At 43.8% G+C, this 121,896-nt stretch overlaps 1 protein-coding gene across 1 annotated transcript; it reads left to right on the top strand.

Annotated features, from left to right (window-relative positions):
* Positions 1–11,076: 11,076 nt before the first annotated feature.
* On the top strand, positions 11,077–69,412 carry CMPK1 (cytidine/uridine monophosphate kinase 1). The gene is made up of 6 exons (XM_073593584.1): positions 11,077–11,281; positions 20,326–20,472; positions 32,609–32,761; positions 45,885–45,961; positions 62,916–63,012; positions 63,674–69,412. The coding sequence occupies exons 1-6, from the start codon at positions 11,135–11,137 to the stop codon at positions 63,713–63,715; spliced, it is 663 nt and encodes a 220-aa protein (XP_073449685.1). The 5' UTR covers positions 11,077–11,134; the 3' UTR covers positions 63,716–69,412.
* The last annotated feature ends 52,484 nt before the right edge of the window (positions 69,413–121,896 follow it).

Below are 121,896 nucleotides of genomic sequence, written 5' to 3'. Positions count from 1 at the left end.
ATCACTGCCATTATTAGTAAAAACAATAAAACAATAAAAAAATAAATAAAAGTCCCTAAATCTATCCCCTATTTTGTAGACGCTATAACTTTTGTGCAAACCAGTCAATATACGCTTATTGGGATTTTTTTACCAAAAATATGTAGCAGAATACATATTGGCCTAAACTGATGAAGAAATTAGACTTTTTACATTTTTTTATTGGATGTTTTTATAGCAGAAAGTAAAAAAAAAATTGTTTTGTTTTTTTTTTCAAAATTGACGCTCTTTTTTTATTTATAGTGCAAAAAAATAAAGACCACAGAGGTGATCAAATACCACCAAAAGAAAGCTCTATTTGTGGGGAAAAAAAGGACATCAACCTTGTTTAGGTACAGCATCGCACGACCGCGCAATTGTCAGTTAAAGCGACGCAGTGCCGTATCATAAAAAATGGCCTGGTCATTAAGGGGGTAAATCCTCCTGGGGCTGAAGTGGTTAAATACCACCAAAGTTCTATTTGTGTGAAAAAAGATGATAAAAATGTAAATAGTGCCGCACAGTAAGACTGCAATGAGGGCACGGTGAGGCTGCAATGAGGGCACAGTAAGGTGGCAATGAGATGGGCACGATGAGGCTGCAATGAGGGCACAGTGAGGCTACAATAATGGCACAGTGAGGCTGCAATGAGGGCACACATGTGATTTTTTTTTCTTTATGTTTACTTCAGGGAGGGGGAGAAGGAGGTTCTGCAGCAGCAGGGACAGTCATAGATAGATTCATGCTTTTAGTGCAGGTGATGGAGGAAGAGGGGAACAGGACTCTTATCTATTCATGTTGTCATGTATTTACTCTGGTACTACCCCTATTACCTAACATGGCACTACCACCCTAACCTGACACTACCACCCTAACCTGGCACTATTACCTAACCTGGCACTACCATCCTACCTGGCACTATCACTTAACCTGGAACTACCACCTAACCTGGCACTGCCACCTAGCCTGCCACTTCCACCTAACCAGGCACTATTGTATATCACCTAAACTGGCACTACCACATAACCTGGCATTATTGTTTATCATGTAACCTGGCACTACCACCTAGCCTGCCACTACCACCAACCTGGCACAATTGTATATCACCTCTTCTGGCACTACCACCTAACCTGGCACTATGGTATATCACCCTAACCTGGCACTATATCACCCTAACCTGGAACTATATCACCCCAATCTGCCAGTATACTACCCTAACATCACTTGACGTCGACCTACGGTGCGCTGCCTGTCCGCCTGGGGGAGGGATGCCAGATATAGGATCCACCCCAGGTGCCAATTTTGAAAACCATTTATCATTTTCCTTCCACTTCACAATTATGTGCCACTTTGTGTTGGTCTATCACATAAAATCCCAATAAAATACATTTACGTTTTTGGTTGTAACATGACAAAATGTGGGAAATTTCAAGTGGTATGAATACTTTTTCAAGGCACTGTATGTGTGTGTATATATACCGTATTTATTGGCGTATAACACGCACCTTTTTCCCCTTAAAATCAGGGGAAAATTGTGGGTGCGTGTTATACGCCAATCCCCACTGTCTGAGCCAAAAAAGAGCGAGCACCGGCGAAAAAGACCGAGCGCCGCCAAAAAAGACCGAGCCGAGTGCTCAGCTCTGCTCGCAGTCACGCCGCCCCGCCTCCCTGCTGTTTCAGAGAGGATGAGAGGAGCGAGTGCTGCCGAAAAAGACCGAGCCAAGTGTACTGTGTACTCGACTCGGCTCGGCTCCGCTCGTAGTCCCGCTCAGCTCCTATGATGGACATAACACAGGTCCAATGGCGGGACTGCAAGCGGAGCTGAGCCAAGCCGAGTACACAGTACACTCGGCTCGGTCTTTTTCAGCAGTGCTCGCTCCTCTCATTCTCTCTGAAACAGCAGGGAGGCGGGGCGGCGTGACAACCCGAGTACACAGGCTCGGCAGTAAATTTAAACAAATGTTGCAAACAGCACACGACACTGGGCAAGGCTGCACTGAGCAAGGCTGCACTGGGCAAGGCTGCACTGGGCAAGGCTGCATATGACAATGGGCAAGGCTGCAAATGGACACTGTTCATTCTGCAATGATGGACAAGGCTGCAGATGAACGCTGATGAGGCTGCATTGATGGGCATTTAAACGTAAGTTTTTTTCCTTAAACTGCCCTCCTAAAGTTGGGGTGCGTGTTATATATATATATACATTTTATAGTTGGCCCCCCTACTTTTGTCCCTACTTTTGTCATGTGCGCCCCCTAAATATGAAAGCTGGAGACGCCACTGACTGTATTAATGTACACCAATAACAACTTAAAGTACATAAATCATAGACATCAAGTTCACATTACAGTCTGTCTCTTAAAAGCTCATCTTCTTTCAGCTGTCAGTTTGTAAAACATTTTGGTGCAACCTAGGTACGTGTAATGTACAGTACTGATGGTCATCTCCATCTAGCGACCAACGTGCAACCCTACTTATTTCAATGTTATCCCACTAGAGCGCATGCATGAGAACCCTACTGAAACCTGTGAGGGTGCCCCATGGTTTAGACCGCCTAGGGGCCTCACTGGTACTGTTTACCTATATATTATAAGTGTTAAAGTGTCCCTCATCCCCAACTCTAAAAGTTGGGCAGTATGCACCAGTGCTGCGACAAGATCCTTCAGTACCCAATGCAAAAGCCATAAGTTGTGCAGGTCCTTTTTTTTTGCACTCCCAACCTGCTGAAGCGTCTAAGATGGCCGCTTCTTCTGCCCATCCCTGTGCCCAGCTTTGGTATGCACATTGTAGTTGTTTTTTGGAATACACAAAGCACTGAAATGAACACCCAGTTCCCAGCATGAGGGAGCAGATTTATAACCACAGCTTATGTGAAGTAGGGAGATTCCCCTGATGGATGAAACTGCGCTGTGTGCAAAAAAAAAAAATAGTTCTAAGTCCAGTACAACTCAATGACAGGCTGCTCTTTGGGCTCTGAAGTTTGTGAGATGTTACCCTTTCCTGCAAGTAGAGCATCCCATCAAAATATACCCAAGACTTTAACATTTCACATTATTTGTTGCTTACGCTGTTTTGTGTCTGTGCCAGCGGTTGTTAAGTAGTTTTAGCAAGAAAATTTAAAGTCTATCTCTGAGCAGACCTAAATCCCCTTTCCAGAGTTCACCTTTAAACCATGGGAAAAAATGATAACCCTAATGCATTTTATATGAAAAATCAAACCATTGGTTATTGATTTGTCATATAAAAAGCTTTCTGGTTACGTAACAAATAAGTTCACCTTTTAGGAAAAAATCTGCAATTCACATATTTTTGCAGGAAAAACAAATGGGTATTTATTTTTTCCTACTGGAGCAGGCAAAACAGTGCTCCTGTGATCAGTGGATGGTGGCTGCATTGTCAGGCTCCTGCACAATCTCCCTCCAGGTTTGTGTGTGTTTAGAGCTGTGGTCTCCAAACTGCGGGCTGGGGGCCAAATGCGGCCCCTTGTTTGCTTTTATCCGGCCCTTGGGGCACTATTTCATCCACTGATACAAATAATGGGGCATAATTCCCAACCCCCCCTGAGACGAGTGATAGTGCACAATTCCTCCCATTGACACCAACAATTGGGTCCAATGACACCAATGATGAGGCACAACTCTTCCCACTGACACCAACGATGGGGCACAACTCCTCCCACTGACACCAACAAAGTAGCACTCTTCCTTTTAATGACACCAACAATTGTGACCAATTACATCAACAATGGGGCAAAATCCTGCCAATGACACCAACAGATGTTCCTAATGACTCCAACTATGGGGTACAGTTCCTCCCACTGACACCAAGGATGGGGCATTGTTTTTTCCAAATGAAGTCAGGACTTTTTCTATATATCTAAGTAGCCAATATTAGTCCCCGCTCCAATTGATGGTTTAGAGCTGTGGTTTCCAAACTGCGGCCCGGGGACCAGATGTGGACCTTTGCTTGCTTTTATCTGGCCCTTGGGGCACCATTTCATCTCCTGCTACAAACAATGGGGCATAATTCACAACCCCTCCCCCCCCCCGAGACCAGTGATAGGGCACAATTCCTCCCAATGACACCAACAACCAACAATTGGGTCCAATGACACCAACAATGGGGCAAAAATCCTCTCAATGACACCAACAATTGTTCCTAATCACTCCAATGATGGTGCACAATTCCTCCCAATAACACGAACATTGGCGCACAATTCCTCCCACTGACAGCAATGATGGGGCACAATTCCACCCACTGACACCAAGGATGGGGCATGTTTTTTCCCCACTGAAGTCAGAACTTTTTAATATATATATAGTAGCCAATAATAGTCCCCCCTCCAATTGATGGTTCAGAGCTGTCTCCAAAACTGCGGGCCGGGGGGGGGGGGGGGGGGGCCAGAAGCAGACCTTTGCTTGCTTTTATCCAGCCCTTGGGACACAATTTCATCTACTGATACAAACAATGGGGCATAATTTCCACCCCTCCTCCCGAGACCAGTGATAGGGCACAATTCCTCCCAATGACACCAACAATTGGGTCCAATGACACCACACTGCTTCCCACTGACACCTACGATGGGGCACAACTCCTCCCACTGAAACCAACAAACGGCCACTCTTTCTTCTAATGACACCAACATTTGTGACCAATGGCACCAACAATGGGGCAAAAATCCTTCCAATGACACCAACAATTGTTCCTAATAAATACAACCCCCCCGAGACCAGTGATAGGGCACAATCCCTCCCAATGACACAAACAACCAACAGTTGGGTCCAATGACAGCAACAATGGGGCAAAAATCCTCTCAATGACACCAACAATTGTTCCTAATGACTCCAACGATGGGGCACAATTCCTCCCAATAACACCAACGTTGGGTCACAATTCCTCCCACTGACAGCAATGATGGGGCACAATTCCTCCCACTGACGCCAAAGATGGGGCATTTTTTTTCCTCACTGAAGTCAGGACTTTTTCTACTCCCAGTGGCCACAGTCCGGCCCCCCTAAAGTCTGAAGGACAGTAAACTGGCCCCCTGTTTAAAAAAGTTTGGAGACCCCTGGTTTAGAGGGTATTCTGTATGCTACATGTTCTAGGGATGAGGGCTACATTAGCACGATACTTCAACCTTTGTCCTAGCATTGATCAGCATTGATTAATGAGGCTGAACAAGCCCAAAGTCTGCTTTGTATATATGGCTGTGTTTATAATCACATTTCTGCTTTTATTTCCTATGTATTGCTGTCACTTTGCACAATGCTGCAAATTAAATTGATCCAAAGTTCTTGTTTGTTTAAGTTTACTTCAATTGAAAGTGTGCTGGCAAATAAAAAAGCTTTAAACACCACCCTTTTCTTTCTCGCCTCGAGGCAGTGTTGCCAACCTAACAGATTGAAATTTACTGACACGACACCCAAAATTTACTGGCACAGCCAAGTTTTTACTGGCATTTCCAAAAGTTACAAAACTACAGTTTTAAGTACAAATTTCACAGCTGTGTGAAGTTGGCACCCCATGTTTGTAAAACCTAAATAAAAATATACCATTCGTTTGTGTCGCGTTTGTGCTGATTTGTGCCGCAAAAATGAGCGTTTGTGCCGGTTCGGTTTCTGAGATATTAAACATTCAATTTATTGCAAGCCCCGCCCACTTTGCACCCCATATTGCCGAATTTTAAAAACAAACTCATCATTCGTTTGTGCCACGTTTGTGCTGGTTTGTGCCGAAAATATAAACGTTTGTGCCGCTTTGGTTGTGGAGATATTGTGCGTTATATTTGCTGAAACCCCGCCCATTTTACAACCCATATTGAGGAATTTTAAAAACAAACACGTCATTCGTTTGTGCCACGTTTGTGCTGGTTTGTGCCGAAAAAATAAACATCTGTGCCGCTTTGGTTACGGAGATATTGTGCGTTATATTTGCTGAAACCCCGCCCACTTCACACCCCATATTGCTAAATTTTAAAAACCAACACGCCATTCGTTTGTTCCGCGTTTGTACTGATTTGTGCCGCAAAAATAAACGTTTGTGTCGCTTTGGTTGTGGAGATATTGTGCGTTATATTTGCTGAAACCCTGCCCACTTCGCACCCCATATTGCTGAATTTTAAAAACAAACGCGCCATTTGTTTGTGCCGCATTTGTGCTGGTTTGTGCCGCAAAAATAAACGTTTGTGTCGCTTTGGTTGCGGAGATATTGTGCGTTATATTTGCTGAAACCCCGCCCACTTCGCACCCCATATTGCTGAATTTTAAAAACAAATGCGCCATTCATTTGTGCCGCATTTGTGCTGGTTTGTGCCACAAAAATAAACATTTGTGCCACTTTGGTTGCGGAGATATTGTGCGTTATATTTGCTGAAACCCCCCCACTTCGCACCCCATATTGCTGAATTTTAAAAACAAACACGCCATTCGTTTGTGCCGCGTTTGTGCCGCGTTTGTGCCGCAAAAATAAACGTTTGTGCCGCTTTGGTTGCGGAGATATTTGTGCGTTATATTTGCTGAAACCCCGCCCACTTCGCACCCCATATTGCTGAATTTTAAAAACAAACGCGCCATTCGTTTGTGCCGCGTTTGTGCTGGTTTGTGCTGCAAAAATAAACGTTTGTGCCGCTTTGGTTGCAGAGATATTGTGCGTTATATTTGCTGAAACCCCCCCACTTCGCACCCCATATTGCTGCATTTTAAAAACAAACACCCCATTTGTTTGTGCCGCGTTTGTGCCACAAAAATAAACGTTTGTGCCACTTTGGTTGCGGAGATATTTGTGCGTTATATTTGCTGAAACCCCGCCAACCCGATATTACTGAATGTTAAAATCAAACGCGCCATTCGTTTGTGCCCTGTTTGTGCTGGTTTGTGTCGCAAAAATGAAAGTTTTTGCCGCTTTGGTTTCGGAGATATCGAGTGGTATATGTTGTCAAACCACACTGACTTTACACCTCGTTATTAAATTTTACATACAACTAGATTTATTTGTTTGTGCAGATTTGGTGGATATTGTACATGATGTTTTACTTCACGTGCGTAGTTTTGCCACCCCCACAGGGAACCCCCCCAGGAGAACATACTATATGTCATCTTGTGAACAAAAAGAAAACTAAGACCAAAAGAGGTTTGGTCATAGTTCTCTTTTAACAAAAGTTTAAACCAGGTGTTAACCAAGCAAAACAGCACTCCAGCAAATTCTCTCATATAAGTCACTTCTTTATTTAATTGCTTTTTTTTAAAAACATCTCTGTCAGTAAACATTCTTTTCCTGACAGACTCCATGGCAGACTACGTGTGGGTTAACCCCGCCTCCTCTCCAATGCTATAGGACCCCTATCCCATAAATTTGAGCTCACCACTAGAGACTGTTCTGTAATAAGGCAACTCATGACCAAAGGGTGGGAACTCCGTCTGCCATGGAGTCCATCAGGAAAGGAAAATTACGGTAAGTATTTGACAATAAATTTTCCGTTTTCCTGACAGACTTCATGGCAGACTACGTGTGGGAAATAACTAGCCAAACCACACGGGTGGGTATGCTGATAAAAAGAAGTTTCATTCTCCCCGTCAACTGACTGGGTTCTTAAACCAAAGATCGAAGAGGATAGAGAAGCAGGTTGTATGCAATAGTGTGACATAAAGGTGTTAATGGAGGCCCATGAGGCCGCCTTGTAGATGACATCAGGAGCCACATGCAGGCCCTGGTAGAGTGTGCTGTCACCGCCTCTGGAGGAGCCAGACCCTTAGCCCTATAAGCCTGCTAGATAGACTGGACGATCCAGGTCGCAATCGTTCTGGACGAAGCCCGTTTCCCCTGGTTGTTGCCGGAGTGTAGAGCAAAGAGGAAGTTGGAGCGTCTAATGGAGGATATAACTCGTACGTATTCCTTCAGCATTTTGCCTACATCCAGAGGATGAACTTCAGAGGAACCTGGGGTCCTGAATATAGGTAGGACAATTTCTTGGTTCTCATGGAACACTGAAAAGTCTTCAGATTTGAGCCAAGCATAGGGATGAGGACCACCCGGTCCGGGAAGAAAGTCAGGAATGGTTCTTCATGACCCAAGCACTCAATCTCAGAAACCCTTTTAGCCAAAGTGATGACTACTAGAAAGGCGGCTCTTGCAAAAAAGTCCTTTATAGAAAGATCCCACGGTGCTTAGTCCAGACAGTGAGTCGAGGACCAGGGAAAGATCCCATCTGGGAAATCTTGGTCTTCTTGGGGGTCTGAATCTTGTTGCCCCACAGAAAAACTGCAGAGTTAGAGGTGAACAGCCCACGATGTACCAGAGAAGAGACCGGTTTGAGGAAAGCTGAGAATATCCTGGGATTTCTGGGTCCATGAATGATCTGCCCGTAGAGGATGAGAATTTGACAAACTTGGCCCAAATTTTCTAACAGACTTTATTCGTGCTTGCCCTTCTCGAGCCCATGAGGGTGGAAATTACTCCTGAAGCACACCCGAGAGACTCCAGCCTTTCCCTCTGAAGAACCAGACCATCAGTCTCAATAATGCTGGACAAGGGTGCAGGACTGTCCCCCTGAGAAAGAAGGTCCGGCCTGAGAGGAAGAGGTAGCAGGTCCCGGAAGCTGAGCTGGGTCAGGAGGGGAAACCATGGCCTGTTTGGCCAGTAAGGTGCTATCATCACCACCTCCACTTGAAGCATCCGTAAGGATCTGAGGATGATTGGGAACGGGGAAAAGGCGTACGCCCTGTTGGAGCTTCCACTGATCTGTCAGGGCATCTATTCCGAATGAAGGAAAGGTATTTGAGCTTCCCTGCAACTTTCCTTCTGCCTCTTTCCTGCTACTTCCTTTATTACTTGTTCATTAAAGCATTGTAAAATATACTCAAGTGTTTGGTGCCTACATCGTCCAGAGGTAAACTCAACGGGACCCTAGCCCCGGTGTCGGTGAAACAGAGGTATCGAGAGAGAAGGTAACAGCCCGCTTTAAACCAGCAGCTCCACCAAGATTTAGTGCTACATATAACTATTTTGTGAAATTCGAAATTCGTATGAATGAAATCGAATTCCAATAGAAAAGATTAGAATAGAATAGAAAATATAAAAGAATAGCATAGAAAAACAATGGAACAGAATAGAAAAAAATATAATATATATATAACCATCTTCCGAAATTGGAATTTGGTACAGAATGAATTCGAATAGAAAAGATTAGAATAGAATAGAAAATATAAAAGAATAGCATAGAAAAACAATAGAACAGAATAGAAAAAAATATAATATATTCTATTCTAATCTTTTCTATTCGAATTCATTCTGTACCAAATTCCAATTTCGGAAGATGGTTATATATATATTATATTTTTTTCTATTCTGTTCCATTGTTTTTCTATGCTATTCTTTTCTACTCTATTCTAATCTTTTCTATTCAAATTCGAATTCATTTTGTACGAAATTCGAATTTCGGAAGATGGTTATATATATATATATATATATATATATATATATATATATATATATATATATATATATATATATATATAAATTCGAATTTCGTATAAAATGAATTTGAATAGAAAAGAATAGACTAGAAAAACAATAGAACAGAATATAATAAAATATAATATATATATATATATATATATATATTATATATAATATATATATATATATATATATATATATATATATATATATATATATATATATATATATATATATATATTATATATAATATATATATATATATATATATATATATTATATTTTATTATATTCTATTCTATTGTTTTTATTATATATTATATATTATATTGTTTTATTCTGTTCTGTTCTATTGTGTTTCTAGTCTATTCTTTTCTATTCCAATCTTTTCTATTCATATTCGAAATCATTCTATACGAAATTCGAATTTGAGAAGCTAATTTTTCAATTTTTAATTTGAATTCATTCCATACGATATTTGAACTTCGGAAGATGGCTTCTGAAATTCGAATTTCGTATAGAATGAATTCGAATTTGAATAAAAAAGATTAGAATAGAAAATAATAGAAAAGAATAGACTAGACAAACAATAGAACAGTTCTGTTCTATTGTTTGTCTAGTCTATTCTTTTCTGTTCTAATCTTTTCTATTCAAATTCATTCTATACGAAATTCGAACTTCAGAAACCATGTCCCGAAATTTGAATTTCGTATAGAATGAATTCGAATTTGAATAGAAAAGACTATTATAGAATGGAAAAGAAAAGCATAAAAAAACAATAGAACAGAATAATAAAAAAATATATATATATATTCTATTGCTTTATTATTTTATATTCTATCATATTGTATTTTTTAGAAAATCGTTTTATATTTTTTTCGAATTCGATACGAATTTGTTTTCAAATTTGTTCTTTTTTTCGGATTCGTTTAAATTCGTTACTTTTGTAATTCAGAAATTCCGAATAATGAAAAATTCGTCCAAATTTCGATTCGGAACGAAATGAAATGCACATGTCTAGTGTACAGCGTTGCATTTGTCATTCAAAGACTGTCACAGCTGAAAGCTGAAAATTGGCCTGGGCAGGAAGGGGGTAAAAGTGCCCGGTAAGCAAGTGGTTGAATGGACTGTAGTGCGTTTCTGCAAAGAGCAAAAAAAAAAAAAAAAAACGCTTAGGCGTGAACCTAAGAGGATTAAGCGGTAATTAGTTTTAATGGGCAGAATAAATGACTATTCTGGCCAGTGAAATGAATGCCCAAGCATTTGAGGCGTCTAGCGTTAGCGCGCCTTTACATGCCTCATGCATTTTTTTCTGCCAAAACGCTGCTGCCAGGAGGAGAGCAGAGCTAGGCAAATACTCTGTATGCACGTGGCCTAAAAAATGTGTAATTATTACATAAAACCAGGGAGAGTTTCTAAACACAGACGCAATGGCTAACCCTGACACGCTGTCACCGCCAGAACAAACTACAATCACAGTATGGGCATTTGCCCACAGCAATGATGGCGTCCAAGCCACCCGTGACTGACTAGAGTGTGAGCTAATCAGAGCTGGCATATTGATGGTGGAGGAGGCGGGCCAAGGCGGACTGGGTACGTCACTTCCCGTGTGTGACACCTCAGCAGGCTGAACACCGGCTTTTCCCCTCCCCCTTTGCTGTGTATGGTGTTCCGTGCCCTGGGCGCCCTGCCCCGCCTCTCCCCGCTGTCTGCCCGCTCTCTGCTCATTGCTGTCATGAAGCCGCTCGTGGTGTTCGTACTTGGCGGGCCCGGCGCCGGGAAGGGGACCCAGTGTGAGAAGATAGTGGAGGTGAGTGACCGCCAATGGAAAGGGGCGACCTCTCTGAGGGCGGGCATCGCTGCCTGTGCCATGGCATGGAGGGGCAGCCTCCGGGTGACTCGGGTGTGTACTCATATAAACTCCTCTGTGATAGAAGACCCCCTATTCTCCCCTCTGGGCTCCCATATCTTCCTTTTGTCACCACCCCCCACACACCTCCATGGTTCCTTCCTCTGACCCCGACCCCTCTATAGGACTTGAGAGATGGAGGAAAGAACCATTGCATGTGGCGGGGGACAGGACACAGCCATTTGACACTACCAGAAGTGTCAATTTTTTGAATTTTTGTCCCTGAAACAGTGAAAGCGTCACAGAGAGGAGACGCCGTGTGCTGGGGAGGGGAGTATATGGCAGGGCTCTAATGCTCTTTAATCACTTTAGCTCCGGAAAGGTTTACCCCCCTTCATGACCAGGCCATTTTTTGTGATGCGGCACTGCATTACTTTAGCTGACAGTCGTACGACGCTGTACACAAATAAAATGTACTTTTTTTCCCACAAATAGAGCTTTCATTTGGTGGTATTTTATCACCTCTGCTGTTTTTATTTAAAGAAAAATCCCAATAAGCGTATATGGATTGGTTTGCGAAAAAGTTATACTATGGGATAGATTTTATTTTATTTTTTTTTACTAGTAATGGTGGCGATCAGTGACTTCTAGTGGAGATATTGCGGTGGACAAATCTGACACATACAGTTTTTGGGAACCAGGGACGCTAATATAGTGATCAGTGCTAAACAAAATATGTACTGTCACTGTACTGATGACACTGGCTGGGAAGGGGTTAACAGGTGGCAATCAAAGGGTTAAATGTATGCTTAGGGAGTGCTTGCTAACTGTGGGGGAGGTGCTTTGACTCGGGGAAGATAAAGATCCGTGTTCCTGCTTAGCAGAAACACAGGATCAGCACATTCCCCTCTCACAACGGTGGTCGGCCTTGTTTACTGAATGATCGCATCCGCCGGACCCATTGATTGGCTCCCGCTGTGTCCAATCAGAGTGGGTCGCCGGCGGCGATGCCACAGACTCGGAAGTGTCAGATCACATACTACCATGTTTCCCCGAAAATAAGACCTAGCGTTATTTTCCAGCAGGGCTGGAATATAAGCCCTATCCTGAAAATAAGCCCTAGTTTAAAATGCTTGTAAAATCCTATAATCCACTCTATTACAGTAGTATATAATGTACAATGTGTGTGTTTCTGTAATATAAATGCGGGGAAGAGAGCTCCGGCGGGTCACAGAAGTGCAGAGCGGCGCTATAATGAAGGTATTTGGCACAATTATATTACAGAAACGCACACATTGTACATTATATTCTAATATAATAGAGTAGATTATAGGATTTTACAAGCATTTTAACTCGGTTCACACTGGGGATTCCATTCAGGCAAAGAGAGAGAGGGGGAGAAGACAGCACATTACATGGTAAGACCTATCCCAAAAATAAGCCCTACTGTGTCTTTTACTGACGAAATTAATATAAGACCCGAGCTTATTTTCAGGGAAACACGGTAGGTACGTGATCTGGCACAGAGCGGCTGCCCTTCCGCAGTATAGGTGCGTGGGGCGGTCTGCAAGCGGTTAACCACTTACCGACCTGTGTACGACGATCTACGCCGGCACAATGGCACAGCTGTGCAAATGGGCATACCTGTACATCCCCTTTAAGATTGTGGGCGTGTGCGCCCGCCGCATACGCCGTGGGTCCCGGAGTCATCTTATCGGTTAGATGGCGTTTTTTTCTGTATTGGCCCTGATATGAGTGTGGGGTAGGGGCCCTTAGATTGTCCTTGAGGGCAGGAACTGATGAGAATGTAAATTGTCAGCTCCGTATAAAGTCTCTCTAATAAAATGATTATCATCTATGTGTGTGAATAGCATTGATCCTGTGTATATGATGTAGCCAAACAAAGGATAATACTAAGGAGCTATTTAGTTACCGGCTAAATTTCTGCTTTGGATGTTGGAACAGGGGAGCGGGGATCCCCCAGCCTGAGCACCGAATCTCAGCAAATAATTTTCAAGTGTGCGGTTGAGCCTTGTGTATTTTCTGTTTGTATATGTGTGGGAACTGGTCATACAGGAGGACAGCTCACACCCATGAAGGAAATAGCCTGTGAGCTGGCAGCCATCGGGTATAAGGCTGTTTTACCAGCAACATTGTAGCAGCCCCGGGGCTTCTCTGATTCTTTGTATCTGGTTACATAGAATGGGAAGTATCTGGATGCAGCACTGCTCTGTGCAGATGCAAACCACTTGACAGCCGTGACCATCATCAGCTGATCCCAAAACACAAGGAGCTTCTGAAGCTGTTTATTTTTGTAACTTCAGATGCTGGAATCTCCATGGCACAGACTTCTCTCTGACCACAATTCAGATTGTCCTAGAAATGGACAGGCACCATTCAGAGATTCTGTAGCTTTCCAGTTCATGTAACTTTATGATTTTAAAGTCTATTGCCTTTTATTAAAGGTAACAAAAGTATCAATTGTTACATACAGCACAGACCTAAGGTGCGATCGGTACTATCCATTCACATTATACTGCATATAGCTTATCGCAACAAATCAAATGCATTTTTGTGATGTACTTTCAACATACATATTTTATGTACATTGACATGCGTTTTGTGTCGGGTCCCTGGAAGGGTAAGAGCCCTTTCACAGCGCGGCCGATATTTTAGAGTTGCTTTTTGGCCGCTAGCGGGGGGCTTTTAAGCCCTGCTAGTGGCCGAATAAAGGATTAAAAGCTTTGCAGGCGATTAAGCAGCGCTACCCATTTATTTCAATGGGCAGGGGGCCCTTTTGGAACAGTGTATACACCCAAAAAAGTGGAACTTCCATTCATTTGTCTCCTCTCCCCCTCCGGTGCCACAATTGGCACCTTTCGGGGGGGGGGGGGGTCCGGGCTGCGGCCCGTGATATGACCCACGGGGCTCCCTCTTCCTCTCCCTGTCGCTGGGCCAGTATTAGAGAGGAGCGGGGCCTCATGCATGCGCAGTAGGGTTCCCAGCGCAAAGTCATTAGGCTATACTGCCGGGTTCCCTTACCCGCAATGGCGACAGCAGCACCCGACAGCTGATGGAAACATCAGCTGCGGTGCGACATGACGGGACTCCAGGACAGGTAAGTGTCCTATTGTTAAAAGCCAGCAGCTACAGTATGTGTAGCTGCTGGCTTTTAATTTTTTTTTTTTTTTTTTTGGGTGGAACACAGCTTTAAGTCCCCCATCAGCATGAGTGATAATTACTGCTTGCAAAGTACACAAGCCACGTTCTTCTTTGGTCTAAGTGCACAGGGTGTGTCCACAAAGAAATATGAACCTGTCATTCAGCAGTGGGGATCGGCTTTTCTGTCATTAGAAACACGTCAGTATCTGAGGGGGGTGGCAGCATCTCCCTCCCTATTTTTGCAGTTTAGAACTCCTATGTTTATAATGTGACATGAGTATTAATGTCTGTATTGGACATTGCACCTCACGGTCCTTTCTATCAGAGGTCAGTAGTGACCCCTTCGTACTTGTGGTCACTGGCTTTTGTCCATATCTAAGTTGGCAAGAAAATCTTGTTTCTATCGGGACATCAATGGCAGAAAGCTCTGTACAAAGTGCACACAGGGACTGCTCAGGCTGCAATACAGTGGGGGAGATTTACTAAAACTGGTGCACACAGAATCTGGTGCAGCTGTGCATGGTAACCAATCAGCTTCTAACTTAAGATTGTTCAGTTAAGCTTTGAAAATAAAACCTAGAAGCTGATTGGTTTCTATGTACAGCTGCACTAGCTTCTGTGTGTAATCCCAAAGGATTTTAGGGTGATATATTTGTGTAGATGTTTCCTTAGAGTCCACAATAAGTAGCTGGCAATGCACAATATTGCAGAATGTGTAGCTTATAGAAGTTTGCATGACTCTGTTTTGCTTTCCAGTTGTGGTTTTGCTCAGCTGGCTTTGAAGCAACAATCTAAATGCCTTTCTTGTAGGAGGCAGCATATACCTCCTTGTAATTTATCAGATGTTTGTACTGTATGACTAAAGCCGGCCATAGATGGATTGAAACTCAGCCGGTTCAGCAGGGACCGGCTAAGATTTGATCCATCTATGGGCAAGCTGATTGTACCCAAATCGATCCATTGATCGACTTGGGTACAACCAGCACGCGATTATTGCCAGCAGCTGTAGCCACTAGCAGTAACCACTGTGTTCTCCTGGCCGGGATGCTCCCCCCACCCCAACACAGCCGGCAGAACACAATAGCTCAGTGGGAGGAATTCCCCCATCGACAGTCAGTGTTGATGGGGAAATCAAGTAATTTCCTCCTTGCAACCCATGGTTGCAGGAAAGAAAAGTGCATAATCTATGGCCTGTGTTTGTGGCTGAGTGATTTCCTATATTGTCCTATATAATGGAAGTAGACTTTCCCAGCTGCATTGTGTTTTCTTCTACTGTAGTTGACGAGAACTAATTATGAATAGATTTTTGTTTTTCTTTGTTTGCCTGCATATTGCATGCTGTAACACAGCCTGTCATTGGTTGGATCCAGCCAGTTGCTTTACTGTTGCATATAAGAAATTCTAGGCATTTCCAGCCTTAAAGCCATGCTTTCTACATAGAAGGTTTGATGGCGTGTTGTAAACTAATGCTAGATGAAGATAGTTGCTTTCTGCAAAACACGTTTTATTCAGACTAGTCTTATTAAAACAGAACTATACTTATACAGGGCCCTGGAGCTTCCTCACTGGGCGCTGACATCTTCAGATAGTCATCTTCTGGGTTCCCAATCTTCAGCCTTTTTTATTGGCCAGGCCAAGATGATGTCGTTCCTACGCATGCGTAGAAATTCATTCATCTTGGCAGATGCCAAATTGCACACTGAGCTCATTGTACAGCAGCGGGCAAGCAGATAAGGAATGTTAATCCCTGTACACACGATCCAAAAATCGGACGACAGATCGTCTGTTTTTTTTTTTTTTTTTGCAATGTAGTCGCATTTGGAACATGAAGAGTTTACTAAAATTCTCATATGACAGAATAAAAAATTGGACGTGATGTCATGTGTATTTGTAATGTATTTGGGGACGACATCTGTACCGATTAAACGGAAATTGGAAGATCTGTTATCATACGAGAACAATTTTCGTGTTTGTCCAATCGGATAACATCGGATGAACTGTCGTGATCGTCTCTTGAAAGCTCCGTACTTATGATCGCTTCGAAAGGTGCATTTTTTTGTACGATTTTCGAATCGTGTAAACGGGCCTTTAGTGCAAAAGAGACGATGGGGTTGATTTACCAAAACTGGAGAGTGCAAGATCTGGTGCAGCTGTGCATGGGAGCCAATTCATAGGTTGGAAAAAAAAAAACACAAGGCCATCTAGTTCAATAAAAGGGAAAAAATAAAAAATCATACAATCCTATATACACAATCCTATACCCACAGTTGATGGCAAAAAACCCCAGCAAAGCATGATTGAGTTTGCTCCAGCAGGGGAAAAAATTCCTTGCTAACCCTCGGAGAGGCAATCGGATTTCCATGGATCAACTTTACCTATAGATGTTAATATCTAGTCATATTCCAACATTTAGGAAAGAATGCAGGCCTCTTTTAAAGCAATCTACTGAGCTGGACAGAACCACCTCTGGGGGGAGTCTATTCCACATTTTCACAGCTCTTACTGTGAAGTAACCTTTCTGTATTTGGAGATTACATTTATTTTCCTCTAGACGTGAAGAGCGCCCCCTTGTCCTCTGATGACCTTAAAGTGAATATGAGCTAATGTTACATAGTAGGTGAGGTTGAAAAAAGACAAGTCCATCAAGTCCAACCTATGTGTGTGATTATGTGTCAGTATTACATTGTATATCCCTGTATGTTGCGATCGTTCAGGTGCTTATCTAATAGTTTTTTGAAACTATCGATGCCCCCCGCTGAAACCACCGCCTGTGGAAGGGAATTCCACATCCTTGCCACTCTTACAGTAAATAACCCTCTACGTAGTTTAAGGTTAAACCTCTTTTCTTTCAATTTTAATGAGTGGCCACGTGTCTTATTAAACTCCCTTCCCCGAAAAAGTTTTAACCCTATTGTGGGGTCACCAGTACGGTATTTTGTATATTGAAATCATATCCCATCTCAAGCGTCTCTTCTCCAGAGAGAATAAGTTCAGTGCTCGCAACCTTTCCTCATAACTAAGATCCTCCAGACCCTTTATTAGCTTTGTTGCCCTTCTCTGGACTCTCTCTCCAGTTCCAGCACATCCTTCCTGAGGACTGGTGCCCAGAACTGGACAGCATACTCTAGGTATGGCCGGACCAGAGTTTTGTAGAGTGGGAGAATTATCGTTTTATCTCTGGAGTTAATCCCCTTTTTAATGCATGCCAATATTCTGTTTGCTTTGTTAGCAGCAGCTTGGCATTGCATGCTGTTGCTGAGCCTATCATCTACTAGGACCCCCAGGTCCTTTTCCATCCTAGATTCCCCCAGAGGTTCTCCCCCCAGTGTATAGATTGCATTCATATTTTTGCCACCCAAATGCATTATTTTACATTTTTCTACTTAAAACCTCTTTTGCCATGTAGTTGCCCACCCTATTAATTAACTTCTAACTTCAGCTTGTTCAATTAAACTTTGATGAAAAAACCTGGAAGTTGATTGTTTTCTATTCAGAGCTGCACCGGATTTTGCACACTCCAGTTTTAGTAAATCCACCCCATAGTATGTCTCTTCTGCATTAAAAATCCTGCTTTTTCACCATTGTTTTTTTTTTTTTATTTTATTTTATTTTTATTAAAGTTCCACAAAGCCTGTAAAGTTATTTGTGTTTTTCTGCTTCAGCGAGTGACACTGATCGAAACCTAGAAAAATTAGTTTTTTGTGCTTGCCTTAGGTAAAGTCAGTTCCGGCCAAAACTTAATTTTAGTTGTGGACAGTTTACGGTTGATTTACTAAAACTGGAGAGTGCAAAATCTGGTGCAGCTCTGCATAGAAACCAAACCGCTTCCATGTTTATTGTCAAATAAATTAATCATAATTTAATTAAGGCCCCTTTCACACGGGGCAGATCCGCTCAGCACACTCCGCCAGCTCAGGGGGGGATCGCTCCGTTGATCCCCGCTGAGCCGGTGGATGACAGGTCTGTCTCTGCTCACTGTGCAGGAACGGACCTGTCAGAGCTCCGCTCTCCTCTATGGGAGATCAGATGAAAAAGGATCCGCCTGTCCGTTTTCATTCATTCCGCTGGACGGATGGCGAATGTATCACCATCCGTCTGTTTTGAGGGGATCTTATCGGATGACAGGCGGGTGTCAGCGGACATATCTTCACTGACATCCGCCTGCCCATACAAGTCAATGGGTGACCTGCTCGGATCTGCCTGACTTGAGCGAGCCGATCATATGAAAGGGGGCCTAAAGCTGAAGTTAGAAGCTGATTGGCTACCATGCACAGCTGCACCAGATTTTGTTCTCTCCAGCTCTAGTAAATCAACCCTTTTGTGTTTCCATTTTATTCCCCATCATTTCCAGTAAGTCAGTCATTGACATCAGAAGACTTGGGAGATGATTTATTACAGAGAGCAGGTTTTGCTATTCATTCTCTGTTGAACTCCACCGGGATCCCCACATTTTAAAAATATTGGGCTGGATTGTCACTGTGTTAGATAATTTGACTCCTCCACGGCATACACTGTGATCTTTGTAAATCCATCAGTGATAGTTAAATTGCATCTATTGGCAAAAATAAAAAATCTTGTATTCAAAGTGGCTTTAAAGTGGAAGTCCACCCTAACACTTAAATTCTCCCCTGCAATCATTAGTGTGAATTAAGTTCAGCCTTATGTCTCAAAATGAAAAAAATCCCAGTTTTTCTACCTTTTATTTTGCAGAATCCAGTGCCGTAACATGACTTCAAATCTACTTCCTTCCGAGCTTAAAGCGGAGTTCCACTAAAATTTTTTACTTAATCTTGCCCCCTTCAGTTAATTGCATAGATGTTCAAATGCCACACGAAAAATTTTTTCATTGCTGTAATTACCTTTATATTGTACTTTATTGTGGCACTTCCTGTCTCTTCTCCCATGGGAGTAGGCGTGTTTATTGCCTTTCCCCGGTGCCGCACTGTCTCCTGGGAGCTTAGTGTCAGGCTTCCCACGATTCAGTGCGGAAACAATGCTTAAGCGTGTGAACAAGCTGTGAATGAACAGCATTCACCGCATCCAGGAAATCAATGTTTGTGGGCTTCACATGCCCACAAGCAAGATGGAAACAGCCAGCATCACATTTTTTAAGTTATTCTTCAGTGCGAAAACAGACAGAGGCGGAAATATTACACCCAAACTGAGTATTATTTTGGGATTAGCAAAGTGTCTCAATGACCTAAAAAAAAAAAAAAGATTGGTCGCCGGACTCCTGCTTTAAAATCAACCAGTGAGTGTTGTTACTGAAAGCTAGTGACATCACTTCCTGGGAGGGATACTGTTCCTGTGTAGTCAGTGGGTGTATACAGGATGGGGGGAGCTAATCATAGGTTCTTGCCCAGTGTTCTCTCATTGTACATCCTAATTCATGAGACAATGAAGCATTAAAAAGCCCCATCCACATGAGGGAAGTGCAGTGCATATATACAGTATAGCTGGACACGGGGGGGTCCCACTGTCTGTGTCAACGCAGCAGCAGGACTCGGGAACAAGCATGCACCAGTTCCCCCAGGGAAAGCAGCTTTCCGTGGGGGCAACCGATGAGGAGGAGTAGCCTAGACTGACAATGGGGGCTGCTCTGTGCAAAACAAAAGTATAGGCATGTATTTTTTTTTTTTTTTTAAACAAGGGTTTACAACCCCTTTAGCACTTGCCTAGCATTTGGAGGGGTAATAGGGTAGCATACAAGCAAAGACTTTACAATGACTTTAGATCTCCTTTAAAATTTTAAATTGTTACTGTGCTTTACGTTTTAAATACACTAATTTGATATTTTCTTCCCTTTTTGTGTCTTTTTTTTTTTTTTTTTCCCCCTCCTTCAGAAATATGGTTATACCCACCTGTCAGCTGGGGATCTGCTTCGGGATGAGAGGAAGAGACCAGGTTCTGAATATGGAGAGCTTATTGAGTCCTACATAAGAGATGGGAAAATTGTTCCGGTTGAGATTACAATCAGCCTCCTAAAAAGGGTAAGTAGAATGCTCCGCAACTTAATGCAGGTCTAATGCCAAGTGTACAGGACTAGTATTTAATAGCAAGGTCTGATGTAGAAGAGAGATGTGAAAGTGAAATTTAAGGCAAATTGCTAAACTCGCAGGAAAAATCAAAGCTGAACTCCAGGAGAAAAGAAATACTCTTGACGTGGAGCGCTCTTACTGCAAGCATTAAACGCTCATTTTTTTTTCTAGGGTACCAGTAAAAACTACTTTTACTTACATTATCCCTTGCTCTCCTAGCAGCTGGCTCTCAGGTGCTCTGGGTTGTTTATGGCCCTCGGCATCCTCGCAGTGCAGCACTGTATGTATGTATGTATGTATGTATGATAACCACTAATATATATGTGACTTAAAGTCCTTCACTACTTTGGTCTGACTTTCATGCAACTTGAGGGCCATAATCTTCAATGTTAAAGCCTTGTACACACTACTATTTTTTTTTTTTTTTCAGCCCAGCAGGTTGAAAGAAAAAAAATCTGTCAGCTCAGGTTGGAGCCACTGTACTAACAATCTGATGTTACTACAGCGATCTCCCCTGCTGTGCTATTGTGTTCTGACAGGGGAATGGGCTCCCCAACCCCGCCAGAACACTCTGGCAACACTGACTGGTAGCCGGTCAGGAGTCCTTTTTTAAGTCATGACCCCATACACATGGGCCGAATGTTGGCCAGTTTCTATTAAACCAGCCAATGCCGCCCGACATTCAGCCCATGTGTGCTAGGCTTAACCCTTAAAAGTTGCATGTAAAACATTCAGGTACAACTTTCATGCAACTTTTGAGGGTTAACATTGAAGTCTATGGCTCTCAAGTTACATGAAAGTTGGACCTCAATGTTTTACTTGCAACAGTAGGTACAGCTTTGCAGAGGGACAAGAAGTTACATCCAAGTTGCACTTATCCAAAGTTGCGTCAAAGTTGGGGAACTTTGGAATCATACAAGTGTGAATGGAGCTGTAGTTTCCCTAGTGGTATGATTATATCGGATTTCTTTCTCGGACATCACGGGACACAGAGCCACAGTAATAACTGATGGGTTATGTAGGTACTTTTAGGTATTGGACACTGGTCACACCCTAAGCAGGAAGTTCAACCCCCTATATAATCCCTCCCCTTCCAGGGATACCTCAGTTTTTACGCCAGTGTCTTAGGTGTTGGACGTGTAAAGATGTCCTGTGCTGAAGCTCCAAAGGGAATATCCTGATATCCTATACTGGGGCAAGCCAGGAGAACCGGATCCATTCAAAGTGTCCTTTCATGGCTGAATTGGATGGTACCCGGGCCTCGTGTCCGAAGAAACAAGGTTTTACCTGTAACACTTCTCTTTTTAGAGAACTGGACCCCGCAGATCAGAAAATGGCTTTAAACCTCCTAATTTCTGGCTGGGTGCTTTACAGGGCCAGAACTGTGGATCCCCCTATTCGTAGGGGGCCCCAGTCTCTGACGTTTTTTTTTCAAACGGAGCCCACCTTGAGAGGTGAAGATTGGGTCTGTGTATACAGAATCCTGCGGCTGGATAAGGTAAGAGGAGATTCCACAGAATTTTTGAATTCTAGTGGGTTTTCTCCTTTAGGGTAAATGCATGCTATGCCTATTGTGACCACCGGGGGCTGCCAAGAGCACATACCTTCTCATGCTGATTTCTGTCTCAGCGTTCGGCGCTGCACAGGCTCTTCCGACTAGCTCCAGGTAGGATGGATGGGAGGTTTTCTCATATGGGATTTTCCCCCCAGGCTAGGGGGAGGCTACAGGTGTGCTGTAAGGCGGTTTTACACCGCACTGTCACCGGTGCCGCTGCCAGACCGCCATTGCAATGCAGGCCTCATCACTGCTGGCCTCCTCCTTCTTCCTCCACCCCCAGCCTTCCTCCATGCTTGTCCAGGAAGGGTCAGCTCGCGCGGGAAGCGCTCATGTTTCGAAAACGAGGGGGGGAGGGGGGGGCGTCAGCACAGCGTCAGCGTGCTCAGACGCCCACAGTGCCAGAATGCATGGCTATTTAAAGCACACTTTACAGGTGCTCTGAGCCTTGGTGGGACACAGGCATTCTCCTAGGCTGGTAACACCGGACTGGGCATTTGGTAGCAAGGCTTTTGCCAGTCTACATCGCTCAGCAGTCAGTGTTCATTTTAGATACCTCACACCTTGTTGCTTTGCACTATGGGTAGAAGAGGTTCAAGTACCCCTAGAACCAGAGACGCTAGGGGATCTTGTTCAGGTTCTGAGGACCCCCTGTCTGCTACATCCCCCCCCCCCCCCCCCCCCCCGAGGGGCCAGGGACGGCTGGCCAGGGAGAGCCGTTGGGGTCAGGGGCTGTACCTGCTTCCGGCACTTCAGCCCCTGTATACATTACACAGGAGGTTTTTTCCTCAACCATTACTGGATTAGAGGAAAGATTAATGGCCGTGATTACAGCTTCACTCAGTGGAAGAAAACGTACTAGGCCTTCCTCTGTTTCCCAAGACCCTCAGGCAGAGAAGCTCTGGGATAAAGGAGACAAATCCCTTTCAGAGGATCAGGATGGGACGGATAATTCCTCTTCGGGGGAATCGGGTGCAGAGGGACCCTCTTCGGCTTCCCAAGAGGAGAAAGTCTTAGTACAGATCCTTACTGGTTTGGTCCGCTCCACATTTAAGTTGCCCTACCTGAATCTGTTAAGGAATCCTCCTCTTCTTTGGGGTCGCTGAAACCCTCTCAAACAGCACATGCTTTTCCTGTTCATAAGTTACTTGAAAAGCTCCTTTATTCTGAGTAGGATCACCCAGATAAGCGATTTTCTTCCGCCGAAAAAGTTTTCAACACTTTATCCTATGGAGGAAAAATTTACTAAGATGTGGGGAATGCCGGCCATTGATGCGGCCATTTCCTCTGTAAATAGTAGTCTGACTTGTCCTGTAGACAACGCTCAGATGCTCAGGGATCCTGTAGACAAAAAGATGGAATCCTTATTAAAGGATGTCTTTTCCTTAGCAGGATCAGTGGCCCAACCTGCAATAGCAGCGATTGGAGTCTGTCAATACTTAAGAGACCATGTTAAGCAGGTCATCAAAGTATTACCTGAACAACAGGCCAGGGGTTTGCTAACCTTCCAGCGGCCTTATGTTATGTTGTTGACGCTATCAGAGATTCTGTCATGCAAACCTCTCGCCTTTCACTTGGGTTGGTGCATATGCGTAGAATCTTATGGTTGAAAAATTGGTCAGCCGAAGCACCATGTAACAGGCTCTTGGCTGGGTTTCCTTTTCGTGGTGCAAGGTTGTTTGGAGAAGACTTGGATAACTATATCAAGAGAATCTCTTGTGGGAAAAGCACTCTCTTACCGGTTAAGAAGAAGAGTAAGCGTCCCTCTTTCAAACTGACTCTTTCCCCAGTGCCAGGGGCATCAGCCTCCAGGCAGTCACGACGGCCTCCTCCGTCTGGGGCAAGAAACAAGAGTCAACCCCAGGGACAAAAGAAATCCTGGGGGAAGAAGTCTTCTAGACAAGACACTAAGGCCTCTTCATGAAGGGGCGCCCCCGCTCGCTCCAGTGGGGGGAAGACTGCTGCAGTTCTCAAAGCTCTGGCAGGAGGACTTCCAGGACAGATGGGTAATCTCCACGGTAACCTTAGGGTACAGGCTGGAGTTCCAAGAATTTCCCTATCCTCGTTTCCTCAGATCAAGTGTTCCCAGAGAAGAAGCAGTCGCTCCTTCTAGCGTTAGAGCGACTTGTCGCAAAAGGGCATTATGGTGGTTCCCACAAAGGATCAAGGATTGGGCTTCTATTCCAACCTTTTTACTGTCCAAAAACCAAATGGGGATGTCAGACCCATTCTGGATTTAAGAGATCTGAATCGATTCCTAAGGATACAGTCCTTCCGCATGGAATCAATTCGGACAGTAGTTTCCATCCTGCAGGGAGGAGAATTTTTGGCATCAGTAGACATCAGAGATGCATACCTACATGTGCCCATTTTTCCTGCTCATCAGAAGTTTCTATGCTTCGAGATAGGAGGGCGCCATTTCCAGTTCGTGGCTCTGCCTTTCGGGATAGCCACTGCACCTCGAGTGTTCACAAAGGTCTTGGCCCCTCCTCTGGCCAGATTAAGGGCTCAGGGTATAACTGTCATAGCATACCTAGACAACCTGCTCTTGATAGACCGGTCAGTAGCTTCCTTAAACGGGAACTTGAGGACCACGGTCAAGTATCTGGAACATCTAGGTTGGATCCTCAACCTAGAAAAATCTTTCCTAAAACCAGTAAGAAGACTGGAGTGGGTCTGATCATAGATACAAGCCAGGAGAAAATATTTCTTCCTCAGGCAAAGATCACTGCTTTTAAGGGAGCTGATTCTGACAGTCAGGACCAAGAAGGGTCCTTCTGTCCGCCTTTGTATGAGGCTGCTGGGGAAGATGGCGTCTTCATTCGAAGCAGTTCCCTATGCTCAGTTCCATTCAAGACTACTGCAACAAAGTATTCTGTCGGCCTGGAACAAGAAGGTTCAGGCATTAGACTTTCCGATGCACCTGTCGCATGCAGTGCGTCAGAGCCTCAATTGGTGGCTCATACCCGAAAACCTGCAGAAGGGGAAATCCTTTCTACCGGTTACCTGGACGGTGGTAACAACAGATGCCAGTCTGTCAGGTTGGGGAGCAGTTCTGGAACAGTCTGCGATTTAGGGGCTATGGTCCAAGACCGAGAGGACCTTACAAATCAACATTCTGGAGATCCGGGCGGTATACCTTGCCCTAAAAGCCTGGACTATCAGGCTACAGGGTTGCCCGGTCAGGATCCAGTCGGACAATGCCACAGCAGTGGCTTATGTCAATCATCAGGGAGGCACCCGGAGCCGAGCGGCTCAAAAGGAGGTGAACCAGGTCTTAGTCTGGGCAGAGATGCATGTGCCATGCATATCGGCAGTTTTCATTCCAGGGATAGAGAACTGGCAGGCCGACTATCTAAGTCGCCAGCAGTTACTCCCAGGGGAATGGTCTCTGCATCCCAACGTCTTTTGGGCCATATGCCAAAGATGGGGGGGTCCCAGATGTAGATCTCTTTGCATCCCGATTCAACAAAAAGATAGACAGATTTGTGGCAAGGACGAGGGATCCTCTTGCATGTGGGACGGATGCGTTGGTGATTCCGTGGCATCGGTTCTCACTGATTTATGCATTCCCGCCTATTCTGCTACTGCCACGACTCCTTCGCAGGATCAGGCAGGAAAGGAAGTCGGTACTTCTGGTGGCCCCCGCTTGGCCCAGAAGGACTTGGTTTGCAGAAATAGTAAGGATGACGGTGGGTACGCCCAGACCTGTTATCTCAAGGTCCAGTGTTCCATCCTGCCTTACAAGCGCTAAATTTGACGGTTTGGCTATTGGGACCCACGTTCTGAAGAGTCGTGTGCTTTCAGGTCCTGTCATATCTACCTTGATCAATGCAAGGAAGCCAGCTTCCAGAATGATTTATCATAGAGTCTGGAAAGCTTATGTATCCTGGTGTGAATCCAGGGGTTGACATCCCAGAAAATATGTGATGGGTAGAATTCTTGATTTTCTACAATTAGGATTAGAGATGAAGCTGGCCTTGAGTACCATCAAGGGCCAGGTCTCGGCCTTACCAGTATTGTTTCAATGGCCACTTGCTTCGCATTCTTTGGTCCGAAACTTTATGCAGGGGGTGATGCGTCTTAATCCTCCGGTTAAAGCGCCCCTAAACCCCTGGGACTTGAACTTGGTTCTGTCGGTGTTACAGAAACAGGCTTTTGAACCAATACGTCAGATTCCTTTGGTCTTGCTGACAAGGAAACTAATTTTTCTGGTAGCCATCTCTTCTGCTAGAAGAGTATCAGAATTAGCATACCCGGGATGTCTACTAGACTCTTGTTTGGACAGATTTAAGTGTGTTATTACTAAGCATTACGGGCCTACAATATAAAACTCCAAATTTCTGTGAAAAACAATGTACTGCAATGTACTAGTAGACATCCCGGGTATGATAACGTTTGAAACACATTCATAAATTATAAATAATTATAAAAAATAATATAAATGAATTTCCCCACAAATCACTATTGCTCAATTCTGCAAGTGTTCTAATTTACTATCGCTGTTTTCTAGCTGGTTTAAAACCACTTTTGATGTAAAGGGACACTTTTTGCTTGCCATGGACAATCTTAAGTGTCCAGGCAATATCTATCTATCTATCTATCTATCTATCTATCTATCTATCTATCTATCTATCTATCTATCTATCTATCTATCTATCTATCTATCTATCTATCTATCTATCTATCTATCTATCTATCTATCTATCTATCTATCTATCTCATTTAAATGCAGCATCTTCCAGCAATATCCTGGGTAGGAAACTGCTGTGCTGTGTGAATGAGGCCAAAGGCTGAGATTTGCTTTATAGCTTCAGCTGTGTATATCTCTGGTTCCATCAAGGTATGCTGGGAATTGCATTTTTTGTTGTTCGAGAAGTCTGGTTTGCTCATGCCTACATCCACCATAAGCTAAGATAAAAGGCTCATTGCAGACCATTCCCAGCTCATTTACATCCTGTTTCCACAGTGCTTTTTATAGCAGCTGAGCATGCTTTTCCTACATTCAGCCTTTCAGTAAAACCTTCCATAACCTATTACTGTATTGTACTGCCTCATATTTTCTGTCATATTCTCCTTGCTAGCACAGTATACAAATAACCATAGTCTTTGATTTTTGTCAGAGCAGTTCATGCACAGGAATAAGTGTATGTCGAGCCAAAAATTTTGTCTACAGTTGTGCTCATAAGTTTACATACCCTGGCAGAATTTATGATTTCTTGGCCTTTTTTTTTAGAGAATATGAATAACACAAAAACTTTTCTTTCGCTCATGGTTCGTGTTTGGCTGAAGCCATTTATTATCAATTAACTGTGTTTACTCTTTTTTTTTTTTAAATCATAATGGCAACAGAAACTTCCTGAATGACCCCATTTAAAGTTTACATACCCCAGTTCTTCATACCGTGTATTGCCCCCTTTTATCATCAATGACGGCTTGAAGTCTTTTGTGGTATTTGTGGATGAGGCTCTTTTTCTTCTCAGATGGTAAAGCTGCCCATTCCTCTTGGCAAAAAGCCTCCAGTACCTGTAAATTATTGGTCTATCTTGCATGAACTGCACGTTTGAGATCTCCCCAGAGTGGCTCATTGATATTGAGGTCAGGAGACTGAGATGGCCACTCCAGAACCCTCACTTTATTCTGCTGTAGCCAATGACTGGTTGACTTGGCCTTGTGTTTTGGATCATTGTCATGTTGGAATGTCCAAGTACGTCCCATGCGCAGCTCCTGGCTGATGAGTGCAAATAGTATTTAATAACATACTGCATTCATCTTGCCAACAATCTTGACCAAATTGCCTGTGCCTTTGTAGCTCACACATCCACAAAACATCAGCGATCCACCTCCGTACCTTTCATCATAGGCCTTGTTGATCCTCCAAATGTAGTGTTTATGGTTGTGGACAAAAAGCTAATTTTTGGTCTCATCACTCCAAGTGACTTTGTGCCAGAAGGTTTGAGGTTTGTCTCGGTGCTGTTTGGCGTATTGTAAGCGGGATACTTTGTGGCATTTGTGTAGTAACTGGTTTCTTCTGGCGACTCGACCATGCAGCCCATCTTTATTCAAGTGCCTCCTTATTGTGCATCTTGAAACAGCCACACCACATGTTTTCAGAGAATCCTGTATTTCACCTGAAGTTATTTGTGGGTTTTTCTTTGCATCCCGAACAATTTTCCTGGCAGTTATGGCTGAAATTTTAGTTGGTCTACCTGACCGTGGTTTGGTTTCAACAGAACCCCTCATTTTCCACTTCTTGATTAGCGTTTGAACACTGCTGATTGGCATTCTCTATTCCTTTGATATCTTTTTATATCCTTTTCCTGTTTTATACAGTTCAGCTACCTTTTCCCGCAGATCCTTTGACAATTCTTTTGCTTTTTGCTTGAAGATGAATGGAAAAATGTACAAAGATCTACCAGGATGATTAAGATGAAACGAGGGTGGACATTTGAGCAAGACAATGATCCCAAACACAAAGCCAAGGAAACTTTCAATTGGTTTCAAAGAGAGAAAATAAAGCTGCTAAAATGGCCCAGCCAATCACCTGACTTGAATCCAATAGAAAATCTATGGAAAGAACTAAAGATCAGAGTTCATAGAAGAGGCCCAAAGAGCCTTTAAGATTAGAAGACTGTGTGGAAGAATGGGCCAAAATCACACCTGAGCAATGCATGTGACTAGTTTCTTCATACAGAGGCGTCATGAAGCTGTCATTACCAACAAAGGATTTTGTACTAAGTATTTAGTAAATTTCAGTTAGCGTGCCATTCCATTTTATTATACATAACTTTATTTCTGAACTTTATTTTTTTGGGTTTCTTTGTATGTATGGATTGCCGTCGTGGTGAAAATTTCATGTCAATAGCACCTTTATAAATATATTTACCTAGAAAAATGGTGACTTGTTCAATACTTATTTTACCCGGTGTGTGTATGTGTGTTCTCCTCCCTTCCTTCCTGTCTGGTAAAATGTTTGTCAGCAGGAAAGGAAGAGAAAAGATTTCTCTCTGAGCCCCAGATAGCAGTAAAAAACCCAACAGATGTTTGAGCCCTTAATAGAGGCCGGCCGATATTTGGTGGTTTTTACTTAATCGGCATCGGCCGATTGTGCTGATAAAAAAGGCCGATATAACTTCAGCGCGACTTGAAAATGACTTCTGTATAATAGAAGTCAGTGCAAGTTGCCTGAACTCTTCTGTGAAGTGACTTCTCCCCTCCTCTGGGCAGCCAAATCTGATAAAAAGAACCTGAAGGATACAATGTTTACACTTATGAATGAACTAAATTCTGTGTGTAGAAGCTCTAAGTTTAACCATTTAAAGACTAAATCTTTTCTGACATTTGTTGCTTACAAGTAAAAATCCTGTATTTTCTGCTAGAAAATCACTTAGAAGCCCCAAACATTATATATATTTTTTTTAGCAGAGACCCTAGGGAATAAAATAGCGGTTGTTGCAATATTTTATGTCACACGGTATTTGCGCAGCGGTCTTTCAAACGCAATTTTTTAAAAAAAAATACATTAATAAATTAAAAAAAAAAACTAAGCAGTAAAGTTAGCCCATTTTTTTTCGTCCAAATGTTTTGATTACCTGTTTTTGTATATTTAATATTTAAGATATAGTTTTTTTTTTTTCTTTCTAAATTCTACATACAAGTGAACTGATTGGAGGTTTTGTTTTGTTTAATAAATGTTTAAATGTAAAAAAATTTCTGTATCACTTAAGGTTGCCTTCACACTGGAGCGGGCATGCGTTGACGGTAAAACGCTGCTAGTTTTAGCGGCACTTTACCGTCATTTTAGCGGCGCTATTCGGCTGCTAGCGGGGCGCTTATAACCCAGCTAGCAGCCGAGGAAGGGGTTAAATGCACGCCTGAAGCGCCACTGCCGAAACGCTTTGCAGGCGCTTCGGCAGCGGTGCGCATTCATTTCAATGGCCAGGAGTGGTGGTATACACCGCTCCAAAGATGTTGCTTGCAGGACTTTTTTTTTAACATCCTGCCAGCGCATCGCCTCAGTGTGAAAGCAGTCGGGCTTTCACACTGAGACTGCAGGGGAGCCGTTTTACAGGCGCTATTTTTAGCCCAAAAGCGCCTGAAACCCCCCCCCTCAGTGTGAAAGGGGTCTAACTGTTAGATTTTATGAGATGAAGGGGGAAAAAAAAAAATCGGCCTAACATATCGGCCCTAAAAAATCGGCATCACATATCGGCCACCAAGATTTCTAAATATCAGCATCGGCCAGAGAAAAACCCATATCGGTCGACCTCTAGCCCTTAACCATGCTAGCCAAAAAATAAAAAATGTAAGTTTGGTTTGACGTACACAATGACAGAAATAGACCAGTGGTTCCCAAACCTTATCGGGTTGTCACCCTCTTGTCTCCCAGGCCACTTCTCTGGTGGCCCCTTTCCTGCACACATACAAACACCACTTTGTGCAACGATATTTCAGAGTGATCTCTAACCACCTCTTTGGTATTCCCCTTCCAGTGATGTCCAATCCTCTTCCTCCCGGGTGCATCCTCAGCCTGGGTCTAAGGGAGCACCGATGCACGCTTGCTTCCAAGCCGGGCTGTGTCCATCCATAGACAGAGACACAGTCCTGGTAAGCCATGCCCCCTTCCCCTCCTTACAGGAGTTTGACAGAAGTAGGGGCTTAGTGGGGAGTTGTTTTTTCACCTTAATGCAGAGAATGCATTAAAGTGGAGGGCCACCCTAAAAAATAAATACATTAACATTCTTAAATATATAAAAAAAAAAAAAAAAATTTTTTTTACTCACCAGAAACCCCTGTTGCTAGGCAGTCTTCCTAATCTGCGTCTTCCTATTCCGCGGCGCTGTTTCTTCAATTACTCCTCTTTGGCGAGCGGCCCCATTGTCTGCTGGGATATGTGTGTGTCCCAGGAAACAAAGGGGCCATTCACAAGGAAGGAAACAGGCAGTGAAACCGCAAGGCTCCACTGCCTTTTTCCCTTAGTTAGGATGGCGGCGCCGGCAGCCGATCCAGTGGAAGGATCGGCCTCGGGTGGGCCGACATCGCGGGCACACTGGACAGGTAAGTGTTCTTATTAAAAGTCAGCAGCTACAGTGTTTGTAGCTGCTGACTTTAAAAAGGAAAAAAAAAAAACGACCGGAACACCCCTTAAGGATAGAAGACATTTAGGCTAACAAAGTATATATTTCAAAACGAACGAGTATATATTTCACAACTTTGTGTTTTTTCTTTTTTTTTTTTTTTTAAATAATTAAACCTGCTAAGATGATACGTACCTACCCTCACTTCTGCAGTTTTGTAGTCACAAATTTATCAATACTCTTCCCTCGCCTCACCCCAATCGAGAGCTCTGATGCGCCTATCTGTAGTATGTAGCGCAAGTCTGTTTGCCTCTCTGAGAGCAGCTCGGTCTAAAGCAATATGTCGGTGTGGAAAGTATCCTTTCAACGTGTTGCATTTTTATTGTGGAGTCAAATCTGTAATTGCATTCCTATATATTAATCAAACCCACTACCAATTTCATTTTTTCAGAGTCTCTATATACATACTTGTATGTGTTTTATCCTTGTGCTTTTTATGGGTGGTGGAGAACCTTGGAAACAAAACACGTAGAAGAAATAACTTACTTAAAAATGTGAAAAGCACAGCAAATGAGTCCAGAAAAAAAACAAATACTGTGGGTGTCCTGCCTTATTATCAGAGTAAAGGTAACTGGCATGAAATAATACAAATCACAACTTTAGCACAGCATTACTTCCACACCCTTTGATGTTTGTCCACCAGTGCCACTCAGTCATATTGATGCCACTCAGTCAAATTGATACATATCCTATACAATACAAGGCTAAAGATGACTTTTGATGCTTACAAACCCATAGCGTGGCTGTTTCAGATAAGGCTGCTTTCACAATGATCAGTTTTCAGAAAAAACACATGACCATTAAATTCTATATAGTTCTTCACACTGGTCAGTTGCATTTTTAAAAGTCCTGCATGCTGTATTTTTGGTGCGGTAAAAAAAAAATGCATCTCCCCATTGAAATAAATGAAAACACATTAAAATTGATGCAGTTTTGAAGTCACATGTCCTTTATTCACAGGTGCAAAATGCACCGGAAATGCAGCAAAAACGCGGTAGAACACGGCACAAATGCGTATGTGCTTGTTCTTTTTTTTTTTTTTTTTTTATTTACCGCTTTTTTTTAAACGAGCAGTGTGAAAGCAACCTAAACATAAAATGATCACCAGACTGAAAGTGATCATACAACGGCCATTCACTGACAATGTGATCAACTAGTAGAAGAAACTGGAGTGGAAACCTGCTGAGTCTACCTCAAGGTGAAGGGATAATGGGGAGCACTGACTGCTTTACAATTTGTTTGCTTGTTTCACTTGTTCAAAACCAAATGATGTAACTAATATGCAAACATTCAGAAATGCTTGCTTTTAGATGATGGAAGATTTTTTTTTCTCATAAATGTGTCTTGGTTATATAGAATGATAAATACTTAGACAGTCTTCTGGTTTGCCTTATAGGCAATGGAACAAACCATGGCAGCCAATGCTCACAAGAACAAGTTCCTCATTGACGGTTTCCCCAGGAACGAGGATAACCTGATGGGCTGGGACAGAACCATGAACGGAAAGGCAGACGTGTCATTTGTCCTCTTCTTTGATTGTGATAATGAGGTAGGTGTACAGTCTTACCTGAGAATTACATAGAGAATCTTCAGAGCAACTAGGGGCAGCCAGGTTTTCTGGTTTGTGTACATACGATCTTGGGTTTCCTCATGACATTTTGGTACTGCAGATATTCATTGTGCAAAAGTCAGGCAAATGTGGGTTGATATACTAAAGGATTAAAGTGCCTTTCTACTTTTGCCATCAAATTTTTAAATTTGAGAAAATAGGTTTATATTCCATTCACACGGCATACCTTAAAAAATAAAATTGTGTGTGTGTATGTGTGTATATATATATATATATATATATATATATATATATATATATATATATATATATATATATATATATATATATATATATATATATATATATATATATATATATATATATATATATATATATATATATATATATATATATGTGTGTGTGTATATGTATATAGTAATTCAATGCAAAAAGTGAAACTCGTATATTTTTATATAGATGTGTTGCACACAGTGACATATTTCAAGCGTTTCTTTCTGTTAACTTTTTTTTTTTTTTTTTTTCAAATAACATTTTATTGTAATATTTGTATTACAGGAGTACATAATATGTAGAGAACGACAAAATAAAAAAGGGAAGGAAAAAGGAAAGAAGGGGAGCATGGAATAAGAGACATGTATATAACAGTTCCCTACATCCTTCCCCAAAACACTGTTCAAAACTGTACAGGTCGTTAATACATTCAAGGCATAGAGAAAGAAAGAAGAGGGAGAAGAGAATGAAGGAAGAGAAGGAGGGGGGGGAGGCGGTTGTTATAGTAACTTGTTTACTTGTTCATGGTGGATCCTCTCGAAGATGCCACAGCTCCCAAACTTTATTATGCGCCTCCAGCCTATCCTGTATTCTGGCCGTCATCTTCTCCATCAACTCCACATCTTTAATCCTGGCGTATAGGGCTTCAGTAGTGGGGGGAGAAGTTTTTTTCCATTGTAGGGCAATTGGACAGTGTGCCGCCGTAAGAATGTGGCGCATTAATTTTTTGTATGGTGTAGGGATCTTTAGTTGCAAGACTCCTAGAAGAAAGGACTTGGGGATCATGGGGATCTGTACTTCTAAAAGACCGGTCAACAACTGGTGGACCGCAGCCCAGTAAGGAGTTCTCAATGGGCAGCTCCAGTATATATGGAGGAGTGTTCCTCTTTCTTTTTGACAGCGCCAGCAGCGATCGGAGCTGGAGGGGTATATGGCGTGGAGGGTATCCGGGGTCATGTACCAGTACAGGAGGATTTTATAAGTGTTTTCCTTGTATAGGGTACAAAGGGAACTTTTTGCCGCCTGGGTCCATATCGTCTGCCATTGCTCCATGGGAAGTTCCTCACCGAGGGCTTTTTCCCATTTGATCATGTAAGCATGTTTACCTTTAGTTTCTATTGGGTGGGCATTTATTATTTTGTAAATGTCAGAAATTAGGCCCTTCTGGGCCGTGCCCCCCAGGATTAGGTTTTCAAAAGGCGTTGGAAGGGAGAACTGTAGATCAGACGATATGGACAGGGCATAGTGGCGTATTTGCTGGTAACTGTAGAAGGCTTGATGCGGAAGGTCATATTTGGTCTGAAGATCAGAGTAGGGCAGTAGCCTGCGGGTTCTAGGGTCTACTATGTGTCCGTAGTGGAAAAGGTTCCGTGACGACCATGAATGGGACATCCGGTGAGTGAGACTGTCTGGGATTTTGGGGTTGCAGATAAAGGACGTTAGGACCGATTTTTCTGAGGACAACTCATGTATGTGGGATAGTTTGTTCCACAATTGACGAAGATGGGACATGGTTCCCAGTAAGCGCTCAGGGGGGACCTCCGCCCTCGCGTTCCATAATAGGCTATTTGGGTGGGTTGGGGCTAACCATATTTTTTCAATCTCTGTCCACCTATTATAGGACCTTTGAGTGAACCATGAGGCTATGGCACGTAGTTGGGTGGCTTGGTAATATTTAATGAGGTTGGGGAATGCGAGACCTCCATCTGAGCGCGCCGCCATCATTACCGATTGAGGGATTCTATGTCTTTTGTAGTTCCAGGTGAATTTAAAAAGGTCAGATTGCAGTTTACTCAGGTGATTGCGGGGGACAGGGATGGGTAGTGTTTGGAAAAGGTAGAGTAATTTCGGAAGGATTGTCATCTTAATCGACGCGATCCGACCCAACAGGGAGATGTGGTGTTTTTTCCAAGATGTAAGCAAGGCTCTGATAGAGCGGTATATGGGAGGAAAGTTTTCCTGGTATAAAGTGTTGAATTTTGTGGTGATATGTACCCCTAGATATTTCAAGGAAGTGGTTTTCCAGTGATATGTGAAATTTGCCTTCAGGTGTGTTGTTTCCGTATCCGAGATGTTGATTGGGAGGGCCTCTGATTTAGAGGTATTAATTTTGTAGCCCGATAGGGCTCCATATTTGTCCAGTTCTGCATGTAAATTTGGCAGGGAGATTCTGGGTGGGGTCAGGGTGAGGATCACGTCATCCGCGAATAATGAGATCTTGAACTCCCGACCCCTGACAGAGATTCCCCGAATGTCCCGGTTACCTCGAATAGAGGCCGCCAAGGGTTCGACACATAATGCGAATAATAGGGGTGACAGTGGACATCCCTGGCGAGTGCTGTTTGTTATCGAGAAAGCGGGGGAAATGGCAAAGGGAGTCCTGACCTGTGAGGAGGGATTGGTATAGAGGTGCTTTATAGCTCTCAGGAATGGTCCCCGAAATCCTGCGTGTTGTAATGTGGCGAACAGGAAGGGCCACCCAAGTCGGTCAAAGGCCTTTTCGGCATCCAGACTAAGTAGCAAAGACGCCGTTTTCTCCCCGTTCGCCACATCCACCAGATCAATCACCTTTCTGGTGTTATCACCTGCCTGTCTAAGGGGGACAAAGCCCACCTAGTCTTTGTGAATAAGGGATGGGAGGATCATATTCAATCGTATTAATAGTAGTTTGGTAAAAATTTTTAGGTCCGAGTTCAGCAAGGCAATGGGTCTATAGTTAGCACATAGGGTAGGGTCTTTATCTGGTTTAGGGATCAGAGTGATAAATGAACGGTGCATGTCTGACGGGATGGGGGAGTCTCGGTAAAAGGCATTAAATAGTTTGCACATGTGTGGTAAGAGGATGGGGAGAACAGCCTTGTAATATTCGTAGGGTAATCCGTCTGGACCGGGGGCCACGGGAGAGTCTTTATCGTCTGTTCTATTTCCTCCTCGGTAATCGGCATGTTTAAAGTTGCCAGATCAGAGGTTTGGAGCTGTGGGACTCCGCTCTCCGCAAGGTAACGTTGCATTCGGTGGAGAAGGTCTGGGGGGGGCGGGATTACTAGGGATATTAGGATTATTGTAGAGGTCCTGATAGTAGTCTGCAAAGGTATCGGCAATGTCCTTGGGGTGGGATAGTAGGGAGCCTAGTTTATTCTTAATTTGATGTGGTGTGGATATGTGGGAGTTATCACGTAGTTTTTTTCGCTAGTAAGGAGTGTGCTTTGTTGCCTTTATCATAGTACAGTTGTCTTAGTCTGAGGATGGCTTTTTCTACCCTCCCCATAGCTAAGTCGCTCAGGGTTGTTCGCAGGTGTATGACTTTTTTAAGGAGGGTTAGGGTAGGGGACCGTTGTAATTGGATTTCTAAAGCTCTAAGTTCTTTTTCGGTTTGAAGTTTTGTGGCCAGGGCATCTTTTTTCATGGCAGATGACAGTGCCATGCATCTGCCTCGGATCACGGCCTTGTGGGCTTCCCATAATGTGGATGGAGATATGTCAGGGGTATTGTTTTCTGCAAAGTAGTGAGTTAAAGTGGATATTAATTCCGTTTTCGATGGGAGGTGCTGAAGGAGGAATGTGTTTAATTTCCAATTGTATGGCCTACATGTGGCGGAACCTAGTTCCAATTTAAGTAAAATAGGTGCATGGTCAGACCATGAGATTGGTAATATCCGTGCCTCTCTTGTATGTCTAAGCGTGAAATTATTTACAAAGAAATAATCGATGCGTGAGTGTATTTGGTGGGGGGCTGAGTAGAACGTGTATTGCCGATCGCCAGGGTGGAGAGCTCTCCAGGCATCGAAGAGAGCATAACGTCTAGAGAGTCTGCGAAAAAGCTTCGAGTCCCTCAGGGCACGAGCCGGTATTGCCCTGGGGCTCACCACCTGACGATCCGCAGTTGTTGAATGCGTTAGGTTATAATCGCCTCCACCACTAATATCTCATGTTCAGATTTAAAGAGTCGAGTAAATACTCTAGTCAGAAAGTTATATTGTTTAATGTTGGGAGCATAGAGGGTGCAAAGGGTGAGTGCCTGTTTTTGCCATTGTCCTTGAAGAATGACAAAGTGGCCATATGGGTCGCTATATTGTGCTGTGCATTTAAAGGGAGATCCATTTTTAATGAGAATGGCGACCCCTGCCCGTTTATGTGGACCTGAAGAGTGGTATATTTGGGAGAAATGTTTGGAAGCAAATACAAATGAGCCCCCCTTATCAAAGTGTGTCTCTTGGACAAAAATAATATCTGCTCCAGATTGTCTGTCTAAATTCCCTCAGCGCCAGATGTCTATTTTTATTGGAATTTAGGCCGTGGACGTTTAAAGATAAGATCTTAGCCATGGTGTCAATTTGGATGGGGTAGATGTCTTACCTGATGTGGAGAGGATGTTTGGAAGGCGGTGGGTTGGCTGTGCACATACCTCGAGAGGGGAGCTAGGTAGTTTCCACGGATTACCCGTTGGGTCCCATGATTGTGGGTAGACGAGGGGGGGGAAGACGAGTAAAAAGGAGGGGGAAAGGGGAGAAAGAAAAAGAGAGAGAGAAACAGGTGATTAGTATAAATCAAACATGTATAAATTCGAACAACTGTTATCAAACGACCTTGAGAGGCAAAAAGGTCTAGGTCGGTACGGGATTCCAGGGATCCCCCCAACTGGGGTCCAGAAGGACCAGTCTGGTGGATGCAAGGGAGCCCTAATTTGGTCATACAAAACATGAACTGTAAAATGGCTACAACTGCTATCATTTAACCTGGAGGGGGGTGGGTAGAAGTGATATCTCCTACTCTCTCAGATGTCCTCGGAGACATGCCCATATTGTAAACTGGGATGTAAACTTGGGGCGCAAGGAGGGGGGGACTAAGTAAACTATAGTGTCCAGGGCTAGTTCACCAGTGGTATCTGGTGGTCAAATAGGCCATCAGTAAGTATCTTTAAGGCAGTGGTTCTCAACTCCAGTCCTCAGGACCCACCAACAGGCCAGGTTTGCAAGATAGCTGAAATACATCACAGGTGATATCACTTGCTGCTCAGTGATTGCAGTATTCTAGTCTGCAACTCCCCAAGGTAATACTTAAAATCTGGTTTGTTGGTGGGTCCCGAGGACTGGAGTTGAGAACCACTGCTTTAAGGTGTTGTTACGCCATCCGAAGTCAGCCATTTCCGTGCTTGGTACTCTTGAGTGAAGCATCTTTGTTTCGGGATCTGTTGGATGAGGAAACCTTCTGCCAGGTTGTGGGTGGTGGAGGCGGATTGGTGACCAGGTCCCAATCTGGAAGACGGGGGACGGATATTCCCACTGTGTTGCAGAAGGCTTGTAGGTCCTCCGGGTAGCGTAGTATGGCGGATTTGCCTTGGTTTTTAGCTGTAAGGCTGAAGGGGAACCCCCAGCGGTAGGGGATATTTTCTTCTTGTAAGATGCGCAGTAGTGGTTGAAGAAGTCTTCGTTTTTGTAATGTGATCCATGAGAGATCTGGATATAGTTGTACTTGAGCATTTTTGTAAGTCACTCTGCGTGCTAAGCGAGCTTGTCGCATAATGTCCACTTTCAGAGGGTAGGAGTTAATCCTACAAATAATGTCTCTTGGTTGTGCAGTGGCATTCTTAGGTCGCAAGGCTCGGTGGGCTCTGTCCATTTCTATGAACTTAGTGACGGGTTCACCCAAGAGATTGTTAAACACATCTTGTAGAATATGTTGAATATCTTCTGGGCCTTCAACTTCTGGAATTCCTCTCACTCGTATGTTGTTCCTGCGTCCCCTGTTGTCCAAGTCTTCCACGTGTCGCTGCATATCTCTTAACATGGTGTGATGGTCTGCTCCCTGAAGTTGGGTTCTGTGGACTGCAAGCTTGGTCTCTTGGATCTCTTCTTCAGCCATTTCCACTCTGTCAGCTAGGTGTTTAAGGCCTGACTGGAGCACTTGTATTTCCGAGCGACACGTGGACTTTACATCTTCTATCTGTTGTCTAAAGTCCTCTTTAGTGGGGATCGCCTGTAAATATGTTTGCCATTGTGGGGGTGCTGGCTGGGGGTGCTCTGGTACTGTGGACCACTGAGCCGGAGGTGTGTGGGGTGGTAAGGGTGGAGGGCCTGTGGTGGTGAGGCCTAAGGCCTGGTGTGCTGTTCTCGGTGGGGAGTCCCATGGTTCACTCCAGGTTGGAGTCTGAGCAGGGGGGTGGCCCCTGATGCACCCATCCCCTGAAAGCGGGGGTCAGGCAGGCTCACTTTTTGAGCATAAGTGGCCTGTGGTATTGTCCATTCTCTGGGCGAGCCGAGTGCCTGTGGAAGTGCTAGTTTTTGGGCCTTTGGTGGTGGTGAATCAGGCTCTGCGTGGTTGCGGGGTGCTGGGCTTACTGCAGGTTCCGGAGGAATCCGGTTAGCTGGGCACATAGGGACCGGTAAAGCCGGAAAGTCCATAGAAAAGACTGAGGAGGTTGGGGAGTCCGGTTCCGTGCCATGCATGCAGGGGTCTGATGCTGTTCTCAGCAAGCGAGGGGAACGCTTCTGAGCACTGTGTGTACTGCTGGGGAGGGGGGGCCGTCATGGCGCCCTGTGAGCCGTGCTGTGGTGTCTCATGAGGCGGGGGTCTGGAGGGGGGACTCACCGCTCCAGAGTTAAGGGGTCCGGTTGTACTGCCCGACGGAGCTGATCCGGAGTCTGTGGGCTTCCACTGAGGTGAATGGGGCGGTGGAGAGATCCGAGCGGAGCTCCGGGAGTAGGCCGCGGGAGTGTCCGGCGCCATCTTGGCTGCTCCAGTCTGTGGCATGTCCGTCGGCGGGAAGAAGGACCGGAGGTCTGAGGAGGTTCCCGGAGGGGGTAATGATGATCCCCTGGCTGCCGTGGATCTGGCGGTCCTGGATTTGCCCATACGAATTAGGGCTGCAACTAACGATTATTTTCATAATCGATTAGTTGGCCGATTATTGTATCGATTAATCTGTTAATAACCTTAAAACAAAATGTGGTGTATAATTTAGTTAATATGTAAAGTTTTAAAAAAAGGCAATTTATTCTCAAATATCACTATGGAGTGGTAAATATAAATAACCATGTGGTTAGGGAGCAAAATATCGAATCCACTCTGAGAATAACAGACAGAAGAGATATACTATAGGGTGAATCTGGTAAATATCATCAGACTCAGAGATCAAATTTTTTTTATTAAAAAACAAACAAGGTCTTCCTTCAAAAAAATTTTTATCTTAAGAATGTTCATTCAATTTTATAATCGTTAGTGGGGTCAAATCGACGTTCGTTTTCAACCACAGTGACACGAAAATTTAGAAATAGAAAACTTCTTGGTCAAAGGAATTATCAGACAGTGTATGTGGTTTTCGTTCAGAAATTACATTCATTTTAAAAACAGAATGTTAAAAACAAGTGAAAATTTCAAACAACATTCTTTTATTCAGCGAATGTACAAAGATTTTTCGTCTGAAAATCGATCCGTGTGGCCAGCATGAGGCTCGGTACACACCTATGCAGTTTGCTTTTACGTTTAGTAACATAATGGGGTTAAAAAAACTAAAATTAGCCCTTTATAGTACAAAAAAAGCAGATAATCACTACTGTAAGGGGTTCATTTTTTTACTGTAGACCTGTGAAAGTAATATTTACAGTAGTGATTATTTGCTCTTTTTGTACTATAAAGGGCTCATTTTAGTTTTTTTAACCTCGTTATGTTACTGGCCGATTAATCGATTATGAAAATAGTAATCGATTAATTTCATAATCGATTAGTTGTCGATTAATCGATTAGTTGTTTCAGCCCTAATACGAATGCTGTGTAGTGTCCCCTATGCGCTGATTGTTCCCGGGCTGAGAGAGAGCAGAGAGACCAGGCTGCCATCCAGAGCGGCTTCCGGTCACGCCCCCATCTTTCTTTTAACTTTTATTATGGTTTACAGCTAGTGAAAACCCAATATTCAGTATCTCAGAAAATTTGAATATTACACAAGACCATGAAGAAAAGGGATTTTTAATACAGAAATGTTGTCTTACTGAAAAGTATGTCCATGTACAGTATAGTATGCATGCAATACTCGGTAGGGGCTCCTTTTGCATTAATTAATGTGGCGTGGCATGGAGGCGATCAGCCTGTGGCACTGCTGAGGTGTTATGGAAGCCCAGGTTGCTTTGATAGTGGCCTTCAACTCATCTGCATTGTTGGGTCTGATATGTCTCATCTTCCTCTTGACAATACCCCACAGATTCATTATGGGGTTTAGGTCAGGCGAGTTTGCTGGCCTAACAAGCACAGTGATACCATGATAATTAACTGCTTGCCGACCGGCTCACGCTGATATACCTCAGCAGAAGGGCATGTACAGGCAGATTAACGTACCTGTACGTTGCCCTTTAAGAAGCCATTTGCGGGCGCGCTCGCGCTGCAAACTCTGTTAGTGTGATCGTAGGTCCCGGGGACTCTGTGTCCGCGGGCATACCCACGATCGTCTCACGAAGAGGAAGAACAGGGAAATGCTTATGTAAACAAGCATTTCCCCATTCTGCCTAGTGACAGGACACTGATCACCACTCCCTGTAATCGGGAGCGGTTATCAGTGTTGTGTCATACACAGCCCCCCACAGTTAGAATCACTCCCTAGGACACACTTAACCCCTACAGCGCCACCTAGTGGTTAACCCCTTCACTGCCAGTCACATTTACACAGTAATCAATGCATTTTTAATTGCACTGATCCCTGTATAAATGTGAATGGTCCAAAAATCGCGCCAAAAGTGTCTGATCTGTCCGCCATAATGTCGCATTCACGATAAAAATCGCTGATCGCCGCCATTACTAGTAAAAAAAAAAACAATTATTAATAAAAATGGCATAAAACTATCCCCTATTTTGTAGACGCTATAACTTTTGCGCAAACCAATCAATAAACGCTTATTGCGATTTATTTATTTTTTTACTTAAAATGTGTAGAAGAATATGCATCAGCCTAAACTGAGGGGGGAAAAAAAGTTTTTTTTTTTTTTATATATATTTTTAGGGATATTTATTATAGCAAAAGGTAAAAAATGCCATTTTTTTTTTTTTTTTTTTCCTTTTCCAAGATTGTCGCTATTTTTTTTTTTTTTGTTTATAGCGCAAAAAATAAAAACCGCAGAGTTGATCAAATACCACCAAAAGAAAGCTCTATTTGTGGGGAAAAAAAGGACGTAAATTTTGTTTGGGAGCCACGTCGCATGACCGCGCAATTGTCAGTTAAATCGAGGCAGTGCCGAATCGCAAAAAATGCTTTGGTCTTTGGGCAGCCAAATGGTCTGGGGCTTAAGTGGTTAAACCAGGTATTGGTATTTTTGGCAGTATGGGTAGGTGCCAAGTCCTGCTGGAAAATGAAATCGACATCTCCATGAAGCTGGTCAGCAGAGGGAAGCATGAAGTGCTCCAGAATTTCTTGGTAGGGGCTTGTGCTGACTTTGGACTTGATAAAGCACAGCGGACCAACACCAGCAGATGACATGGCTCCCCAAATTATCACGGACTGTGGAAGATTTTTCATCTCATTTGGACATCAAGGTCTCGGAGTCTGGAGGAAGAGTGGAGAGGCACAGAATCCAAGTTACATGAGGTCCAGTGTGAAGTTCCCACAGTCTGTTTTGATAATATTCTAAATTGCACCTGTACAGATGCACCTGTATGTATGTATTTCCCAGAAGAAGGCGCCATGGCTGACTGCAAGCATGTCTCATCAAGTCTGGTCTATACAAGTAGAAAGCCTTAGGACAGCTTTGGATGAGCTCCCTCTCATTGACCTACAGTTACAAGCCCAGGTTCCAAACCTTGGCACTTTGTTAGGACAGACAGTGTTCAAATCTAGCATACAACTGATGAGATCTGCCAGCATGGTGCAGACACACTTCTTTATGGCAAAGAACTTTAGACACCCCTGAGGGAGCCGTATTGGCTTGGTGAAGCCGATTGGGTGTTGATGTTGGTTCTTTGACCATTGAGGCTCTATATTAATACATAGCCTAAATGAGCTTTGGCTGTACTCCTGTGATCTGTTTTCAGCAGACTGACATCACAAAGCCAGTCCATGATCGCAACCCTATTGTCAGGATCTGCCCACGTGCCTGGATCGGCACCCGGCTCCGCCTCTCCAAAAGCCAATTAGAGCCGGCCACTCCAGCCCCCTCCACAGCCCAGCACTCCAGTGAGTATGTGGAAGGGGGGCACTGAGCAGACAGCAGGGACGTACAGTCCCCAGCTCTCTGCTCAAGGAGCCCTGAGAACCGAGCGATCCGTGCTGTTTGATCGCTCAGTTCTCAGTCTTAGAGCCGGCGGGGGACAGATGCAGCATCCAACTAAGTATGATTCTGAAAAAAATAAATAATCCCATAAGTTCTTTTAACTAATTTGGGACACTCATAGCAGTTACTGGCAGAATCTGCTACAGTGCATCTGGATGTGGACTGATGAGTCTCACAGTGCACATTATCCAGGAGACGCTTATAGTGGGATACCTATTGTTTTATACTATGAGCGGGGACATGTATCCATCCTCAGTAGGAGTGCTCTATCATACAGGGCTAATTGAGTGCAGCTGCATCACCAAGGAAATCGTGATACGTGCACGAGCCATACACAAGGGAATTATACCTGTTTTTTTTTTTTCCCCCCTTTTGGTTGTCTATATACAATGACTCTGAAGGATCAGTCCCTAACAAATATGCACCAAATATACAGCTCAGTATGAATCTTTGAACAGTGCAAAACACTTCCACTAATGATATATCTCATTGGAAAATTATAGAGACTAACATGCCTCCTGGGCACACAGATTGGAGATTGTTATTGTAGAAGTCTCATTAACAAACCGAGTCTCTAAATATAACTTTTTATTGTTTATACTCAAGTGTGAACACTTCTTTTTTTTTTTTTTTTTTTTTTTTTTTTTTATATTTGCAGTGAGGCACCTGCCTAATCGAGAAAATTACATTTTATACGGTTTATGTGGAGGAGACAGATATATGCTTTAACTAGTTCCAGACTTTGGAGGTGCTACACACATCCATCACACCCACCCATACTCCTCTTATTACACAGGACGTGTGTAGCATATCCAGTCGTTCTGCCCTGCTGCTGGGTCTCTCACTACCACTACACAGCAATTCTCAGCTCTGTTTAATCAAATCCGGTGTTGCTATGTACACAGAGGAGCTCTTGGCAGCTATAGCTGCCAAAAAAAAAAAAGAAGGTGTCTGACTTTATTTGGCCCCACGCGATCCTCCATTCTCCTCTATGGGCATTGGGCTGTAAACGGACACTTGTCCAATAAAGTGGAGCTCCACTCAAAAGGGGATGCTCTGCTTGTTTGCTCGCCCCCCCCACAACTGCCACATTTGGCACCTTTCAGGAGGGAGCGGGAACCAGTTTGTGACAAGTACCTTCCCCAATTCTGGGAGACCTCGCCACGTTGAGGTACCTCGGAAGTTCAGCCCCCCTCCTCCTTCCCCCACCACCAGCTCATTTATAAAGCGCAGCACGCTTCATGCATGCACAGTAGAGAACCGGCTGTGAAGCCGCAGGGCTTCACTGCCGGTTTCCCTTACAACAAATGCCGGTGACAACACCCAAGAGCAAACTGAAAAATCGGCAGCGGTGCTGACATCGTGGGATCCCTGGACAGGTAAGTGTCCTAATAATAAAAGTCAGCAGCTACACTATTTGTAGTTAATTTTTATTTTTTTTGGTGTGGGGGGGCTGGAGCTCCTCTTTAACACCCGGCTACCTCCTATCTCATTTGGCAAAAACAAATGAAAGGGGATCTATTTCCCTCCACCTGGCCGGATTGAATCAGTGAGCTGTGTCTGCTCTGCATATGTGTAGAGGACACAGACCTGTCATCCGGCTGCTCAGCTCAGCAGGGGATCATCGCGGGCCGCATCAGCATTATAGTTGCCGCATTATTGGTCAATATTGATGAAGGGTGGACCATTTTATGTGGGATTATGATATGAACACTGTCTGGATGTGGACTGCTTAAGGAGATTTGGAATACATCACAATAAGCGGTCCTGTGTTGTGTTTTTAATGTGCCACAATATATATATATTTTTTTTTATGTTTTTATTATCTTGAGTATGAACTAAATAGGCTCGTAAAGGAATCGCACTCCTAGTTTTTTGGTTTATAAGTACTTTAAGGTATTATTCAAAAAATATTGATACGTTTTTTGAAGTGTTCGGTGGTAGTCTATATGGCTTAATAAGCCATGTAAGTACCTGAATTTAATTTGGTATTAGCATCTTGCAGTCCCTGTAGAGCAGAGCTGGAGTACGAGAGGAAGAATCAGTACAATGTGTTCATGCGCTGACAAGACGAAGACTCATAGGAGGAGAGAGCAACAGATGAGCTCATCACTGTGTTGCTTGTTTTTTCACTGTCCTGTCACAGGCTGTGGCAGAGTCCAGGAGGACCCGTGTCTTGAATGGTGCTGGCCATCAGACTGAAGATATTTAGTGGCAGAAAAATCTCTGGATTGAAGCTGAATAGTGCAGCGAAAGCTGGTTTTGTTATTTTTAGCTTTTTATTGGCTATTCATTTTTTCCTAATTTAAAAACAAAAATCTGGTGACCAGAGTTTGGCTTTAGCAGAAGGCTACATTTACTTAGCAGATTACCCTGGATTCATACAGTACATATAGCAAAATCAGCCAGAGTAGAATGTTTCACAATGGGCAAAATTTGTTCTTCTGAATGGATCTTTTCACTATTCTAAAAGCAAAAAATGGTTATTGCACATATGATGATCAAAGCTACTGTTGTTTTATGTTCTTTCTTACAGATCACATTTTATACAATTTTTTTTTTTTTTTCCTTCATTTACAGACTTGCATTGAACGCTGCTTGGAACGAGGGAAGAGCAGTGGAAGAAGTGATGATAACAGGGAGAGCTTAGAAAAGAGGTAATGGAATCCATTTCAGCGTCTTTGCTTCTGTAGAAATGGTTTTGGAATATGGCACCAACAAACTATGAATTGGTCATACATAATAGGAACTTTTTTTTATCCTGCCATTTTCATTGCCTGCAGTTCAAAAACATAAGCGAACCAAGAGATTGGTGCTGATAACTAATGTTACTTTTAAGCTGAAGCTGTGTATGAAAATTATGAAGAACTTTTCAGCAATGCCTGTAGATTTCCCAATGTCTTATCCCCTTAACCACTTAAAGACCAGCCTCGTTTTGGATTTTAGGTGTTTACATGTTTAAAACAGGTTTTTTTGCTAGAAAATTACTTAGAACCCCCAAACATTATATATGTTTTTTTTTTCTAATACCCTAGAGAATAAAATGGCGGTCATTGCAATACTTTTTTTTGCACCGTATTTGTGCAGCGGTCTTATAAGCGCACTTTTTTTTGTGGAAAAAATTCACTTTTTTGAATAAAAAAATAAGACAACAGTAAAGTTAGCCCAATTTTTTTTTTTTTTTATATTGTGAAATATAATGTTACGCCAAGTAAATTGATACCCATCATGTCACGCTTCAAAATTGCGCCGCTCATGGAATGGCGTCAAACTTTTACCCTCAAAAATCTCCATAGGCGACGTTTAAAAAATTCTACAGGTTGCATGTTTTGCGTTACAGAGGAGGTCTAGGACTAGAATTATTGCTCTCGCTCTACCGGTCGCGGCGATACCTCACCTGTGGTTTGACCACCGTTTTCATAGGCGGGTGCTACTCGCGTATGCTTCTGCGCGCGAGCTCGTCAGGACGGGGGGTTTTTTAAAAAAAAAATTTTTTTATTTTTAATATTTACTTTACATTGTTTTATTTTCTTTCTCGAACATCACGGGACACAGAGCCACAGTAATTACTGATGGGTTATATAGGTATCACTGGTGATTGGACACTGGCACACCCTATCAGGAAGTTCAACCCCCTATATAATCCCTCCCCCTTGCAGGGATACCTCAGTTTTTACGCCAGTGTCTTAGGTGATGGACGTGTAAAGATGTCCTGTGCTGAGCTCCAAAGGGAATATCCTAAGATCCTATACTGGGGCAAGCCAGGCGAACCGGATCCATTCAAAGTGTCTTTTCATGGCCGAATTGAATGGTACCCGGGCCTCGTGTCCGAAGAAACGAGGTTTTACCCGTAATGCTTCTCTTTTTAGAGAGCTGGACCCCGCAGATCAGAAAATGGCTTTAAACTTCCTAATTTCTGGCGAGGTGCTTTACGGTCCCAGAACTGTTGGATCCCCCTACTGATGGGGGCCCCAGTCTCTGACGGTTTTTTCAAACGTAGCCCACCGTGAGAGGTGAAGATTGGGTCTGTGTAAACGGCACCCTGCGGCTGGATAAGGTAAGAGGAGATTCCACAGAATTTTTGAGTTCTAGTGGCTTTTCTCCTTTAAGGTAAATGCATGCTATGCCTATTGTGACCACCGGGGGCTGCCAAGAGCACAAACCTACACATGCTGACTGATTGTCTCAGGTGTTGTAATCGCTGTGTATGTCCCAGCGTATCAAGCAGGCTGCAAGCAGGTAAGGTGGATGGGGGGATTTCTCATGTTTGAATGTTCCCCCCCAGGCTAGAGAGGGGCCACAGGGGTCTAGAAAGTGGTTATACCACCCGGGCTCTGTGGCCTAATGGCCACCATCTCTGAAGATAGCCGTTCAGGCAAATCTTGTTACCAGTCTCCCTCCTTCCCCCCCCCCCCCATCCCCAGCCTTTTCTCCAGAGCATGACAGGAGAGTCGGCAGTGCGGGAAGCGCTCGTTTTTTTCAAAACTCGAGGGGGGGGGGGGGCGGTAGAGGAGGGGGCGGGATGTCAGCACAGAGTGTTTAGACTCCCACTCAGGCCAGCTGCAGGCTATTAAAGGCACTCTGTACAGGTGCACTCAGCCTTCTGAGAGACACAGAGCTGACGGTCGCATGTAAGGTGGGACACAGGCATTCTCCTAGGCAGCATTTACTGAAGTAACACCAGACTGAGCATTGGGTAGCAAGGCTTTTAGCCAGACTACATCGCTCAGCGGACAGTGTTCATTTGTATACCTCACACCTTGTTGCTTTGCACTATGGGTAGAAGAGGTTTAAGCACCCCAGGAACCAGAGACACTAGGGGATCTCGTTCAGGTTCTGAGGGCCCCCTGTCGGCAGCATCCTTCCCCCCTAAAGATGGGCCAGGGACGGCTAGCCAGGGAGAGCCATCGGGGTCAGGGGCTACACCTGCTTCTGGCACTTCAGCCCCTGTATATATTACACAAGAGGTTTTTTTCCTCAACCATTAATGGTCTAGAGGAAAGATTAATGGCCGTGATTACGTCTTCACTCAGTGGAAGAAAACGCACTAGGCTTTCCTCTGTTCCCCAAGACCCTCAGACAGAGGAGCTCTGGGATAAAGGAGATGAATCCCTTTCAGAGGATCGGGATGGGATGGATGATTCCTCTTCGGAGGATTGAAGAAGAGAAACAACAATGGCGCCACTCTAAGTGCAGTATTAAAAACAGATTTAATAAATCTTTAAAATCAAGTACTCACAAAGGTACAAGTAAAGCAGGCGTACAAAGGGTGAGAAAATCATGCCAGGTGTCCCAGTTGAGGTGTAGAGTCACATCATGCGGTGGCGTTCTATACTGCTGACAGGATGCGCTGCTGGATACTCGCTGTGTCCTGTCACTGGAACGCGCTGTGTATAATCCGGGAAAACAGAGTCACTTCCGGGTCTGTGTTGGGATAGGCGACGCGTTTGCGGAGCTACGCTCCTTCCTCAGGCCTAACGTGACCTATGATAGGTCGAGATATATGTAGTCTAAGGCGAACCATGATTGGAGGGGGAAGAAGTCTGTCAAACTCGGACAAAGAGCTGTGTACTGCGGCTGCGTGCTGCAGTGTCAGATAAGAAAGTGAAAGAGATATTGTGAGCAACAATAACTGATATACTTGAATGAGACAGGAGAAAAAGAAGAAAAGAAAAGATGATGTATGAATAAGCGTGCAAATGTAAGAGAGATGCTGGAGTGAAGGATAAGAGGACAATATTGGTAATGAAAGTATTGCTGACAATGAAAAAAGTCATCATAAAAATGTTTTATGGTTGGGAAAGAGAGAGAGTGTGAATGTGTTGGGTCTATAAAGGGATTATATAGAAATAAATCAAATTGAATTTAAATAATAAAAATAATAAAAATAAAAATGAAATAGTTGGAAAATAAAAATAAAAATAAAATTTAAAATTAAATTTGAATTTAGATACAAATAAAATTGTGAAAATAGTCAGATGACATTAAATATACGCAGGATCATGTGAAAAAATAAAAATATGTTTGAAGAACTATATGTGTTTATGTACAATTATGGCCATACAAATCAGGAGTACCCTGAAGATTGCTAAGTGGAGTTATACTAACTGTTGTATGATTATGGGATCATGTTTGTAGATTAAAAAATGTATTTAAAAAAGATAATGAAGGCGTAATACATATATATGTGCATATATATATATATATATACATACACACCCACGGACACGCACACATGCAGGTGTACATGCAGCCACATGCACACACGCGCATGCGCACATACCCAAATATATGGACATTCTTGTGTATTTCCTAATAAAGGTTGGATAATTAGTAGAAAATAGTAAATAATAATAAAAAATATAATAATAGTAATAGATAATAATTACAGTAAAGAATAATGTGCTAGCTAGCTCGAAGGTGATATTCAAATAAACATAGTAGCAGCATCACAAAAGGAGGGGACATGCAATGCGGCAATAACAAAATACCCGACACAAACCCAAACCATAAGAGATACAAGTGTTTTGAAGGTATCAGATGATCGATAGAAGAGGCTGTATGAGAAGTCAAATGAGACTACTCGTCTCTATTTCCTCGTTGAGCCCTCCAGGGGCCAGAGAGTCAAGGGTATATATCCAGTACGTTTCCCTCTGACAGAGACGTTTAAAACGCTCTGCCAGTGGGAACGTACCGGGGATAGACTCAATAATCCAGACCCTGAGGCCCAAGGAAGAATGATCATGTTTTTTGAGAAAATGGAGGGGAACACTTTGATGGTCATCTCCTGCCTCTACGAGGCGGCGGTGCTCACCAAACCTCTTTCTCAGAGTGCGTATGGTGCGGCCTACATAATATAACCCACAAGGACAAGTCAAGCAATAAATGACAAATTCTGTTGAACAATTGTAAAAGTTGTTGATCTGGTATGTCTGACCTTTGTTAGTGAATTCTTTTTGACCGTGGTGAACATGACTACAAGTGAGGCACAATTTTTTGCGACACTGGTACATTCCAATTAAAGGAATGAGACAGGGTGATACTATTTTGGAACTTTTTTGGCCTTTGTATTTGCTGGGCGCTACCAAGTTTTTAATATTCCTAGTCTTCCGATACGTGAACATTGGTTTGGAAGTGATGGTAGATTTTAAATGTGGATCCTGACAGAGGATCGACCAGTGTTTGGTGAAAATACGTTCCATGGCTTTGTATCTGGAGTGAAACTGAGTCACGAAACGGACGGGCTGTGCTTCAGGTTGGGTAGTAACATTGGCAGATGTGGGTGATTCTGACAGATAGAGATCGAAAGCTTCATTTACAAGTTCAGGTGGAAAAGCTTTATCCATAAACTTTTGTTTTAAAAGGGACCCTTCTATGATATAGTCTGATCGTCTGGTGCAATTTCTACGTAGGCGACAAAACTGACTCTTGGGAATGTTTGCAATCCATCTAGGATGATGGCAACTCTGATGGTGCAAGAAAGAGTTGCCAGCTGTTGGCTTGGTGTAGTTTTTGGCTAGTATTTTGCCTTCATGGTGGAAAAGTAACAAATCCAAGAATGCAAGCTGGGACCGATCATGTTCTGAAGTAAAAGTGAGGCCATACTCATTGTTGTTACAATGTGTGATGAAATCTGTGAACAGGGGTTCTGGGCCATCCCAAATGACGATGATGTCGTCAATGTACCTCCCATAGAAAACTATATGGGAGGGAAAGGGATTGTTGAGCCAGATGTAGTTGGCCTCCCAGTACCCCATAGTTAGGTTAGCATAGCTGGGTGCAAAGTTGGCACCCATTGCTGTGGCACAAACCTCTGTTCCACCCTATGCATCCCACCAATATCCACTCCATCACTATGCCCCTTCCGTCCTCCAAAATACACACACTCACTCCCAAACCACAACGTACAACAGTCAAGAAAGTTAGACATGGTGCTACCAACTCAAGTAATGCTACCATTACCAATGAGCCTACCATTCCCAGAGGGCCCATAAGAAACAATGACAGCACTTCGAGCAATGTCAATACCATTAATGAGCCTACCAGCCTTATTGGGCCCAAAATAGACAATGGCACTAATTCCAGTAATTCATCGATATCCCAAAACCCCACCATTGATCTCTCTAGATCTACATCCAAGTCTGGCCCAATGACAAATTCTGGTTCAGTCAATTCTATCAGTCTCACCTCTTCTTCTGAAGCTGGGCTTCAGAGTACCACTATTCACAATCCTGATGCTGGGCTTCAAAATATCATTACTCATAATATTGATTCCTCAATCTCCATCCAACCAATCCTGTCCAACTGTTCTTCCCTTGATTCACAAGATTTTTTATTGTTTCCCCCCTCGCTGCCCAATCGTCCGTCTACAGGGAAAAGAAAATTAGAAGAAGAGGTAAACGAGGGGGAAAACAACGACACAAACCACAGGGCGAAGTCCCTCAAACAATAAAAATATTCAACCTTTCTTCCCATAATTTGTCTACAGCGGAGGCCTCAATCTTACAATGGGGTCTCAATTTTGCCCCCACCTCACTACCCAACTCTTTTCAGTTATTCAAAGACCTCCATATGTTCATTCGCAACCTCACTCTCAAACGCCACTATAATATAAAATCATCCCAGGTCATTGACAGTAATATATCCCCTAATTTGGCTGAACTCACTGCTGTTCCTGAAAACGGTGACTCACCCGAATTGAATATCTTAAAGGATTTGTACAACATGGAGAGTGATGATGAGGATATAGACGTACTTCTTCTCACACAACATCTCTCCACCTCCCCCCCAGTACAATTCAGTACGTTCAGGCCAAAATCCTTGTTCAATCCCACACATTCAAAGGGACCCTATCTCCAAACTTTCTATCAGGTGGTGTTCTCCGACATAAAAAAACTTTGCCAACAGACACATGATAGTCTTTCCAACCATTCCAATTATTCCAATCTTACTTCTTCAGAAAAATCAGCCCTCAAAAATCTAACTAACAATCACAACATAGTCATCAAGACGGCAGACAAAGGTGGAGGCATCGTGGTCCAAGATCGCAGTGAATATCTGGCTGAAGCCCGTCGTCTCCTCTCTGATGACAGCACATACCGTAAACTACGCTGTGACCCTTTGTCAAGCTTCACCATGGAAGCCAAAATACTCACAGATAGAGCAAAAAGTAATGACATCATCTCTAAACACGAGCATGCTTTTTTTAATCGGCCATACTTCTCTACTCCATATTTCTATCACATCCCCAAAATTCATAAGAGTATCCAGAATCCACCAGGTCGACCCATAGTTGCGGCTATGGATAGTATCACTAGCTCTTTTTCCCAGTATATAGACCAGTTTCTACAGCCACTCGCCACCAGTCTCCCCTCTTATATTCGGGATGGATTCCATCTTATGCAACAACTAGACCATTATGCATGGGAGCCCACTTACTCTTGGGCTTCCTTAGATGTAAGTTCGTTGTATACCTCCATTCCACACCACATAGGTCTTAGAGCCATTGCCAGCTTTCTTTCCGCTGACCCCATGCTCAATCCAGGTCAGGCAGAGTTCATCCTAGAGGCTACCGAATTCTGTCTGACCCATAACTATTTCGAATTTGATGGTGATTTTTATCTCCAAACAAAGGGCACAGCAATGGGTGCCAACTTTGCACCCAGCTATGCTAACCTAACTATGGGGTACTGGGAGGCCAACTACATCTGGCTCAACAATCCCTTTACCTCCCATATAGTTTTCTATGGGAGGTACATTGACGACATCATCGTCATTTGGGATGGCCCAGAACCCCTGTTCACAGATTTCATCACACATTGTAACAACAATGAGTATGGCCTCACTTTTACTTCAGAACATGATCGGTCCCAGCTTGCATTCTTGGATTTGTTACTTTTCCACCATGAAGGCAAAATACTAGCCAAAAACTACACCAAGCCGACAGCTGGCAACTCTTTCTTGCACCATCAGAGTTGCCATCATCCTAGATGGATTGCAAACATTCCCAAGAGTCAGTTTTGTCGCCTACGTAGAAATTGCATCAGACGATCAGACTATATCATAGAAGGGTCCCTTTTAAAACAAAAGTTTATGGATAAAGCTTTTCCACCTGAACTTGTAAATGAAGCTTTCGATCTCTATCTGTCAGAATCACCCACATCTGCCAATGTTACTACCCAACCTGAAGCACAGCCCGTCCGTTTCGTGACTCAGTTTCACTCCAGATACAAAGCCATGGAACGTATTTTCACCAAACACTGGTCGATCCTCTGTCAGGATCCACATTTAAAATCTACCATCACTTCCAAACCAATGTTCACGTATCGGAAGACTAGGAATATTAAAAACTTGGTAGCGCCCAGCAAATACAAAGGCCAAAAAAGTTCCAAAATAGTATCACCCTGTCTCATTCCTTTAATTGGAATGTACCAGTGTCGCAAAAAATTGTGCCTCACTTGTAGTCATGTTCACCACGGTCAAAAAGAATTCACTAACAAAGGTCAGACATACCAGATCAACAACTTTTACAATTGTTCAACAGAATTTGTCATTTATTGCTTGACTTGTCCTTGTGGGTTATATTATGTAGGCCGCACCATACGCACTCTGAGAAAGAGGTTTGGTGAGCACCGCCGCCTCGTAGAGGCAGGAGATGACCATCATAGTGTTCCCCTCCATTTTCTCAAAAAACATGATCATTCTTCCTTGGGCCTCAGGGTCTGGATTATTGAGTCTATCCCCGGTACGTTCCCACTGGCAGAGTGTTTTAAACGTCTCTGTCAGAGGGAAACGTACTGGATATATACCCTTGACTCTCTGGCCCCTGGAGGGCTCAACGAGGAAATAGAGACGAGTAGTCTCATTTGACTTCTCATACAGCCTCTTCTATCGATCATCTGATACCTTCAATACACTTGTATCTCTTATGGTTTGGGTTTGTGTCGGGTATTTTGTTATTGCCGCATTGCATGTCCCCTCCTTTTGTGATGCTGCTACTATGTTTATTTGAATATCACCTTCGAGCTAGCTAGCACATTATTCTTTACTGTAATTATTATCTATTACTATTATTATATTTTTTATTATTATTTACTATTTTCTACTAATTATCCAACCTTTATTAGGAAATACACAAGAATGTCCATATATTTGGGTATGTGCGCATGCGCGTGTGTGCATGTGGCTGCATGTACACCTGCATGTGTGCGTGTCCGTGGGTGTGTATGTATATATATATATATATGTATTACGCCTTCATTATCTTTTTTAAATACATTTTTTAATCTACAAACATGATCCCATAATCATACAACAGTTAGTATAACTCCACTTAGCAATCTTCAGGGTACTCCTGATTTGTATGGCCATAATTGTACATAAACACATATAGTTCTTCAAACATATTTTTATTTTTTCACATGATCCTGCGTATATTTAATGTCATCTGACTATTTTCACAATTTTATTTGTATCTAAATTCAAATTTAATTTTAATTTTATTTTTATTTTTATTTTCCAACTATTTCATTTTTATTTTTATTATTTTTATTATTTAAATTCAATTTGATTTATTTCTATATAATCCCTTTATAGACCCAACACATTCACACTCTCTCTCTTTCCCAACCATAAAACATTTTTATGATGACTTTTTTCATTGTCAGCAATACTTTCATTACCAATATTGTCCTCTTATCCTTCACTCCAGCATCTCTCTTACATTTGCACGCTTATTCATACATCATCTTTTCTTTTCTTCTTTTTCTCCTGTCTCATTCAAGTATATCAGTTATTGTTGCTCACAATATCTCTTTCACTTTCTTATCTGACACTGCAGCACGCAGCCGCAGTACACAGCTCTTTGTCCGAGTTTGACAGACTTCTTCCCCCTCCAATCATGGTTCGCCTTAGACTACATATATCTCGACCTATCATAGGTCACGTTAGGCCTGAGGAAGGAGCGTAGCTCCGCAAACGCGTCGCCTATCCCAACACAGACCCGGAAGTGACTCTGTTTTCCCGGATTATACACAGCGCGTTCCAGTGACAGGACACAGCGAGTATCCAGCAGCGCATCCTGTCAGCAGTATAGAACGCCACCGCATGATGTGACTCTACACCTCAACTGGGACACCTGGCATGATTTTCTCACCCTTTGTACGCCTGCTTTACTTGTACCTTTGTGAGTACTTGATTTTAAAGATTTATTAAATCTGTTTTTAATACTGCACTTAGAGTGGCGCCATTGTTGTTTCTCTTCTTCAGTACTCAGAGGATTGCTTCATCCTGATCTACAGGGCTGCCTTCTACAGTAGCTTATCATGGACTAATTCATTTTCAGTTTAGTTTTATTTTGGACTTTAGCATTTCAGTCTCCAGCTGATCAGCACAAATTCATAATTTTTATTGTTATTGTATGATTTATTTTAAGTTATGAAATCACCCTTCAGTCATTTATTCTCTTTGCATTAGAGCAATATATGTATCTTTTAGGGGGCTCCAGCTGTTTCATACTGGTTGAATGTTAGCGCTCACATGTATATGTTGTATGCTCTTCGGAGGATTCAGGTGGAGAGGGACCCTCTGCGACTTCCCAAGAGGAGAAAGTCTTAGTGCAGATCCTCACTGGATTGGTCCGCTCCACATTTAAGTTGCCCATACCTGAAACTGCTAAAGAATCCTCTTCTGCTTTGGGGTCACTGAAACCTTTCCAAGCAGCACATGCTTTTCCTGTTCATACTTTACTTGAAAAGCTTATTTATTCTGAGTGGGATCACCCAGACAAACGTTTTTTTTTTTCCGCCGAGAAAGTTTTCAACACTTTATCCGATGGAAGAAAAGTTTATTAAAATGTGGGGAATACCAGCTATTGATGCCGCCATTTCCTCCATAAATAATAGCCTGACTTGTCCTGTAGACAATGCTCAGATGCTCAGGGATCCTGTAGATAAAAGGATGGAATCCCTATTGAAGGATGTTTTCTCCTTAGCAGGATCAGTGGCCCAACCTGCAATAGCAGCGATTGGAGTCTGTCAATACTTAAGAGACCATGTTAAGCAGGTCATCAAAGTATTACCTGAACAGCAGGCCCAGGGGTTTGCTAACCTCCCAGCGGCCTTATGCTTTGTGGTTGACGCCATTAGAGATTCTATCGTGCAAACCTCCCGTCTTTCACTGGGGTTGGTGCATATACATAGAATCCTATGGTTGAAAAATTGGTCAGCCGAAGCACCATGTAAGAAGCTACTGGCTGGGTTTCCATTTTGTGGTGCAAGGTTGTTTGGAGAGGACTTGGATAACTATATCAAGAGAATCTCTTGTGGGAAAAGCACTCTCTTACCTGTCAAGAAGAAGAGTAAGCGTCCCTCTTTCAAACGGACTCTTTCCCCAGCGCCGGGGGCTTCAGCCTCCAGGCAGTCTCGATGGCCGCCTCCATCGGGGTCCAGAGACAAGAGTCAACCCCAGGGACAAAAGAAGTCCTGGGGAAAGAAGCCTACTAGGCAAAACACTAAGACCTCTGCATGAGGGGGCACCCCCGCTCACTCGAGTGGGGGGAAGACTGCGACAATTCTCAGAGCTCTGGCAGGAGGACTTCCAGGACAGATGGGTAGTCTCCACGGTAACCTTAGGGTACAAGCTGGAGTTTCAGGAATTCCCTTCTCCTCGGTTCCTCAGATCAAATGTTCCCAGAGACCCAGAGAAGAAGCAGTCGCTCCTTCTAGCGTTAGAGCGACTTTTGTCGCAGGAGGTCATTATGATAGTTCCCGCAAAGGACCAGGGATTGGGCTTCTATTCCAACCTTTTTACGGTCCAAAAGCCAAATGGGGATGTCAGGCCCATTTTGGACTTAAGGGATCTGAACCGATTCCTAAGGATTCAATCCTTCCGCATGGAATCAATTCGAACAGTAGTTCCCACCCTGCAGGGAGGAGAATTTCTGGCATCAATAGACATCAGAGATGCATATCTGCATGTGCCCATTTTTCCTGCTCATCAGAAGTTTCTGCGCTTCGAGGTAGGAGGGCGCCATTTCCAGTTTATGGCTCTGCCCTTTGGGATAGCCACTGCACCTCGAGTGTTCACAAAGATCTTGGCTCCTCCTCTGGCCAGATTAAGGGCTCAGGGTATAGCTGTCATAGCATACCTAGACGACCTGCTCTTGATAGACCGGTCGGTAGCCTCTTTGAATGGAAACTTGAGGACCACGGTCAGGTATCTAGAACACCTGGGTTGGATCCTCAACTTAGAAAAGTCTTTCCTAAAACCAGTAAGAAGACTGGAATATTTAGGTCTGATTATACATACAAGCCAGGAGAAAATATTTCTACCCCAGGCAAAGATCACTGCTTTGAGAGAGCTGATTCTGACAGTAAGGACCAAGAAGGGTCCCTCAGTCCGCCTTTGTATGAGGCTACTAGGGAAGATGGTGTCTTCATTCGAAGCAGTTCCCTATGCTCAGTTTCACTCAAGAATGCTGCAACACAGTATTCTGTCGACCTGGAACAAGAAGGTTCAGGCATTAGACTTTCCGATGCACCTGTCGCATGCGGTGCGTCAGAGCCTCAATTGGTGGATCATACCCGAAAACCTGCAGAAGGGGAAATCCTTTCTACCGGTTACCTGGACGGTGGCAACAACAGATGCCAGTCTGTCAGGTTGGGGAGCAGTTCTGGAACAGGCTGCGGTCCAAGGAGTATGGTCTAAGACAGAGAGGACCTTACCCATCAACATTCTGGAGATCCGGGCGATACATCTAGCTCTTAAAGCCTGGACTATCAGGCTACAGGGTTGTCCGGTCAGGATCCAGTCCGACAATGCCACAGCAGTGGCTTATGTCAATCATCAGGGAGGCACCCGGAGCCGAGCTGCTCAAAAAGAGGTGAACCAGATCTTAGTCTGGGCAGAGATGCATGTGCCATGCATATCGGCAGTTTTCATCCCGGGAATAGAGAATTGGCAGGCGGACTATCTAAGTCGCCAGCAGTTACTTCCAGGGGAATGGTCTCTGCATCCCGACGTCTTTTGGGCCATATGCCAAAGATGGGGGGGTTCCAGATGTAGATCTCTTTGCATCCCGATTCAACAAAAAGATAGACAGATTTGTGGCAAGGACAAAAGATCTTCTTGCATGCGGGACGGATGCGTTGGTGATTCCGTGGCATCGGTTCTCACTGATTTACGCATTCCCGCCTATTCTGCTACTACCACGACTCCTTCGCAGGATCAGGCAGGAAAGGAAGTCGGTACTTCTGGTGGCCCCCGCTTGGCCCAGAAGGACTTGGTATGCAGAAATAGTAAGGATGACGGTAGGTTCCCCGTGGACACTACCGGAACGCCCAGACCTGTTATCTCAAGGGCCAGTGTTCCATCCTGCCTTACAAACGCTAAATTTGACGGTTTGGCTATTGAGACCCACGTTCTGAAGACTCGTGGGCTCTCAGGTCCTGTCATATCTACCTTGATTAATGCAAGGAAGCCAGCTTCCAGGATGATTTATCATAGAGTCTGGAAAGCTTATATAACCTGGTGTGAATCCAGAGGTTGGCATCCCAGGAAATATGTCATAGGTAGAATCCTTGATTTTCTACAGATGGGATTAGAGATGAAGCTGGCCTTGAGTACCATCAAGGGCCAGGTCTCTGCTTTATCAGTATTATTTCAGCGGCCACTTGCTTCGCATTCTTTGGTCCGAAACTTTATGCAGGGGGTGATGCGTCTTAATCCTCCGGTTAAAGCGCCCCTAAACCCCTGGGACTTGAATTTGGTCCTGGCTGTGTTACAGAAACGGCCTTTTGAACCAATAAGTCAGATTCCTTTGGTCTTGTTGACAAGGAAATTAATTTTTCTGGTGGCCATCTCTTCTGCTAGAAGAGTATCAGAATTAGCAGCTCTTTCCTGTAAGGAGCCTTATTTGATTATAAACAAGGATAGAGTGGTACTACGCCCTCATCCTAGTTTTTTACCGAAGGTGGTTTCTGATTTTCATTTAAACCAAGACATTGTTCTGCCTTCCTTTTTTCCAGATCCCTGTTCTCCGGAAGAGAGATCTCTACATTCGTTGGATGTAGTAAGAGCAGTTAAGGCCTATCTAGGGGCAACTACTCAGATCCGCAAGACGGATGTTTTGTTTGTGCTGCCAGAGGGTCCCAATAGAGGACAGGCAGCGTCAAAAGCTACCATTTCTAAATGGATTCGACAGTTGATCATTCAAGCTTACGGTTTGAAACAGAAGATTCCTCCGTTTCAGATCAGGGCACATTCCACAAGGGCTATTGGTGCTTCTTGGGCAGTGCATCACCGGGCCTCTATGGCTCAAATCTGCAAGGCCGCAACCTGGTCTTCAGTTCATACATTCACCAGATTCTATCAGGTGGATGTGAGAAGGCATGAGGATATCGCCTTTGGGCGTAGTGTGCTGCAGGCAGCGGTACAGGGTCCTCAGGTCTGATTGCACCCTACTTGGTCGTGGTTCCCCCCCCTCAGGTAGCATTGCTCTGGGACATCCCATCAGTAATTACTGTGGCTCTGTGTCCCGTGATGTTCGAGAAAGAAAATAGGATTTTTTAAAACAGCTTACCTGTAAAATCCTTTTCTTTCGAAGGACATCACGGGACACAGAGGTCCCACCCCTCTTCTAATACACTATATTGCTTGGCTACAAAACTGAGGTATCCCTGCAAGAGGGAGGGATTATATAGGGGGTTGAACTTCCTGATAGGGTGTGCCAGTGTCCAATCACCAGTGATACCTATATAACCCATCAGTAATTACTGTGGCTCTGTGTCCCGTGATGTCCTTCGAAAGAAAAGGATTTTACAGGTAAGCTGTTTTAAAAAATCCTATTTTTACACTGTTTTAAAAAAAAATTGTGTCACTTTTATTCCTATTACAAGGAATGTAAGCATCCCTTGTAATAGAAAAAAGCATGACAGGACCTCTTAAATATGTCAAATCTCAATCTCAAAAAAACCTCAGATCTCAAATTTACACTAAAATGCAATAAAAAAAAAAAAAAAAAAGTAATTTAAAAAAAATGACATTGAAAAAAATATGCCTTTTAAGAGGCATGGGCGGGATTGACGTTTTGACGTCACTTCCGCCCAGCAGTGTCATGGAGACGAGTGGGCGCCATCTTAGCCTCACTTGTCTCCAGGCACAGAAGGGAGACGGACGCGATCGCCGCTACCGACAGCTCCGGTAAGCGGCGGAGGGCACCGGATTGCGGCGGGAGGGGGGGGCCTCTCCCGCCACCGATAATAGTGATCTCGCGGCGAATCCGCCGCAGGGACCACTTTTATCAGAAAGCCGACCACTGCGCGAAAACGGGGATACCGGGGTTATGGCAGCTAGCTGCTGCCATAACGATATCCACTGGCAAAGTTTGGACGTACATCAGCGTGCGGCGGTCCGGAAGTGGTTAAAGACCCTGCAGGTACAGAAGAATACCTGATCCTGGCAGAAATGCAGTCTAATTTCCTGTCATGAGCTTGACAACACAGTGCCTCTCCTGCTCTGAAATTAGAGGAAATATTCTCAGCCCTGCTTATTTGTTTTTCTGAACTGCCGAAACCTCCCCCTCTTCTTATTTCCACAACAAAGGGGGAGGTGTTTTGTCCAAAAGAACAACTGGGAGGGCTGATGAGCCTTCTTGAGATAACACAGGAAAGGGGCACAAGATACAGGACAGATCTGACTTTCTGACCAGTTTTTTTTTTTTTTTTTTTCGGATTTACATAAACTTTAAGGGGTCTAGGTAGAAAAAAAAAAAAATTTAACATATGAATCTTAAACATTCGCACAGGCACAATGAGTGATCACTAGTAGCCATAATGCAGTGTTTTATTTGATTTGAGGCATTTAAGAAATACCGCATTATGATCACTAGATGGAACTGACAATTATAGGAGATAATCATATTACAAAAAATACGGGGATCTCTTGTTTAAGTTCAAATGCTTAAAGTGTGGAATTCCAGGCTTGAACTAACTAAGCTTAAAACTGCTCCTACCCACCTTCTAACACTTGTACTGACTACCTTGTAGAAGGAAAATGCATATACTGCCCTATTCCCAGGGAGGTCTGGTCGCGTGATCGACTCCAAGCATCGGCTTCAGGGGAGAGGAGGTACAGCCAACAACGGATGCCCCATAGTAAGCCTATGGGTGACGTCACCATCCAGGCATTTCAGCCATCGTCGGCGCTTTCTCTTCTCCCCTGAAGCGGCCGATGGGAGCTGATCTTGTGAACCGACCCGAGTGCTCTGAGAATAGTTAAGTTTAACCACTTCAATACCGCCCCCCCCCCCCCCCCCCCCCCTCCTGCCCAGGGCAATTTTCAGCTTTCAGTGCTGGCACACTTTGAATGACAATTGCTCGGTCATGCAACAAACTACATTTTTATAATTTTCTTCCCACAAAGAGCTTTCTTTTGGTGGTATTTGATCACCACTGGGGTTTTTATTTTTTACTAAACAAAGACCGAAATGTAGAAAAAAAAAATTTTTTTTTGTTTGTTAGAAAATGTTTTCTCCTTCACTGATGGGGAGGCATTGATATGCAGCACTGATGATGAGATACTGACAGGTGTTACTGATGGGCACCGATTGCCACTGTGGGCACCAATTGGCACGGTGGTGGGCACTGACAGGCGTTTTTGATGGGGCACTGAATGGCATTGTTGATGGCATATCTGATGGGGCTGTGCTGATAATCCATGTGCTGATTATCAGCACAGACCCCCCGACAGGGAGAGCCGCCGATCAGCTCTCCCTGTCAGCACAAACCAAGGAGAGCCATTTACTGGCACTTCCTGGTTCACGCTGTGATCAGCTGTGATTGGCCACAGCTGATCACGTGGTAAAGAGCCTCTGTCAGAGGCTCCTTACTATGATCGGAGATGCAGTGTGTCAGAGTGAATGCTATTCTGCTGGACGTCATATCAGTCAGGATAACTGGACCACCGCCTGCCCGTCATTCTGCTATAGCCCAGGCGGGAAGTGGTTAAGCATCTTCCTTTTACAGTGTGGTTAGTATAGAGGCTGAGACGGGTGTTACTCCAGGCACCTGGCAGATTCAGACTTCCATTGTCTGGATGATGCGGTGTCTGGACTGACATTGGTGATGTCAGTAGAGAGCGGACTTCAGTCTGCTCTCTGTTGAAAATGGGTCACAGTAGTGCAAAACGAATTTCACTTCAGTGACCCATAGGAGAAGTACAGCCAAATGAGCTTAGGTTGGACTTCTTCTTTAAGTCTCCAAACTATTACATATTATACACAGACCCATAAGTAATGCAGGTCTCATTTTAGGTGTTTTATGTATCTAGGGTTTAGGTAAGGGTAGTGTTACGAAAAGAGATTTAGGCCCCTTTCACACTAGGGCGGGAGCGCTATTGTTAGCAACGCTTTACCGTCGGTATTCGGCCGCTAGTGGGGCGGTTTTACGTATTTGCAGACCCACAACTAACTTCCTGGAACATGCAGCAGCAAACATTTGAAATATTGTACACCATATAAAAAATGATGTTCTGTAAAGGTTACACAAATAAATGAACAGAGAATAAATACCCTGTGATCTGTGAGCTTCACCGAGGGTCTCCCTTGTATTCCAGGATTCAGACGTACCTCCAGTCTACCCGGCCTATCATTGATTTGTATGAGAAGAGAGGAAAAGTTCGTAAAGTGGATGCCTCTCACTCTGTAGATCAGGTCAGCTGAATTGACTGGTATAGTAACAAAAACTTGGTGTTTTTCCTGTGCCTTTTGATAAGACCTAGAAGTAAACCCATGAACATTTTTATACTTTTAAAACTATGGGGTATATTTATAAATGTGTTTGCCCAAGATTCATACAACTTTAATTTTTCCAGTTGAATCTAATTTAAATAAAAGTCTATTCACAGGGGTTCAGTCAGTAAAATCTTCTTCCTGCAGAAGTCCAAATCCCATTTATTATTGTTCTATGGCTCAGATCCTTTACATCACAGCTCCCTTTATATCTGTGTCCTGTGTCTCCTCCTTTACAGCCCCCCCCCCCCCCTTACACCACAGTCCCCCTTGCAATTCCAGGCCCCTCCCGCACATCAAAGCTCCACCCCCCATTCCGCACATCATGGTCTCAGTTTGCAATTACAGCCCCTCATGCAACCACAGCTCCCTCCCCCTCCTCGCAGCCCCCCTTGCAATCACAGACAGTCAGACTTTTTTTTTTTTTTTTTTTTAATCACTTTTATCCTGTTACTGTTACATGTACACAGACTTCTTCCCCTCTTTTCTCCTTCACAAGATCATGATTATAGTGACAACTTACTTCCGTGGGATCTTTATACACTCCAACTGTGCTAAAGTCTTTCCTTTTACTTTGTTTCAGGTTTTCAACAAAGTCCAGGAAGTCTTTGATCGGGAAGGATAACGATGTTCCACGGATAGGCATTTTAGCTCCTTTGGGCTTAATCTTATTTACTGCATTTTTCTTATTTACTTTTTTTTCTATTCCTTTTTTACGTAAACATTGTAAACACGGGCTTGATCTTATTGGTGTATTTGCCTCATTTTTGCCTACTCATCTCAGCTCAAAGGCTTCCGTCCTTTTATCACTACATGAGATTGTATTTTTTATGAGCTGCCGGTGAGGGCTTTTCAGGCTCTGCCATCCAGATCTGAGGCAGCCGCGATGGGTTTTGATTACACTTTTTAAACACCTTGCTTTATATTTGGACAGAAAGTAGACAACAAAATTGTATCTGCAATGTAGTCTTCACTACTCACTGACAGTGCAAGCCATTTACCTTTTGAAGAATGCATTTAAGGATAAAGCTTTAAATGGAACTCCCCCGACACCTTTTGTCCTGGTCTTAGAAATGATAACAACTAGAACATCCAATATTTGAATGTTTGTAAATATATCTTTTTTGGATATGTGGTCAGCTTAGAGCCACCACATCTTTTTATATATTCCGGCCATATTTTAAGAACAGAAAATGGTCATTGGGTTCAGCACGTAACCTGCCATGGAAAATGATGAGTCAGTGTGATTGGGAGGGGGGGGCTGCAGTTGTTTTTTGTCCTGTCTCTTCCCTAGCCAACGCACATTCTCATATTTTTATACAATGTAGCTAAAGCTGCTGTGGCTTCGTCCTGAAGTACAATGTTCCATAAATGCAGTGTTGGGATGTTATGGTTGTTAATGTTGCTGAGGCCGGGAGAAAGACCTTTTTAGAGGAGTGGTTTGGAATAAAAAAAAAAAGTTCCCCTTTTAAATGTGTTTTGTTGGTCACTGGTGGGATGGTCAGTCATTTTTTTTGCCTTTGTTAAAGGGAATCTATCACCTGTCCATTCGGGGCAAAGAGGGAGGTTCTCATAAAAGCACCCATCCCACCCATACAGAGCTGTTTTCACTGCATTGCTGTACGGGAGTTTTCGAGAAAATCTGTTTGTTTTTCTTGAACGGGCAAACGTGATTTATTTACTTTTAAACAGACCCTATCACCGACTTAAAATTTGCAGCTAAAAGCACAGAAAGATCAAGCAATTTAAATGCTTCCTTGCAGAGTTTTCCCTTTCCAAATTGTTTACTTGCAATGTGAAACAAGGAGGAAAAAGGTGGCAAATAATTTCTCTGAAGATTGTAGTTTTTATTGCAGATGGAGTACAGGAAATGGCGGCTTACACGTTTCGTCTGTTAGCCCTAATCAGCCATGATTGGCTATGATTAAGGCTAACAGCCGAAACATGTAAGCCATTGTATATCCTGTACTTCACCTGCAATAAAAACTACATTTTTGGGATGATCGAGTTGCCAGCTTTTTCCTCCTTGTTTCAGGTTGTTCGAACCCCCACAAGCTAGTGCACCATTTGCTTGCCTTCTCGGGGAATTGGTCTGGACATTGCCTTTCCATTGTACTTGCAATGTGACTCTTGCTATAAAATCTGACTAGTCGGTTTCATATTATAAACCTCTCCTCTTCTGAAAATGTCTAAATACTCTGTGCTGGCCCAGCTCCTGTACCCCTCCCCTACCTACATAACATTTTATGTAGCTGCTGAGGGAGAAGTGAAAGGGAATTCAACTTGAGTGACAGCTGTGACTCTGTGTGGGATGCTGATAACACATCCAAGATGGTGCCACCCAGCAGTAGTCTCCGCTTTCAAATGTTTATACAAGGGAGGCTTTAGTAGGTAAATTGCATGCCTGAAATCTTAAATGCACATATAATCTTGTAGGAAGATTGTTAAAATGAAAGGTCTGGTGACAGGGTCTCTTTTATAGGGACATAGGAGCTATGTGAAGCCTTTGTCTTTATCTAGATATGATGGACTAATAGTTAAGGTAAATACTGCAATAAATCAGTTTTCTGAGAATCTTTGGCAGAATCTTTCATAACGAACTGCCCATCTGAACATATGTGAAGTCAGATATGGACCGACTTAAAGTGATAGAGCAGGAGTGCCATTTTATTTCAGATACGGACTCGGCACCCAGCCCTTGTCTGTCCCAAAGAAGGGAGTGTGTGCTGTTCATTGGTGAATGAATACCTGATTTCCCTTATTCTCTGGGCATTACAAGGCCAGTTCTCTAAAATGTAGAATACACAAATAATTCTGGAGGGCGTTTTTTGAGTGGCATAAGCTATCAGGTGATAAAGCTCAGCCCAGTTATTGGGGTTTGTATTTAAGGGTAGAATGTGTGTCTTGGGAGTTAATAGCTAACAAACTTTTCAACAAAGGTTCTGAATCATTTTGGATTGTGGATCTGTGAATAAATTGGCTGCCCTGGACTATATACAGCATCACCAATGCCTGATTAAGTAGTAGAGTAGTAGAGTAACCCGTTTTCTTTCCTTCCACCACGGGTGGAAGGTTAAAAAGCGCTTGGTTCCCCCATCAGAGCAGTCAGTGTTGATGGGGGGAATGCCTCCTGCAGTGCTATTGTGTTCTGCCAGCTGGGAGCCTTCCCTGCTGGCAGAATACAATGATTACGGCTAACGGCTATAGTAGCTGGCAGTAATTGCATATAGAAGAGTCTGGCAGGCTGGTTGCGCCCAAGTTGATCAATGCATCGACTTTGGTACAATCGGCCTGCCCAAACATGGATTGAAATTTGGCTAGCCACTGCTGGCTATAGTCAGGTCTTATTGAATAGCACATAACAAGCAGCAGAGGTGTGTAGTAATTTATCCAGCACAACTGGATTAAAAGCCCTGACCCGGCACCACAACCTTCCCAGGATAAAGAAGTTGATCACCTCAAAAGCCACCTCCCAACGTGCACGTTTTTCTACATCGTGCTGCAAAAAAAAATCCTGCTGTGCTGTACTTCCAGACCACTTGCATGTAAGAACTGCAGGTCTCATAGATCCCAGTAATGTCAAAGGAAGAGATCCGTAAGCCACACATAATGAAGCAGACCCATGTGCATGAAGTGAGATGAATGGCAGCCTCAGCCCGGGCCACGCCCTTGGGGCCTAATCATGGGGATGTTCCCCACGATTAAGCCCTAAGGGGCGGAGTGAAATGTGTTGGGGGCGTGGCCTGGCTGGTGCCTGGGCTAAGGCTGCCATTCATCTCACTTCATGCACACGTGTCGGCTTCATGATGTGCGGCTTATGGACCTTTTCCTTTTACATTGCTGCAGCTTGGAGCTGGGACAAGCTCCCTGCCCCTGCCTGCACTCACAGCAGTCTAGTTGGACTTTACCTCTCTACCTGAGGGGCACTTAAATATTTGTCTTTTTGGGTCTCAAAGATCTCAGTGCTATGGTCATGTCTCTGCTTCCCTCTCTCCTGCAGGCCATTCACAAAAAAAACCAAAGCCCAAAGCTTGCTTTTATTTTTGATGGCCAGGAGACTTGTATTACTTACATTTGAGCGGCCCAGAAGTACAGCGAGAGCTGTACTAATCCCAGCATGTAAACAAGCAGATTTATGGGATCTAGAAAAACAACATACATGATGGGAGGGTGCTTTTCAGGGGAAGGAGTGTTTTAAAGGCTTTACCTGGTAATGTTCTTGTCTCCAGAGTTGGCTTTTAATCAGATGTAGTTTAGTGTAATAGCATTTTCCATCCTATCAAACACTATGAATGAATTTTCACAGTTTGTTAAAAGCATTGGAAAGCATAATTGTGCTGGCATTAGTCAACAACTAAAGACTGCTGTGCTGTGAGCTGGGTACCGACTTCTGTGCTAGGGCTTGGGGGGGCTTTAGCAACAGAATGAACAGTAAGGCAATAAACACTTATTGTTTGAATCTGCACTCGTTTTTTTTATGGAGCTATTAAACTGACCTATACTACAAAAAAAAAAAAAAAAAAGCTATTAAAGAGTAGCATACAGGCAATGTCCGCCTTTTCCTGGGATGCCGGGCTAATTCTTCTGTACATAGTGAGTGACTGCAGTGGAGCAGGCATGCAATTTGAGCAAATGTGTTGGGACATACGGTATGCACATGCATGTTCCCAGTTGGTTTACACTGTGGTTGAGGATGGCCACATCAGCTCTTGTACCTTTTTAGAAGCAAGTTGACAATGACAACTCACATACTTCTATTCTTTTCAATAAAAACACAGTATCTACCTCTGATTCAGCTACGCAAAGCGTGAGATTTACTAAAATTGGTGCACACGGAATCAGGTGCAGCTGTTCATAGTAACCAATCTGCTTCTAACTTCAGCTTGTTCAATTAAAGGGGAAAAAAAAAATCACAAAGAAAAAATATAGCATATACGATTGCGACACAAGTCATATTGTAATTGATTACCTTTTGCTTTTAAATCTGCAGCTCTGTAATTTTCTGTAAAATGCAATATGACACCTTGAGGTGTTCTGTAGACAGAATATGTAGAGCACGCCTGCAACAGAAATGTCATTTTTGGTGAGATACTTCCAATTGGAAATAATGTCTAAAGGGATGCAGGCCCAGCAGCTTTCCTCATTGGTGCCCTGCAGGTACAGCAGCTGATCAACAATTATAAAAACCATTACATTCACTTTCCCACATGGACACAGACAGTGATTTCTTCAGAATAACAAAAGGTAGGAATATGCAACAAAGTTGTTAAAATGTTTTTAATGTACATAGTTAGCCCGGGGGGATGTGTTTTTTTTTTTTTTTCCCTCAACAAAAGTGTAGTTGCGATTTAAAAAGGTTGAAAGCCTCGTAAAAAAAAAAAAAAAAACAAACCCTGCAAGACAAAGGCATAATGAGTTAGTATGCATCACTCTCTCATTATGAAATACTTACCTTAGATCGATGCCCTGGATCAGCGGCGGCCCTCTGAGTACAGCGCGTACATCTTCAACTGGAGTTACTTCTAGGTTCGCTCTGGTACTGTGATTGGCCGGAGCCATGATGACGTCACGTGCGGGAGCCACCGGTCACGGCACAGCTACTGAAGAAACAGCACCAGTGCGTTCTTCAGTGCGCATGAGCCAATGTTGTCGGCAGCAGCGCATATACTGAATATCTCCTAAACTGTGCAACTACTTTGAGACCCAGATTCGGAGTATATTTGCAATGCCACGTATCTCTGAGAGCTGTTTCAATTGATACAATTGAAATCTCTGCAACTTCACCAAAGGTCCCTGTACCCCTTTGATCTGACTTTGACACGGCTCCAATGCCAGAGAGTGTAATAGTTTTATCAAAGTCATATCAAAGTAGGACTCCATTGAAAATCGCACAACTTTGGAGTCGGCTAGTGTGAAACGAGCCTTAAACCTAGAAGCTGATTGGTTACTATGCACAGCTGCACCAGATTTTGTGTGCACAAGCTTTAGTAAATCCCCCCCCAAAGACTTTCAATCCAGGCACCTCATTCTTACTACTGTTAGTTTCTTGATTTGCTAATGCTGGCATTTGGCTACATCTAGATTCAATATCTGTTAAACTGTCCAGTCACTAAGCACTCTAAAAAGGGAAAAATATGTATTTTTAGTGAGTACACGTTTTGAATTGTCTTTTTTGTGACTTACATGTTTTACATGCTTGCTGTGTCATTACTGAATAATTGTATGTTGCATACTGTTTAGAAGGTTGTGGTGGCTGACTGTATATCAGTACAATCAGCATCTGTGTTGAATAACTGCTGAGATAAAAACTGGTACAGGTTAAGCCAAAGTCTATTTTTTTTATTTCAGTCCCTGCACTCACTTGTTGATTTCCAGATTGGAGCTGCTGAACACAATCACTGTTCTATAGTGGACAACAAGGAGTCGTGTAGCTGTGTGAACAGCCATTTTGTTCTAATCAAATTTATTCTCGTCACCAGTGTTTTAATTTTAGTCTTAGGACTAAAGTGGCATTTTAGTTTTAGTCCCATTTTAGTCTTCAGCAATTGTTTTAGTCCTATTTAGTCGACTAAATCTCCAGTACACTTCAGTAATTGCAATTTAGTTTTAGTCATAGTCTTTTGACTAAAATGGCTTTTAGTTTGTCGTATTTTAGTCATGTCAATTGTTTTAGTCAACTAAAATAGTATTCATTTAGTCGACTAAAATGTTTTAGTCATTTTAGTTGACTAAATTAACACTGCTCGTCACTTTATTAGAAACCAATACATTTTAAGAGGTGGAGGGAAGAAAGTTGAAATTCAGGTCCTGTTCACACCCCCAACATTAAATTGAATTTGTTATTTTCAGTGTGCATTTATCTATGCCTTGTGATAAGTGCCAGACCAAAACATTTATTTATTGGTATTGTACTAAAGAAAACAGCCAATGTGTTTCAGGGGCCAGAGGAACCCCCCCCCCCCCCATCAGGGCTACAACAAAACATAATATAATCGTGACTGATACAATCATGAGTCTAACGATCATAGAACATCACATATAATATACATATGTGTACATCCAAAAACATACACACATACATGTGCAAAGAAATTAAGATTTCACTCAGGGCAACACATATCTTTTAATATCTGTCGTAATCTTTCTCTTGGTTAAAAAGTGTGAATTATGTAACATCCCCTTTAGAAGTATACAGTACATGCATTGGGTACCCATTCCATGTTGCTATACCTAGTCTTAACACCACAGTTTCTGTATTTTTCAGATTGTGTATGGTAAATCTAGAGCAGGGATCTCCAAACTTTCTAAACAAAGGGCCAGCCTACTGTCCTGCAGACTTTAGGGGGGGTCAGTTGGAGGATTAGTGCACCATCAGTGGTGTTCTTGAGAGAAATAGTGTCCCATCATTGGTATCAGTGGGAGGAATAGTGTCCCATCATTGGTGTCAGCGGGAGGGCATAGAGCCCCATCATTGGCGTCAGCGGGAGGAATAGAGCCCCATCATTGGCGTCAGCGGGAGGAATAGAGCCCCATCATTGGCGTCAGCGGGAGGAATAGAGCCCCATCATTGGCGTCAGCGGGAGGAATAGAGCCCCATCATTGGCGTCAGCGGGAGGAATAGAGCCCCATCATTGGCGTCAGCGGGAGGAATAGAGCCCCATCATTGGCGTCAGCGGGAGGAATAGAGCCCCATCATTGGCGTCAGCGGGAGGAATAGTGCCCCATCATTGGCTTCTGCGGGAAGAATAGTGCCCCATCAGTGGTATCATCAGGAGCAATAGTATCCCATCATTGGCGTCTGCAGGAGGATTAGTGCCCCATCATTGGAGTCTGCGGGAGCAATAGTGCCCCATCGTTGGCGTCAGCGGGAGGAATAGTGCCCCATCGTTGGCGTCAGCGGGAGGAATACTGCCCCATCGTTGGCGTCAGCGGGAGGAATAGTGCCCCATCGTTGGCGTCAGCGGGAGGAATAGTGCCCCGTCTTTGGCGTCAGCGGGAGGAATAGAGCCCCATCATTGGCGTCAGCGGGAGGAATAGAGCCCCATCATTGGCGTCAGCGGGAGGAATAGTGCCCCATCATTGGTGTTCTTTTGAGGAATAGCGCCCCATCATTGGTGTTCTTTTGAGGAATAGCGCCCCATCATTGGTGTTCTTTTGAGGAATAGTGCCCCATCATTGGTGTACTTTTGAGGAATAGTGTCCCATCATTAGTATCACCGGGAGGAATAGAGCCCCATCATTGGTGACAGCTGGAGGAATAGTGTCCCATCATTGGTGTCAGTGGGAGGAATAGTGTCCCATCATTGGTGTCAGTGGGAGGAATAGTGTCCCATTATTGGTGTCAGTGGGAGGAATAGTGTCCCATCATTGGTGTCAGCGGGAAGAAGAGTGTCCCATCATTGGTGTCAGCGGGAGGAATATTGCTCCATCATTGGTGTTCTTGGGAGGAATAGTGCCCCATCATTGGCGTCAGCAGGAGGAATAGTTCCCCATCATTGGAAAGAATAGTACCCCATCATTGGTTTCATTAGGAAGAAAGTGCCCTGTACTTGGTGTTAGTGGGAGGAACAGTATCCCATGCGCCTTTGAAGACCACTTATATAGACCATAGAGCACAGTAGGTGTCTTGGGCACATTTACTGAGCTAATTACCTACCCAGAATATGCAAACTGACTGGAATAAGGGCTGAGTAGGGTTAAGCTCTACAAAACAGGCTGTCTATCACTTGGTGTTTGTGTGCTAACAATGTGTTTTTTGCTCAATTTAAATGTGTTAGAAGGGCCTGGGAATTTGTGATATATAAGTGAAGAAAGAGTGAGCTCTAAAACAAACCATAAACAACAAATTCCTCACAATTAATGCAAACCGTGATAAATGGGCTATATAGAAACCAATGCTGCATGTCTCTGAATTGTTCAAAAATCAGTTATTTGATAGGTGACACTTGACATCATATTTCCCATAGGGGAGTACATAAAAGGCTGTGATAATAAATTATCCACGTGATGTGACAGATCACATTAACATTAAGTGAGCAGCCACCACCATATAAATAGCTTGTGGCTAAGACTCAGCCAAGGCCTTTTCCTCACAGGATGTTAGGGAGATACCACTCAGAGCCGGGTAGACTCGCCGTGGCTGTAGAATCCAGACCAGCAAAACTCCACTGGATAAATCCTCACTCGGGCACCATGATTGTAGATCTATGCGCCCCTCCTGTCCTGGCTTTCTTTCTTGTTTTGTTCAATCTCCGGGTCTGTGCTGTCATCAGGCTGCACTCTGGGCTCCTGAGCTTCCTGTAATTTTATCTTCCAAATAAAAAGTGTTGGTTGGTGACCGGTAGCTAGTGTTATTAGCTCCTATACACTTGGTGATATATGGTTATTCTTTATATGCACTATGTACAATATTTTTTCTTTAAATCTCACACGCACAGGTCCTATTGGAAGTGATGGTTTGTATCCCACAACTAGCATTTGGTGAACACAATATTGTTCTTAGCAGCACAAGTGTGAAAGGGTTCTAATCATGTGAAATATGATGAATGTGGAGACCGTTGATCCCAGAAACGTACAGAACTGGCTTTATTTTATATGTGCATTTTTACCTTCATCAAAAATGTGTGCGCCATTGCAAAGGGGCTCTAAAAGTCATTTTTATAACCTTGCAGTACCTTTTTATTTTCCTTGGTTATATTCACATTTATTTGTAGGTACTCCCTCTACTGGTTATGTTTTCAGCAGTTCAAGTAGCATAGCAAAATTTTAGCAGCTACATGTTTTTTAACTGGATACCATAAGTCTAACATTTCATTTGAGATTTGTCCATAGACCTGCATTGTGGTGAGAGGAACAGCACAAGCCAATCAAGTGTGTGCCTACACACACTGATATGGTGAAGTGTCTAGTGCAATAATTCATAATCATCTTAGTCCTTGCACTACTTTACTAAATAAGCCTGAATATTTTGGTAGATGTGACATGACTGTCAAAACTCTCTGAAACCTAAACATATCAATTCATTTTATAGTTAGACTTCTGAAAAACCTAAATATGATTTAAACAAATAAAATGTTTAAAAAAAAAAAAAAACTGTTTTCAGGTTGTCATGAGACTGTGTGAGATTGAAGTTCTTGACTAGAGCGGGCACTGCTGACTTGCTATAAAGGTGCATGTTCCTGTGCTGTCATCCTCAATCTTGCCTCACTATTAAGCAAGTCTACTGACCCAGGTCGTGCATATATCAGGTATTGTCACAACAATAATGATGCTTCTTCCAGGTGAGTTGATCAAGTAGTGAAGTCAGTAGGACCGCTTTGGAAGCATGTAACTTTAACCATTTCAAGTCTGGGCCAATTCTGACATTCCTCTCCATGTAATAAAACATTTTTTTTTCTAGAAAATGACTTGGAACCCCCAAACATAATAAATATTATTATTATTATTATTCAGGATTTATATAGCGCCAACAGTTTACGCAGCGCTTTACAATATAAAAGGGAGACAATACAGTTATAATACAATACAATAGGATTAAGAGGGCCCTGCTCAGAAGAGCTTACAATCTAATAAATAAATATATATATAATATGGCCTAAAGAATAAAAGGGTGAGCGTTGCATATTTTTATGTCACACAATATGTGTGCAGCGGTTTTTCAAACGCTAATATTTTGGTAAAGATACCATTTTAATGAATTTTAATTCACAAAAACACAATATAATACCCAATTATTTGGTAAAATATAAAGGATAATGTTTCTCTGAGTAAATAGATACCAAATATGTCATGCTTTAAAATTGCGTCCTGCCGTGGAGCTGTGCCAAGTATCTATAAATCTTCATAGGCAACACTTTAAAAGCCTTTACAAGTTACCAGTTTACAGTTGCACAGGAGGTTTGGCACTAAAATTATTGCTCTTGCTCTGACGTTTGCAGTGATGCCTCAAGCTAAACCATAACGTAAAACGTCTTATTAACGGGTAAAAAATGGTCTTTAGAAAATATAAAGGGGATGGGTCATTGTCAGGATTTCAATACTATAAGGAATACAATAGGGGGCCCCTAAAAAAGACTATGAGAGACACACAGCAGAAGAGAGTTAAAAAAAAAAAATTCCCAAGAATTTTTTTTAGATGTATTTACAGTAAAAAAGTGAGATCAGAGCACATTGCCCACATAAAAGACGATGAAGGGAGAGAGGATGGTTACGGATGACCCAGAGAAGGCAACTGTACTAAATGCTTTCTTCTCAGTTTTTAAACAGGGAAAGTAGGGGTACACCAGCCAGGACTGTATTGTTAGTAACACGTCGCAGGACGTACCCTTGTGGCTAACAGACAGAGTCGAGAGAAGACTAGAAATGTTTGACACAAATCACCAGGACCAGATGGCGTACACCCGAGAGTATTCAAAGAACTCAGTCAGGTTCTAGCTAGACCATTAGTCCTAATCTTTGTGGACAGGAATTGTACCAGCTGATTGGCATGTGTGGTACCAATATTCAAAAAAAGGGCAGAGATATATTGCGGGAAACTACAGGCCAGTCAGCCTAACATCAATAGTATGTAAATTATTTGAGGGGATGAGAAGGGACTATATCCAAGAATTTGCTTATGAAAACAGTATCATTAGTCGTAATCAGCATGGGTTCACGAAGGGTCGTTCCTGCCAGACCAATCTGTTAACATTCTACGAAGAAGTGAGCTGCCGTCTAAACAGAGGAAGGTCTGTGGATGTGTATATCTGGATTTTGCAAAAGCTTTCGATACATTTCCCCATAAACGCTTAATCTACAAACTGAAGTCTGTAGGCATGGACCATAAGGTTTGTTCCTGGATAGAAAACTGGTTTCAGGGGCGTGTCCAAAGGGTGCTGATAACTAACGTATACTCAGAATGGTCTAGAGTGGTAAGTGGGGTACCCCAAGGCTCTGTCTTGGGACCAATTCTGTTTAATTTATTCATAAATGATATAGAGAATGGGATAAAAACCTCAATCTCAGTTTTTTTGGACGACACAAAAATAAGCAGAGCAATAACTTCACATCAGGATATAGAAATTTTACAGGAAGACCTGAATAAAATTAATGGGGTGGGCAACTACAAGGCAAATGGGGTTTAATGTGGAGACATATAAAGTAATGCACTTGGGGGCTAAAAACATAAACGCAAACTACTCACTAGGGGGAGAACCTCTGGGGGAATCGAGGATGGAGAAAAATCTGGGGGTCCTAGTAGATGACAGACTGAGCAATAGCATGTAATGTCAAGCTGCAGCTACCAAAGCCAACAGAATATTCGCATGTTTAAAAAAAGGAATATACTCCAGAGATACGTTTTTAATCCTGACACTTTATAAAACTGTGGTTAGGCCACATCTGGAGTATTCCGTCCAGTTCTGGTCACTAGTCCTCAGGATGTGCTGGAGAGTGTCCAGAGAAGGACAACAAAATTCATAAGGAGACTGGAGGACCTCAATTACGAGGAATGGCTACAAGGGCTAAATATTTATCCTCCCTGGAGAAGAGACGCTTAAGAGGAGATATGATTGTGGTATACAAATACCTCAATGGTGATCCCAGCGTAGGAAAAAAACACTATTCAGTCTCAGGGAGAGTTAGAGGACACAGGGCCACACAATAAGATTGTAGGAGAAGTGGTTTAACCTTTAAGCTGCGTAGGGTTTTTTTTCACTGTCAGGGCAATTAGGATGTGGAACTCGCTTCCACAAGTGGTTGTGTCAGTGGGGAATTGATATTTTTTAAAGACTCTTGGATGTGCATCCTAGTGAACACAACATACAGGGATATGGGAAATGATTTTCGACACTGACACACGTACAATCACACAGGTTGAACTGAATGAACTATTGTCTTTATTCAACTATGTAAGTGTGGCGCAATCAGCGTTTACATATGTGTACAGGACCTAAATGCGTGTTCGTATTTGAAATTTCAGGGGAACAGGGGCACTTTAAAAAAGTGGTTTTGTTCATTTCATTTTTTTGTATTTGAAAACTTTTTTAATGCTACACCTTTTAACTGTTTTTATTTTTTTTTATTAACTATTGCTATTACAAGGGATGAACAATATCCTGTGTAATATCGTGGGCTGTGACAGGCAGTGTTAATTTTGACGTCAAATTTCAATTTAGTTTTAGTCATAGTCTTTTGACTAAAATGCCATTTTAGTTTTAGTTGCACTTTAGTCATCTGAAGGAGTTCCACCCTGAAAAACATTCTTACGTTTTCACAGTCCTTTACTAGTAATAAAAAAACATTTGGATTGAAAAAAATGTTTTACTCACCAGAAATGCCCTGTTGCTATGTGGTGGCTCCTAATTTGCCACTTTCGGGTCCGTGGAGCTCCACATCACTTCCTCCCTCCCCTTCTACTGGGAAATGTGAGTCATCATTTCCTAGGAGTCAGTGGGCTGGAGTGTGTCAAAAAATCGCGTTATTTCCCGACAGGAAATGACATGATTTAAGGCGGATCTATTTAGGTTGACATAACAATGGGGTGGCACCTTCCTTCATCGCCGTCTGTTGTTATGGCAACTTGGTAAACAATTGATCTGCTATGGTCGCCGGCGCGAGTTTGAGAGGTGCATGCTGGTTACCCAGCATGCACCTCTCCATCACTAGTCCAGGAAGAGGATGCGATTGGGCTTCACATGCCCACAATCATCATGGCAATGGCCAGAAGAGGATTTTATAAATCGTAAGTAGAAAAAAAGGATAGAAGTCTTAGCCACTAGAAAACATATATATATATATATATATATATATATATACTTTATTTTTGTTATTAATGCATTATTATGGGATGCCTGTAAAAAAAAGAAAAAAAAAAATTCTGTGGCCAGAACTCCACTTAAAGATTTGAATGTGCACTACAGACACACATTTAGCCGTTGTGATATATAAGTGTTAATTTTGACTTCAAATTTAGATTTAAATTTAGTCATAGTCTTTTGACTAAAATGCCATTTTAGTTTTCGTTGTCTGAATTGTTTCAGTTTTAGTCGACCAAAATAGTGTTAATTTTGTCAACGAAATCAATACTGGTGACAGATCCTCTTTATAGATCAAATGCAGCCAATCAAACACATATTGGTCTGATCGGTTGCTTCCCTGGCTGGATAACGGCCAGGTTAATGAAGAACCGATAAAGGCAGTGACAAAATCCTCATCGCTTCCTGTTTGATGTCACACAGTGGGAGGAACAACATCTGTTCCTCTCCCTGAGCCCAGAGCTGGATCCTGCTGGTCACATCCATACTGGGCTTTCTGATCGCATGGGAGAGCCCGATAAAGGCGGCGAGACCAGCAATAGGGGGGGGGGAACACCCCCCCCCCTTCTGCCACCTGTAACAGTAATCCAGCAGCTCGGTAGCTGCCGCGATTACTTTTATTTTGTAGAGAATCACTGGCCCTAAAGAGTGATATTTCAACCAGTGCTGCAGATATCGCCCTTCCTCTCCGAGGACGTTTATAAAGATACTGCAGACGGAAAGTGGTAAAAAAAACAAAACAAAAAAAAACACAAGCCATCAATGGCATCTCCTATTCTTCTGTCTTGGAAAGTTTCTGTTTTTGATGGATGGGTCATGTAGATAAAGAAAAGTTCATAATTCCAATACCTCCACATCTAAAATGTGTGGGGGGGTTTTGAGTAGGGTAAGGCTGTCCTTGTTATTGATGTCTGTTTCTTTCCCAACTTTTCCTTTCTGTCTGGTGCAACAGTTGTCCCTATGAACGTGAGAGAAATCTTTGGAGTATCAGATAGATAAAACCTGACTGGGGTTCTCATCCTTCCCCACATACACTTTACCCTCTTTACTACCACGGTACATTTTAAAATAAGAAAATATTACTGCGCTGTCATGAATTATAAAACAGGTGAACAGGAGCAGCAACTTCCTGTGAAATACGCACAGTAACAAACAATAATCAAAAATAAGTTGCGCTTAGAAACAATTGTGAATAAATGTTGACAGGTTATAGAGTCCATCCAATAAAGTGACATCCAACGTGACAATATATATCAGTGCACCAAAGGAAAAGTGATGTGCAGTAAGATGACTTCCACCTACTGCCGCTTACCCACTCCCTATGATCTATTACGGGAGATCACAAGCATTTTCGGCTCTAAACCCAGCCAGGGCCTTGAGTGGACACAGCAACAGCGTCTTCATGGACTTCCACCACCCAATGAGGGCACAATGAGACAGGATCTCCAAGAAAAAAATAAAAGCTTCCATAGCATAAAATCTTTGGGTATTTTAAAGTTAAAAATTGTAGTACGCTTACAGTTATGCAAGTAAATCTCAGCAAAAAAACAAGCCGGCCAGCTCAAAGTTGGCAGCCCGTCAGTGTCACCATTATTTTAAAATGATGGTGGATATTTATTTCTGATGTGTTATTTGAAGCCCAACTCTGGGCAAAAAAATAAAAATTTTCCTATGCAGTGGAGCAATGCCGGCACTGCACGGTTCAACTGCTTGTTTTGTCTACGGGTGGGCGGAAAACTTAGGGTCCATGCACACTGGGCTTAAAAAACCGCCAGAGTGTTTTTGTACTGGTGTTTAGGAGAGCTTAGGTGCATTCAACGTTTTTTTTCTGCCAGAGGATCCTCTGGAAAATTGCGCTCCCCTACGGTCCAGCCGCGGGCTGTTCCTGGTCTATGGAGCCTGCTCTGGGCTTGATGACATCAGTATCAGTCCACAACTCAGGATTGCTGGAGCGTGGTGGTACCGGACTGTTCTTGTGCTAGGAGGAGCGGAGGATTAGGTAAGTATATGTCTGCTCTCCTTCGCCAAAACTCAGCAGTAATCCATTCAGTGCGGGAATAGTCCCGGGGGGGGGGGGGGGGGGAATAAATGTGCCCAGAGTTCAGCTTTAAGAATACCACTTTGTCTACTACTTGAACATGCATCCAACATGCGGGCAGTGCCTGTAATTACACTGTCATTAGTGCAGAGTGAATAAGAATGGCTATTGCTGACTGCATCTGCGCACCAAGCATTTGGCCCATAGTTGCAGTATGGCCCCATTGAATTCAATGGGCAAGTTTGAAAAAATTTATATATATATATATAAATGCTGCGGCATGTGTACAGCACTGTCCAGCTGTATTGTTACAATTTAAGTGGTCCCTACTGCTCGGCTGAAAGAGCTCTTATAAAAACTTTATGCTAAATTGGTGCCATTTAAATATATCTAAAAATAAAGCTGAAAATACTTTATTTTGTTTTACTTTGGTGACTCCTCCAATCTCCAACTCACTCGATTTTTGTATGATTTTCATGAGCAGAATTGTGCTGGAAAGGAAAAAAAATACTCCTGTTCTGTAGAAAATGCTCAGGGTTGGGAATTTAATAGCAGATAAAAAGTTTATCTGTAAAACAAAATTTGTGGAGGCCGTCCCCGAGTTACAAACATCCAACTTACATACGACTCATATTTACAAACCAGTGGCGGCCTGTGCATTGTGGGTGCACGGGCGCCGCCCCCCCACCACCTCTGACGCCCTCCTTATTCATGTGCCCGGCCCCTTTCAGTACGCCAGAAACATGAAATACTATGGCGGGGGTGTGTATTTTGAAGCACGTAATTAGAGCCATAGGCTCTAATAGGTTTCAAAATAGGGTGGGCTCGGGGCGCAGAGTACTGCGTCCTGAACCCACCCTGTTGTGTGACATAGCGAATTCATTTTCGCTATTTTCACATTAACGTTCCTCCCTGCCAATCAGGAGGCAGGTCAGTGAGATCTGTCTCCCGATTGGCCAAAGCATTAGGTGATCCTATTGGATGCCTAACATTTTGGCGGAAGAGGAGACATGCAGAGGAAGCCTGAGGAGCCAAGCGGACACAGTGCTTCATACCACTGCAGAAGAAGAGGAGGAGAGCCCCCCACATGAGCGTTAAGTGCCGCCGGACTGGCTGCGGTGGGGGGGTTGGTTAAAGTGACAGCCGGGGGATAAACCTGGCTGCATATGATGGGCACAGTGGTTGTATTTGGTGGGCACAGCGGCTGCATGTGATGGGCACAGTGGCTGTATTTGCTAGGCACAGTGGCTGCATATGATGGGCATGGACTGCATTTGATGGCAAAGTGGCTGTATTTGCTGGGAGCAGTGGCTGCATATGATAGGCACAGAAATCTTCTGAACAGGGGTACAGACAGCAAAACAAATGTTACAGGGGTGTTAACCCTTCTCTATGCTATCCAAAAAACTTAAAAACAATTTTTTTGGCTGGAGATACACTTAAATAATGTACCTGTTCCAACTTACATACAAAGTCAACCTAAGAACAAACCTACAGAACCTTGTTTGTAACCCAGGGATTGCCTGTACATATACACTGGAAGCCTGTGTAAGGGGGTGCTAATGCAGGAACTCCATTACAAGACAGGGACAGAGAGTTGTCACACTTTAGAGGTTAAAATGTTTTTATTATTTTGAGGTTCAAGGAAATAAATCAGGACACATTAGGTGTACAGTAGGTTGGCATCAATGGTAGAGCTGCACCATTAATCATTAAGAATCGAGATTGCAATTCCCCCCCTCGCAATCTTAACAAAGAATTTTCCTGATTCTATGCAGTTCTCTGCTCAAGCCGACAGCTGTGGGCTTGAGCAGTCTGCCAAGCTTCACAACATTCCTCAGCCCTGAGCTAACTATAAACATTGTAATGTTTTGTTCTTTAGATCAAAGGAATCAACTTCTGTCTGTAACTGAGGGAAGTTTAACCACTTAAAGACCAAACCTTTTTCTGACACTTGTTGGTTTCAAGTTAAAATCATTATTTTTTGCTAGAAATATACTTAGAACCCCGAAACATATATATTTTCTTTAGGAGGGACCCTAGAGAATAAAATGGTGGTTGTAATTTTTTTGTCACACTGTATTTGTGCAGCGGTCTTTCAAATGCAATACACTTTAATGAATTAAAAAAAAATAAATAAACAGTAACGTTAGCCCAATTTTTTTCTATAATGTGAAAGATGATGTTACGCCATGAGAATCGTGATCTTTATTCTAAGCAAAAAAAATTGTGATTCTTATTTTTCCCAGAATTCTGCAGCTCTAAGGCCCCTTTCACACTGGGGCGGGGGCGGCGTCGGCGGTAAAGCGCCGCTATTGTAAGCGGCACTTTACCGTCGGTATTCGGCCGCTAGCGGGGCCTTTTTACCCCCCCGCTAGCGGCCGAGAAAGGGTTAAAAACCACCGTAAAGCATCTCTGCAGAGGCGCTTTGCAGGTGGTATAGCCGCGCCGTCCCATTGATTTCAATGGGCAGGAGCGGTATACATTCCGCTCCTTCACCGCTCCGAAGATGCTGCTAGCAGGACTTTTTTTTCCCGTCCTGCCAGTGCACCGCTTAAGTGTGAAAGCCCTCGGGGCTTTCACACTGGAATCAAAGCAGCGGCACTTTCGGGTCGGTTTGCAGGCGCTATTATTAGCGCAATAGCGCCTGCAAACCGCCCCAGTGTGAAAGGACCCTAATCAATGGCTATTGGCCAAAACATGACATATACAGTACAAAGTTGTCACACTTCAATACCAAGTGTCTCAACAAGGATCTTCAAGGCAGGATCAGCAGCTTTGATTTAAAAAAATGGATTTAAAAATGTAAAACCACGTTTGATGTTACATTATAAATTATATACATTATTATTATTATAAAGCTAATACAGTTTGAGATGTTTGTGACTGGATACATTAGCAAAATAATTTGTAAAAAAATAGAATTTACCCTAAAACATTACAAAACCTTTTAAATAGAACCCTTTGTAAGTGTAATGTTAGCTTCAACAGAAAGAAAACCTTCTTTGATTAATAAATCTCTGATTCATTTATTCTGGATAGAAGATTCATTTTGTACCCAAATCACTAGATAGATCTCCATCTTTGCATTTGGAATTGGTGATCGTCAATAAAAATGTCTTTAAACACATCACCATCCTGTCTGTCGGTACTTTCTAAAACACTCCAGCCCTTCAAACAACAATGGCGCAGAGTCTCTTTTAGCTTGCACCGCTTTTCCTTTTGGTTCAGGCTGTTGGTTTTCCTGCTAATCTTCTAAAATTCACAATAGGTGCCTTGTTCATTCCATATACTTTCCGCTACGGGATTGAGTCCAAAGCAAACTGAATATAAGCAATGCTGCAGTTAGTGGCCAACACTCTTTCTGTGTAACCAGAGTCTGGGATTTTATTGTGTTCGAAAAGTGTTTTTCTTTTTCCCCCTTCTATAGAAAATGTATTTTTATCCCGTAATAAACGATAATGATTGTTTGTTTTGCCAGTGCTAGAATTTCATGCTCTGCAATTGTCTTGCACAGAAGGGCCAAACCTAATGGCAAGTCTTGGGGTTTTGGCTCTTGGGTGTTTTGGAGCGTTGCCTAGTATAGCAAACCAGACCAGCAGACCAGTCACCACTGAATGCAAATTCTTCAACTGAACACTAGGCTGTGATGTAGCCTCAGCCAGTGCAGCTGCCTACAGTCAGGATAAAAGATGACCGGTAAGGCTGGACTCATACCAGAGCTCGTCAGACTTGTAGCGCGCTCCCTGATCGATCAACCCTTTTGTACAAAATGTTTTTCTATAATGAGCATCAATTTTTATGTTGTGCACAATCATATTTGTTACAATCTGAAAGCTCTCTTTACACTCTTATTAGGTTCCCACAATATGTAATTTTGGTTAAATATTTACAGTGCCTTGAAAAAGTATTCACACCCCTTGAAATTTTCCACATTTTGTCATGTTACAACCAAAAACATAAATGTATTTTATTGGGATTTTATGTGCTAGACCAACACAAAGTGGCACATAATTGTGAAGTGGAAGGAAAATGATAAATGGTTTTCAATTTTTTTTTACAAATAAATATGTGAAAAGTGTGATGTACATTTGTATTCAGCCCCCTTTACTCTGATACCCCTAACTAAAATCTAGTGGAACCAATTGCCTTCAGAAGTCACCTAATTAGTAAATAGAGTCCACCTGTGTGGGGCACTTACACCCCCTTCCTGCCCAAGCTAATTTTCAGCTTTCAGTGCTGTCGCTGTTTAAATGACAATTGCGCGGTCATGCTACACTGTACCCAAACAGAAATTTTATCATTTTGTTCCCACAAATAGAGCTTTCTTTTGGTGGTATTTGATCACCTCTGCGGTTTTTATTTTTTGCTAAACAAAATTTTTTGCTAAACAAAATTTTTTGCTAAACTAAAATTTTGAAAAAAAAAAGTTTTTCTTTTGTTTCTGTTATAAAATTTTGTAAATAAGTAAGTTTTCTCCTTCACTGATGGGCACTGATAAGGTGGCACCGATGAGGTGGCACTGATAGGTGGGCACAGATAGGTGGCACTGATGGGCACTGGTAGGCGCACTGATGGGTGGCACTGATATGCAGCACTGATGGGCATTGATAGGCGGCACTGATGGGCACTCATGGGTGGCACTGATGGGCACTGATAGGTGACACTGATGGGCACTATAAGGCTGCACTGATGGGTACTTATGGGTGGTACTGCTAGGCGGCACTGCTGGGCACTGATAGGTGGCACTGCTGGGCACTGATATGCAGCACTAATAGATGGCATTGATAGGTATAACTGATGGCACTGGTACTGACAGGCATTGGGGATAGGGAATGATTGGCAGCTTCCTGGGCACTGATTGGCATTTCCCTGGTGGTCTAGGGTGGCATACCTGGTGGTCCAGTGTGGTGGCATCCCTGGTGGTCCTGGCGGCATCCTGGTGGTCCTGGGTGGGCATCCGAGGGGGGGCTGCGCTGATAAACAATCAGCACAGACCCCCCCTGTCAGGAGAGCAGCCGATCGGCTCTCTCCTCTACTTGCGTCTGTCAGACACGAGTGAGGAAAAGCCGATCAACGGCTCTTCCTGTTTACATCGTGATCAGCCGTGATTGGACATGGCTGATCACGTGGTAAAAAGCCTCTGTCAGAGGCTCTTTACTGAGATCGGTGTAGCGGTATGTCACACTGACACCCCGCACCACCGATCGCCGCGAAGCTCGCCCCCGGGGGCGTGCGAGACCGGTCACTCTGGGAGGCCGTCATATGACGGCCACCCAGAATGAGAGCTGCGCCACCCAACCATTATTTGATAGCCGGTAGGCAGAAAACGGTTAAGGGCTCCCCCACATACATTTACTGCGGCAGGGCAGCCCTTAAGCACATAATCACATGCCTGTATGTGATTTTTTTCAAGGACTCTGGGGCGCCTGTGCGCCACTAAAGCCCCGCTGTGATTGGACACAATGGGAGCCAATCAGCGAGTCGCGGAAACTATGTCCGCCAGAAACCCAGCGATCGTTCAGAGAGGCAGAACACCGGTCTGCCTATGTAGACAAGGCAGATTGCCGTTCTACTAGTAAGGAAGATGGAGATCTTGTGTTTCTGCTAAGCAGGAATACGGAACTCTGTCTTCCTACAGTACAACCATCCCCCACACAGTTAGAAAGCATTAGAAAGTTAACTCTTTGATTGCCCTTGATGTTAACCCCTTCCCTGCCAGTGTTATTTGCAAAAATGAAAGTGCATTTTTTTTAGCACCGATTACTGTATTGTGTCACTGGTCCCTAAAAAGTGTCACTTAGTGTCAGATTTGTCTACCGCAATGTCGCAGTCCCACTAAAAATCGCTGATCGCCGCCATTACTAGTAAAATAAATAAAAAGTCCATAAATCTATCCCATAGTTTGTAGACACTATAACTTTTGTGCAAACTAATCAATACGCGTTTATTCTGATCTTTTTTTTTTTTTTTTTTTTTTACCAAAAACATGTAGCAGAATACATATTGGCCTAAATTGATGAAGAAATTAGATTTTATATTATATTTTTTTATTGGATATGTTTTATAGCAGAAAGTAAAAAATATTGTTTTTTTTTTTTCAAACTTGTCCGTCTTTTTTTGTTTATAGCGCAAAGAATAAAAACTGCAGAGGTGGTCAAATACCACCAAAAGAAAGCTCTATTTGTGGGGGAAAAAAGGACATCAATTTTATTTGGGTACAACGTCGCATGACCACGCAACTGCCATTTAAAGCAACGCAGTGCAGTAACACAAAAAATGGCCTGGTCAGGAAATGGGTAAAACCTTACGGAGCTAAAGTGGTTAAAGCAGGGTTGGGTTATAAAACAATTGCCCAAGCTTTGAACATCTCATATAGCACTGTTCAATCTGTCAACCGAAAATGGAAAGAGTATGGCACAACTACAAACCTACCAACACATGGCCAGGGCTGTCTTTAATTTTGATTGGGCCCTGGGCAAACATTTTCTTGGGGCCCCCCTCCATTTTGAGACATACAAAAAATAGCAGGTAGACTCAAAATCAGTTTACTGCAGCAGATCACGCAGCAATTTCAATTGTTTGCCAGAGGTTACAGCCTATCATTACTGCTCAATGGCTGGTTTCTAGAGGTTACAACACATAATTTCTGCTTGGCGATTGGTTGCTAGAGGTTAATGTACATTATTAGCGCTCACTAATTGGTTGCTAGGGGTTACAGCACATCATTAGCACTTACTGATTGGTTGCTAGAGATTAAATCAGATCACTACTGTTTGCTGATTGGTTGCTATAGGTTCATACACATCATTACCTCTCACTGAGCAGTGGAGCAATCCCAAATAATTGAGCAAGTAAAGGGGCACATTAATACACATACTACAGGAGAGGTTCAGAGACTGCGGACATACTGCAGGAGACAATCAGAGACTGCGGACATACTGCAGGAGATTACCAGAGACTGCAGACATACTGCAGGAGACACTCAGAGGCTGCGGACATACTGCAGGAGACACTCAGAGGCTGCGGACATACTGCAGGAGACAATCAAAGACTGTGGACATACTGCAGGAGACAATCAGAGACTGCGGACATACTGCAGGAGACAATCAGGGACTGTGGACATACTGCAGGAGACAATCAGAGACTGTGTACATACTGCAGGAGACAATCAGAGACTGCAGACATACTGCAGGAGACAATCAGAGACTGCAGAAGACAATCAGAGACTGCGGACATACTGCAGGAGACAATCAGAGACTGCGGAAATACTGCAGGAGACACTCAGAGACTGCGGACATACTGCAGGAGATTAACAGAGACTGCGGACATACTGCAGGAGACAATCAGAGACTGCGGACATACTGCAGGAGACAATCAGAGACTGCGGACATACTGCAGGAGACAATCAGAGACTGCGGACATACTGCAGGAGACAATCAGAGGCTGCGGACATACTGCAGGAGACAATCAGAGGCTGCGGACATACTGCAGGAGACAATCAGAGACTGCGGACATACTGCAGGAGATTACCAGAGACTGTGGACATACTGCAGGAGACACTCAGAGGCTGCGGACATACTGCAGGAGATTACCAGAGACTGCGGACATACTGCAGGAGACAATCAGAGACTGTGGACATACTGCAGGAGACAATCAGAGACTGCGGACATACTGCAGGAGACAATCAGAGACTGCGGACATACTGCAGGAGACAATCAGAGACTGCGGAAATACTGCAGGAGACACTCAGAGACTGCGGACATACTGCAGGAGATTACCAGAGACTGCGGACATACTGCAGGAGACAATAAGAGACTGCGGACATACTGCAGGAGACAATCAGAGACTGCGGACATACTGCAGGAGACAATCAGAGACTGCGGAAATACTGCAGGAGACACTCAGAGACTGCGGACATACTGCAGGAGATTACCAGAGACTGCGGACATACTGCAGGAGACAATAAGAGACTGCGGACATACTGCAGGAGACAATAAGAGACTTCGGACATACTGCAGGAGACAATCAGAGACTGCGGACATACGGCAGGAGACAATCAGAGACTGCGGACATACTGCAGGAGACAATCAGAGACTGCGGACATACTGCAGGAGATTACCAGAGACTGCGGACATACTGCAGGAGACAATCAGAGACTGCGGACATACTGCAGGAGACAATCAGAGACTGCAGACATACTGCAGGAGACAATCAGAGACTGCGGACATACTGCAGGAGATTACTAGAGACTGCGGACATACTGCAGGAGACAATCAGAGACTGCGGACATACTGCAGGAGACAATCAGAGACTGCGGACATACTGCAGGAGACAATCAGAGACTGCAGACATACTGCAGGAGATTACCAGAGACTGCGGACATACTGCAGGAGACAATCAGAGACTGCGGACATACTGCAGGAGATTACCAGAGACTGCGGACATACTGCAGGAGACAATCAGAGACTGCGGACATACTGCAGGAGATTACCAGAGACTGCGGACATACTGCAGGAGACAATCAGAGAATGCAGACATACTGCAGGAGCCAATCAGAGACTGCGGACATACTGCAGGAGACAATCAGAGACTGTGGACATACTGCAGGAGATTACCAGAGACTGCGGACATACGGCAGGAGACAATCAGAGACTGCGGACATACTGCAGGAGACAATCAGAGACTGCGGACATACTGCAGGAGACAATCAGAGACTGCGGACATACTGCAGGAGATTAACAGAGACTGCGGACATACTGCAGGAGACAATCAGAGACTGTGGACATACTGCAGGAGACAATCAGAGACTGTGGACATACTGCAGGAGATTACCAGAGACTGCGGACATACGGCAGGAGACAATCAGAGACTGCGGACATACTGCAGGAGACAATCAGAGACTGCGGAAATACTGCAGGAGACACTCAGAGACTGCGGACATACTGCAGGAGATTACCAGAGACTGCAGACATACTGCAGGAGACAATCAGAGACTGTGGACATACTGCAGTAGACAATCAGAGACTGCGGACATACTGCAGGAGACAATCAGAGACTGCGGACATACTGCAGGAGATTACCAGAGACTGCGGACATACTGCAGGAGACAATCAGAGACTGCGGACATACTGCAGGAGACAATCAGAGACTGCAGACATACTGCAGGAGACAATCAGAGACTGCAGACATACTGCAGGAGACAATCAGAGACTGCGGACATACTGCAGGAGACAATCAGAGACTGCGGACATACTGCAGGAGATTATCAGAGACTGCGGACATACTGCAGGAGACAATCAGAGACTGCGGACATACTGCAGGAGACAATCAGAGACTGCGGACATACTGCAGGAGACAATCAGAGACTGCGGAAATACTGCAGGAGACACTCAGAGACTGCGGACATACTGCAGGAGATTAACAGAGACTGCGGACATACTGCAGGAGACAATCAGAGACTGCGGACATACTGCAGGAGACAATCAGAGACTGCGGACATACTGCAGGAGACAATCAGAGACTGCGGACATACTGCAGGAGACAATCAGAGGCTGCGGACATACTGCAGGAGACAATCAGAGGCTGCGGACATACTGCAGGAGACAATCAGAGACTGCGGACATACTGCAGGAGATTACCAGAGACTGTGGACATACTGCAGGAGACACTCAGAGGCTGCGGACATACTGCAGGAGATTACCAGAGACTGCGGACATACTGCAGGAGACAATCAGAGACTGTGGACATACTGCAGGAGACAATCAGAGACTGCGGACATACTGCAGGAGACAATCAGAGACTGCGGACATACTGCAGGAGACAATCAGAGACTGCGGAAATACTGCAGGAGACACTCAGAGACTGCGGACATACTGCAGGAGATTACCAGAGACTGCGGACATACTGCAGGAGACAATCAGAGACTGCGGACATACTGCAGGAGACAATCAGAGACTGCGGACATACTGCAGGAGACAATCAGAGACTGCGGAAATACTGCAGGAGACACTCAGAGACTGCGGACATACTGCAGGAGATTACCAGAGACTGCGGACATACTGCAGGAGACAATAAGAGACTGCGGACATACTGCAGGAGACAATAAGAGACTTCGGACATACTGCAGGAGACAATCAGAGACTGCGGACATACGGCAGGAGACAATCAGAGACTGCGGACATACTGCAGGAGACAATCAGAGACTGCGGACATACTGCAGGAGATTACCAGAGACTGCGGACATACTGCAGGAGACAATCAGAGACTGCGGACATACTGCAGGAGACAATCAGAGACTGCAGACATACTGCAGGAGACAATCAGAGACTGCGGACATACTGCAGGAGATTACTAGAGACTGCGGACATACTGCAGGAGACAATCAGAGACTGCGGACATACTGCAGGAGACAATCAGAGACTGCGGACATACTGCAGGAGACAATCAGAGACTGCAGACATACTGCAGGAGATTACCAGAGACTGCGGACATACTGCAGGAGACAATCAGAGACTGCGGACATACTGCAGGAGATTACCAGAGACTGCGGACATACTGCAGGAGACAATCAGAGACTGCGGACATACTGCAGGAGATTACCAGAGACTGCGGACATACTGCAGGAGACAATCAGAGAATGCAGACATACTGCAGGAGCCAATCAGAGACTGCGGACATACTGCAGGAGACAATCAGAGACTGTGGACATACTGCAGGAGATTACCAGAGACTGCGGACATACGGCAGGAGACAATCAGAGACTGCGGACATACTGCAGGAGACAATCAGAGACTGCGGACATACTGCAGGAGACAATCAGAGACTGCGGACATACTGCAGGAGATTAACAGAGACTGCGGACATACTGCAGGAGACAATCAGAGACTGTGGACATACTGCAGGAGACAATCAGAGACTGTGGACATACTGCAGGAGATTACCAGAGACTGCGGACATACGGCAGGAGACAATCAGAGACTGCGGACATACTGCAGGAGACAATCAGAGACTGCGGAAATACTGCAGGAGACACTCAGAGACTGCGGACATACTGCAGGAGATTACCAGAGACTGCAGACATACTGCAGGAGACAATCAGAGACTGTGGACATACTGCAGTAGACAATCAGAGACTGCGGACATACTGCAGGAGACAATCAGAGACTGCGGACATACTGCAGGAGATTACCAGAGACTGCGGACATACTGCAGGAGACAATCAGAGACTGCGGACATACTGCAGGAGACAATCAGAGACTGCAGACATACTGCAGGAGACAATCAGAGACTGCAGACATACTGCAGGAGACAATCAGAGACTGCGGACATACTGCAGGAGACAATCAGAGACTGCGGACATACTGCAGGAGATTATCAGAGACTGCGGACATACTGCAGGAGACAATCAGAGACTGCGGACATACTGCAGGAGACAATCAGAGACTGCGGACATACTGCAGGAGACAATCAGAGACTGCGGACATACTGCAGGAGACAATCAGAGACTGCGGACATACTGCAGGAGACAATCAGAGACTGCGGACATACTGCAGGAGATTACCAGAGACTGCGGACATACTGCAGGAGACAATCAGAGACTGCGGACATACTGCAGGAGACAATCAGAGACTGCGGACATACTGCAGGAGATTACCAGAGACTGTGAACATACTGCAGGAGACAATCAGAGACTGCGGACATACTGCAGGAGATTACCAGAGACTGCGGACATACGGCAGGAGACAATCAGAGACTGCGGACATACTGCAGGAGACAATCAGAGACTGCGGACATACTGCAGGAGACAATCAGAGACTGCGGACATACTGCAGGAGATTAACAGAGACTGCGGACATACTGCAGGAGACAATCAGAGACTGCGGACATACTGCAGGAGACAATCAGAGACTGCGGAAATACTGCAGGAGACACTCAGAGACTGCGGACATACTGCAGGAGATTACCAGAGACTGCGGACATACTGCAGGAGATTACCAGAGACTGCGGACATACTGCAGGAGACAATCAGAGACTGCGGACATACTGCAGGAGACAATCAGAGACTGCGGACATACTGCAGGAGACAATCAGAGACTGCGGACATACTGCAGGAGATTACCAGAGACTGCGGACATACTGCAGGAGACAATCAGAGACTGTGGACATACTGCAGGAGACAATCAGAGACTGTGGACATACTGCAGGAGACAATCAGAGACTGCAGACATTATACAGGGGATGGTCAGAGAACTTTCAGCAATGCACAGCTTTACAGTTAAATAACACAGCTCAGGGTTTAAACAGTCAGGCATTTTATGGTTGTAAGGACATACCTGGTCAGCCAAACTTACTACATACATTCAGGACTGTGGGCGGGGCTTCCACTCTCTGCTCTCACTAAAGCAGCTGGGAGCTCCACTGATGCTTTGTTGGGGGGCCTACATCACCCGTGAATGGTCGCCCCGATGACAGCTTTGCAGAGCGCACAGAGGAGATGGGAGGATGTATTCCGCGCTAGCCAGCTTAGAGGGGCGGGGCCGGGAGCTCCACTGACGCTTTGACCCCGCCCACGTGCAGCCTGTGTACTGGGAATAGAGTGCCTGTAGTGAGAGCCAGTGATCGGAGTGGGAGTGTCATTGGAGCTCCCGGCCACGCCCCCGGCCCTCTGTATTCGGCAGCCAGTATAGAGGGGGCGGGGCCGGAAGCTCCACTGACACTCCAACTCCGATCACTGGCTCTCACTACAGAAGCTCTTTTCCGAGTACACAGGCTGCACGTGGGCGGGGTCAGAGCGTCAGTGAAGCTCCCGGCCCCGCCCCCTCGAGGAATACATCCTCCCGTGTCCTCTGTGCGCTCTGCAAAGCTGTCATCGGGGCCCCAATTCACGGCTAGCGAGGGCCCCCCAACAAAGATTGGGCCCAGGGCAAGTGCCCCGTTTGCCCTGCGCTAAAGACGGCCATGCACATGGCCGTCCACCTAAACTGACAGGCCGGGCAAGGAGAGGATTAATCAGAGAAGCAGCCAAGAGTCCCATGGTAACTCTGGAGGAGCTGCAGAGATCCACAGCTCAGGTGGGAGAATCTGTCCACAGGACAACTATTAGTCATGCACTCCACAAATCTGGCCTTTATGGAAGTGTGGCAAGAAGAAAGACTTTGTTGAAAGAAAGCCATAAGAAGTCCCGTTTGCAGTTTGCGAGAAGCCAATTGGGGGACACAGCAAATATGTAGAAGAAGGAACTTTTTGGCCCAAAAGCAAAACGCTATGTGTGGCAGAAAAATAACACTGCACATCACCCTGAACACACCATCCCTACCGTGAAACATGGTGATGGCAGCATCATGTTGTGGGAAAGCTTTTCTTCAGCAGGGAAGCTGGTCAGAGTTGATGGGAAGATGGATGGAGCCAAATACAGGGCAATCTTAGAAGAAAACCTGTTAGATTCTGCAAAAGACTTGAGACTGGGGTGGAGGTTACCTTCTAGCAGGACAACGACCCTAAACATACAGCCAGAACTAAAATGGAATGGTTTAGATCAAAGCATATTCATGTGTTAAAATGGCCCAATCACAGTCCAGACCTAAATCCAATTGAAAATCTGTGGCAAGACTTAAAAATTGCTGTTCACAGACGCTCTCCAGCCAATCTAACAGAGCTTGAGCTATTTTGCAAAGAAGAATGGGCAAAAATTCCACTCTCTAGGTAGATACATCCCCAAAAAGACTTTCAGCTGTAATTGCAGTGAAAGGAGGTTCTACAAAGTATTGACTCAGGGGGGCTGAATACAAATGTACATCACATTTTTCACATATTTATTTGTAAAAGATTTGGATAACCATTTATCATTTTCTTTCCACTTCACAATTATGTGCCACTTTGTGTTGGTCTATCACATAAAATCCCAATAAAATACATTTACGTTTTTGGTTGTAACATGACAAAATGTGGAAAATTTCAACAGGTATGAATACTTTTTTCAAGGCACAGTAAACAATCCATTCAATTTGTGTCCAGTCATTCAGGCAAGCTATAGATGTGCTTGACTTAATCTTTTATTTAAAATGAGTTGACACAATGATTTGGTTTATTCTGGTATGGTTTTCCATAAAGATGAAAAATTTTAAACCTGAATTCCAGGCAAAATTTTTAAATTTAAAATTGGACTCCACAGCAGTTGTTAACCTCTTGCTGTCCACGCTATAGCCGAAACACGGCTACAGCGCGAGCCTAAATCGCCGGGAGGGCGTCCATGTACGTCCTCCCGTGCATGAGCCGCCTGTGCGCCCCCTGCGTGGCTCGCTCTGTAATCAGCGAGTCATTGAAACTCGGCTGATCACAGATCAGAGTAAGGGACAGATCCTGGCCACTTACCACGTGTTCAGCTGTCAGCCAATGACACCTGATCACGTGATGTAAACAGAGACGGTAAGTGCCGGTTCACAGAGGGGCGACTTGTCAGGCGACCTAGCCGCCTGACAAGTCGCCTCCCGTTCTGTACAATGGAACCGTTCTAATAGCGACGCAAGTCGCTCCGACTTAGAAAAAGGTTCCTGTACTACTTTGGGGGCGACTTGAGGCAACTTGCATAGACTTCTATACAGAAGTCGTTTTGCAAGTCGCCTCTGTGAGGCGACCTGCAAGTCGTGCTGCCCCTGTGTGAACCGGGGCTAATCGGCTTTTTTTTCCCTCGCGCTGATAGTGCGAGGAGAAAAAAAAGCTGATTATCATCTGGAGTAAACGGGCAAGCTCCAAACCCACTGCTGCTGAGCAGTGCCCACCAGTGCCACCTACCAGTGCCCACCAGTGCCACCTATCAGTGCCCCCTATCAGTGCAGCCTCATCAGTGCCCACCAGTGCTGCCTCATCAGTGCCCATTAGCGCCACCCATCAGTGCCACCTATTAGTGCCGCCTCATCAGCGCACATCAATGAAGGAGAAAAAGTATCTGTTTGCAAAATTTTATAACAAACTATAAAAACAGTTTTTTTTGTTTGTTTAGCAAAAAATAAAAACCCCAGTGGTGATTAAATACCACCAAAAGAAAGTTTTATTTGTGTGAAAAAAATGACAAACATTTCATATGGGTACAGTGTAGCATGACCGCGCAATTGTCATTCAAAGTGCGAAGTGCTATGGTGTGCGTTCCACAGAGGCAGAAATTGAGTCATTGGTTAGCAAAAACCGGAAGTATATTGATGCGTTTCGCCCCTCCTCCAGGGCATATCCTTTGATGACGCCCTGGAGGGGCGAAACGTGTCAATGTAGTTCTGGTTTTTGCTAACCATTGACGCAATTTCCGCCTCCGTGGAATGCACGCCATACCGCAGGGAACTCGGATGTTTTTAATTGATGCCTGATTTTGCCAAATATCCTGTAAGTGATGCTTGTGATGCCCTTGATCATTTATGTTAAGAGGTATTTTACTATGAGTTTCTTCTCTATTTTCCCATCTATGGAGTGTGACATATGCTTTCTGTCGTAAAGCACCCTCTTGGAAGAGTTTGTTGAGGAACCATCCTAAATATCCCCAGATCAATAGATCACTGCCTTTTTTGATCCCAGATTGCGAAGCTGAGAGTCTATTGTTTCTGGTGAGTGGGGTCATCGAAGGGGGAGTCACCTCACATTTTGCAAAGTTTTGGAGCACCATTGCGCTTTTTTATAGAAGCACCAAGCACTTTACAGATTTGTGCATATTATATTGTATATAATTTTGTTGTATTTTGATTTTGTATGTCACAAACACATTGATGTATATAGCACTAATCACTAGGATGTGTATTGTATAATATAAGCTGGCAGTGCTGTTTTATACTTTCTATCACTTTTAAGGTTGTAGCCCCTTTGCACAGCGGCTGCAGTCTTATTTTCATTTTTATTTTGATTTAGTACTTCAGTGTGAGTTTTGAATAGATTTATAGGCGATTGTGACTGGCTCTCAATGTAGCTGGTTCACATATCTCCGGACCGGCTGCAGAGCGGCTTGCACAGGAGTCCTGTACGTCTTTTGCTTCATTTCAGGTCCGAATTCAGGCAAAAATTCTGGCCTGGAACGGAGAACAGGGACACACCAGACCCCTGCTGCCAGCCGCATGCAGCATAAGTGTGAACCGAGCCTTAGACATAATCCTTTTAACCTACCAGAATGTCTTTGGAGTGTAGGGGGAAACCGGAGTACACCCACGCAATCACAGGGAGAACATCAAAACTCCAGGCAGGTAACATTGTGGTTGGGATTCGAACCACTTAGCTTCCGTGCTGCCCCAGTACAGTGATACATGATGATCTGCATCATGCAGGACCACCCATCACTGGGAGAAGATTGGGAGAAAGTGAGGACCCTGCACATCACATGATCAGCCTGAAGAATTCTGAAAAAAAAGTGCCCCCCCCCCCCCCAAAATAAAATAAAAAAATACAGCTCATCTAATCACCTAATTGAGATTATCTACATGTCCCAATTTTAACTGGCAAGGTGGTGGCCCCATAATGCAATGCCTTCATTATTTTCATATGTGTTTTAATGGACTGTTTAGCCATTTGCTTATGCCGCGTACACATGACCGGACTTTCCGGCAAACTAGGTCCGATGGGATTAGTCCATCGGACAATCCGATCGTGTGTGGGCTAGTCCCATCGTTTTTTGGGGAAAAAATCTGACGGACCTAGAAATAGAACATGTCCGACAGACTAAAAATCGGGAAAACCGTTTGTCTGTGTGCTGATCCGACGGATTAAATGCGACGCAAGGGAAGCTATTGGCTACTGGTTATTGAACATCCTGTTTGTCCCGTTTACGTCATCATGTACAAAACGAACGGACTTTCGACCGGACTTAGTCCGTTCATGTGTGGCCAAGTCCGTTCTGAAAGTCCGTCGCGAAGACCGTCGGACCTAGTTTGCCGGAAAGTCCGGTCGTGTGTACGCGGCATTAGAGTTACCCTTTAGAGTTACCCTAAGTGGTGAAATAGCAGCTGCTGTACATCAGAGATTGGGCTAATGGAACAGGCAGCTAATGGAGGTATTTCAGCTATTGTGTGTGAGAAGATGAAGATGAAGGTTTTAAGCTTAAATCCTTTTGTCAAACAGTGGAGATGATGGGTAAACTTTGCTCTGTTTTAGTGCTTCTCTAGCAAGCAGCTGACTCTGCCGGTCACAGAATAATCCCACTTTCCTAAAAATGCACAGACCCTTACCTGCTGTCAATCATCTCACTGAAAACCTGTCAACCTTCAGAAGCTGCTCCTTGTGCTGGACGGGATTCACCTTTTGTTAGTTTGCGTAGACTATGCTCTTCTTTATAGGCCAGTCCATACTGTTCTTAAAGTGGACCTAAGTCCAGAAAAAACTCTGGTGGCACTCCATTAAAATCCAATGTGTAAAGCTTTATTGTTTCGGACAAACAAATATGAAGCCCCACCTGGGACCTCCGCCTTTGATGCAGTTTACACCCAAACTGGGTGTTATCATAGAAATTGAACCCAGTTTCTGGGTGAAATACATCAGAGAAGGAATTTGGTTGTATATGTGGACTTAAAACGCTTTTTACACTGCATTTTTACTACTAGTCCTTATTCTGGACGTATTTACAGTTTGGGGCATTAACTCCCAGTAGGATTGGGTTTAATGTATGTATTATTTGGACTTGTATACAGTATAGGGCAAAGACTGTATTTATAGACACAAAGCTCGGGCGATGTGCTGGTTTTTGTTTCCCTGCAAAGCAGGGAATAAAAACCGGCACATCCCTTAGTAAAAGCACCACACAGTACTACTCTTCCAGTAAAAGCAGTACACAGTACACTTCTTCCACTCCTCCATGACGACATCACAGAGCTGGTGGATGTTAGAGACCTTTTGCTCCTCCCCCCCTTCCATTCGAGAATGCCCCACAGATGCTCAATAGTGTTTAGTTCTTGAGATATGCTTGGCTAGTGCATCACCTTTACCCTCAGCTTCTTTAGCAAGGCAGTGGTCATCTTGGAGGTGTGTTTGGGGTCGTTATCATGTTGGAATACTGCCCTGCGGCCCAATCTCTGAAGGGAGGGGATCATGTTCTGCTTCAGTATGTCACAGTACATGTTTGCATTCATGGCTCCCTCAATGAATTGTAGCTCCCCAGTGCCGGCAGCACTTATGAAGCCCCAGACCATGACACTCCCACCACCATGCTTAACTGTAGGCAAGAAACACTTGTCTTTGTACTCCTCACCTGGTTGCCGCCACACACGCTTGTCACCATCTAAACCAAGTAAGTTTATCTTGATCTAATCAGACCACAAGACATGGTTCCAGTAATAGTCCAGTAATAGTAATAGTCCTCAGTCTGCTTGTCTTCAGCAAACTGTTTGCGGGCTTTCTTGTGCATCATCTTTAGAAGAGGCTTCCTCTGGGATGACAGCCATGCAGACCAATTTGATGCAGTGTGCGGAGTATGGTCTGAGCACTGACAGGCTGACCCCCCACCCCTTCAACCTCTGCAGCAATGCTGGCAGTATTCATACGTCTATTTCCCAAAGACAATATCTGGATATGACGCTTATCACGTGCACTCAAATTCTTTGGATGACCATAGCAAGACCTGTGCAACTTATGGTCTGAGCAATGACAGGCTGACCCCCCCCCCCCCACCCCTTCAACCTCTGCAGCAATGCTGGCAGCACTCATACACCTATTTCCCAAAAACAACCTCTGGATATGGCGCTGAGCACGTCCACTCATTTCTTTGGTAGACCTATGGTCTTGGCCACCGTGCTACAGATCAGTTTCAGGGTCTTGGCAATCTTCTTATAGCCTAGGCTATCTTTATGTAGAGCAACACTTCTTTTTTTCAGATCCTCAGAGAGTTCTTTGCTATGAGGTGCCATGTTGAACTTCCAGTGACCAGTATGAGAGAGTGAAAGCGATAACACCAAATTTAACACACCTGCTCCCCATTCACATCTGAGACCTTGTAACACTAAGGAGTCACATGACACCAGGGAAGGAAAATGGCTAATTGGGCCAAATTTGGACATTTTCACTTAGGGGTGTACTCACTTTTGTTGCCAGCGGTTTAGACATTAATGGCTGTTTGATGAGTTATTTTGAGGGGACAGCAAATTTACACTGTTATACAAGCTGTACACTCACTACTTTACATTATAGCAAAGTGTACTTTCTTCAGTGTTGTTACATGAAAAGATATAATACATTTACAAAAATGTGAGGGTTGTACTCGCTTTTGTGAGATACTGTATATACCAATAGATAGATTGATGCAGCTTACACATGTATTTGCAAATGTGTGCAAACGAAACCCCTGTTTTTATTGTGAACTATTAGACAGGATTCAGTTTGTTGCAGGCTGATTGGTAAGGTGAGCTGGGAATTTTTCTTTGTTTTTGTTTGACATGCCTCGTCCTTCCATATGCTCCTTTCTGTTAAGGCCAGTTCTAGGTGGGGGCAGTTGCATTTTTTTTGTACAGTTGTTTATTTGGTGAGTGGGTGCGCTGGACACCTTTGCTGCCATTGTGCTCTTTGCTGGGTGTCCAGTGCGCCTCTGTGCCTTTAAGGAGGAGTGGGCTCCTTCCAGGCATATCTACTCTCAATCTATCCATTATTATATATGCTCCTTCTATGGCTCTCAAAAAAAGTATAAAGTTAAAGTGGATCTTATCTGCGTTTGTACACTGCGGTTTTCTAATATAAATGAAGATTTTTTAAGAGCAGCAACTAGTGTGCGGATCATCTCTCTGCATTATCTACTCAGCTAAACGATCGAATACCTGGGAGCTCTATTATTAGTATGTTATATGGGTAGTAGCACTGATTCTTCTGTTTGCAATAGAGTTAGGACTACAGATAATGCTGGGGTGCCTTGTCATGACCTCTGCAGCTTACATGTGTATTTGCAAATGTGTGCAAACTAAGCCCTTGTTTTTTAACGTGAACTGTTAGACAGGACAATTCGGTTTGTTGCAGGCTGGCTGGTAAGCTGAGCTGGGAATTTTTCTTTGTTTTAGTTTGACATATATCCCCCTTCCATGTGCTCCTTGCTGTTAAGGCCAGCTATAGGTGGGGGCAGTTGTCATTTGCTTGTACACTTGTGTCCTCTGCCACACACTCTTGTTCCATCTTCCGACCCCTACTTCACTACAGCACACAGCAGTGATGTAGGGATCAGAGGATGGAACCAGAATGTGCAACAGGGGACACAGGCATCCGACACTCCCCAAAAGGTCAAATGTTGAAGAGTCTGCAAAGCAGGAACATAGTGATGGTAGGAGACACAGCCCACCAAAGAGGTGATATCTTACCTATTGCAGGGAAATCTAATTTCTAGTTTTTAAAGCAACTGACAAGGTTGCTTAAAGGGGTTGTAAACCCTTGTGTTTTTTCACCTTAATGCATCCTATGCATTAAGGTGAAAAAACTTCTGGCAGTCACTGGCCCCCCCAGTCCCCCGTTTTACTTACCTGAACCCCGTATTTCCATCGGCGGGGACGCGCTACCCCTCTCTGCACGGGGTTCCAGCTCTTGATTGGATAGATTGATAGCAGCGCAGCCATTGGCTCCCGTTGCTGTCAAATCCAATGACGCAGGCGCCGGGGCTGTGTCTATGGATGCCGAATGCTGGACTCCAGAGCGCGCCTGCAAGGTAACCCCCCTGGAAGAGCGCTTTTCCTAGGGGTTTTCTGATGCAGGGAGCAGCCGCGAGAGCCGCTGGGGGGCCCCTAGAAGAAGAGGATCGGGGCCACTCTGTGCAAAACGAGCTGCACAGTGGAGGTAAGTATGACATGTTTGTTATTTTAAATAAAAAAAAACAAGGGTTTACAATCACTTTAAAGCTGGAGCACACATTCACTTTCTCATAATCATTATAAGAGTGTGGTATTTTGGATGGGCATTTTGTTTTATCTATATAAACAATGTGTCTACATGGAATAGCTTATCCTTTAGATACGATATCTCACAGATGCTCTTTTTTTTTTTAAGCCAGTTGAATCAATCTTTGTAATAATCAGGTCTCTCCTGTCACCAGAGTCTGTTGTTCCATGAATACTGGCCATCAACTGTCACGGCTTCCCTTTCATCTTTTCTCATGGCTGCTTCTCATGAACTTTCCCGGGGTTTCTCAGTCATTTGACATGAATGCAGATACTAAGTGGAAAGGTTTAACATGGTTTGAAAAGATGATCAGCGATGACAACTAACTCAGACATGTTTTAAAATATTTATACATTTACTTACAGGCCATACATAGTCTGGTTGCAAAAAGACACAAGTCCATCTAGTTCAACCAATAAAAGAGGGGAAAAAAATTCCTAAGAAAAAAACGATGGACACACTTGTATTTACTCTTCTGTGATGACAACTAGCCAGATATGGACAGTTCCCATTGTACTCAACTGATACATCAAACGCCTGCATGAGCATCATGGATAAATACTATTTGAAAATTGTTTTTATTAAATATTTTGTGGGGTGTTTTTTCATGTTGCATTATGGCTGAACTCCAGGCAAACAACTAAATATATGGATGAAATACATATAAGGCTCTGTGTACACTGGGCTTAAAAAAAAAAGCCAGTTCCCTTGGCAGGAAGGTAGGAACCCTGATTTTTTTTTTCTACACTCACAGGTCACAGCAGGTCTTATGTCCCGTACACATGGTTGGAATTTCCGACAGAAAAAGTCCGATGGGAGCTTTTGGTTGGATATTCCGACCGTGTGTATGCCCCATCGGACTTTTTCTGTTGGTATTTCCGATGGACTTAGATAGAGAACATGTTCTAAATGTTTCCGTTGGAAAAGCCGATGGAGGTTATCCTGTTGGCAAGTCCGACCGTGTGTACACGGCATCACCCTTCCCCTAACTATTGACTGGACTATTAAAGTATAATTATTAGACTGCTGAGCTCATTCCCCTGTCCCTGTATCCTCCTATCATCATGCCCCTTGCACTGCAGCACAATGTTAGATTGAAGACCCTCAGCACTCTAGCTGTGGAGACATTGTGCCTTTGAGCAGGATATATAGGAGCATAGATAAGGGGGGGGTCACCAACCAAAGCACTCCCCACTGCAGCCACCACTCCATGTCCAAGATTGGTTTGATCAGATGCTGTACAAGCAGGTAACAACTTGTCAACAAACAAACCAAAACCAGAAGTGACAAAATCCTTGTTGCTTCCAGTTTCTGACCTCACAAAAGAGGGGCGAGAACTTCCATTCCTTCCACTGCTCCTAGGGAAAATGACTGAAGCGGTCACATCGTAAGGGGGCTCCTTGATTGGATGGGAGATGGTGGTGGTGGTGGTGGGGGGGGTGGGCGGGCAGGCCGGCCTGTAGAAGAAATTGAGTGGCTGTAAAGCCACTTGAATCACCTCTACCTGAAAGAGAATCGACATCTGAAAATGTTGATACCGAGATGATGCCTGCATCGTCCCGGTACAAACACTGAAATTCTAAGATGTCATACGATGTCCTACAGGTGTCAAGTGGTTATTGTAAGGAATGCATAAAAAATGTTTACCTTTAGAACCACTTTAAAGCTGAGCTCCACCCAAAAGGGGAAGCTCCGCTTTTCTGTCTCTTCCCCCCCTCCGCTGCCACATTTGGCACCTTTTATTTGGGGGGAGGGTGGAGCGGTTACCTGGTTTTGACAGTTCGGTCCCCTCCTCCTTCTCCTGCAGCCAGCCCAATTAGAGAGCGCAGCATGCTTTGGGCATGCGCAGTAGGGAACCGGGTGTGAAGCCACACGGTACACACTATTCGTTTTTTTCCTTCAATCCCATGAGTTGAACGAAAAAAAAAAACTGGCATCTCCAGTTGGAGCCGCTGTACTTATCATGCAAGGTTAGTTCAGCGATCTCCCCTGCTGAGCTGTTGTGTTCTGACAAGGGGACAGCCCCCCTGCCAGAACACTCCGATCAGCGCTCAGTGCCATTGGCTGAGAGCGCTGACAAGGAGTTGGTTAAATGCTGGTCTTACAGCATGCATGTCCGTCAGAAGCCGGCCGGTCGGACAGACAGATCAACATACACACGGGCTGAATGTTGGACTTTTTTTTTGAACCGGCTGTTGTCTCCTGACATTTGGCCCATGTTGAACTGTGTGTATGAAGAAGCCTGCCAGAGTTGAGTCCTGAGCTTGTTCCTTCTTCTTTCATAGCCACCAGATCTAGAGGTGATAAATCTGCACTGCCTCCTCAACATACACTAGAGCTGCACGATTCCAGCCAAAATGAGAATCACAATTTTTTTGCATAGAATAAAAACATCACGATTCTCGCAGTGTAAAATCTTTCACATTATACAAAAAAAAATATTGGGCTAACTTTACTGGTTAGTTTTTTTTTTTAATTCATTACTACCGAGCCGGCGGATGACAAATCTGTCCCTGAACAATGTGTAGGGACAGACCTGTCAGATCTCCGCTCTCCTCTATGGGGGGATCAGATGATTAAGTACCCCCTGTCCATTTTTATCCGATCCGATCCACCAGACGGATGGAAAATAGGACATCCATCTGTCTGGATTTTGCGTGGCGGATCGGATGTCAGCGGACATGTCACCGCTGACATCCGTCGCTCCATAGAGATGTATGGAGCGACCGTTGAATCCGCTGAATCCCACAGATCCGCTCAAAAAAACTGAGAAGCGGATCTGAACGGTCCGCTCGTCTGAAAGGGCCCTTATACACCAAAGTCTATTCCTTTGATCTAATGGACAAATTGTTACAATGCTTATACTTAAGTTCCACTGCTAAAGAATGTTGTGATTCTTGGCAGACTGCCCGTTTTTTTCCCTTTCGTTTGACGGCTGTCGGCTTTAGCAGAGCAGAGAGAGTTCTCTGCATAGAAAGAATTGGGAAATACTTTGTCAAGATCGCAACGGGACGATAGTGATTCTTAACGATTAATCGTGTAGCTCTAACCCTTACCCATTCCAACTCCTATGCACACTGCTGCCAGCATTGCACGCCTTTTTTCAGCACTGCGGTTGGGGAACTTTAACCCCTTCACTCCTAGAGCTCAGCTCCCTCTACTCAGCAGCTGTGTACTTTCTGTGCACAAAACCGATTTCTGCCAGTAATTAGGGAACCCAGGCTGTCTAAAGGGCCACCAGAGAGGAGGAAACAAAGAGTTTCAATTTTAAAAAGCCTTTTAAAGGTCCTTTGTGCTAAGGTTTATGAATGTCTGTAAGACTATTATTTGGGAATTATGTAATGCAGAAGGAACTGGTGAGTACAAGGACTGCATAATACATGTTTGTTGTATATGTGGTGTGCTACTGTGGTGGCAGATGCATTTTCTAATGGGTTGCACCAGTCCAAACTGTATTTTAGGCCATGGCAACCCACTTTTATTAAACAAAACAGAAAGTTCACATAGACATCAGTTGCTCATGCAGGGGTATCCACCATCAACATGAACAGTCAACCTAAAATGCCAAGCCATCTGGCTCTCTTGTTAGCAGAGCCACTGCTCCTCTTACCAGTCCCATTGCCCAGCTCTCCTGGTTCACTTGGCTCACTCAGCTTCTAGTTGCAGTGCCCTACTGCATGGCCCACTGCTGCCCTCTGGATAGGGGTTCCCCTGACCCCCAAATAGAAGCCCACCTGACTTCTGGAAGGAGACCTTCTGTTTCCTGGCTGGGGCACCTCTGACACCTGGTTGAGAACACCTGTCTCTAGACTCCTGGCTGGGGCTCCCCAGACCCCTGGAGGAGACCTTCTATCTCCAATATAGGAGCTGTCTCCAAACTGGGATCTCTGAGCTATCCTCAGGCTTCAGTATATAAGGACCTGGGCCACCTGTGTACTCACACCGGCTGCAGGCACCTGGTAAAATCCAGACACAGGACTGAAGGTTCCATCCCACCCAATACACTTTGAAACCTCCTAGCTCCAGGCCCCCATCCGGGACTACAGAATCTGGAGAAAACCAAAAACACAGTCTTCTCCTCTCAGAAACAATAGTAAGGAACTTCACATTAACTCTTAATGTGAATCCTGTGTCATTTTCTCCCACAGTTTCAGAGTGGCAGGGTCTCAGAGTGGGTAGGCCCAGTGCATTATGCCCAATTTTTGCTGCGTGTCTCAGGTTCTGATCTTTCTGAAGTGTCCCCCTTTCAGTTCTTGAATTTAGAGGTGTAGTGGATTTATGGGAAGAAACTTGGGGGGGGGTCAGGTGGCCCATGTCAGGTAGGCTGTACAGGACCCCATTGTACAGTATATAATGCACAACCCTGTCTGCACTTTCCTTTTTTCTTTTCAAATAATTGTGTACCCTTGCACAATTGGCTAGTGCTTACTTCACACTATTGCATTCCATCTTTCACTTGAATGGGCTGCTGTGCCTGCGTTTCATGCAGGAAAAAGGTTCCTGCACCATTTTAAAAACACACAGGCAGGGATTTTCCAGCGGTTCCTGCACCCGCAAATGTGCTGTGTTTTTATATGTGAGGGGGTACCATTAAGAATAAATAGACGCCCTGCGCAATTTTAAAGAACAGTATGTTTTCGTTGAGGGTGGGGGAACAAGTGCAATTCCCGCAACCACCTGAAATAGTGTGAACCAGGCCTAAAACCTATTCTCTACCCATAAAAAAGTTCTTACCTATCCATCCTGTCTGACACTTGCTTTGGTCTCTGAAGAGACTTGCTTTTCAGAGAGCATTTGGCAGGCGCTGAAGGGCCGTTGTATTGCCACCTCACCCCCTGCTTTAACTCCTTATACCCCTGCGCTAGCACACCACAATTGCGTTCATTGCACAAGTTTGCAGGACACTTGTAGAGCAGCCCCCTTCACTTTATTAAGTTACATGTGCTGAAAGCGACAGAAGGTGTAATTCCTGGTGCAAAGCAAAGCATTGTAGCCACAGCATGTGTACACTCCCGGCCGCTCTCTCTGCAGCTTTAAAGGGGAGCGGTTAGGAGCACCCCTCAACCGCTAATGTGAACAAGCCCTTACAGCTTTTTTATTTTCTGCAAAAAGAGGAACCTTGCAAAACAGTCAATCAAAACCAAGAAGCATACTTAGCTAAGTGGCTGTTCTTTAGTCATATTTCTTACAATACTTTGTGTTTTGTCTGCAATTCAATTTTTTAAGGAATCTACAAGTAGTTTTGTCTTGATTTTTCCACCTCTTCCATTACGCAAAAAGCCGTTTAGCATCTCAGAAGGCTCTTGTCCTCCTGTCTGTTGGTGACCTTTAAGAGAGCATTCTGGACAGTTGCCTTGGAGACAAGACAAGTGCGTTTGGGACCAAAATATGCTCCCTTATACGTGCGCTAAAATGGGAGCTGTCATCACTTTCCTCAATATTGTGACAGTCTGAAAACGTGGGCCGAATTAGTCTTCTAAGGACAATATTAAAAAACATCTCAACGTTGGGTCATTAGAGGCAGTTAAGAACCTTCCTTGGGCTTGCTGCACAGCCTGGGCTGAAATGTTATTGAATCAATGAGGCTTTTGTTAGCGTGAAATTTCTCTTGAGCTGGCTCGGAGGCCCTGTCAGTGACGTGCGTAAGACTCAGGCATAATTGAATACTGTCTGGTTTTACAAGACCTGTGATGGTATTTAGGATTAACAGACTGGCACATCAATTTCTTTATGTATTTGGTATTCCTTGCATGTTATGAATCCTTGAAATTATTCCATCAGGTTTCATGCAGACCTGTCACAAAAGTTACATGAAGACTGACAAATACTAGTTGCGTAGCTGTCCTGTTGACGCTCTTGCCACACTTTAAAGCTTAACTCCTGGCAGAAAAACATCCATTTAAATTTTTTCCTCAATAGCCACAAATGATTTAAAGAGGAACTAAACCCACCAAGTAGAAATCTGGGATATACAGTATCTCACAAAAGCGAGTACGCCCCTCAAATTTTTGTAAATATTTTATTATAGCTTTTCATGTGACAACACTGAAGAAATTACACTTTGCTACAATGTAAAGTAGTGAGTGTACAGCTTGTATATTCTCGGAGACTTGGCACGCAGGGCAGTATTCCAACATGATAACAACCCAAACACACTTCCAAGATGACCACTTCCTTGCTAAAGAAGCTGAGGGTAAAGTTGATGGACTGGTCAAGCATGTCTCCAGACATAAACCCTATTGAGCGTCTGTGGGGCATCCTCAAACGGAAGGTGGAAGAGCGCAAGGTCTCTAACATCCACCAGCTCCGTGATGTCATCATGGAGGAGTGGAGGAGGACTCCAGTGGCAACCTGTGAAGCTCTGGTGAACTCCATGCCTAAGAGGGTTAAGGCAGTGCTGGAAAATAATGGTGGCCACACAAAATATTGACACTTTGGGCCCAATTTGGACATATTCACTTAGGGGTGTACTCGCTTTTGCTGCCAGAGGTTTAGACATTAATGGCTGTGTGTTGAGTTATTTTGAGGGGAGAGCAAATTTACACTGTTATACAAGCTGTACACTCACTACTTTACATTGTAGAAAAGTGTCATTTCTTCAGTGTTGTCACATGAAAAGATAGAATAAAATATTTACAAAAATGTGAGGGGTGTACTCACGTTCATAAAATACTGTATATAAGGGATCTTGAAAACTACTCCCTCCCTCTTCCTAACACCTACACTAAGCTATAGAAGAAAGATCTGTATACTTACCTACTTTCCGGCTGTTCCGGTCAGGCCACGTGATCTCCCCTGTGTCAGTCTGTGCTGGCTGCAGGGGAGAGAGCGCTCCAACAATGGCTGGAAAGCCTGAGTAGTGATATCACCCATAGGCTCCTATGGTCCATCTTTTGTTGGCACTCCCTTCTCTCCCTTGAAGCTGGCACTGGCTGACACAGAGGAGCTGGATAACGTGACCGAGAATACACTATATCCAAAAGTATTGGGACACCTGCCTTTACACGCCCATGAATTTTAATGGCATCCAGGTCTTCGTCCGTAGGGTTCAATATTGAGTTGGGATTATGATGTTGGGTTGTTTTTCAGGGGTTGGGCTCGGCCCCTTAGTTCCAGTGACGGGAACTCTTAATGCATCAGCATACCAAGACATTTTGGACAATTTCATGTTCCCAACTTTGTGGGAACAGTTTGGGGATGGACCCTTCCTGTTCCAACATAACGACGCACCAGTGTACAAAGCAAGGTCCATAAAGACATGGATTAGCGAGTTTGGGGTGGAGGAACTTGACTGGCCTGCACAGAGTACTTAACTCAACCCAATAGAACACCTTTGGGATGAATTAGAGTGGAGACTGCAAGCCAGGCCTTCTCATCCAACTTTTTTTTTCTTTTCAAAATTTTCGTTTTTTTTTTTTGTTTAGCAAAGTATTGAGTACCAGTGGTGATTAAATACTACCAAAAGAAAGCTCTATTTGTGTGAAAAAAATGATACAAATTTCATATGGGTACAGTGTTGCATGACCGCTTAACTGTCATTCAAAGTGTGAGAGCGCTGAAAGCTGAAAATTGTCCTGGGCAGGAAGGGGGTATAAGTGCCCAGTAAGCAAGTTGTTAAACTGAACCTTTCCCAAAAGGGACTTTTTTTAAAGGGTTTACATCATAGTTATAAAAAGCGATCCGCGCAGGGCCCCCTTCATCAGGTATGTGATCCCAAAAGGATCATGTAATGCGTCAGTATACCCAAAAATTTTATTTTTATTCTTTGAAAGAGTAGGGAGGTGTTAATACTCTTGTGAATTTATTTTTTGCTGCAGGTGTCTTTAACCCCCCCATTCCCCATCAGCATGTACTCACATTTCCTCACTCCACTGCCAATCCATTCAGCCACCAAGAGCCATTCCCTCTCTCCCATGTGACAGTGCTAAGTGCTTTGATATTGGCTCAGTGCCATCAAAAAGTGACAATTTGTAGGAGCTTACACTGGGATTTCTTTGCCTGGTCCTCGGGAGCCAATCCAATCACATGATCCTGCATCTTCAACTCAGGGAGCACTCAACAATGGATGGGAATTCCAAAAGCTGTGGCATCACCCATAGGCTCCCATGGTCCAGACATTGTTGTTGCTCCCTCCTCTCCCCTGCAGCAGCCACATGGGACACAGAGCTGTGGGATCACATGACCGGTCCGGAGTGGACTAGAAATAGGTAAGTACATGGATCTTTCTTATACAATTCTGGCAGGATAGGTAGGAAGAGGGGAGAGGGAACATTTTTAAGAATAGTCTGACCTAAAAAAGTCATACTTTAAGCAATTTTCCACAGGTTGCAGAAAAGAAAATGTCTTGATTGCCCCATCAACACTGAATGGGTTGATGGGTGAATCCCTAACATGGAGCTTTTGTTTTCTGTCAGTGGGAGGTTTCTCCATTGTCAGAATACAATGATCACTGCCGGCCACTATAACCGCCGTCAGTGATCGAACAAAAAAAAAACCTTGACAGACTAGTTGTACTGAAGTCGATCGATGGGTTGACTTCAGTACAACCAGCTTGCCCTTACATAGGTAGAGCAGTTTAGTAGGGACAGGCCGAATTATGATCTATGTATGAGTAGGCTGGTTGTACGGAAGTTGATCCATCTATGGCCGGCTTTAGGCTTTTTTTCCACTTTAAATTGTAGGTAGGTGGTTTCTTTGAGGTATTCAATTGGTTTTGCAATCTAACTCAGGTTTCAATTGCTTGTAAACTGTTGCATGTATGGACGGCATAAGGAAACAATTTTAGTCCTGGGAACATGTTATGTGTGCAGAGTAAATGCAAATAGTGCTTAATCCAGTTCCCCTTTGAATAAGGCATATGTCTTTAGTAAGTAGGGAGCATGGAAGTGAAAGTCCCATAGCACTCAGCTTCAGCTATAAGAGAACTGCAGGTAAACTTTCATCTGAGCGTAGCAGTGAAACTGGTATGAGAATGTGTACACACACCTAGAGGGAGGATGGACCGGCAGCTGTCAAACCTCAGGATTCCTGGAGAACCTAGAAGAGGGTCATGTTGTTTTAGGTTGGACAAAAGCTTTAGACACTCATTTAAATTGCTTAAAATTGAGTTCTACCTGGTGAGTTTAATCTCTCGGGTAAACACACTTGACGGTAAGAGATGTGTGGATAAGAAAGGAATGTTCTCTCTTTGTGATAGAAATATAGGGATAAAAAGACCTATGTAGATGTATAGATAACTGTCATTCTCCCTCGGTCTGGTGCTCCATGATAGTTTTACCTTGTGGAGTTTCAATGATCATAAGAACGGTCAGGGATCAGCCCAGAACTACATGGGAGAATCTTGTCAATGATCTCAAGGCAGCTGGGACCATAGTCACCAGGAAAACAATTGGTAATACACCATGAAGGACTGAAATCCTGCACTGCCCACAAGGTCCCTCTGCTCAGGAAAGCACATGTACAGGCCCATCTGAAGTTTGCTAATGAACATCTGAATGATTCAGAGGAGAATTGGGTGAAAGTGTTGTGGTCAGATGAGACCAAAATCAAGTTCTTTGGCATAAACTCAACTTGCCGTATTTGGAGGAATGCTACCTATGACCCCAAGAACACCATCCCCACCGTCACACATGGAGGCGGAAACATTATGCTTTGGGGTTATCACCGCATCAAAGGGATGATGGACGGGGCCATGTACCGTCAAATCATGGGTGAGAACCTCCTTCCCTCAGTCAGGGCATTGAAAATGGGTCTTGGATAGGTCAAGAAGAAGCATATTAAGGTCCTGGAGTGGCCTAGCCAGTCTCCGGACTTTAATCCCCTAGACAATATGTGGAGGGAACTGCAGGTCCGAGTTACCAAACTTCAGCTTCGAAACGTTAATGACTTGGAGAGGATCTGCAAAGAGGAGTGGGGCAAAATCCCTCCTGAGATGTGTGCAAACCTGGTGGCCAACTACAAGAAACATAAGATCTCTGTGATTGCAATCAAGGGTTTTGCCACAAAGTACAAAGTCATGTTTTGTGAAGGGGTCAACTACCTATTTCACTCATTAAAATGCAAATCAATTTATAACTTTTTTGAAATGCTTTTTTCTGCATATTTTTGTTGTTTTTCTGTCTCTCACTGTTAAAATAAACCGACCATTAAAATTATAGACTGATCATTTCTTTCTCAGTGGGCAAACATACAAAATCAGCAGGGGATCAAATACTTTTTTCCCTCACTGTACAAGGGGGCACTTCTACACTGACCACCAACACAAGAGACACTTCTACACTGACCACCAATACAAGGGGCACCGCAACACTCCCCACAACACAAGGAGGCACTTCTACACTCAACACCAACACAAGGGGGCACATCTACAATGACCACCAACACAAGGAGGCACTTCTACACTGACCACCGACACAAGAGGCACTTCTACACTGACCACATATACAAGGGGCACCGCAACACTCCCCACAACACAAGGGGGCACTTCTGCAATGACCACCAACACAAGGGGGCACTTCTACAGTGACCACCAACACAAGGGGGCACTTCTACAATGACCACTAACACAAGGGGGCACATCTACAATGACCACCAACACAAGGGGGCACCTCTACACTCAACACCATTACAAGGAGGCATTTCTACACTGACTCTACAATGTTGGGGAGCACCATGATTTTTAAAGTCTTCATTTGTTTTCTGTTATTATTCATTTATTTTCAAGATTATCACTAAAAATCTTATTACAGAGGAGGGTATAAAATCTTCTCAGTTTGTCAAATATGCTAGGTATGCCTATTTTTTTCTTATATTTAAGTCATTATACATTTTAGTGATCATGCTATTGTGCCGAAAACTGTAGGTACAATATAATTATATTTTGCCAGGTGTTCCCCCGAGCCTGGAAAATATTTTAAGGGACCCTGTGGGGTACAAAGGTTCTTAAAAATGTAACCCCCCCCCCCCTGACCTTCTACCTATCCTGCCTAGCGTGTATAAAAAAGATCTGTGTACTTTTCTGTCTGCTCCAGTCTTGTGATTCTGCCGCTCTATGTAAAAGAAAAACTCGACAATGACTGTGGATTCCGGAAGTCATGACATCACGCATAGGTTCCCATGGCGCAGCCATTGTTGGTGCTCCCTCCTCTCCCCTACAGCAGCAGCTCACTGACACAGGAAAGACAGAACTGCAGGATCACGTAACCGGACCAGAGTGGATTAAAAATAGGTAAGTACAAAGATCTTTCTTATACAGTTCAAGCAGGATAGGTAGAAGGAGGGGAGGGAACCCGGAAGCAACGTCCCACTAACATTACCACTGACTGGAGCCGGTGGGCGTACACGCTAGAAGTGAGCGCGACTCGCTGCCATAGCGACGCACATATTTGCGCTCCATTACATCCATCATATAGAGGCTTGCAACACACGCGGCCGGCGCCATCTTCCTTCTACCCGGAAGTGGCGTTGTACTAACATTATTACAGATTGGAGCCACATTTTCAACAAGGGGGTCATCTAACATATATAAGGGGCAGTGTGTTGAGTGGTGTAGCACCCCAGATGATGTCCCGTAGGACGAAACGCATCGGGACCGTTTGCTGACACCACCACACTGCCATATTTTATCAACTTTCAGCGCTGTATTTTATCTTCACAAATGTGAGTTTTTTATCTTCAATAAATAGGCTTTATAGCTTTGTAAACAGTATCACGCTATGTGCTCTCATATTTTCTCCATATATGCTGTGGATATTTGACTGGATTTGCCCTTGCCATATATACTCTCTACAAGTATCTTGGTTACCTTCACTACATCTCCAGAGATCTTCATCTATACAGGCCTAATTGGCACAGTGGGTGTATACCCATCTGTGTCCAATTGTTCTGGTAAGCCCCCCACTTTTGCATACAGTGGTGGATCTGCTATCAACACTTTATCATTATTATTTTTCTACACTTCTGGGTGTTAAATTTATATACACCTCAACGGATGTTATATGTACTCACTTTTACATATCAGTGTGTGTTAGATGTATATACATCCAAGGGGACGCTCTTGTGGATTCTATTCTTAACAGATGTGTCTTTTTGAATATCTGCTAACTATGTTTATTTATTAATTTAATTTATGCACATCCTTGGGATTGTTTACATTGTATATCATATACCAATGTTACTCATCATATGTTTTTTAGCGCTGCACTTCTCCTTCTTGCATTGTATTTCTCACAGGTTTAGATCACTTGTTTGTGCTAGCTGCTCACGTTTTTTCTTGACAGCGCGATATTCACATATATAATTTTTACACAAGCCTCATTATATGTTTGTGTTTGCATTCACACAGCATGTCTAAAAAATGTATTTTGAAAAATATTTCTTACCTTTCAGATGTCTGTTCCAAGTCTGTCCTCATTAACATACAATGAAGCCCAGCCTCTAAACCTTTCTATCCTATCCTAATTTGGCTTTAAAAGCAGTGGTGGCTAGTGGTATATTATTTTGAGTGGGACGGCAAACAATCTATCCACCACCCCCCTCCCCCCCCGGTCGGTTACCAGCCCAGCAGTTACCCCATCTAGGTCGCAGGTAGCACTTCCTCTGGGTGGTGGGTAGGTTCACCCTACGCCTCCTTCTCCTTTGCTTCGGTGGCTTCCCCTGCGTCTCCTCTCTCCTCCTCCTCGGAGGCCAATAGGATCACTTCTCCTCTCGGTCAATTGGGTGACAGGTCTCAGGACCCGCTTACTCACTGTCCAGGTGGAGAATCAGGAAGACAATAGCGAATGTCAATTCGCTATTGTCACACAACTGGGTGGGCTCGGGGCGCAGTGCTCTGCGCCCCGAGCCCACCCTTTTTTTAAGCCAATTAGAGCCTCAGGCTCTAATCACGTGCTTCTACAAAAATTAAAAAACCCTTTGGAATCCATGTGTCCTGCATGGAGATTAGGGTCCGGGCGCATGGATTAGGGGAGTGGCGCCCCTGCGCCCGTATGGTCAGGCCGCCACTGTTTAAAAATGGAAATACACTTTAAGCTTCGGTGGGGAATACATATCAATTATGACAATTTACAAATATTAGTCTCCTAAATTTTACATACTGCAGAACATTGCACCAATGCTCTTATGTCTTAAACCGTCATGCCAACTTTCAGAAGTTAATAATCCCAGCATTGGGATGAATCTGCAGGTACAATAAAATCCCCTTTAATAGTAAGACTAGACACAGGGGGTTTCCACGTGGAACAATAGAGACCGCAGTCCCATTCCCGCTGGATGATTACTGTCTTTCTCCATTCTAACTTTATTCATAAAGTAACGCTGAAATAACAGAGTTGGGAAGTGGCCTTGTGTCCTGCATGCTCAGCATGGGAACCGCACTGACTAAGCAGTCCTTACTCCAGTCACCTCCGTCTGGGAAGGCATCAGTAGGTGATGGGTTGGAAGCTGTCAGGCATTCCACAGAGTCAGTCACATGGACTAAACGTGGATCTTGGGAATCCGGACTTACAGAAATTGCCTGCAGCTAGACATAGATAAGAGTTACAGTAGTTTATTATTACCGGCAGACACTCAGGGACTGATCCTTCCTCTATTACTTGTCCCGTCCCATCTGTCAGTGGCCACAGTGCTGGGTCTACATTACCTGATCTTCAGCAGCAACACTTGCCATGAAAACTGGTTGTTTTTCTTGCTTAAAGATTTTATTGGGTTTAACCGCTTCACCCCCCGGGAAAGATTTTACCCCCGTCCTGACCAGAGCACTTTTTGCGACTCAGCACTGCGTCGGCAACTGACAATTGCGCTGTCATGCGAGGTTGCACCTAAACAAAATTGACGTCTTTTTTATACCACAAATAGAGCTTTCTTTTGATGGTATTTGATCACCTCTGCATTTTTTTTGCGCTATAAACCACAAAAAGAGCGACGATTTTGAAAAAAACGCAGTATTTTTTACTTTTTGCGATAATAAATATTCCCCAAAAATATATTAAAAAAACTATTTTTTCCTCAGTTTAGGCCAATATGTATTCTTCTACATATTTTTGGTAATAAAAATCGCAATGAGCGTATATTGATTGGTTTGCGCAAAAGTTATAGCATCTACAAAATAGGGGATAGTTTTATGGCATTTTTATTATTATTATTTTTTTTTTAAATTAGTAATGGCAGCGATCTGCAATTTTTTATCGGAACTGCGTCATTATGGCGGACACATTGGACACTTTTGACACTATTTTAGGACCATTGTCATTTATACAACGATCAGTGCTATAAAAATTACTGTGTAAATGACACTGGCAGGGAAGAGGTTAACCACTAGGGGGCAAGGAAGGGGTTAAGTGTGACCTAGGGAGTGATTCTAACTGTGGGGGGGATGGGCTACCACTCACATGACAGCGATCACTGCTCCTCCCGATGACAGGGACAGGGAAATGCCTTGCTTACATAGGCACTTCCCCGTTCTGCGGCTCCGTGACATGATGTCCGCCGGTCCCACAGGCACGGTCACGCTGTACACGGCGGGTGCGCACGTGCCTGCTAGCCCCGCCTCTTAAAGGGGGCATACAGGTATGCCCATTTGCCCACCGCTGCCATTGTGCCGACGTACATCGGCATGCAGCGGTCGGCAAGTGGTTAAAGAAGTACAGTATAAAGATGTGACATGATATGTTTCCAATACCCTAATTGGAAAAAATGGCAATTTCTTAGGACAGGTAGTGCTTGATTTTGCACTTCAAAAACAAGATAGAGAAACATATTCTCTTATCTGTCTCGTCTGTGAACCTTGGCCGTGTCCCTACGCGTGTCATCACCGATCACGTGACTTCTTCATCCCCTGAAGAAGTCACGTGATCGGTGATGACACGCGTAGGGACGGAATAGGCTGTTTCACATTGCTAGACACAGAACAAGTTCGCTGCTCGTAGGAGAGAGGTTTGCTCTGCATTGTTTTTATGTGAGTACATCTACTTAAAGATTTTTAATAAAGCATTACCTGGTTAATACATACTTCACTATCAAGTACCTTTGTCCTGCATATTCCTGTACATACATACCTGAGATGTGGAGGCTGAGCTAGGATCCGCGCTGGTCCAGGACCCCTGATAGGACCATAGCCACTTGTAATCAGCTGCCATTAGGATAACCCAACACCGGCAAGCGTGGATATAGGGACGCGATTGAGGCTCAGGACCTGGCGTTTAAGCTCTAATTCATGCAGTTGACCTAGCACCGCTAGGTAAGGGGCCACTGCTTACATTAGTGTTTTATGCACGAAGAGGACACTGAGTGAATTGCATCCCAGACACCCCACTGTTGTTTTGTTGAATACACCAGAACTTGCTTTTGCACCTTCAATGACTTTTACACTGGCACTTTTCGCAGGCCAGCACAATATATTTTATATCACTATTATTGGGACATTTATTTATATTATTTATTATCCATATTGTGTTGAATTGATGTGTTTTATTTGCGATATCTAGATCACCTTTAAGCACTGGCACTTTGTACGTTTTGCACCATTTATAAGGATATGTTTTTGATGGTTATTTCTGATTTATTCTATGTATTTTTATTTAGAATTATTCACATGAAGTAGTGTTTATGTCCCTTTGTGCACCAACACATGATTATCTAGATTTATATGTTTTTAGTGTCAACACTTATTTATGCGATTTAACATGCGATTTTTTTGTCATTTAGTATATACCAATTGAAAAGGATTTTTTATGCACTTTTTTTCACATACACATGATGATGATTATTAAGACTCATGCGATTTATTATGCGATTTTATGTCATTTTATTAATTGACCACAGACAGAGATTTACAGCTTTCTTCTGGTTAGCGCAGCACCTCCCCCCTTATACCTCAGTTTGATTTTTGGCTTATGTCTGACCCTTGCTTCGGTGCATGCAGCTGTCCAGTCGCATACGTGCGTTTTTACTATTTTTCTGAGTTCTTGTTTTCTTTTCTTTTTCCAATTGGGTAGCGCAGGAATATTCTCATTACAATATTGCATCATTAACAATAACAGACAGTGCAGTGCTGAACAGATAATCTAACAACTACAAATAATGATAAAATGTCCATATAAAATCATGTAAGGAAAAACATGGAAGTAATTAGAAAGCCGAAAACATCAACGGTGGTAAAGGGTGCTTCATGCAAATTCTGAAGTGCTCCTTAATCCGTGCTCACACCACTTGCTAGCCAAACCGCTCACCTTACAAAATGGACCCCTGAGCTAACAAGAAGGTCACACAGGCATTCGCCACCAATGGTGGTTAAGGTTAAAATATTGGATTGAAAGCTGGGCACCTCTTTCGCTCCGTAGCTTTAAATGTTTTTCTTCCGTAGTCACATGAAATGTAAAGAAATAATATAGTGCTCTCTGTATGGCTAAAAACTTGATCCTTTATTATAAAAGACAGGTACTCACATAAGCGGCACTAAACCTAGTGCTGGGATAATAGGTGTACGCACATCGAATGGTAACAGCAAATTATAAGGTGGCTGCAGTGACGTCTAGGGATACTCCCGCACGCGTGTCGTCCAACGGGACTTCCTCAGCAGTAATGGAGACCCATACGTCCAGTTAATTATTTATAGAAAGCCCCTTATCAAAAAGATCTGTATGTTAAAAAACAAGCGTCCGATCAGAACGCGTCGCTCGGAAATAGGAACTATCTGTTTAATGTGGTTGCCGTAGTGATCCCAGCGTCGTGACAACACGACGGCGGATCACGTGATACTCTACGTCAGAGGGTGCCTCCCACATAGGATGGAGGCTGGACACAAACAACTGATGTAGGATGACGCTCAGTCGCTTAATGTGATCCCGGCGTCGTGACAACGCGACAGCAGATCACGGATTAAGGAGCACTTCAGAATTTGCATGAAGCACCCTTTACCACCGTTGATGTTTTCGGCTTTCTAATTACTTCCATGTTTTTCCTTACATGATTTTATATGGACATTTTATCATTATTTGTAGTTGTTAGATTATCTGTTCAGCGCTGCACTGTCTGTTATTGTTAAGCTTAAAAGGGTTTATATATTTGCCTTTAGTGTCCAGCGGCTTTTAGCTTTTATTAGGTTTTGCGCTGATTGTTTGCTTTTGATTGAATATTGCATCATTGTTGGTGTACGTGGAAGGAATATTGCATCATTGTTGGTGTCACAGAAAGTAATAGCTTCCCATTGTTGGTGTTAGTGTAAGTAATAGTAGTGCTCCATCACTGGTGTCAGGAGAAGGAAAAGTGCCCCATCGTTGGTGTAAGTGGAAGGAATAGTGCCCCATCGTTGGTGCCAGTTAAAGTAATAGTGCCCCATCATTGGTGTCAGCGAGAGTAACAGTGCCCCATCATTGGTATCAGTTGAAGGAAAAGTGCCCCATCATTGGTGTCAGTGAGAGTAATAGTGCCCCATCGTTGGTGCTATTTGAAGTAACAGTGCCCCATCATTGGTGTCAGGGGAAGGAAAGGGGCCCCATCATTGGTGTAAGTGGAAGGAATAGTACCCCATTGTTGGTGCCAGTTAAAGTAATAGTGCCCCATCATTGGTGTCAGCGAGAGTAACAGTGCCCCATCATTGGTGTCAGGGGAAGGAAAAGTGCCCCATCGTTGGTGTAAGTGGAAGGAATAGTGCATCATCATTGGTGTCAATAAAAGTGGTAGTGCCCCATTGTTGTTCTTAATGTAAGTAATAGTGCCCCATCGTTGGTGTCAGTAGAAGGAATATTGCATCATTGTCGGTGTCAGTGAAAAGGAATAGTGTTCTGTTGTTGCTGTTAGTGGGAGGAATAGTGCCCAAAGGGCCGGATAATTTCAAGCAAAGAGTCATGTAAATCATTCTCTTATGGCCTTGTGGCCAACTGTGTGTCCAGATCATTTGTTTTAAAGCACAGATACAGCCAGAGTCACTTTTCCAGTTGCTTTTTCAGGTGTATTATGTTACCCTTACGTGACACGATGGTTACCCAATCAGGCCAATTTCAGATGGATTAGGCTACGATTCTCATGTGTGAGGTTGTTACCCAACTTCATCAGACATATCTGGCCCAATGATCTCCGGAAGACTAGCGATAGGTTTTGTGAGATATTTTCAGTCAAGTGCTCTTTGTAAGCCTCAATAAACCAGCACCAGAAGTGTCTAGCTTCACTTACCCCTTCGTGCCAGTACTGACCTAAACATTCACAGTTGGGAAATCTAACCTGGTCTTGATCTAGTTAAAATATATCATTTGGAGGTTTTATAATGCTGTTTGGCCAAATGATCTCTAATGTCTTTTGCCATGTTTGGTCTTCACCAATACAAGATAATGACACGGCTTCTAGATAATAGAGCTTTTTGGAGTAATGAGAGCCAAAAAGAGCAGGAAAGCCCTTCACTAAAATACCGGGCACTACCTTCTTACAGACATAAGGTTTTACATGTTTGTAGGAATAGACATAGATGGCTGACAGGTCATCAGAGACATGTCAACCATAATGTCTCCATTTCTGAAGGTAATGTGACCTCTTATAGCACAGTTCCTCCAGTGAATGGCAACCTTTTAATAGAGCATTAGAAGATTAGGACACATTTGTTTACAAAGGGATTCACCTAGCAGACATGTAGATTGTGAAGGCATATGCTAAGGATTCTCATACACCTGCAGAAAACCTACTGAGAAGGCTTTTTCCCCAAAACTCAGAGAGTGTAAAGGTCGCTGCAGACTTTCCCATACTCACATATTTTTGGGCAGGGTGGAATATTTTGAACGACAAACACCCATGGCCTTATATTTGGGAAGTAGTAACAGCCAAGCCAAGAAAACAGCAAACTGAACTAATCTATCCCTAGCAGACAAAACAGCATGGATTTTTGTGATATATTTTAAAATTCAGCCCAAACTGTACAAGAACAAGGTAAGGAAACCACTGAAATAAAATCCATTTGTTTTGTATTAGCCACATATCCACATTTCTACAGCATTGCCTTGGCACTGGATATATGGGCATTGCCCAAGTAGATGATCTTGTAAGATAAGGGTTGGGACTTTGAGTGAGGTATGTGTGATGTGACTAAACAAATTGGTCATTGTAAAAAAGTATCTTTATTGCCTTAACCATTGAGTACAATGACACATAGCATACAACAATGAATAAATACAAATATTGTAGACACATCAATAATATGTTGAAAACCATGTAAAAAATTGAAAACAACATCACAAATGTATTGTAAAAAGGACTGTCCTCCATCAATGGGAGAGCAAGTTATAAAAATGTAAACAGAAAAACCAGGCATATGAAGCCATCTGAATAAAAATAGTGCATCTGTGTAAGCCCGACACGTTTCATGGACTGGTACCACTCTTCAGGGGTGGATGCATGATTATCTCACAAAGCAACATACGCATATCAAAGAAGAACAAATAATAAAAATGGATAAAGGGAAAGTAAAATACTCATCCTTTTAAAAACTCACAGGTCGGCTGAGTGTAGGGCATGTAAAGCTAGAGAGCATGGGCCGTTTGGGAATGTCTGTTCCGAGAGCTTTTGTAACTAGGGCCTGGGGAGAGACAGGGAGCATGTGTATAATCCCCAAAGAGAGGGATGTCCAAGCAATAGTAGGTATGGGCTCTATTCCTAAAATTAAATTATAGCAGTGAATATTAGTTGCAGGTATAATATAGAAAGTGATAAGGGCCCATAACCCGTGAAAGAAGAGCATGAAGAGAGCGTGAAATAGCGAGTATATCCGAGGGGTGTGACCGAGCAAGTGCCCAGCGATAGTAAGGGCGGATAAGATAGACCTCACAAAGTAAATTACCTTGTGGTGCTACACAAAACCATGGTCCAAAAAATGTAGAGTGCAGAGTGCACAGGGTGTGCTCCCAAGAGGACTTGCTACCAACAAGTGAAGTTATATGCTCCCAGCGTGTCCAGCGTCACGGTCCCGCCATTCTAGCATAGACGCCTCCCCTTCACGTCATGCCAGCGTGACGCTGGGTGGGACCTGCTGGACACACTGGGAGCATATAACACTTTCACTTGTTGGTAGCAAGTTCTCTTGTGAGCACACCCTGTGCACACTGCACTCTACATTTTTGGACCATGGTTTTGTGTAGCCACATCACACATACCTCACTCAAAGTCCCAACCCTTCTCTTATATGTACCAGATAGAGAGATGGAGATGCACGACCCCATGCGTCTCATTTAAAGTCCCAAAACCCCCCTTTTGCAAAGTTAGATGAACTTGGGACACTGGTGTCAAAAACTGCCTTAAAATATATGTAAACCCACACAATAAAATCTTTACTACAAATGTTAATATAATTTCAAACGTAACTTTTAATCTTTTTATATCTAGAGCTTTCATTAAAGTAATACCTGCCTTGAGGGTCCCTGTTTAGGCACCTCACTCCCAAATGCAGTCCTGTATTATCTCCCTGTGACATATGCTTTATACACATATGGAGCCATTAGGCATGTAGGCAGGTAGAGGTTACTGCTGCCATAATGGGAAGTTGGAAGTTAACTGCAACTCCCGGGTTTTTCTTGGCGGGTTTTCTTGGGTCCAACCCTCTGGTCCTGTGTGCTATAAAAGGGAGAAGGGCCAGATCCAGGAGGAGTCGGAGCTAAACTCCAGATATGGCCTCAACCAATGTTGGAATTTAGTTTGAACAGTTTTGCTGGGGCAGCCAAAAACCTGTAGTTAGGGACTAGAGAATTTGAGGGAATGTTTGCACTTTATCTTGGACTGTCGATTGGGTGCACTGTCTAACGAGGTGCACTGTAAGTAACCGGCGCATATTGTCTCCACCTTGGGTCACTAAGTACTTTGGGGTATGAAGATAATAGTACAATAGTTCATACAGTGCGAAGATACAGTGGTTACCAAGGGTAACAAAGGTCTCTCTAGCAGCCTGTCATAAACGTGTACATGTGGCAGGTGTGATAGCTTCTTGCAGCGAGGGAAATGTTGTTGGTACTCCTTCGGGCCCCAACACAACAGGAGCAGAACTACACCGCTGGGGCACTGATCCTGTACACAGGTACGAAAGAGTTTAGTGAAGTGCACACATGGAATTAGTGCTGGGTGCACAGCGGTACCCCATACCATTACTGGGAGTGAGGTAGCGGTGATATGCTGGATAGGTGGAGAGGGCATGTGGAAGTGACCGTAGTGATGAAGAGTAGTAACCGTAGTGATGAAGAGTACATCAAGAGAATTTACTAGAGTTTGTTCATGTTTAGTCAGCTGTCCATGATGTGAGCATGGTACCCATGTGTATGGTAGTGACCCTGTACAAAGTGCCTAGCATAGCCCAGAAGAACCCACCCTGGTGTAGACCTCCCATGGGACCCTTGCTTGGCACCCAACGAGGAGGGAAACATGGAGGATGTGAACGTGCTCAAAAGGAACCACTGGCATGCGTTGTGCAAATTTTATTCAGTTCATCGGGAACTTGTGAAATGGATGGCCCTATTGCTACTCTCCCGCCAGATATCCTTCACTTGAAAAATCAAAGGAGTTGGCAGAAAACTATCAGCCAAACAGCGACTGTATTCAATCAGATGTAGACTCTGTTTGGGCATTTTGACAGCCAGTGGGGTTGGTGGTAGGGTTGCCACCTCATCCCTTTAAATCCGAACACATATTAATTAAACAGGTTTTGTGGCTGATTAAGGTGGTAATTAAACTCACTTGGTGCCTTATCTGCATTTAATTAGCCTCAGAACCTGTGTAATTCAAAGGTGTTCGGACTTAAAGGGATGAGGTGGCAACTCTAGTTGGTGGTATTATGATAATAATATGAGAGGACTGTTACATAGTCTTGACTATTGCAATCTCTGTGTTCTGCTGCACATTACATACAGCGAGACAAAATGGTAAGGTCAAAGGGCAGGGCAGACGGTATCTGTGTAGGAGGAGTCCTTTATTCGGCTATCCTTTGGAGGAATTTGCTTATAGGGCTCTGCTCCTTGGGCCAGTCTGTCCCCTTCACTGACGTCTCTGTATATGCAGAATAATGTGATCGGTATCAGTATACCGGGTGTTGGATGTCATGGTGCCATGCAGGAGCATGGCCTATCGTCATGACAGGCGCCA

Source organism: Aquarana catesbeiana, linkage group LG07 (genome assembly GCF_042186555.1).
Source record: "Aquarana catesbeiana isolate 2022-GZ linkage group LG07, ASM4218655v1, whole genome shotgun sequence".
NCBI lineage: Eukaryota > Metazoa > Chordata > Amphibia > Anura > Ranidae > Aquarana > Aquarana catesbeiana.
The sequence above is the reverse complement of the archived record's forward strand: the minus strand, read 5'-3'. Positions and strand labels throughout refer to the sequence as shown.

Coding starts and splice junctions, on each gene's coding strand:
- CMPK1 (XM_073593584.1), top strand. CDS start 11,135: ATGGTGTTCCGTGCCCTGGGCGCCCTGCCCCGCCTCTCCCCGCTGTCT. Junction 20,473..32,608: donor CAATCAGCCTCCTAAAAAGG/GTAAGTAGAATG, acceptor TTTGCCTTATAG/GCAATGGAACAAACCATGGC. Junction 32,762..45,884: donor TCTTTGATTGTGATAATGAG/GTAGGTGTACAG, acceptor CTTCATTTACAG/ACTTGCATTGAACGCTGCTT.